Raw genomic sequence first — 119,175 nt, forward strand, 5'->3', positions numbered from 1 at the left:
AAAATCAACAGGAACCAGGATTTTTCATTTACACAGTTGGATCCGTAGGTAAACGCTTTACTTTTAAAATTTCAAGTTCTTAAACCAACATCTTTGGCTCCATAAAAAAGTTCTTAATAGCGTCTAATTAATTTTATTTTGTTCATTACAAGTGACAATTCATTTTATAAGACACCTTACTGGTTTATGATGTTGGTATCATTAAGAAGCCGGTCAAGGGAGAGAATAAAAAAGACATGTAGGCGAATCGAAGGGAATAATTTAATTGCTTTTATAATGTATCATTCAACCAGCTATTGCCGGCGGCTTCGTCCGCATTAAATTGAAAAAATGCCATATGAAATTGTAAATTGTATGTAGCAAATCAAACAAATGAATCCTACTACTTCCTACTACTATTATAAAGGCGAAAGTTTGTATGGATGTATGGATGTTTGTTACTCTTTCACGCAAAAACTACTGAACCGATTACCATGAAATTTGGTATGTAGGTAGCTGAAGACCCAGAATAACACATAGGCTAGGTACTTTTTATCCCAGAGTTCCCGCGGGATTGATAGGGTTTCCATGCGGACGAAGTCGCGGGCGGCCTCTAGTTATCTATATATCTAAATCTCTATAGATTTTAACGTATTATGTTATTCCTTCCTTCACTTGGTCTTTCAGTCTTTTTAAGCCTATTGACTCTGTCTACCCCTCAAAGGATATAGACGTGATCATATGTGCGTACACATATTACTGAAATGTTTCTCGGTTAACATTCAAAAATCTTTTTAAACATAACAATTACATAATTAAACCCTCGAGACATTTAGTTCTGTCTACTCCGTAAGGGGCAAAGAATTGTGTATGATGATAGGTAGTGCTTTTAAATTTTGTTAAATCCTACTGTAGGAAGTATAGTTATTAAAGTTATTTATTCCTACATAAGATAAAAGGAGGAAAGAGGGGAAAATAATCAATTTAAAATGTCTATATTATCCAACGTAAAAATTAAGAAGCTTTGACAATAAAAATTATTTTCGACATATCTCTAACATACAAAATCATGGCAATCGTTGCTATGGCAAGTATACCAAGAAGGTTGCCTAAACTTACTAATATTATAAATGCGAAAGTTTGTGAGTATATCAGGATGTCAGTATGGATGTTTGTTACTCTTTCACGCAAAAACTACTGAACCGATTACGATAAAATTTTGTATGTAGGTAGCTGAAGACCCAGAATAACACATAGGCTACTTTTTATCCCAGAGTTCCCGCGGGATTGATAGGGTTTCCATGTGGACGAAGTCGCGGGCGGTCTCTAGTTATAATAAAAAAAAGCTATAGATAAGATATTTTGAAAAAAAAAACGTGATGTCACTAAGGCGGAACTATAAACGGAAGCGGATGTGTGTTGGTTAAAGAGACTATAAATTATATTTTTTTAGGACCACATACTTATGTGTCAACAAATCAAATAGATTAATGCCGTGAGCGAAAGAACATTAAGAATTGTTTAAAATTACCGACGACATTAATTATTTTATGTAATGGTGCCGTGTGGTTCCCGGCACCATTACAAAAAAGAATAGGACCACTCCATCTCTTTCCCACGGATGTCGTAAAAGGCAACTAAGGGATAGGCTTATAAACTTGGGATTCCTCTTTTAGGCGATGGGCTAGCAAGCTGTCACTATTTGAATCTCAATTCTATCACTAAGCCAAACAGCTGAGCGTGGCCTATCAGTCTTTTCAAGACTGGTGGTCATGGTTACACATCCAGTTGCCTGAATGTACAGGTTCCCTCACGATGTTTTCCCTTATCTTACATAAATACATACATATGGTCACGTCTAAATCCCTTGCGGGGTAGACAGAGCCAACAGTCTTGAAAAGACTGAATGGCCACGTACAGCTATTTGGCTTAATGGTAGAATTGAGATTCAAATAGTGACAGGTTGCTAGCCCATCGCCTAAAGAAGAATCCCAAGTTTGTAAGCCAATCTATCCCTTAGTCGCCTTTTATGACATCTATGGGAAAGAGATGGAGTGGTCCTATTCTTTTTTTCATTGGTGCCGGGAACCACACGGCACCAATAAAGATTTCATCGTTCTATTTTCCCTTATCTTGTTAAGACTAAACTTCTCAAAAATGATTCTTTTAAACAATAAATGTTGAATGTTATCACGAAAGCGATCCTGTGTTACTTCAAGCGTTGGTTCGTGGTAACGTTCGGATTATAAGGCGGTGTTCATACTTACAACAATTAATTAAAAGATTAATTTTATCGGTGCCGTCGGGTTACCATTAAAAAAACACTCCATCTCTTTCCCATGGATGTCGTCAAAGACGACTTAAGGGATAGGCTTATAAACTTTGGAGCTCAAGAGTTTGTTTGTTTGTTAGAACGCGCTTATCTCAGGAACAACTGGTTCGAATAAAAAAAATATTTTTGTGTTGAATAGACCATTTATCGAGGAAGGCTCTAGGCTATATAACATCACGCTGTAACTATTAGGAGCGAAGAAATAATGAAAAAAAAAGTGGGGAAAATTATTCATCCTTGAGGGCTTCAATGATGCCCAAAATAACTATTCCACGCGGATTATAAAGGTTTGATCTATTATGTAAATATGAAACAATCTCAGTGTGTCTACACCTTAACAGTAAACACAACTTATATCACACAATACATGTGAGCATTGTGTTTCAACCATTTTCCAGTCAATTTCCAGACTTTGGGTGATTTAGTCTCATTGACCAACAAACACAAATGCGCTTACAAAAAAAATATAAATTTTAAATTAAAAAAAGGACATTGTCACTTTGAACGTTGCTTAATGTTTAGGAGTGAAAATGTTACAGACAGACGTAAAAATAATGTTGATTTTATTAATATTCTCGTGTCGAAGTAGTATCTGTGTTAGAAATAAAAATGAATGCGGTTATAAGGTAAGTTTAAATGTAAAAAAATTCTGTTACTACTATATAAATCTGTTTGTTTGTTTGAACGCGCTAATCTCAGGAACCACTGGTTCGATTTGAAAAATTATTTTCGCGTTGAATAGACCATTTATCGAGGAAGGTTTTATTCTACATAACATCACGCTGCAACTATAAGGGGCAAAGAAATAATAGAGAATGTGAAAAAAAACGTGGGAAAATTATTCATCCTTTAGGGCTTCAATAACTATTCCACGCGGACGAAGTCGCGGGCACAGCTAGTAGGTATAGATAAATAGATAGATAAAACTCTTTATTGCACCATAAGAGTAAAACATACAAAACAGCACAAAGCAGATATAGATGGTACAAAGGCGGACTTATCGCTAAAGCAATCTCTTCCAGTCAACCTTTGGGTGGAAGGAAACCAAACAAGAGATTGGCGTACATATACAAACTAGCGACCCACCCCGGCTTCGCACGGGTGCAAAATTCGGAAAAAATTATACATAAAAACCTTCCTCTTGAATCACTGTACCTGTTACAAAAAACCGCATCAAAATCCGTTGCGTAATTTTAAAGATTTAAGCATACAGACAAACGGACTAAAATAGCGACTTTGTTTTATACTATGTAGTGATCACGCATTAAGTATAACATTTTTCTTTTGTCCCAGCAATGTCCCATGACCCGCGATGGTGCGTTGAACGTCCACTTAGTCCCACACTCCCACATGGACGCCGGGTGGGTCAAGACCTTTGACCAATACTACTATGGCAGTAAGTCGGATTTTAATAAACTCGTAGCAGCCACACGACACACAAATACATATGTGCCGTGTGGTTCCCGGCACCAATAAAAAAAAGAATAGGACCACTCCATCTCTTTCCCATGGATGTCGTAAAAGGCGACTAAGGGATAGACTTATAAACTTGGGATTCTTCTTTTAGGTGATGGGCTAGCAACCTGTCACTATTTGAATCTCAATTCTATCATTAAGCCAAACAAACAGCTGAACGTGGCCATTTAGTCTTCAAGACTGTTGGCTCTGTCTACCCCGCATGGGATATAGACGTGACCATGTGCATACCATATTTGTGTGCCGTGTGGTTCCCGGTATTTTAGAAAAAGACCACTTGACATCTATCCTATGGATGTCATAAAAGGAGACTAAGGGAATGGCTAAAAATATTGGTATTCTTCTTGTAGGCGATGGGCTAGCAAGCTATTTGAAACTCAATCACATCATAAAGCTATACAGTTGAACGTGGCTTTTCAGTCTCTCCAAGACTATTGGCTCTGTCTACCCTACTAGGGATATAGACGTGATTGGCTATGAATGACTATATAAACAATAAAAACTTTTGCACTCTTGAAGGCAAAGGGCTAGCAACCTGTCACTATTTGAATCTCAATTACATCGTTCAGTCATACAGCTGAACGTGGCGTTCAAGTCTCTTCTAAACTGTTGGCTCTATCTTCCCCGCATGGGATAAAGACGTGATCAATACGTGTACAAGTATTATCAAAAATTATATCTTTTTTTTCAGCGAAATCTACAATCAGCTCGGCCAATGTGCAACTCATATATCACTCGGTTTTGTCGGAATTACTACATGACAAACGGAGGAAGTATGTTATTTTCTAACCAAAAATTATTTCAAAATTCAAAATTTTTATTCATTATCATAGGATACTTCATATCACTTAACATAACATAACATAACATAAATATATACGGGACAAATTACACAGATTGAGTTAGCCTCTCTAGAGATACTAACTCAACGATACTATATTTTATAATGAATACTTATATAGATAAACATCCAAGACCCAGACCAATCAGAGAAAGTTCGTTTCTCATCACGCCGGGATTCGAACGCGGGACCTCCGGTGTTACAGACAAGCGTACCACCGCTGCGCCACAGAGGCCACTTCACTCATCACTTAATAATTATCAAAACGTATGGTTTAACAACATTGGTTGACGTCAAATAAATTACTTAAAACTAAGTTTACCTACTGCCGCTTCCAAGGCGTCAGTGCAGAAGAAGCGGTAACAAACTGCACTGCAGCATTTTCTTCAACAACGTCAACTTCCTAACAACAACGTAAACTTCCTTCCAACTAACCATGGAATGTATTTTAGCTATTTACCTGTTACGTTTCTCTTTTTATTATAATTAGAATACAATACAATACAAATTATCTTTATTGCCCATAAAAAATACATATGTAGAAGAAACATACATTATGAACATGTTGAGCAAAGGCGGACTTATCGCTAAGCAATCTCTTCCAGCCAACCTTTGGGTAGTGAAAGGTAAAATCCTGGAACCGGGTGGGAATAATTAATCATTTTTATCTAGGTATCTACACTAATATTATAAAGAGGAAAACTTTGTTTGTTTGGTTGTAATGAATAGGCTCAAAAACTACTGGACTGATTTTAAAAATTCTTTCACCACTCGAAAGCTACATTATCCACGAATAACATAGACTATATTTTATTTTGGAAAAAATAGGGTTCCGTAATAATATATAAAAATAATTGGCAAAACAGCGTTTGCCGGTATTTTATAAATAAGACAGAATGTAGCATAATTCTTTGATTGCTCGTCCGTAGGTTCACATTCTCCGAGTCATCCTACTTCTGGCGCTGGTGGAAGGAGCAGCGCCCGCCCACCAGGGTGACCTTCCGCACCCTGGTCCAGGAGGGTCGGGTGGAGTTCGCCGGCGGGTCCTGGGTTCAGAACGACGAGGCTACGGTGGATTACTTGCAAATTATTGATCAGTACACGTGGGGATTGAGGTAAGTAAGTCTGTTGTAGATAAAACATACATATAGTCACGTCTATATCCCTTGCGAGGTAGACAGACCCAATAGTCCCGAAAAGATTGAATGGCCACGTTCAGCTGCTCGGCTTAATGATGGAATTGAGATTCAAATAGTGACAGGTTGCTAGCACATCGCCTAAAAAAGGATCGCAACTTTATAAGCCTATCCCTTAGTCGCCTTTTACGACATCCATGGGGAAAAGATGGAGTGGTCCTATTATTTTTTGTATTGGTACCGGGAACCACACGGCACTATATATACATATATACAATATTAACATTATTATTATTAATAACATTTGACTTGACATTTGTTTTGACAGGATGTACTTACATATATCGCATAAGCAAAGTAGAATTGGGAGAGTTGGGAGCAACCTGTCACTATTTGAATCTCAATTCTATCACTAAGCCAAATAGCTGAACGTGGCCATTCAGCCTTTTCAAGACTGTCGGCTCTGTCTACACCGCAAGGGATATAGACGTGATACCATGGAACAACTCTATGGGACTAGGATAGACAGAAACTTACTTTGCTTATGCGATATCCTGTCAAAACTCATGTTAATCATAAATCATGAGTAATCAATCAATGTTTCCAGGAAACTGAACGACACCCTGGGCCCGTGTGGGAAACCCAAATCGGCTTGGCAAATCGACACCTACGGCCACTCCAGGGAACAGGCGTCCTTGCTGGCGCAGATGGGATATGATGGGCTGTTTCTTGGTACATACATACATACATACATATCGTCACGTCTATTTCCCTTGCGGGGTAGACAGAGCCAACAATCTTGAAAAGACTGAATGGCCACGTTCAGCTATTTGTCTTATTAATAGAATTGAGATTCAAATAGTGACAGGTTGCTAGCCCATCGCCTTAAAAAGAATCCCAAGTTTGTAAGCCTATCCCTAAGTCGCCTTTTACGACATCCATGAGAAAGAGATGGAGTGGTCCTATTCTTTTTTGTATTGGTGCCGGGAACCACACGGCACGGTTTCTTGGTATGAAGACATTTCTAGCTTGCGCGAAGAGAGTTATGCAAGTTGCAAATGCAAATTGCTTCGTCAAATGTTTACAGAAGATTTTCATCAAATTTCTTTTTTCAATGCTTACAGAAGGTTTTTAGTTATATCTTTCATCAAAAAAATAAATACAAAAGAACTGATAATTATCAGCAACAAATAAAATGGGTCAGGTCAAAAGTACCCGAAACCGCCGAGCTTGCATGAAGAGAGTTATGAATGTGGATGAAGCGAAGGAAGTATGCAGAGATCGTGGCAAGTGGAAAGAGGTAGGTAGTCTCTGCCTACCCCTCCGGGAATGAGGCGTGATTTTATGTATGTATGTATGTATGTTTCTTGGTAAATGTAACAATGTTCGTTCCCGTACTCCTCCGAAACGGCTTGACCGTTTCTCATGAAATTTTGTGAGCATATTCAGTAGGTCTGAGAATCGGCCAACATCAATTTTTCATACCCCTTAGTGATAAGGGTTGTTAGCGCTTTACTTTTTTTTTAACTAGATATAACTTAAAAATATTTATATGGTAAAACAACGTTTGCCGCGATAGCTAGTACCTATGACCTGAACCTGAACTTTTTTTTTGTTTTCAAAGGCCGCGTAGATTACAAAGAAAGAGAAGCTATGATGGAAGAGGACAGAATGGAATTCATGTGGAGGGGCAGTGATGTTTTAGGTAAGTTCATGCCGAATGTTTGATATATATGTATATCTTGTATATTTCCTGTCTCTCTTGTTACAAGTCATACCGAAAGAGAGGCCTTTAATACGTTGTCGTTTACATACATATGGTCACGTCTATATCCCTTGCGGGGTAGACAGAGCCAACAGTCTTGAAAAGACTGATAAGCCACGTTCAGCTGTTTGGCTTTATACATACATACATACATACATAAAATCACGCCTCTTTCCCGGAGTGGTAGGCAGAGACTACCTCTTTCCACTTGCCACGATCTCTGCATATTTCCTTCGCTTCATCCACATTAAAAATGTTTGGCATCATAAATGATGGAATTTTATTCATGTTTACATCAAACAGGCAAGATGTCGGATATAATGACCCACACACTGTTCAATTTGTACAACGCTCCAGACGGGTTTTGCTTCGACTTTCTCTGCAGCGACGAACCCGTAGTGGATGACTCGGACAACGTGGCCTACAATGCTGATAAACGGGTGATTATAAATACATACAGACAAGCAGACGAACTAGTAGACATAAAAGCAAACAAACATACATATAAAAAATCACACCTCTTTCCCGAAGCCAGAACCACGATCTCTGCATACTTCCTTCGCTTCATCCACATTCATAACTGTTCATTTGTTGTACAAATTCACATACATACATATGGTCCCGTCTATATCCCTTCCGGTGTAGACAGAGCCAACAGTCTTGAAAATACTGAATGGCCACGTTCAGCTATTTGGCTTAATGATTAGAATTGAGATTCAAATAGCGACAGGTTGCTAGCCCGTCGTCTAAAAAAGAATCCCAAGTTTGTAAGCCTAACAATATATATTTTATAAGTTTGTCTGTATTTCTTATAAATAAATACAGACAAACTAGTAGATATAAAAGCAAACAGACAAGGTATGAAAAAAGTAAATATGCAATTAGACATACTAGCACACAGACAGACAAACAAGTGAACAAACAATCTGACAAATAAATTAATAGACTTACAGGCACGCAATTAACAAGCAGACAAGTAAGAAGAAAGAAAACAGTCACATGTTCACCTCTTTCCCGGAGGGGTAGGCAGAGACTACCTCTTTCCACTTGCCACGATCTCTGCATACTTCCTTCGCTTCATCGACATTCATAACTGTTCATTTGTTGTACAAATTTACATATCTGTGTTAATTTCAAACACGCCTCAGTACGGAGATTACATTAGTTTGAATACTAACCGATGCTCTAACGGTGAGGGAAAACATCGTGAGGAAACCTGCACATTCATACAACTGGGTGTGCAACCATATGATCCAATACGGGTTAGGTTCCCCTGCAAAGGTTGCGGAGGTCAGATGGGAGTCGCTGCGTGTAAAACCTTACTCACCCAATGCAGGATTCATGGTCAAAGGCGCACCTCGGGCTCCTCTCCAGAGTGGTGAGGATGCAACCGGAACTAAAAACCACGAGGAAGAAGATACAAACACGTTTCATTACGGAGAAGAAGTTGGAGCAACAACTTTTCTCCTTTAATGTTTCTCCAATTAGGTTTATTAATTGACTAGATTTCCATATCCCAAGACCTCGAATTTTACCCAGATTACTCAGAAAGGAATGGTGAACAGATGGGATTCACTCCTTGCAATCATCAGATGTCCAACTCCCGCATCATCAGAGGCACAACCTTTGAAATGACGATACAACAAATCACATGCCAGGGGATTAATTTTTTTTTAATATCTCCAAAACTACTTGCAGGTCAACGACTTTATTGCTCAAATAGAGCGGCAGGCAAAATACTACGACCACGACAACATCCTGGTCACCATGGGGGGAGATTTCACCTACCAGAGCGCCGCCAACTGGTTCCTCAACATGGATAAACTTATCAAGTAAGTTACCTTCAGTAACTTCTTCTATATGGTCAGCGGTTGTCACATTACTGCATGAAGAGAGTTTCAAAGTTGCCCTAATTTCATTACAAAAGCTCTCCAAAGATATAATCACGTCTATATCCCTAGCGGGGTAGACAGAGCTAACAGTCTTGAAAAGACTAATAAGCCACGTTCAGCTGTTTGGCTTAAAAATAGAATTGAGATTCAAATAGAGACAGGTTGCTAGCCCGTTGTCTAAAAGAAGAATCCAAAGACATAGTTAACTTATAAGTAGTTAAGCTTACTCTGAAATTACCAACAAGAAAGCGAAGAATAGGCAGACCTCCTTCCACCTGGTTGACGACGAAAAAACCTGAAAAGTCCAATAATTCGTCAGGATAACTCAAGTTTATCCATTGACGAGAGGAAAGGATCAGGTCAAGAGTACCCGAAACCGCCGAGCTTGCATGAAGAGAGTATGAATGTGGATGAAGCGAAGGAAGTGTGCAGAGATCGTGGCAAGTGGAAAGATGTAGTCTCTGCCTACCACTCCGGGAAAGAGGCGTGATTTTATTTATGTATTATGTATATATAACAAAGTAATACTGGCCTTTATATCTTTGTATTTTATATTACAGCCACGTAAACACGCACCCGGCCAACTTGTCCGATATAAACATTTTCTACTCGACGCCATCTTGTTTTCTGAAAGCCATTTATCTGTACGGGAGGAGAGATAAGGCTGTTTTTACAGAGAGGGTAAGTTACATCACAATACATACATACATATGGTCACGTCTATAACCCTTGCGGGGTAGACAGAGCATACAGACTTGAAAAGACTTGAACGGCCACGTTCAGCTATTTGGCTTAATGATAGAATTGAGATTCAAATAGTGACATTACAATAGCACGTATTATAATTGAAGATAGGCACAAAAAGGAAGGTACAAAAAGCGAGTGGTTACTTTGTTTATGGCTTATTAGTCGAAAACGCCTCATATCGATAAAAATCGGAATGACATAGGACATTATTTTATTTTTCCCCCTCTTTTTTGTACCAATTTGGGCCAAGGATTAAGAAGATAAAGTCAGCGGCGGAAAAACATGATGCTCTGTTCATAATATTACAGCATCAAGCTTCTCTGCCCTCAACTGTGCTCAATTTATAAATGGTCCTTCGAGCCGGATATGACCTTTTAACCTTCGGTATTTTTTCAGGAGGATCTTTTTCCTTACGGCAGCGATCCTAATACGTACTGGACTGGCTTCTACTCTTCAAGGCCAGCCTTCAAGTATCTGGCGAGGCGGGCACATGTGTTTTTGCAGGTACATAAACATTACTTAACAAATGACTAGATAAACTGTTATCATAATGAAATAACAGTGCTTAATTTTACCAATAAAAAAAGTCTCCGAGCTGCAATCTGAGTAGACAAAGGGATATGGCAAAGCTATTTATAAATACTACATACATACACATAATCACGGGGTAGACAGAGCCAAGTCTTGATAAGGCTGAATGGCCACGTTCAGCTATTTGGCTTAATGATAGAATTGAGATTCAAATAGTGACAGGTAGCTAGCCCATCGTCTAAAAAAGAAACCCAAGTTTGTAAGCCTATCCCTTAGTCGCCGTTTACGACATCCATGGGAAAGAGATGGAGTGGTCCTAATATTTTTTGTAATGGTGCCGGGAACCACACGGCAAAGGATAAATTTTTTGTTATTATTTCTTGTGAAATATAAAAGCTTTTAAAATCTTGTTGACTTGACTTTTATATATGTATAAGTTAAACTTGTTGCGACAGGTTGTCAAACAGCTGTCAGTGCTGGGCCGAGCGAGCGATTCGTATGAGCTGCATGTGTTAAGGCACGCTGTAAGCCTCGCACTACACCATGACGCTGTTACTGGTACGAATTTATTGGTTAACTAGCCGTGCCCGCGACTTCGTCCGCGTGGAATAGTTATTTTGGTTATTTTCCCCGTTTCTTTTTTCACATTTTCCATTATTTCTTTGCTCTTTATAGTTGCAGCGTGATGTTATATATAGCCTATAGCCTTCCTCGAAAAATGATCTATTCAACACAAATTACAGTAGTTCTTGAGATTAGTCCGTTCAAACGAACAAAAAAACTCTTCAGCTTTATAATAGTAGTATAGATAGGATAGCTTTGTTGGTTAATAAGATAGCTTTAGTTGGTTAATAAGATAGCTTTAGTTGTCTTCGTTCGTTCAACGTGAATATTTACGTCTATATCCCTTGCGGGGTAGACGGAGTCTTAAAAATGCCACGTGTAGCTGTATGGCTAAATGATGGAATTGAGATTCAGATAGTGATAGTTGCTAGGCCATCGACTACAACAGGAATCCCAAGATTATTAGCCTGTACCTTAGTCTCCTTTTCAACGTCCATGGGAAAGAGATGAAGTGTTGCTATTTTTAAGTGTCGGCTTATATGCATAATTATTATTATGAGCTTGGCACAGGAACCTCGTAATGAATCGTAGTTTGATTTGAACCTTAATTAAAAATTCAGTAGACTCTGTATATTAATCTATTTAAAATTGGCAATCCATTGTTGAAGAAAATGCTGCAGTGCAGTTTGTTACCGCTTCTTCTTCACTGGCGCTTGGAAGCGGCAGTAAACTTAGTTTTAAAAGTAATTTGTGGAAGCAAAAGTTTTGACAATTATTAAGCGATATGAAGTATCATATAATAATGAATAAAAATTTTGAATTTGCATATTAAAATGCAAAAAAAATATTCCAAATCTATTATTTTCAGGAACAAGCCAGCAACACGTTACAAATGATTTCTTGAAAATGCTCACGGAAGCCATTGATTTGTGCACCAAGAAGATATCCAGTGTATTAAGGTGAGAATATTAATCCACAAGTCTACCTATAAAAAAGAAAGGTCGGAGTAGGAAGACGTACGTACGTATCTTGACGTATCTTGATCAAATTAAGGACGTCCTGGTAAAGGGTCAGGTCAAGAGTACCCGAAACCGCCGAGCTTGCATGAATAGAGTTATCCTTCGCTTCATCCACATTCATAACTCTCTTCATACAAGCTGCTATCATATTTTTTTTTATTTTTACAAAATCTTACATTATAATGTAATTATATTACATACACATTACCTTTTCTTACCTCATGAAGGAACAGATAAGTCGGGTTACTTCCACTACTGACCTCTGTGACCTTGTTTACAGAAAACTGACTCTTAACATTAAACCTTTTTTATTTCAGCAATTTAACCCCGACGTGGGTAGGCAGCAGACGCACAAAGAATCATCAGCAGTTCATCATTTGTCATCAAATGAATATGAGCCAATGCAGGGTGAGATATTCTATTTAATTTTTAACACAAAAAAAGCGAAAAATATACTTTGAACACACACACTACACACAAAAGTGGCCATGGATTTACATACATACATATAATCACGTCTAAACTCCTTGCGGGGTAGACATAGCCAATAGTCTTGGAAAGACTGATAGGCCACGTTCAGCTGTTTAGCTTAATGAAAGAATTGAGATTCAAATAGTGACAGGTTGCTAGACCATCCCCTAAAAGAAGAATCCCAAGTTTATAAGCCTACCCCTTAGTCGCCTTTTACGGATTTGATGAATCCAATTATCAAACACATAAATAAGTACCTAACATAGTCTGAAGTTTGGGTATATTTTTGTTCACCGAACTAAAATGAATACATTCAATTATTCATTCATATAATCACGTCTATATCCCTTGCGGGATAGACAGAGCTAGCAGTCTTGAAAGATTGATAGGCCTCGTGAGATTCAAATAGTGACATGTTGCAAGCCCATCGCCTAAAAGAATAATCCCAAGTTTATAAGCCTATCCCTTACTCGCCTTTTACGATATCAGTGGGAAAGAGATTGATTGGCCCTTTTCTTTTTTATATTAGTGCCGGGAACCACAGGGCACATTAACATACATTTAAATAAAAAAATATGCACTTCTCAATAAATTTTTACATTTAATAATATCGTCAAACAAGAACGAGGCCTGTCAGTATTTTCAAGACTATTATTATGTAAATTGACGCCCGATGAAAATGCTGCAGTGCAGTTTGTTCCGCCGCTTCTTCTACACATGCGCTTTGGAAGCGGTAGTAGTTATTATGAGATTTAAGTGGTGTGACATCAATAAGTGATACCTTGTATCCAATTTTGAAAAAAAATCTATTTTATTCTATTCTACTGTTGTTATTTGTATGTATATTTTTTGATTCCAGTTCTTCGAAACCCAAGAATCAGCTATAATTCTAGTGTACAACGCGCTGAGCGTGAAGACCTACCACCACATCAGGTTACCAGCGGTGGCACTGCATTATTCCATCAGGGATTACAATGGTAACGTATTTTTGGAATCTTTATATAGTGGCCTCTGTGGCGCAGCAGTAGTACGCTTGTCTGCGGCAACGGAGATCCCGGGTTCGAATCCCGGCCAGGGCATGATGAGAAAAGAACTTTTTCTGATTGGCCTGGGTATTAGATGTTTATTTATATAAGTATTTATAAGTTTTTATTATAAAATATAATATCGTTGACTTAGTATCTCGTAACACAAGTCTCGAACTTACTTCGAGGCTAACTCAATCTGTGTATTTGTCCCGTATATAAAACGTCCCGTATATAAAACAAATTCAACTAACTAATAAATAAATAAATATATACTATTTGTTTTACTTAATTTCCCGTAATTATCCTTTTCGAAAATATTGCACTATCCCACTGCCACCCATGGCTCTACCTATCATCCATTAAAATCACGTTTATATCCCTTGCGGGGTAGACAGGGCCAAGTCTTGAAAGACTGATAAGCCACGTTCAGCTGTTTGGCTTGATGATAGAATTGAGATTCAAATAGTGATAGGTTGCTAGCCCATCACCTAAAAGAAGAATCCCAAGTAAATAAGCCTATCCCTTAGTCGCCTTTTACGACATCCATGGGAAAGAGATGGTTTATTTGGATGATATTATTTAAGTATTTTTTTTATATCTTAATCTATCATATGTAATTTCTTTATCCAGATGATGAAGTGGAGTATCAGCTGGTACCATTGCCAACAGCCGTCATCAACCTGCCGGGCAGGAGTTCCACCACCATCCAGGAGCTGGTCTTCGAGGCGGAGAACATCCCGCCTCTGGGATTCTCAGCTTTTATTATCAACTCTATAAGAGATCCTCTGGTAAATACAATACGACACAACACGACACGACACGAAACGACACGACACGACACGACACGACACGAGGCGACACGACACTCATTATTGCACTGCAAAAAATTACAGCAAATTCACAATCGTGTATTAAAAATTATATATACATACATATTTTTTTGCGATTCAAATTTACGCACTTACTTACCTGATAATCATTTTGTAATTATTAGAATCTAGCGACCCACCCGGCTTTTATAGATATAAACCTTCTTTTTTGTATTTTTTTTTGTGCCGGGAACCACACGGGTTCCCGGCACCAATACAAAAAAAAATAGGACCACTCCATCTTTCCTTCCTATAGATGTCGTAAGAGGCGAGTAAGGGATAGGGCTAGCAACCTGTCACTATTTGAATCTCAATTCTATCATTAAGCCAGATAGCTGAACGTGGCCATTCAGTCTTTCCAAGACTGTTGGCTTTGTCTACCCCGCAAGGGATATAGACGTGACCATATGTATGTATGTAAACTTCCTCAGAAACCCCTCTTTCCAACATTTCAAACAGAAACGAAATCCGTTCACGACTTTCCGAGATTAGCGCATACATACAGACAGAGTAAATAATGGGGATTTACTTTATAATATGTAGTGATGATATGTGGTGATAGTGATAGTGAATTAGTGATACTAATCGTGTGATCTTGATGAAAAGTACATACACCTCACCAGCACCTAATACCAGCATAATTTTTTAACCGAATATTTTAAGGCCGTCTACTTAGGATTTGAAATTTAATTAAAATCTTTAATTTTTACGTTATACTTTATTTGACTAATGTTCGCCTCAAGCTCTGCTTGTATAATCAAAAATCCCGCTAATTTCTATTCCCGTGGGAATTTTGGGAAATCCTTTCCTTGTTCACCACTAGACCACATAAGGTAACAACATTATTATATAAAAAATATACTGAAATCTCCCGCAGGCTGAAAATTCGTTTGCAAAGAAATCGCAGACTAATTCTGATAACCTGGAGCAAGAAATTACACCTTTCATATCAAACGAGGTAAGCTAGAATATTTGTTTGAGTAAGCAGAGATGTAGAAAAACAGGCGGATATAATGTGGCTTAAAAAAGTGAGGGGCATTGTACGCATGTATGAGTGATAGGAATAGCGATAGGCTTACAAACTTGGGATTCTTCTTTTAGACGATGGGCTAGCAACCTGTCACTATTTTAATCTCAATTCGATTAATAAGCCAAACAGCTGAACGTGGCCTGTCAGTCTCTTCAGGAATGTTGGCTCTGTCTACCCCGCAAGGGATATAGACGTGACTATATGTATGTATGTAAAAGCATGGCTCCTCAGTCCGAACATTTCGATTGAAATGCCACCTTTATGTTCATATCACTCTTGAAGTATTCTACAAAAACTAAATAAGTATGCGGCGATAACTATACGCTACAATAAATAATAAAATCAAGCGACGCTATCAGTCATAAACAGCGGAAAACCTAAATCGCGCAAGCAAAATTTCCACGGATTGGAGTATATATACACAACTCCGACACAACATCGTCTGTCGCGCGGTTCCCCAGGCGTCACACCAGCCTGGCGGAAGATCTTCCCTTTGGTGGCGGTCGAGCCGAATCATCGCTCCCGCTACAAGTCTATCAATTTAATTAACACTAGCTGTGCTCGCAACTTCGTCCGCGTGAAATAGTTATTTTGGGCATCATTGAAGCCCTCAAGGATGAATAATTTTCCCCGTTTTGTTCACATTTTCCATTATTTCTTCGCTCCTAATAGTTGTAGCGTGATATTATTTAGCCTAAAGCCTTCCTCGATAAATGGTCTAGTCAACACAAAAAGAATTTTTCAATTTGAACCAGTAGTTCCTAAGATTAGCGCGTTCAAACAAACAAACTCTACAGCTTTATAATATTAGTATAGATACGAAAAAGACCACTTAATTTCCTTCAACTCCGCAGTACATGAAGGTGACATTAAACAAGGAAACAGGTCTCCTGGAGTCAGTTCAGCACATGGACGGCATCAACATCCAGCTGACGCAGAACTTCTTCTTCTACAGCCAGGTCCAGCAGCAGGGGTTGCAGTCAGGAGCTTACACCTTTAGACCTGGACAGGATAAGGCAACTCCTGTAAGGAATTTTACATTAAATGTCACTTTTAGTGCCGTGCGGTTCACGGCACCAATGGAAATAGAATAGAACCACACCATCTCTTTACCATGGATGTCGTAAAAGGCGACTAAGGGATATGCTTATAAACTTGGGATTCTTCTTTTAGGCGACAGGCTAGCAACCTGTCACTATTTGAATCTCAATTCTATAATTAGGCCAAATAGCTCAATGTGGCCTATCAGTCTTTTCAAGACTGTTGGCTCTGCCCACCCCCCAAGGGATAAAAACGTGAGCATATGTATGTATGAAGGAAACAGCGGGGGAATCGTTCACATATAAATATACTTATAAGCACGTCTGTATCCTCTTCCGAGTACACAGTGCCAACAGTCTCAAAAAGACCGTAAGACCAGGCTATAAGGGTTAGTGTTGGAATTGTAATTCAAATAGTGACAGGTTGCTGGCCTATATCGTCGACAAGAAGAATATCAACTTGGGGTAGACAGAGCCAACAGTCAAAAAAGACAAAACAAATCAGAACACAGTTGACTTATGTATATTATGCGTTTGTCCAGATATCGGAGAAAGCGACGTTCCAAGTGATCAGGGGTTCCCTGGTGAAGGAGATACGTCAGCGTTTCAGCGACTGGGTGACACAGGTACCTACCTACAATTGAATATTTTTATACATACATACACATCTTAATCCCTTGACAGAGCCAACAGTCTTGAAAAGACTGACAGGCCACGTTCAGTTATTTGGCTTAATATTAGAATTGAGATTCGAATAGTGACAGGTTGCTAGCCCATCGCCTAGAAAATAATCCCAAGTTTGTAAGCATATCCCTTAATCGCCTTTTACGACATCCATGGGAGAGAGATGGAGTGGTCCTATTCTTTTTTGTATTGGTGCCGGGAACCACACTTTATAATATTAGTCTCGTATAGATAAATAGTATAATGCAACGCTTAAAGTTTAAAATCATTTGAAGTGAATGATTGCATTTTTATTTTGTCTTTCAGGTCATCAGGCTATACCGCGGAGAGGAATTCTTGGAGCTGGAGTGGATGATAGGACCAGTGCCCATTGGGTAAGAAATAATATAAATGCGAAAGTTTGTGAGTATGTCAGGATGTCAGTATGGATGTTTGATGACGACGTCAGAATGTAAACTGACTTAAAACATACATGTACATATAGTCACGTCTATATCCCTTACGGGGTAGACAGAGCCAATAGTCCCGAAAAGACTGAATGGCCACGTTCAGCTGCTCGGCTTGATGATGGAATTGAGATCCAAATAGTGACAGGTTGCTAGCCCATCGCCTAAAAAAAGAATCACAAGTATGTAAGCCTATCCCTTAGTCGCCTTTAACGACATCTATGGGAAAGAATGGAGTGGTCCTATTCTTTTTTGTATTGATGCCGGGAACCACACGGCACACACGACTTAAAACAGATGAATTGAAATGTTACATCTACCTACTCGTCCTTACAGTAAAGATTTTAAAGTCTTGATTCTCTGATACATCCTATTAATATTATAAATGCGAAAGTTTGTATGTCATGATGTCAGTATGGATCTTTGTTACTCTTTCACGCAAAAACTACTGAACCGATTACGATGTAAATTTGGTATGTAGGTAGCTGAAGACCCAGAATAACATATAGGCTACTTTTTATCCCAGAGTTCCCGCGGGATTGATAGGGTTTCCATGCGGATGAAGTCGCGGCCGGCTTCTAGTATGTACATATATACAATATATCTACTGATACTGTTTCAATTTTTTTACATACATACATATAATCACGTCTATATCTCTTGTGGGGTAGACCGAGCCAACAGTCTTGAAAACACTGATAGGCCACGTTCAGCTGTTTGGCTTAATGAAAAAATTGACCACTCCATGTCTTTCCCCTGGATGTCGTAAAAGTCGACACAGGGATATGCTTATAAACTTGAGGTCCTTCTTTTAGGCGATGGCGCTGTCACTATTTAAATCTCAACTCTATCGTTAAGCCATACAGCTGAACGTGGCCCATCAGTCTGTTCAAGACTGTTGACCCTGTCTACCCCGCAAAAAATATAGACGTGATTATATGTATGTATTTAATATGATTTCAGAACGGATCTTGGTAAAGAAGTGGTCAGCGTGTTCACCACGAACATCACCAATAACGGAGAATTCTTCACCGACTCCAACGGCAGGCAGATGATGAAGAGGTCTTGCTGGAATGAGACTACCAGTGAGACACATACATACATAAATCTCGCGTTGCGGGGTAGACAGATCCAATTGTCTTGAAAAGACTGATAGTCCGAGTTCAGATGTATGGCTTAATGATGGAATTGAGAATTATGTAGTGACAGGTTGCTAGCATATCGTCTAAAAAGAAAAACTTAACTTGGTTTATTACCCTGTCCTTTAGTCGCCTATACGACATCGGGAGTAAAGAGATGGAGTCTTCGTATTCTTAAGTAACTTACAACACCGCTTTCAAACTTCGTGGAACGTAAAAATTCACTACAGATAGACTTAATAATGTAGCGGGAGCGATGATTCGGCTCGACCGCCACCAAAGGGAAGATCTTCAACCAGGCTCGTGTACTGCCTGGGGAACCGCGCGACAGACGATGTTGTGTCGGAGGTTGTATATATAGCTTCAATCCGTGAAATCTTTGCTTGCGCGATTTAGGTTTTTCGCTGTTTTTGACTGATAGCGTCGCGTGATTTTTGTGACTTGTGGCGTATAGATTTCGCCACAATACATACATACATTTATAAAATCACGCCTCTTTCCCGGAGGGGTAGGCAGAGACTAACTCTTTCCACTTGCCACGATCTCTGCACACTTCCTTCGCTTCATCCACATTCATAACTCTTCATGCAAGCTCGGCGGTTTCGGATACTCTCGACCTGACCCTTTACCAGGAGGTCCTTAATTTGATCAAAATACGTTCGCTACAATAACATCATCCATTTTGCTTGTCTAACTTTGGACCAAAACTGCCAAAAAGACACAATTAAGATGTTTTTTTTTCTGACAGGTCAACAGCAGAAGAGGTCCCTCCCATCCTGTTACTACCCAGTGACCTCCCGCATCTGCGTACACTCCTCCAACACCAGTGTTGAACTGTGCGTGTTGACCGACAGACCTCAGGGGGGCACGTCTTATCAAGAAGGGCAAATTGAGTTGATGGTAAGAGATTCAGTTTAAGCGGGTATTCAAATAAAAACCAATCAAATCACAACAGACAATTATATTCATATTCTCCTGGATTAAACTAGTGAAAACGCATTTAGAATCTTTTTAAATTAATGAAGAATGAATAGGTACACTCCATATCTTTCCCATGGACGTCGTTAAAGGCGAGTAAGGGATAGGCTGTTATAGTATATATATAGTTGGGATTCTTCTTTTAGGCGATTGGCTAGTAACCTGTCACTATTTGAATCTCAATTCTATCATTAAGCCAAACACCTGAACATAGCCTTTCAGTCTTTTCAAGACTTTTAGCTCTGTCTACCCCGCAAGGGATAGACGTGGTTTCATGAAGATAATAATCATAAATTATCGTTCCAGGTCCACAGAAGACTGTTGACTGACGACGGCTTCGGTTTAGAAGAGTCCCTGAACGAAGAAGCCCATGGGGTGGGTTTGGTCGTAAAAGGAAAGCACAGGATTATATTCGGCAACTATCGACATGTTGGTTAGTCTTAACACTTTTCTTTTTCTCCCCGCAAGTTGGCTCTGTCTACCTCGCAAGGGATATAGACGTGATTATACATACATACATACATATAATCACGTCTATATCCCTTGCGGGGTAGACAGAGTCAACAGTCTTGTAAAACTAATAGGCCACGTTCAGCTGTTTGACTTTAAGATGGAATTGAGATTCAAATAGTGACAGGTTGCTAGCCCATCGCCTAGAAGAAGAATCCCAAGTTTATAAGCCTACCCCTTAGTCGCCGTTTACGACATCCATGGGAAAGAGATGGAGTGGTCCTATTCTTTTTTTCTATTCGTGCCGGGAACCACACGGCAATGCCGGGAACCACACGGCAACGTGATTATATGTATCTTATTTCCATTCAGTTGATGACTTGTCCTTCTCCGAGCGAGTGAGTCAGTCGGCGCGGCGCTGGTTATTTGAGCCCTGGATTTTCCTCACATCCGGAGACAAGGTGAACAGGAGGAAATGGCAGAACATCAGGAACAAACGGGTGAGAAGGGATTCAATCAGAATCAGAACCAGAATCATCAGAATCTAATCGAAATTCATCGAGAACCAGATTCGATTGTTAACTTGGTTTTTGGTACAGTATAAAATATTATTGCAAAGTTGATTTAGCAAATTTTTAATGTCAAATTAATAGGTGTGTAGTAGCGTTGTGAGGTTCCGGGCACCAATAGAAGGACCACTCCATCTCTCTCCCATGGATGTCGTAAAAGGCGACTAAGGGGTAGACTTAATTTGGGATTCTTCTTTTAGGCGATGCGCTAGCAACCTGTCATTATTTTGATTCTCAATTCTATCTTAAAGCCAAACAGCTGGACGTGGCCTATCAGTCTTTTCAAGACTGTTGGCTCTGTCTACCCCGCAAGGGATATAGGCGTGATTATATGTATGTATGTATGTATATCTAAAATTTCATTGTTTTCCCAGTATTCTCCACTACATCTCCACGCACTTCCTCGCCACGTCCACATCCTGACGCTGGAGCCGTGGAAGGCTGGCTCCGTTCTGCTGAGACTCGAGAACACCCTGGAGAAAGCTGATAGAGGTCAGAACATTCTAATCTGTCATTGACTAGCTTTTATTTATTTATTTATGTACACAAAATTATATACAGGAGCATTTAATACAGTTATTCTAGTACAAAGGATTGATTTACGTAGGTACTATTCTGAATCTCAATTTCAATTTTAAATTCAAAATTTTAATTGGTTATTGAGTGACATTTTAACATCACTTAATAATTGTCATATCTTTTGGTTCCACAACATTGGTTGACGTTAAATTTATTACTTAAAACTAAGTTTACTGCCGCTTCCAAAGCGTCAGTGCTGAAGTTAGAGAGAGAGAGAGAGAATACATCGTTATTATAATTGATTTTTACGAAATTTAAATATCATTATTAAAATTTCATCATTAAACCCTTTGGGAGAATGTGGCCTTTCAGTCTTTTCAAGACTGTTGGCTCTGTCTAACCCGCAAGGGATATAGACGTGACTATATGTATGTGTGTTGGCTCTGTCTACCCAGTATAGACGTTCTATATCTCAGAAACTTCGTACAGTCCATCTGTATCAAATAGCAGATACCCATCAACGCTACTCTTTCCCTACAAATAAACAGAATAACTAATCTTGGAAAATTTCGACAACTTTAAAATTTTTTGCATTTCCCGGCACCAATACAAAAAAGAATAGGGACCACTCCATCTCTTTCTCGTGGATGTCGTAAAAAGGGACTAAGGGATAGGCTTACAAACTAGGGATTCTTTTTTTAGGCGATGGGCTAACAACCTGTCACTATTTGAATCTGTTGGCTCTGTCTAACCCGCAAGGGATATAGACGTGACCATATGTATGTATAACTCTGAAATTTTCTACAGGCCACTCGAGAACAGAAAAAGGGGAAGGCATAGAAGAGCTTCCGAAATCCTCTCACATCACCGTGGACCTCCGGAAGATCTTCCTGTTGCCAGTCGGGAATATCCGGGAGACCACTCTAGCTGCTAACCAGTGGTTGGATGACGCTCGGCAGATGGATTGGAGCACGAGGCACGATCATCGATCTTCATACATACATACATACATTAATACATACATGCATACATACATACATACATACATACATACATACATACATACATTCATACATACATGCATACATACATACATATATACAAACATACATACATACATACATACAAACAATGATGATGAAATGTATGATTAAACATTTTGCTGATGGAAAATAGATGTTATATATATTAGTTTCTAATAAAATCCCTGGGTATATATGTATGTATTTTTGAAAATTAAAAATGTATGTATGTATACATACAAACATAGATACATACATACATAAAATCACGCCTATTTCCCGAAAGGGGTAGGCAGAGTCTACCTCTTTCCACTTGCCACGATCTCTATACATTGATCGATCTTCATATTGCAATGTTGAACTAAACTTTTGTTCGATGATGTTTGTACCAGCCAAAAATGTTCTAAAACGGCAGATATATTAAATATTTTGCTTCGAAACAAAGATAGTGCCGTGCGGTTTACGGCACCAACTAAAAAAAAAGAATAGGACCACTCCTTCTCTTTCCCAATGGATGTCGTAAAAGGTTTATTAACTTGTGGTTATTATTTTACGCGATGGGCTAGCAACCTGTCTCTATTTGTGTCTCAATCCCATCAGCTGAAAGTGACGTTCAAGTCTTTTCAAGGCTCTATCTACCCCGCAACGGACATAGACGTGACTATATGTTATGTATGTATGATTAAACATTTTGCTGATCGAAAATAGATGTTATATTATATATGTATTATTGAAAGTTAAAAATTTTAATCTTTAATTTCAGATATGTGTACAGCGGAGGAGATGATGGCATTCTGCCAGAAGATATAGACTATGGTGAAGATAAATCTATGAAAATTCAAGAAACCAGTGAGTGGTCATACAGTTCTAAATCTATATAAGTACTAGCTTGGACGTACTCTATGGCTCAGCGGTAGTACGCTTGTCTGTGACACCGGAGGTCCCGGGTTCGAATCCCGGCCAGGGCATGATGAGAAAAGAACTTTTTCTTATTAGCCTGGGTCTTGGATGTTTATCTATATTTAGTATTTATTTATTTATTATAAAATATAGTATCGTTGAGTTAGTATCTCGTAACCAAAGTTTCGAACTTACTTCGAAGCTAACTCAATCAGTATAATTTGTCCAGTATATATTATTTTCATAAAGCTGTCCCGGCAAACGTTGTTTGCCGTACAAATAATTTTTAAGTATTTTTCTAGTTAAAAAAGTTTAAGGGTGGACAACCCCTATCAGTAAGGGGTATGAAAAATAGATGTTGGCCGATTCTCAGACCTACTCAATATGCTTAAAAAATTTCATGAGAATCGGTCAAGCCGTTTCGGAGGACTACGTCACGTCTATATCCGTTGCGGGGTAAACAGAGCCAACAGTCTTGAAAAGACTGATAGGCCACGTTCAGCTTTTTGAGTTGATGGTAGAATTGAGATTCAAATAGTGACAGGTCGCTAGCCCATCGCCAAAAACAAGAATCCCAAGTTTATAAGCATATCCCTTAGTCGCCTTATACGACATCCATGGGAACGAGATGGAGTGATTCTTTTTTTTTTCTATTGGTGCCGGGAACCACACGGCACAGTTACGTTTATATTTCTATAATTTTAATGAATTAAATTAAATTATATGTTCCAGGCACAACATCCGACGAAGAGACAGATTACTCGACCAAAAACACGAAGAAACATTCAAACAGAAATAAAAAGAAAAATCTGCATTACGATTATGACAGAAGAAAACGATCAGCCAATATCACTGAAATTATTACTGATATAACAAATTTCACTAATTTCGTTAACGATAAACAACTTACAGCAAATTCTAATAACGTAAATAGAACAAACCTTATTGTTGAAACTAAAGAATTGAATATAACTGAAGATGTAGCTTTGACGGCTGTGAAAAGGGCTAAGGCGTTAGATGTCACGGCTAAAAAGCAGAGAGCTAAGAACCGATTTGATGTAAATCCAGATTTAGACTCGTCCGAAGAAGATATTGGTTATTCGAGGAATTTCAGAAGAAAAGCTGAACGTGGTAGTTTGAAAACGAATAGAGATACAGGTATGTACGTTGAATTGCATTTTTAAATTTCGTATAAATTAATTTATCATAACAATGATATTTTCTAGTCCATATTTCTATTATAAGTTTGGCAGCATTTTCTTCAATAACGTTAATAATATATTGATTCTTTTATTTGTTCAATAATATTATGTTAAACATCCAAGACCCCACGCTTGTCTGTGACACCGGAGGTCCCGAGTTCAAGTCCCGGCCAGGGCATGATGAGAAACTAACTTTTTATTATTTATATAAGCCTGGGTCTTAGATGTTTATTTATACAAGTATTTATCTATATTTTCGTTAGTCAGTATCTCATAACACAAATCTCGAACTTACTTTGAGGCTAACTCAATCTGTTTAATTCGTCCCGTATATATTTATTTATTTATTACAGAAATACACGACGACACAGATGACGGAGTGACCAAATCTATATACGAGATGTATTACAAAACTAAACCCAGGTCAAAATCTGCCTTCAAACCGTTCATTCGTAACTCAGAAGAGGACACCACACACAGACTTAAGAAAGAGCATGGAAGGTACAAAAGTAGAAGAGTAACAACAACAGAAGATTACGACTCATATGAATCAACTAGCCGAAAACCTAAAAGGAAAAGGTGAGCAGAATGTGAATTGATTTTGAGATGGAAGTGTACATACATACATACATATGGTCACGTCAACAGAGCCAACAGTGTTGAAAAGACTGAATGGCCACGTTCAGATATTTGGTTTAATGATAGAATTGAGATTCAAATAGTGACAGGTTACTAGCACATCGCTTAAAAAAGAACCTCAATTTTGTAAGCCTATCCCTTAGTCGCCTTTTACGACATCCATGGGAACGAGATGAAGTGGTCTTTTTTTTTATTGGTGCCGGAAACCACACGGCTCTTATTGGTGCCGGGAACTTTATTTTTACTTGTATACTTTGTATACTACTTTTTGGTATGTTTTAACGTTTACTTTTTGCTTTTATTTGATCAAAATATTTTATTCCTTGTCTTCCTCTTCCTTTCTCTCTCAAGCATGATGCACAGCTACCGGAAATTCTTCCGCGGCCATGCCATCGATGACAAAGCATTCAAATTCAATTTTTTTATTCATTATTATAGGACACTTCATATCACTTAATAATTGTCATATCTTTTGGTTCCACATGTTGTGAAACTAAAAGATATGGTTGACGTCAAATAAATTACATAAAACTAAGTTTACTTCGCGGTTGCTTCGCTTACAAAGCGTCAGTGCAGGATTAGTGGTAACAATCTGCATTTGAATACATTTATTTTTTTAAATGTTTTATGGAAAGATCAAGAAAGAAGAGTCGCGTTAAATCAGACGACCTGTCATCGTACTTCGCCGACCACAAGAAGAGAGATTTCAGCGCAGAAGACAGACTGGAGGACACTTTGAAGAGAGATGGAGATACGCGGAGAATCAGAGGTGAAACATATGCAACGTTTATAATTAACATACGTACATACGTATGGTCACGTCTATATCCCTTGCGGGGTAGACAGAGCCAACAGTGTTGAAAAGACTGAATGGCCACGTTTAGCTATTTGGCTTAGTGATAGAATTATAATTAACTTTGCTTTAAAAAGCTTATTATGTATTATTTATTTAAATATTTATGTACATCAAGGAAAATAAGAAAAAAATTAAAATGAAGAGAAACTCAGTACAAGGGCACTACTTATTTCTAGAGAAATTTCTTCCAGCGGGCCCACGACAGGAAAGTGTAAAGAAAGGTATTGACTTTTGTACATAATAATTAAGATAAACGCTTCTATTGCATACTGTATGACAGCGAAAATAGTGTGCACCAACTGCTTCTCTTTTCATGCATATCGTAAAAGTCCGTCAAGGGAAAAGCTGATAAGCAAGGGATTACTTATGAAATGTAAAATTTCATGTAAAATTATAGGATCGCCCAGCCAGAAGACTAGACTTAGAAGACGCAAAGTTTCATACGACTCGCAAGACTACGACCTGCCTAACTCCAGCTTCGAACGAGACCAAGCCAATGACGATGATGATGGACGCGCCGGCGAGAGGAAGAAGCGGTGAGTTAAAGCGTGCCGTGTCGTGTGGTTCCCGGCACCAATACAAAAAAGAATAGGACCACTCCATCTCTTTCCCATGGATGTCGTAAAAGGCGACCAAGGGATAGGCTTACAAACTTGGGATTCTTTTTTAGGCGATGGGCTAGCAACCTGTCACTATTTGAATCTCAATTCTATCATTAAGCCAAATAGCTGAACGTGGCCATTCAGTCTTTTCAAGAGTGTTGGCTCTGTCTATCCCGCAAGGAATATAGACGTGACCATGTGTATGTATGTATGTTAAAGCGAACTTTTGTGGGAGCGATGTTTCGGACTCGACCGCCACAAAGGGTAGATCTTCCTGTAGGCTGGTGTATGTCTGGGGAACCGCGCGACAGACGATGTTGAGTCAGGAGTTGTATTTATGCTCCAAATCCTTTATGCTTTGATTTCTCCTGTCGCTAAATCCAATCACATCCGCCAGGAACCCCTTTTTTACATTACTTCAGCATAATAATAGGAGAAGTTTTTATTATAATATGCAAAAAAAAGGGTATAAGTTATTATTTTAATTAAAATATTAATTATTTTAATTAAATATTTTTAATTAATTAAATATATATTAATTATATATTATTAAAATAATTAATTATATTATTAATTAATTATATATTAATTATTTTAATTAAAAGGGCATTCCTATATTTCTTCTTAATTACAGAGCAATGCCCAACGATGACGGGGAGCCAAGAATTGATTCATCATATTCAGATCAAGATTCAGAAGAATACCTGGTCACTTTGAGACCGACACAGATACGAACCTTCGTCGTGTGGTTTCAAGCTGCGAAGAAAATTTAATAGAAATAAGGAAGAAGTAAAATAAAAACATATATACCACTAGCTGTCCCGGCAAACGTTGTTTTGCCATATAAATAATTTCTAAGTAATTTCTAGTTAAAAAAACATGTTAAGGGTGGACAACCCTTATCATTAAGGGGTATGAAATAGATGTTGGCCGATTCTCAGACCTACTCAATATGCTCACAAAATTACATGAGAATCGGTCAAGCCGTTTCAGAGGAGTACGGGAACGAACATTGTGACACGAGCATTTTATATATAAGATTTAATACATGCCTTTTTAACTAAAGAAACACACAGTAACACTATGTGTTTCTTTAGTTAAACCATAGGTGGTGTTAAATTTATTATTTGACTTTTGACAAGAGTATTAATTGTATAGAGTACGCTATTAATACTCTTGTCAAAAGTCAAAATTTAAATAAAAAACATATTCTTCATTTTTTTTTTGTAATAATTATAAGATCTGCTTCATGCTGCGTAATGCTGACTTCGTTCGACCTCGGTCATTCGGAATAAAAAAAAAATAGTCATTCCGAAATGGAATGGATTCAATGCAAGCTATATTTTTTTTTTAAATTAGTTTCTTGTTTTAAAATTTGTAAGATCCAATTGAAAATAAGGATTCTATATAAATAGTGTACGTAATTTAAGTGTTTTCGTTGACCATGTTAATGTTAATTAAAAATAAAACGAAATATCGTACGAAATATTTTTATTTAAATATTTTTACAACAACATGATAACTACCACCCCTCTGAGTCGTTTATATGGCGCACCGTTAACCCCGCTAAATAAATAACTTAAAACAATAGTTCTTTACTTTTATATATATATATATATATTATCTTCCTAGGTTTTATCCCCGGCCGTGACAACGGACACAAGAGTGAGTAATAACACGAAGCGACTCCTGTCTGATAAGTCAGTCAGTCAGTCAACGAGAGGATGATACAGCTCTGATGCCGCTCTGCAGCTTAATTTAAAAGAGTGTCTAAGACACCTTTCTTGAGCTACCAAAGTACCTTATATATTTATACAATAGCCTTTGTCCGTAGGTTCACATAAGTGCTGATTTACAAAAAAACATTTGAGTCACACATTATTTTTTAAATACACATATCTAAATTTACAAAAATAAAGGATTTGATCAATTCACCTAACAATGTATCATTCATTCTATTACTAACTAAAAATTAAACAACAATAAAAGCAAGTTATTGATAAACCAATGAGCACTAACGGAGTCAGGATAGAACTATTAAGGTGAGAAATTTAATCTATGTATGTACGAGAAATCTGAGGTATTCAACGAGAAACTACAATCATGGCCCTAACAATATCGGATTGGAGTCAAGTAAACAATTAAAAACCAAATGGTAAATTTCATGTTTCTCGTACTGTTTCTCGTCTATATCACGAGAAACGCTAAATACTCTTAAGAAATTTATATTTATCAATATCCGTATGCATAAAAAATATTTTAAGTAGATATATTATGATATTATCCCGACTCTTCTCAAACCTAGATAAAAAAAGGAATGTACCATATTTGTACGTAAATCAGGAAAGCTTCTAAAATGAACACAAGTGGAACAAACGTAATGATAATAAAACTAAATTTTATTTTCCTTGTCAAAATACACGCCTACTTCAAATCTTATAATTTGAACCAATAAATAATATAATTATATATAGGATAAGTCCGACATTGTATATATATTTTTTAAATACAATGACTGGTTTGTAATTTGTTACATTTTTTTTATTATGTAAAACTAAAGAGTTTACAAACAGATTATATAAAAGATAGTATAAGAGAAACACCTGTGGATGTCTATTTGGGACACGTTGATAAGGCGTGTCTTGTCTATTTCTCTCTCTTTCTATCATTCTGATTAACCTCAAGTGTAAAAGAGAAGATGCGCTTTGTCAACGCTAGTGGATAGTGTCAGTAACTCGATTATAAAGATAACAAGTCGGGTATTTTAAGTTCTATTTTTATGTACAAAAATAAAAGTGAACAATCTTGAATCATATTTAATGGAACTTTAGAATAGGACCACTTAATATCTTTCCCATGGATGTCGTAAAAGGTAAACAAGGGAAGGCTAAAAAACTTGGGACTTGGGATTATTTTTGTACGCGATGGGCTAGCAACCTGTCACTATTTGAATCTGAATTCTATCATTAAGCCAAACAGCTGAACGTGGCTTGTCAGTCTTTTCAAGTGATAGACTATATGTATCTTAATTTTCATGTTCGTTTTGTTCTCACGGGTTTAAATTAATTCAAAAATATATTTTCCTACAAAAAGTCATATCAGATTGTTTAAATTTATTTTAGTACCTAAAAAATGGACTTTTAATATAAAACCAAGTAACATAAATGCGATAGGCAATAAAATTAATTCTTGCATTTTTTTCCATTTCTCTCTTCAGAAAAAAATAAAAATGTACAAGGTACGGGCAATTCAAAAATATATGTTAACCCTATGTTATGAATGACACAAACATGAAATCCGTGAGGCATTTTTAAATATATCTTTTAGTGCATATATTAAAAAAAATCATTCATGAGATTTCGCATCTCCACAATTTCACATCCTAACTCACACGCTATTTCTATAAAAATCAATGACAATTTTAAGTATAGTCTAAACTCGAATTCAAAGAAGTTTCAGACATATAACTTAAAAGATTACAATTTCAAAACTGATTTTTCTTTTTCAAATTAATTCCAAAAACACAATTGAATAGAAACAAATTTTGATTTACATTATGTAAAAAGATTTAGGCGAAGTATTGTATATAATTTTTTTAAGTTATTGTCTTAAAAATACTTTGAATCAAGGCAACTGACTATAAAAAAATAATTAATAAACACAAATCATATTTAAAAATATACCAAAAAAAATGGTCGTGCAACAAAATTTGTTTATTTATTCCAATTCGAGATATAATTCTACGTACGTATAATGATAGCATAATCCCTGATTATAAAAAAAGAATGAACAATATAATAAAAGCTCATTTAGGTGGTTAAAAATCGTTATAAATATAGTGTTGCCATTTTACAAAAGTGGCACCTCATTTACGGGAATATTTTTTTTAAATGGCAATAATTTCAAAACGGCCAAAGATGTTGAAAAGATTATAAAATAAAAATGGAATAATTTATTGCTTTAAACTTATTTAAAATACCCGCACAAAATGTTTACTCACTATTGTAAATTACTTGTGCATTTTAACGAACTCTTTTACTTGACTTTATTATTTACTAGCTGTGCCCGCGACTTCGTCCGCGTGGAATGTGAAAGTGAAGTTATTTTGGGCATCATTGAAGCCCTCAAGGATGAATAATTTTACCCGATTTTTTTCACATTTTCCATTATTTCTTCGCTCCTAATAGTTGCAGCGTGATATTATATAACCTAAAGCATTCCTCGATAAATGGTTAGTTCAACACAAAAATAATTTTTCAATTCGAACCAGTACTTCCTGAAATTAGCGCGTTTAATCAAACAAACTCTTCAGCTTTATAATATTAGTATAGATATACATGAAGATGAATTATGAAATTATTAGAAACCTATTGATTTTCCGCTATTAACTGTACGCGAATGTTGTTCGCAAACTCGTTTAATAAAATAAAAATAAAATATTCCTACCAAACAAATCCTGGTACATTTCATTCATCGTTCTAAGAGTTACACATCTTTGGCCATTTTATAAACATATAATTTGTACACAATATCTAATACCCCTATTTGACTATATAAATAAATAAAATTATTGCTCCATTTCAAGTGATGACAGTTTTCTTATGAATTCTGATCTTTGGGACGGCGTTAGTTCCTGAAAGAGAAATGATAAATTTATATGACAATTAAGTTTAATACTCTTTTGAAGACAAATTTTTATTTAAGTCTTGAGATACCTGGTACTATCAGACGCCGAGAGGAGCCCGGGGTGCGCCTACCCTTGCGGGGTAGACATAGTATTTTTTATTTATTTGTTCTACCATTGTTTGCTACATTGAAACATGATATACAATCTAATACATATGTTAAATTTAATTACTAAACGTGCAAACCATTGAAGGTAAACAACACATACTCAAATTCTTAGTTGAAAACATTAATATATTTTTAAACAGTTGATACAATAAAGATAACAAAAATATAAATCATCACAGACCATTCATGACTCCCTTACAAAAGCTCGCAAGGGAATCATGGTGTACATCACATGATACACTGACTCTGTTATACAATCGACCAATCATACACATAGGTGTATTCTAACCCAGAACAGTTCGAAGGATTGGCAGAATCAATTGAGATTGAGGACATAGGATTGAGACTTCATCACTACATAGTATAAAACAAAGTCGCTATTTTAGTCCGTTTGTCTGTATGCTTAAATCTTTAAAATTACGCAACGGATTTTGATGCGGTTTTTTGTAACAGGTAGAGTGATTCAAGAGGAAGGTTTTTATGTATAATTTTTTCCGAATTTTGCACCCGTGCGAAGCCGGGGCGGGTCGCTAGTACTTTATATTATGAAGTTTGGAGTCACAAAATGGCGTCCCTACCACTAAACAATGTGAAACACTCACCATGACCATGGTGTTGACGGCTTGCAGCACGGAATCCTGTCTGATGGCCCTCAGGTTCCTCTCCAGCACCGAGTTGTCATCACCTATCTGAGCTTCGAGCCACTTGCAGACCGCCTCATTGTTATGCTCCCATTGGTGAGACTGATGATACAAACATACATACACATAATCACGTCTATATCCCTTGCGGGGTAGACAGAGCCAACAGTCTTGAAAAGACTGATTGGCCACATTCAGCTGTTTGGCTTTATGATGGAATTGAGATTCAAATAGTGACAGGTTGCTAGCCCGTCGCCTAAAAGAAGAATCCCAAGTTTATAAGCCTGTCCCTTAGTCGCCTTTTACGACATCCATGGGAACGAGATGGAGTGGTCCTATTCTTTTTTTTTATTGGTGCCGGGAACCACACGGCAAGACTGATGATGATGAGATAATTATATCAAAATAGGTATTTGATTCTTCATTATGGTATTGATTGGAACATTAATAATTAAATAAATAAATATTATGTATACGGGACAAATTACACAGATTGAGTTAGCCTCGATGTAAGTTCGTGACTTGTGTTACGAGATACTAACTCAACGATACTATATGTTATAATAAATACTTATATAGATAATACAAGACTCAGGCCAATCAGAACAAGTTCTTTTCTCATCATGCCCTGGCCGGGATTCGAACCTAGGACCTCCGGTGTCACAGACAAGCGTACTACCGCTGCGCCACAGAGGACGTCAATAATTCTCATATAATTTTGAATTCACATTGGTTGACGTCGAAATTACTACATTAAACTAAGTTTGGCGCCATTTTTAATAATTCAATTATTATTTACTAGTTGGCCCGCGACTTCGTCCGCGTGGAATAGTAATTTTGGGCATCATTGAAGCCCTCAAGGATTAATAATTTTCCTCGTTCTTTTCACATATTCCATTATTTCTTTGCTCCTTATAGTTGCAGCATGATGTTATATAGCCTACAGGCTTCCTCGATAAATGGTCTATAAATGGTCTTCAACGCAAAAAATATTTTTCAATTCGAATCAGTAGTTCCTGAGATTAGCGCGTTCAAACAAACAAACTTTTCAGCTTTATAATATTAATATAGATTCACATTGTTTGACGTCGAATTAACTACTTTAAACTAAGTTTAACGCCATTTTTAATGCGTCAATTATTATTTATTCACATTCACATAAAATATACAAATGAAAAAAGGGGTTAATTCTACATACATACAAATAATCACGTCCTTCTCCTACATACCCTATATGTTAAATACCGGTAAAAAAAAAACAACAGTTCTCGTGGAATTTGCGACAAAAACCGGTATTCTTTCGTAGGTAGCGCTAAATTCGCTCATGTAGGTAGCGCTAAATTCGTCGCTTTTTGTAGATGTCGCTAAATTAGCGCGAGCGAAGCTGCGCATAAAATAAATAATAAAAATAAAAATGTTTATTTAGGTAACCAAAACCAAAGGTAAGTACATAACACAAGTTGTGGGAGTCTCCTTTTAAGCAAATTTTGCTTGTGCCAGGAGGCACCGCTCTTTCATAACATAGCAATTATTATTACTACTAAATAAACTGTTAACAAACTTAAGCTTAATAAAGGTTTGAAAGTACTTTGAACTTAATTAAACTTATTCAATTTCAAACATCAAATCTAATACTACATAGTAACTCATAGAAGACGTGGTAGGTATTACTCACCAGGGTCTCCCCCAGATCTTCAGTGAACCACCTCCTGAGAGTGGCGGCGGCCGCGCCGTGGTCCATGCCGCCAGCGGCCCCCACCGCCGCCTGGACCCTCTTCTCCTGGGAGTTCTGTCGTAGGAGCCGACGAAGGCGCCAGAACAACTGGCGGCGGGAATCCCGCCACGGTATTATATCCTAGAGAAAAACAAAGTGTTTTGTAAAAAGAAAAATCTCGAAACGTTAAGGAATATTGAAACGCGTGATGTGCGTGGTGGAAACGCAGGCTCTAAATATACCTCTTCCACGAACAGATGACTCTGTTCTGCCTATCAGTACATACATACATATACATAACATAAAAACACGCCTCGTTCCTGGAGGGTGATGCAGAGACTACCTCTTTCCACTTGCCACGATCTCTGCATATTTCCTTCGCTTCATCCACATTCATAACTCTCTTCATGCAAGCTCGGCGGTTTCGGGTACTTTTGACCTCACCCTTTACCAGGACGTCCTTAATTTGATCAAGATATGAGATACAACATACATACATATAATCACGTCTATTTCTCTAGCGGGGTAGACAGAACCAACAGTATTGAAAATACTGATAGGCCACGTTCAGCTGTTTGGCTTTATGACAGAATTGAAACTCTATAAACTATATCAAAGGGGCATTGGGATCAAAGGGTCGTCAAAGAGGTCATAAAGACACTGTGGTCAGAAATGTCACAAAGGTCATAGAAATTGAGGGCAGATGCGACATGAAGGTCAGAGGGTCACGGAAGTCGGAGAGGTCACGAGGGTCAGAAATAACTCAAATACTCACAAAAATGCATCCTTTCTCCAGCATCCTCTCCGCAGTGTCGTGCAACTCTGCAAACTGCACGGCCACCTCGTGGTATATGGGGCTCAATTCCTTCTCGCGAGACTTTATCGCTTTCTCCAAGGAATCATTACGTCATAGTTACTGAGGTCATATCAGATAGCCACCGAGCCCAAAATTGGAGGGACAGCGAGGTCACAGAAATCATGGGTTTCATGGGAGTTTTGAAAAAAAACTGAGGTCAGAGACACTGAGGTAAGAAAAACACTAAATTTAGAAAGTGACTATGTCAAGGGGAGCAGTGAGGTCAAAGGGTGGTCAAAGAGGTCATAAAAACACTGTGGTCAGAAATGTCAAAAAGGTCATAGAAATTGAGACATGAAGGTCACAGGGTCACGGAAGTCAGAGAGGTCACGAAGGTCAGAGAGGTCACGAGGGTCAGAAATAACTCAAATACTCACAAAAATGCATCCTTTCTCCAGCATCCTCTCCGCAGTGTCGTGCAACTCTGCAAACTGCACGGCCACCTCGTGGTATATGGGGCTCAATTCCTTCTCGCGAGACTTTATCGCTTTCTCCAGAGACGATAATTCTGTGTCTAATTCGCGTACTTTGGTCTCAGCTGTTGGTAAAAAGAAAAATAATTAACTTAATCCTTATTATTGCTTAAACTTATACACTTATATATAAAGTTGGGATTCCTCTTTTAGGCGATGGGCTAGCAACCTGTCAGTATTTGAATCTCAATTCTATCATTGAGCCAAACAGCTGAACGTGACCTTTCAATTTTTTGACGATTGTTGCCCGCACCGCAGTGGATATAGATAGATCACGGTCAAAAACCGCACCCCGGGCTCCTCCCCAGAGGTGAGGATGTAACCTGGCCTAACACCAGGTATACTAAAGGAGAATACTGTAAATCCTATCAACACGTTCAGTTATTTGGCTCAATGATAGAATTGAGATTCAAATAGTGACAGGTTGATAGCCCAATCGCCTAAAAGAAGAAATTCCAGTATTTTCAAGAATAATGACTCTGTCTACCCCCATGGGGATATAGACGTGATTATATGTATGTATACTATCCGACTAAAAATACAAATTTTTATAAGTATTTGTGGATGTCTATTTGTTTACTCTTTCACATAAAACCTACTCGACGTATTTTGATACAATTTTATACAAGTGCAGAACATAACCTGGAATAACAAAATAAGTACTTTTTATCCCGAAATTCTCACGGAAGCGAAGCCCTGAGGAGCTAGCTAGAAAATAAATAAAAACATTACCGGCTTTGCCTGCGTCTGTTTTGATGAGAACGTCGTCGATGGATCCGCGGCGGTCCAGGTTCTTTGACAGGTCCTTGATCTGCTCCTTGATTTCTGAAACAATATGTGTAGGTATTCATGGTGAGAAAGTAGCGAGAAACACGAGATATATGTGAGAAACCAAAGAAATATTGTGATACGATGTGCCAAATCTTTTATTTATTATATCCTTATATTTAGGTCCCATTTTGTATAAATTTATAAAAAATACATTCAGTTTTAAAAAGAAAACTTATTGCGATGAGAAACACCAGTGAACCGGCGAGAAACTACTACAAAATATTGGTAGCCTCAACTAAAATTTTTTCACCTTTCAGAAATAAATATCTATGTGCTATATATTTATATCTGTGCGCTATATACATTTCGTCATACTCATTAAATTATTCCAAAACATACTATGAGAAACATACTTGTTACATTGAGAAACAATAAACTCACCTTGCACTCTCGCGCTGAGTCTTAACAATTCTGGATCGAGCCGGTGCATAGTTTTCAGTATATCCCTTTGTTTGTACTTCACTTCTACTATGCCCTCTGCTTCTAATACTCCACCTCTGTAAAAAAAACAACATATATATATATATATATATATTACATATATGTTAATATATATATATAGATATAGCAACCTAACGCATACAGGGTCACTGGTGACACATCCAGTTACCCAAAACTTCAAGATACCCTCACAATGATGACAAAAGTGTCAGTTTCTCACCTGGCCTCCGGGTCGGCGTACATCTCCATCCGCCTGGAGTTGACGCTGGGGTCCACCACGGCCCAGGCGCCGCCGCGCAGCTCGGCGCCGGGCGGGATGTACACCAGCACGGGGGCGGCGGCGCCGCGCAGCGCCCGCACTATCTCCGCGCCGAACTTCAGGATTTGCTCGTACATGTCTGGTCAATATAATAACAACATAACATCAACTTCTCCAAAAGACCTCCACGTGTTGGATTAATATCCCCACGCAAGCCTCTCAAAAATCCGGGGTGTATAGACCCGTGAAATCCAAGAGGAGAAACATAATAATAATAAATTTCTTTAATCGAGTAATAAAAACTCATAGTGTGGTAATACAATACATAAATATGTAAAATTAAATAAATAAATAAATACTAATACGGGACAAATTACAAGTGACGTGTGGTACCCGGTTGCCGTGTGGTTTCCGGCACCAATACAAAAAAGAATAGGACAACTCCATCTCTTTCCCATTGGTGTCGTAGAAGGCGACTAAGGGATAATCTTACAAACTTGGATTCTTTTTAGGCGATGGGCTAGTAACCTGTCACTATTTGAATCTCAATTCTATCATTAAGCCAAATAGCTGAATGTGGCCATTCAGTCTTTCCAAGACTGTCGGCTCTGTCTACCCCGCAAGGGATTTAGACGTGATTATATGTATGTAAGTATATACATATGTTCCGTTAAATCTAAATCGTGGCAAGTGGAAATATGTAGTTTCAGCCTAAACCTCAGGGCAAAAGGCGTGATTTTATGTTTGTACATATGTTTGTATGTAGGTATGTAAATCTAAATCGTGGACGCACACGCAAGTATAATCTTACCCTTTTGACCACCGCTGAATCCTCTCCAGTTGGCGAAAATCATGATCGGCAGACCCTCGCGGGAGAAGTCGTTGATAGCTTGCGACGTTTTGTAAGCGGAGTCGGGGAACCACACCTGTGTGTAGATTAATAAAACATGACAGCGGTCGGAACAGTATGTGGCGACAACTCTACGCCACACGTCACAAACAAACAGACTTTTCAGCTTTATAATATTAGTATATTATAAACTTAAACTGAAAAGTCTGTTTGTTTGTTTGAACGCGTGAATATAAGCATACTAGAGGCCGCCCGCGACTTCGTCCGCATGGAAACCCTATCAATCCCGCGGGAACTCTGGGATAAAAAGTAGCCTATGTGTTATTCTGGGTCTTCAGCTACCTACATACAAAATTTCATGGTAATCGGTTCAGTAGTTTTTGCGTGAAAGAGTAACAAACATCCATACATTCATACAAACTTTCGCCTTTATAATAGTAGTAGGATATTATAAATGTGAAAATGTTTCGTGTTTTCATGTCAAAACATCTGAAAAAAAAAGGCTGGTCAACTGGTAGACTGGCAGAGAATGAGTAATCTATACTAATATTATAAAGCTGAAGAGTTTGTTTGTTTGTTTGTTTGAACGCACTAATCTCAGGAACTACTGGTTCGAATTGAAAAATTCTATTTGCGTTGAACAGACCATTTATCGGGGAAGGCTATAGGCTTTAGGCTATACAACATCACACTGCAACTATTAGGAGCGAAGAAATAATGGAAAATGTGAAAAAAACGAGGAAAATTATTCATCCTTGAGGGGCCTCAATGATGCCTAAAATAACTATTCGACGCGGACGAAGTCGCGGGCACAGCTAGTGTATTATAAATGTGAAAAGGTTTTCGTGTTTTCATGTCAAAACGCTCGAAGAAAAAAAGGTAGAGTCCGCCATTTGTAATATTTTTTTTGGGCAATAACGTGTTAAAATAACAAAACCACTGAACGATCGCCACGTTACTTTACACACGCACAGTTGGGGGACTACAGAGAGAAATGGGAGGGGGGAAGGGGGGAAGGGGGAAAGGGGGAGTGGGGGGGTGTAAATGAGCCGCATGCACCGACCTGGCCGGCCTGCTGCAGCGTCTTAGCCTCGGAGTCCAGGTTGGCGGGGTCGGCGGGCAGCGTCAGCTCCACCGTCCTGGTCTCCACGGCCACCACGCCCACGGGGATGCCGCCCAGCCGGGCGCGACCTGGGCGAGGAGGGGGGATCATATTAATTGTTGTTCCAGAAATATATGTACAGATATCCGTGCCGTGTGGTCCCCGGCACCAATACAAAAAAGAATAGGACCACTCTCTTTCAGACTCTACTTTACAGATCAATCTGTATCCCATGGATGTCGTGAAAGGCGACTAAGAGACAGGCTTACAAACTTAGGATTCTTGACTATGTCTACCCTGCAAGGGATATAGACGTGACCATATGTATGTATGTATGTATGTCTATACACTGTTAAAGTTATACAATTTATAGCTTGATCTCTATGACAACAGGTTTGAAGAAATATTTTTATACGGGACAAATTACACAGATTGTGTTAGCCTTGAAGTAAGTTCGTAACTTGTGTTACAGACAAATATCCAAGAGTCAGACCAATCAGAGAACTCCAACTTTCTCCACCTGACCAAGATTCGAACTCAGAACCTCCAGAGTCACAGACAAGCGTACTACCGCCACAGAGGCCGTCCAGACTCACCAGTGATGACAGTCTGAGCCCAGGGCCGCATGATCTCATCGAAGAAAGTTCCGTTTCTCATCACGCCCCGACCAGGATTCGAACCCGGCCCCTCCTGTGTCACAGACAAGCGTACTACCGTCACAGAGGCCGTCAAAACTCACCAGTGATGACTGTCTGAGCCCAGGGCCGCATGATCTCGTCGAAGAAAGTTTCGTTTCTCATCACGCCCCGACCAGGATTCAACTCAGGACCTTCGGAGTCACATATAAGCGTACTACCGCCACACAGGCCGTCAAAACTCAGAGCAATTTATTACCGCTTCTTCTGCACTTCTGCCTTGAAAGCGGCAGTAAACTTAGTTTTAAGTAATCTATTTGACGTCAACCAATGTTGTTAAACCATACGTTTCGACAATTATTAAGCGACATATAGTATCCTATAGTAATGAATAAAAATTTTGAATTTGAATTTGACTCACCAGTGATGACTGTCTGAGCCCAGGGCCTCATGATCTCATCGAAGAAAGTTTCGTTTCTCATCACGCCCCGACCAGGATTCGAACCCGGGACTTCCAGTGTCACAGACAAGCGCACTACCGCCACAGAGGCCGTCCACACTCACCAGTGATGACTGTCTGAGCCCAGGGCCGCATGATCTCGTCGAAGCTGCCCGCGTCGAAGAAGCCGGCGCGCGCCGCGTCCCCCGTCAGCATGAGGCGGGGGTCGTGCGCGGCGCGCGGGGGGCTCCACTCCACGGGCCGGTCCCAGGGGTCCCCGGGCCGCATTATCGGGACTATGCTCATTTTGTCCTGGTGACAAAATAAATAAATATATACGGGACAAATTACACAGATTGAGTTAGCCTCGAAGTAAGTTCGACACTTGTGTTACGAGATACTAACTCAACGATACTATATTTTATAATAAATACTTATATAGATAAACATCCAAGAACCAGGCCAATCAGAGAAAGTTCGTTTCTCATCATGCCCTGGCCGGGATTCGAACCCGGGACCTCCGGTGTCACAGACAAGCGTACTACCGCTGCGCCACAGAAGCCGTCAAATGGTGTCATAATGTTGGGATACGAATGAGAAATGGGAATAATTTATTAATAATGTATGTATGTGCCGTGGTGTGGTTCCCGGCACCAATTCACAAAAAAAGAATAGGCTAGCAACCTGTCACTATTTGAATCTCAATTCTAGCATTCAGCCAAATAGCTGAACGTAGCCATTTTGTCTTCAAGACTGTTGGCTCTGTCCACCCCGCATGAAATATGGACCATATGTATTTATGTGTAATGTATGTATGCATGTGCACTTTATCGCACCACCAACTCAAAGTTTTTCCGTTCGGTCAGCTGGTTGACTGGTAGAGAATGCCAAACGGCATTAAGTACGCCTTTTGTACATTTCTTGAGTGAAATATTTTTTTTTTAATAAAAAAATAATACTCTTCATTACTGTTGGAAGTATAGTTATTAAAGTTATTTATCCCTACAGAAGATAAAAAGAGAAAATAGTAGAAAATAATCAGTTTAAAAATCTCTATATATTATTCAACATAAACATTAAGAACCTTTGACAATCAAAATTAAATTTCGACATACATATCTCTAACAAACAAAATCATGGCAACCGGTCGCTATGGCGTATATCAAGAAAGTCGTCTACATACCTTAGGTACGAATGACAACCATCGCACCGCCGTCCTCACGGCGTCCAAATCCGAAGGTGCCACAGCGTGGGAGACGCCATTGTGGTGCATTACCTGCACAAGTATTATTGAACATCAATAAGTAGGTCGTAAAAGGCGACTAAGCGCTTATAAACTTGGGATTTTTCTTGTTATGGGAAACCTCTTTTATTGTACAAGCTGTCCGTCTATGGAATGCTCTCCCTGTCGATATCAGGAAAATCCCAGACTATTGATAGTTTCAAAAATCTCGTTAGGTCTCATTATCTTTCTATTCTATCCTACGTATTATGTTATTATTGTGTTTATCTGTATTTATGCGTATTTATATGTATAATATATAGATGTGCCGTGTGGTTCCCGGCACCAAAACAAAAAAGAATAGGACCACTCCATCTCTTTCCCATGAATGTCGTAAAAAGTGACAAAGGGATAGGCTTACAAACTTGGGATTCTTCATTTAGGCGATGGGCTAGCAACCTGTCACTATTCGAATCTCAATTCTATCATTAAGCCAAACAGCTGAACGTGGCCATTCAGTCTTTTCGAGACTGTTGGCTCTGTCTACCCCGCAAGGGATATAGACGTGACCATATGTATGTATGTATGTATCTAAATTACCTGTACACCGCCCAGCTGGTTGTTACTAGCGTACACGGGTCTCCCCAACACTTTGTTGAGAGCTGCATATCCCGTGAGGATGATATAGGACGAGTCCACTTGGATGACACGATGCCCGAGTCTGAAGGGGGAAGAAAGAGCTGGTGATGATTTTATGATGATGATTGTTAATTTTAAAAATCTCCGAGCATCAAAATTCTCACACGCATCAACTTAATGAGCTGCTAGTGTGTTTAAAGTATATAATAATATAATATATTGTGACGTGTGGTTCCCGGTACCAATATAAAAAAGGTATAGGATCAACTCCCATCACTTTCCCGTGGATGTCGTAAAAGGTGACTAAGGGACAGGCTTATTAACTTGGTATTCTTTTTACAGGTGACAGGCTAGCAACCTGTCAATATTTGAATCTCAATTCTGTCATTAAGCCTAACACCTGAGCGTGGCCTATCAGTGTTTTGCCGGCTCTGTCTACCCCGCAAGCGATATAGACGTGATTAAATGTATGTATGACTGACAATCGCAAGAAGCCTGACTCCCACACCATAGAGAAACCTTCAATGTGGGGGGGCAGCACAACCAACTTTTGCAAACTAACACTGAACAAACAACATTTGTATTTGTGTAGCCATGATGTTGTTTTTTAGAGATGTGTCAAAATAATTTTTATTGTCAAATAGATATTCTTAATTTTATGTTGAATAAAATAGTAATTTTAAACTGATTATTTTCACCACTATCTTTCTCCTTCTATCTTCTGTAGGAATAAATAACTTAATAACTATACTTCCTACAACTGGTGACCCCGACGTGATATTATTAAAGTAGTATTAGTATACATATATACATACATATGGTCACGTCTATATCCCTTGTGGGGTAGACAGAGCCAACAGTCTTGAAAAGACTGATAGGCCACGCTCAGCTATTTGGCTCAATGATAGAATTGAGATCCAAATAGGGACAGGTTGTTAGCCCATCGTCTAAAAAAGAATCCCAAGTTCGTAAGCCTATCCTTTAATCACCTTTTACGACATCCATGGGAAAGAGATGGAGTGGTCCTATTCTTTGTTTCTAATGGTGCCGGGAACCACACGGCACGCGTATAGTTATTAAAGTTATTCATTCCTACATTCGTATTGTATTTGTATGACTAAAATATATTCACTAGACCGACACTGATAACGGTTAAGGCCCGCCCACCTGACGACGTAGGAGCCGATGCCGATGGCGCGGCACGTGACGATGGAGATGGTGACCACGTCGTCGTACGCCTGCGCCGTCTCGCCGGCGATGAGCCCCGCGTCGCGCAGGCACTCCACGCCCAGCCCGTCCTCCTTGCCTGCTCGCCGACACACGTTCCGTTTCAAATGTTGATTGGATACATTCGTAAATTGACATTGCACACACACGTTCCGTTTCAAATGTTGATTGGATACATTCGTAAATTGACATTGCACACACACGTTCCGTTTCAAATGTTGATAGGATACATTCATAAATTGACATTGCGCACACACGTTCCGTTTCAAATGTTGATAGGATACATTCGTAAATTGACATTGCACACACACGTTCCGTTTCAAATGTTGATAGGATACATTCATAAATTGACATTGCGCACACACGTTCCGTTTCAAATGTTGATTGGATACATTCGTAAATTGACATTGCACACACACGTTCCGTTTCAAATGTTGATAGGATACATTCATAAATTGACATTGCGCACACACGTTCCGTTTCAAATGTTGATAGGATACATTCGTAAATTGACATTGCACACACACGTTCCGTTTCAAATGTTGATAGGATACATTCATAAATTGACATTGCGCACACACGTTCCGTTTCAAATGTTGATTAGTTACATTCATAAATTGACATTGCGCACACACGTTCCGTTTCAAATGTTGATAGGATACATTCGTAAATTGACATTGCACACACACGTTCCGTTTCAAATGTTGATTAGATACATTCATAAATTGACATTGCACACACACATTCCGTTTCAAATGTTGATAGGATACATTCATAAATTGACATTGCACACACACGTTCCGTTTCAAATGTTGATAGGATACATTTGCACACACACATTCCGTTTCAAATGTTGATAGGATACATTCATAAATTGACATTGCACACACACGTTCCGTTTCAAATGTTGATTAGTTACATTCATAAATTGACATTGCACACACACGTTCCGTTTCAAATGTTGATAGGATACATTCATAAATTGACATTGCGCACACACGTTCCGTTTCAAATGTTGATAGGATACATTCGTAAATTGATATTGAACACACACATTCCGTTTCAAATGTTGATTAGATACATTCATAAATTGACATTGCACACACACGTTTCAAATGTTGATTAGATACATTCATAAATTGACATTGAACACACACATTCCGTTTCAAATGTTGATAGGATACATTCGTAAATTGATTTCGTTGAAGAGAAATGAAACGCTGTTCAAATAATCACTACATAGTATAAAACAAAGTCGCTATTTTAGTCTGTTTGTCTGTTTGCTTAAGTCTTTAAAATTACGCAACGGATTTTATGCGGTTTTTTGTAACAAGTAGAGTGATTAAAGAGGAAGGTTTTTATGTATAATAACATTTATAATTTTGCACCCGTGCGAAGCCGGGGCGGGTCGCTAGTGCTAGATAAAAATTGACTTCGTTGAAGAGCAATATAATGCTGTTCAAATATTGCTAGATGATTCATAAATTGAGTTTGTTAAAGAGAAATAAAATGCTGTTCAAATATTGCTAGATAAATTCATAAATTGACTTTGTTGAGGAGAAATAAAATGCTGCAGTGCAGTTTGTCACCGCTTCGGAAGCTACGGAAGCGGCAGTTGTATTCTAATAAATTACTTGAAGGGAAATAAAATGCTGCAGTGCAGCTTGTCACCGCTTCGGAAGCTACAGAAGCGGCAGTGGTATTCTAATAAATTACTTGAAGGGAAATAAAATGCTGCAGTGCAGTTTGTTACCGCTTCGGAAGTCGTCATCGAATGAATTACTCGAAACTGAGCTTTGGTTTCAAGTAATTTATTTAGTTGACGTAACCAATGTCGTGAAACCAAAAGATATGACAATTATTAAGTGATGTTTGAAATGTCCCGTAATAATGAATAAAAATGTAATTCAAATTCAAAATTTTTAAATCACGCTTATATCATATATAAAATCATAATAATAAAAACATCTAAGCCATCAGATTGACGAAAGGAAGTTATAAAACTGAGTTGACTGTAAAAGTGAGACAGATCCGGCCTCGTCAAACTTCGAAGGACCAAATTTCGAATGACTTAAAAAAAGGAGATGTTAGGAATACCCTTAATTGTCGAATATGTATAAAAAGAGTAACGAGTGTGGAGGAAGCAGGAGACATCTGTAAGAATCGTAGCAAATGGAAATCCATAGTCTCTGCCTACCCCCAATGGGAGACAGGTTGAATGTTTCCTCGACTCACCAATAATGTCGGTGATCTTGTATCGCGCCTCGCCCTCGTCCTCAATGAGCGCCGTCTTGACAGAGCCCAGGGGTCCGAGCTTGGAGAACGACGCCGCGGACAGGTAAAGGTATTTGAATCCCCGTTCGGGACGTTCAGAGTCCACCCAGGCGACGTTGAACTCCGATTTAACTTCTTCGGCGACGCCGATACGTGCGCCGGAGTTGACGCTCACGTAGATCTGTGATAGAATCGATCAGTCAATACGAAATTGAATAAATAATACGTATAATCACGTCTTTATTCCCTTACGGGGTAGACTGAGCCCGCAGTCTTGAAACGACTGATAGGTCACGCTCAGCTGTTTAATGATAGAATTGAGATTAAAATAGTGACAGGGTTGCTAGCCCATCGCCTAAAAGAAGAATTCCAAGTTTATTAGCCTTTTTTATTGGTACCGGGAACAAATAGTATTTTATCCCGTATATAACGGGATAAAATACACAGATTGATTTAGCCTCGAAGTAAGTTCGAGACTTGTGTTACGAGATACTAACTCAACGATACTATATTTTATAATAAATACTTATATAGATAAACATTAAAGACAGAGGTCAATCAGAAATCGATCATAAAAATGGGTGATGCTCATAAAAGGCACAGGTTCGAATCCCACACCGACCAATGACAATTTCGAATACTAACCAATCCTCTCACAGAGAAGGACTCGAAGAAGGTATCACTTGCGCGATTTAGACTCTTCGCCGTTATTGGCTGATAGCGACACGTGATAGGCTGTTGTGACTTCTCGCTTAGAGATGGCGCCACAGTTGTTCAGTTTAATTTACTATTTCACCAATATCAAGTTTCTATCACTACATAGTATAAAACAAAGTCGCTATTTTAGTCTGTTTGTCTGTAAGTATGCTTAAAACTTTAAAATTACGCAACGGATTTTGATGCGGTTTTTTGTAACAGGTAGAGTGATTCAAGAGAAAGGTTTTTATGTGTGGCGCCATCTCTACGCCACTCGTCAACAACATCAAATCGCACAACAACTGTCAATCATCTCGAAGAAATCGACGCGCTCAGCCAATAGCAGCGAAGAACCCAAATCGCGATTTCAGAGATTTCACGGATTGGAGCTATATATACAACATCGTCTGTCGCGCGGTTCCCCAGGCATTAGACTAGCCTGGCGGGAGATCTTCCCTTTGGTGGCGGTCGAGCCGAATCATCACTCCCGCTACATATGTATAATAACATTTATAATTTTGCACCCGTGCGAAGACGGGGCGGGTCGCTAGTCTTATATAAAAATAACTCCATATAAACTCACCCTTGGTATTTTAAGCTCTCTCGCGTACTGAGATGCTTTGTAATACACCCAATCCTCTTGGGGTCCAAACGAGCCCATGTAGTGGGTGAGGTCGTTCGCTATCAGGACGATGTCGCGGCCCTCGGGGCATTCCGGGGTGAACAGGGTCAAACGCCATGCTACCATGCCCACCTAGAAACAAATATTATATTCATTTAATCATTCATATAATGTGCCTTGTGGTTCCCGGCACCAATACAAAAAAATGTCGCCTTTTATGACACCCACGGGTAGAGATGGACTACTTCCGAAGTTACGGACATTAGTTTTAATACCAACCGATGCTCTTACGGTGAGGGATAACATCGTGAGATAACCTGCACATTCAGACAACTGGATGTGTAACCATGATCGAACCAATACGTGTTTAGGTTCCCCTGCAAAGGTTGCGGAGGTCAGACGGGAGTCGCTTCGTGTGAAAACCTGACTCACCCAATCCAGGGTCCATGGTCAAAGGCGCACCCCGGGCTCCTCTCCAGAGTGGTGAGGATGCGACCGGGACTAAAGCCAAGCGGAAGAAGAGTCCGCCGTGACGCAGATAAATAAATAAATAAATACATACGGGACAAATTACACTGATCGAGTTAGCCTCGAAGTAAGTTCGAGACTTGTGTTACGAGATACTAACTCAACGATACTGTGTTTTATAATAAATACTTATATATAGATAAACATCCAAGACCCAGGCCAATCAGAGAAAGTTCGTTTCTCATCACGCCCTGGCCGGGATTCGAACCCGGGACCTCCGGTGTCACAGGCAAGCGTACTACCGCTGAGCCACAGAGGCCGTTACTTATATAGATAAACATCCAAGATGGACGCACTTCTACCGCAAGACAAAGGTAATTACGATTTTGTTTTTTTGGACTTACAGTGTTCTGTCCTGGTAACCTGGTCACCTCCACCACTCTCCTCTCGCCGTCAGACTCCACCACCAATTCCACTGACGACATCACCACATCTGGGGGGGGACCTGTTAGGAGAAATTAAAAGTTTTCACACACAAGAGATATTACAAACAACATACATACATCCTACTACTATTATAAAGGCGAAAGTTTGTATGGATGTATGGATGTTTGTTACTCTTTCACGCAAAAACTACTGAACCGATTACCATGAAATTTGGTATGTAGGTAGCTGAAGACCCAGAATAACACATAGGCTACTTTTTATCCCAGAGTTCCCGCGGGATTGATAGGGTTTCCATGCGGACGAAGTCGCGGACGGCCTCTAGTACATATATATATATCTACTATCGTGGCACTTTGAGTTATAAAGGCAACCATTTTTCTTGCAGAGACACCTTTTTGACATTGGTCGGAACAATTTTTAACTGGCTCTCTTCGAAAAAACGCGTGTTGTCTAGACAGAACTCGTTTTAACTGATATTTAATTTTGAGCATTAGTTAATTCTAGTTTTAACAAAGGCATTTAGTAAAAACTAGTTCTAACTAGGGAAAACGCGTTCTAACTAAAAACTAGTTTTAACTGTAACACATACATACATACATAAAATCACGCCTCTTTCCCGGAGGGGTAGGCAGAGACTACCTCTTTCCACTTGCCACGATCTCTGCACACTTCCTTCGCTTCATCCACATTCATAACTCTCTTCATGCAAGCTCGGCGGTTTCGGGTACTCCTGACCTGACTCTTTACCAGGACGTGGAAAGATTAGTCTGTGCCTACTCTCTTCAAAAAAGCGTGATTTTGTATGTATGTTTGTATGTCACTATCACTACATAGTATAAAACAAAATCGCTATTTAGTCTGTTTGTCTGTATGCTTAAATCTTTAAAATTACGCAACGGATTTTGATGCGGTTTTTTGTAACAGGTAGAGTGATTCAAGAGGAAGGTTTTTATGTATAATTTTTTCCGAATTTTGCACCCGTGCGAAGCCGGGGCGGGTCGCTAGTATGTAATAAACTTTCATCAAAATCAATACTTACCATCAACACTTCCCTCGTCGATACATTCGCGCCATCTTTTCTCCACCGTCTGCCTGAACATGTCCGGTATATCGTACACGTATGTTGTGCCTTGCGATGTCGCCTGGAGAAATATATAATATAGTTACGTCTATATACCTTGCGGGGTAGACAGAGCCAAGAATTAGTCGAAAAGACTGATAGGTCCGTTCGGCTATTTGGCTTGTTGATAGAATTGAGATTTATATAGGGAGAGAAATATATATACATATATGTCCGGTATATCGTACACGTATGTGGTGCCTTGCGATGTCGCCTGGAGAAATATATACATATACATACATACATACATATAGTTACGTCTATATCCCTTGCGGGGTAGACAGAGCCAACAGTCTTGAAAAGACAAAGGCCACGTTCAGCCGTATGGCTCAACAATACAAGTACCATTCAAATAGTGTAACTAATAGTGTGTCACTAGGCATTATGTACCTTACTTCAAACTTACCAAAAATCGCTTCTGTTGCAAATAATCCTTTGTGACATACGGTGTTGATATTGGCAGACCGTGCATGGGGCCCTGCCGGGAACCGAACGAGTGAAACATAATCTGGAAAATTACACAAAAAAATTATTACATACATATGTACATATAGTCACGTCTATATCCCTTACGGGGTAGACAGAGTCAAAAGTCCCGAAGAGACTGAATGGCCACGTTCAGCTGCGTTCGGCTTAATGATGGAATTGTGATCCAAATAGTGACAGGTTGCTAGCCCATCGCCTAAAAAAAAAGGATCGCAATTTTATAAGCATATCCCTTGGCGAAGCTAAGGGCGAAGAGATGGAGTGGTATTATTCTTTTTTGTATCGGTGCCGGGAACCACACGGCACTCTTTAATTGTAGTCGGTCAAATGACACTCACCACACCAGTCCTGGGATCAGACACCTCCTCATACGTGTACACGTCCAGGGAGTATCCGGATCCGTTTGATAGGCAGAGCCTCACGTTCTTCGTGGGCGCTCCCGGTCCTGAGGGGATGGTGCAAACATTAGGGTATGTAATGAGTCGCTCGATGACCACGGAATATTGTAACATGATTCGAAATGTCACAGATAAAATAAAGGTACGTTACGTGCGCGTTTCACTACAAAGTATAAAACAAAGTCGCTATTTTAGTCTGTTTGTCTGTATGCTTAAATCTTTAAAATAACGCAACGGATTTTGATGCGGTTTTTTGTAACAGGTAGAGTGATTCAAGAGGAAGGTTTTTATGTATAATAACATTTATAATTTTGCACCCGTGCGAAGCTGGGGCGGGTCGCTAGTAATAAATATAAATATACACGGGACAAATTACACAGATCGAGTTAGCCTCGAAGTGAGTTCGAGACTTGTGTTGCGAGATACTAACTCAACGATACTATATTTTCTAATAAATACTTAAATAGATAAACATCCAAGACCCGGGCCAATCAGAAAAAGGTCTTTTCTCATCGTGCCCTGGCCGGGATTCAAACCCGGGGCCTCCGGTGTCACAGACAAGCGTACTACCAGACAAAGCCCTTCTTTTAATACCTGTGTAATTCATTAATAGTATAATTACTAACGTAAAAGCCTTTCAACACATTGAAATTGAAATATTTTATATATTAAACGAGTTTTTATTTAGTAATTATAATATCATACATACATACATAAAATCACGCCTCTTTCCCGGAGGAGTAGGCAGAGACTACATCTTTCCACTTGCCACGATCTCTGCATACTTCCTTCGCTTCATCCACATTCATAACTCTCTTCATGCAAGCTCGCCGGTTTCGAGTTTGTGTAGATAGAAAACAGTAGGTATTAATCGAATCATCATCATCATTCATGTTTTATAATGTAGACAATGTGCATTCGTCCATGATTTAGATTTAAGACATCTATATTTGTATATTGTCGTCCGATGAAAATGCTGCAATGTAGTTTGTTCCGCCGCTTCTTCTACACATGCGCTTTGGAAGCGGTAGTAGTTTATAATTAGATTTAAGTGATGTGACGTCAATAAGTGATATCTTGTATCCAATTTTGAAAATAAATCTATTCTATTCTATTCTAATCAAATCGAGAATCGGTCGAGCCGTTTCGGAAAAGTACGGCAACGAAGATGTGTGACACGAGAATTTTATAGCATATTATATAGATTAAGAGGAAACGAAGACACTAGAATTTTATAGCATACTAGCTGTGCCCGCGACTTCGTCCGCGTGGTAAAGTAATTTTGGGCATCATTGAAGCACTCAAATATGAATAAGTTTCCCCGTTTTTTTTCACATATTCCATTATTTCTTTTTTCTTAATAGTTGCAGCGTAATTTTATATAGCCTAAAGCCTTCCTCGATAAATGGTCTATTTAACGCAAAAAGAACTTTTCAATTTGAACCAGTAGTTCCTGAGATTAGCGCGTTCAAACAAACAAACTCTTCACCTTTATAATATTAGTATAGAAGATTTGAAAGAAAAAAATCTAGGTTTTCTCACCGATTCTGAGCGTGAACCTGATTTCCGCCTGCAGCACCCTCAGTTTCCACAACCTTGGACCGTAACGCATCACCATACCCAGCACTGACTCTTCGATCTGTGAACATATTTAGATAGATATATCCCTTGCGGGGTAGACAGAGCCAACAGTCTTGAAAAGACTGATAGGCCACGCTCAGCTATTTGGCTTAATGATAGAATTGAGATTCAAATAGTGACAGGTTGCTAGTCAATCGCCTACGGCACTAGAAGAATAACAAATTTAGATAGCATACATACATATGGTCACGTCTATATCCCTTGCGGGTAGACAGAGGCAACAGTCTTGAAAGACTGATGAGCCACGTTCAACTTGGCTTGATGACAGAATTGAGATTCAAATAGTGACAGGTTGCTAGTCCATCGCCTATAAAAGAATCCAAAGTTTATAAGCCTATCCCTTAGTCGCCTTTTACGACATCCATGGAAAAAAGATGGAGTGGTCCTATTCTTTTTTCTACTAGCACCGGTAACCACACGGCACTAGTAGAATAACAAAAATTTAGATAGATAGCATACATACATATATGGTCACGTCTATATCCCTTGCGGGGTAGACAGAACCAATAGTCTTGAAAAGACCGAATGGCCACGTTCAGCTATTTGGCTCAATGATAGAATCGGGATTCAAATAGTGACAGGTTGCTAGTCCATCGCCTAAAAAAGAATTGCAAGTTTATAAGCCTATCCCTTAGTCGCCTTTTACGACATCCATGGGAAAGAGATGAAGTGGTCCAATTCTTTTTTCTACTAGCACCGGTAACCACACGGCACTAGTAGAATAACAAAAATTTAGATAGATAGCATACATACATTTGGTCACGTCTATATCCCTTGCGGGGTAGACAGAGGCAACAGTCTTGAAAGACTGATGAGCCACGTTCAACTTGGCTTGATGACAGAATTGAGATTCAAATAGTGACAGGTTGCTAGCCCATCGCCCGAAATACATAAATATCCCAAGTTATATATAGCCTTAGTCTGCTTTTACGACATTCATGGTAAAGAGATGGAGTGGTCCTATTCTTTTTTGTGTGCCGTGTGATTACCGGCACTAGTAGAATCCACTTGTTATAAAGTATGCCGTGTGGTTACCGGCACTGATAGAATTCACTTGTTATAAAGTAGACATTATGTACCTTGGCCGGATCCATGATGACCGTGGGTCCGAAGTTCAAGAATATGTGGTTGCAGTCCGTCCTTTTGGCCAGGGGGTGGGAAAAGGCGACCTCCAATTCGTCCATTGCTTCTAGCAACACCCTGTGTATAAAAAGAAATAGTATTTTACTTAAGGGGAATTACTTAAGGGACTATTTTTGTTAAAAGACTGGAAGAGATTGAATACGCATTATTCAATCTCTTCCAGGCCGAGATGAGACGAGACCGCCTTTTGTACATAACCTTAATATAAGTTTAGGTTTTTTTTACTTAAGTGTAACAGTAGAGTAACGAAAGCGTAACGATAGTATAAGAAGAGTCTATATAGAGTTAAGATGAAGCGAAGGAAGTATGCAGAGATCGTGGCAAGTGGAAAGAGGTATTCTCTGCCTACCCCTCCGGGAAAGAGGCGTGATTCTATGTATGTATGTATGTATAAAGAGTTTCTCTTAAATGATTTTAAGTATATATTCAATAACTCGTGATAATAATATATTATATGAAAGTTCAAATTCATAAAATGTAACATCTTTTCAAGAAAATTCCGAAGCTAAAAATTCAATATAAATTTGTGAGCACCTGTTTGTTGGTTAATTTGGTTTGTTACACACTACAGTCCCAGGTTCAAAGTTAAACTTGCCTTTCACCCTCGTTCTGTAGATATTCGAACGACGCCTCCTTGGTGATGAGATCCTGGTGCCTGATGATGGAGCGGATGAAGAACCGGTAGTCGGTCACCTCTTGACCTTTCTTCACCTGCAGACGAAATAAATGTAAGTTTTGTGACACCATTTTTTTCAACTGTCTGCATAACGTGCATTATTTATTTGTTTGTTTGTTTGTAATATCTTTATTGCATAGAAATTCACACAGTAACAAGAAAATAGGACAAAGTTATAAAATAAACAATTCACTAGCAATGGCGGACTTATCCCATAAAGGGATCTCTTCCAGTCAACCGGCAAAACAATAAAGGAACTAGATAATTCAGTAAAAAGCGGAAAGTCACTGTGTTTTTAGCAACAATATAATAATTGCAAAAATATAATTTATTTTATTAGATTAGTTAAAATTTATATTGTTATTTACTACACAAAATTTAATTAACTTGCTCTTATAAACAAACTGAGTAGAAGAGTGGCTAAAAGAGTTGATTAAAGGGTCGGTAAAAGAGCCCATACAAGAATCAGCAGAAAAGTTGATAAAAGATCCTATTGAAGAGCCTATAGAAGAGTTGATAAAAGAGTCAGTAGAAGAACTCATAGAAGAGTTAATAAAATAGTCGGTAGAAGAGTTGGCAGAAGAGTCGGTACAAGAGTTAATAAAAGAGTCGGTAGAAGAGTTGGTAGAAGAGTCGGTACAAGAGTTAATAAAAGAGTCGGTAGAAGAGTTGGTAGAAGAGTCGGTACAAGAGTTAATAAAAGAGTCGGTAGAAGAGTTGGTAGAAGAGTCGGTACAAGAGTTAATAAAAGAGTCGGTAGAAGAGTTGGCAGAAGAGTCGGTACAAGAGTTAATAAAAGAGTCGGTAGAAGAGTTGGTAGAAGAGTCGGTACAAGAGTTAATAAAAGAGTCGGTAGAAGAGTTGGTAGAAGAGTCGGTACAAGAGTTAATAAAAGAGTCGGTAGAAGAGTTGGCAGAAGAGTCGGTACAAGAGTTAATAAAAGAGTCGGTAGAAGAGTTGGTAGAAGAGTCGGTACAAGAGTTAATAAAAGAGTCGGTAGAAGAGTTGATAGAAGAGTCGGTAGTAATATTCTACAGGGTGACTTTTAATTCAACTGCATAAATTTAACTGTTAAGTTTACTCATTTAAAGGATATTAAAAAACGTTAAAAGAAAATTATCGGTTCATATTTCAGAAAGTACGAAAAAAAATAAAAGTATCAAAATCCACGATCCTAAATACGTCATATCACCCCGGCCGGCGGAAAAGCGACGAGTAAGATTCAGAGGTCAACGACACAATTCATGCAGCTGAGCGATCTCGACAACTCTGTACTTTACTTGATCTTGATACTAGAAAAATAATTTATTTTTCAGACATTTATTTACATGTTTTGTTTTAATTTCTTTTTGTAGTATTGGTCTTTAATAAAGCGTGTGACGTAGTTTTTGAAGGTTTTTTAAATGTGAAAATGATGACGTTTAATTTAAATAAAAATAGGCTCAAACGGTTCAGAAGCATGGGTATAGTCTATGTTTAAAAGGATGCAGTTGTTTTAAATGTCACCCTGTATAGAATAGATACTTAATTGAAGAGTTAGTTAAAGATTTGGTAGAAGTCTAACCTTGGCCTTCCCCAGGTACAGGTGCATCTTCTGATTGCTGGTGGGCAAAGCCTCCAGCTCGTAACTCCTCATCCTGTACAGTTCCAGCTGGAAGGCTGAAGCCGGCTCCAGGTGGCGGTAGATCGTGTCTTCTGTGAAGTCGTTACGGGCGCGGTACGTGAAGAACTTGGGGAATTGACGCCTGGAAGTTGAATTAATAGTAAGTCTAAATAAAAAAGGTATAAAAGCGGACAAAGATATGTTAATATAACAGAATATGCTGGTGCTTCTATAATTGTAAATTTACATACGGTGAAAATGCTGCAGTGTAGTTTGTTCCTGTTGCTACTTCATGCGCTTTGGAAGCGGCAGTAGATATAAGTAGATTTAAGTCATGTTACGTCAATAAGTGAAACCTTGTATTAAATTTTGAAGCTCAAGCTTGTGTGCTTATATGTGTCATTCATCATCAATTGTCTCAAGTTGTTTCTCACTATAAATTTTTCAGGCATTTAGTCAATCAACATACATACATATGGTCATATTGGTCATGTCTATGTCCCTTGCGGGGTGAACAGAACCAACACACTTGAAAAGACTGAATGGCCACGTTCTGCTGCTCGGCTTAATAATAGATTTGAGATTCAAATAGTGACAGGTTGCTAGCCCGTCGCCTAAAAAAGAATCCCAAGTTCGCAAGCCTATCCCTTAGTCGCCTTTTACGACATCCATGGAAAAAAAGATGAAGTGATTCTATTCTTTTTTTGTATTGGTGCTAGGAACCACACGGCTTACTTAGCCAATCAAACTTACTTGATAAGCGACATGAAGGTGATTCTTCTGATCCTCTTCTGCTGTAACTCTTGCCTGTGCGCCCGACAGAAGTTACCGAAACGCCTCGCGACTTGAGCGTCATCAGATTCTCCATTATCGCGAATACTTATCATCAGTATGTGTATCGGTTCTAGAGGCTGGAAGGGAATTCAAATTTTATAATTGATAGACTCATTCATATTATCACGTCTATATAACCCTTGCGGGGCAGACAGAGTGAGTAGTCTTGAAAGACTGAGTGGTCACGTTCAGCTGTTAGGTTTAATGATAGTATTGAGATTAAAATTGCGACAGGTTGCTAGCCCATCGCCTATAAGAAAAATGCTATAATATTTGTAATAAAAAGCCTCAACCAAATCCGAACGTCAGGCAAATTATCTTAGTTTATACATACATACATTATATTAAATCACATCATTTCCCGGAGACCACATCTTTCCACTTGCCACGATCTCTGCACACTTCTTTCGCTTCATCCACATTCATAACTCACTTCACGCAAGCTCGGCGGTTTCGGGTACAAAAAATTCAAAATTTTTATACATTATTATAGGATACTTCATAACGCTTAATAATTGTCAAAACGTTTGGTTTCACAACGTTGGTTGACGTCTAATAAATTACTTTAAACTACACTTGACCTTTTGCCAGGACGTCCATAATTTGATCAAGAGACGTTCGTCTAAGCCTTATATATATGTACGCCATAGCAACGGTTGCCATGGTTTGTTTAGTTAGGAAAAAAAATGTCAGTAATAATTTTTATTATCAAATACCAATATTTCATTTTATTTCCATAATAATAATAAATAATAAATAGCCTTTATTCGCTGACTTTGTACATTGTTATTTCATTACACAGAATAAGCTGATGAGGAAGAAGCGTGTTTTCTTCATGCATCAGCAACCATTTGTTGGTTAGGTTGTCCATTGACACAGGCCTCCCCCATCGCCTTCCACTCATTCCCATAATACAGTATTTTAAATTTGATTATTTCTCTCCTCTCATCTCCTACCGTCTCCCGTAGTGAATAACGTAACTTTTCAACTATAATCCTACATACATACATACATATGGTCACGTCTATATCCCTTGTGGGCTAGACAGAGCCAACAGTCTTGAAAAGACTGAATGGCCACATTCAGCTATTTGGCTTAATGATAGAATTGAGATTCAAATAGTGACAGGTTGCTAGCCCATCGCCTAAAAAAGAATCCCAAGTTTGTAAGCCTATCCCTTAGTCGCCTTTTACGACATCCATGGGAAATAGATGGAGTGGTCCTATTCTTTTTTGTATTGGTGCCGGGAACCACACGGCACTATAATCCTACATTAAAAAAAATTATAATCTTACCACATCTTCGACGTCGGCCGCTTTGTAATCGGCTCCCACGTTAATACTAGTGCTGTCCCGGCTTTCGCTGCCGTCTTGCAACGCTTGGAGGTCCTGAGGCGATCAATCAAATTATTATTCGTAAATTATCAATGTAGAGATATAAATGTTAAAAGAGGTTTTATGTAGGCGAGGCGGATCAGAACCTACTGGACGAACTGGTCGGACTTAAAGGCGACCAGGGATCCAGTGCTGTGGTGACACTTTCTCATGCTAAACACGCTCTTCATTAAGCAGATAAGAGTACAAAAGGCACTAAAGTCTGAGACTCCCGACTTCTTCTCAAGGGAATTTCTTGAGAAGAAGTCGGGAGGCGACCGGGATAACTCTCTCGTGCTAAGCGCCGAGTTTTTTTCAATTTTCTCACACCCCTCACCTCCACCAACCAAAGACACTCCTGTTAACGGTGACATTCTCAGTCCAGGTACACTCACCTTATTACCCAGGAGCTGTTCGTCTACCAGGGAAAATACTTACATCAGGACGACCCTATACAAAAGCATTCTCAGTCCGGGTAGACTTTCTCAGTCCGGGCAGACTCACGTTATTACCCAGAAGCTGTTCGTCTACCAGGGAAAATACTTACATCAGGACGACTCTATACAAAAGCTAGTTAGAAAAAAACGAATTGCCTCACCTCTCTTCTGACGTTGGCGGAGCTGGCGAAGTCGTGCACCAGGTCCAGCAACTCATCAGCGTACTGGACGAAGTGGTCGAAGGACTCGAAGGCGGCCAGGGCTCCGGTGCGGTGGTGACACTATCACATGCTAAACACGCTCTTCATCAAGCAGATAAGAGAGTACAAAAGACACCAATGTATCTGATCTCTCCACTTTTGAGTGATTTCTGAGCCACCCGACTTCTCCTCAAGGAATTCGCGACCGGGACACCTCTCTCGTGTGCTTAGCGCCGAGTTTTTTCAATTCTCTCACACCCCTCACCTCCACCAACCAAAGACACTCCCGTTTACGGTGACATTCTCAGTCCAGGTACACTCACCTTATTACCCAGAAGCTGTTCGTCTACCAGGACAAATACTTACAGCAGGACGACTCTATACAAAAGCATTCTCAGTCCGGGTAGACTCACGTTATTACCCAGGAGCTGTTCGTCTACCAGGGAAAATACTTACATCAGGAGGACTCTATACAAAAGCTACTTAGAAAAAACGAATTGCCTCACCTCTCTTCTGACGTTGGCGGAGCTGGCGAAATCGTGCACCAGGTCCAGCAACTCATCAGCGTACTGGACGAACTGGTCGAAGGACTCGAAGGCGGCCAGGGCTCCGGTGCGGTGGTGACACTATCACATGCTAAAGACGCTCTTCATCAAGCAGATAAGAGAGTACAAAAGACACCAATGTATCTGATCTCTCCACTTTTGAGTGATTTCTGAGCCACCCGACTTCTCCTCAAGGAATTCGCGACCGGGACACCTCTCTCGTGCTGAATGCACTCAGTATTTTTAAATTTTCTCACACCCCTCACCTCCACCAACCAAAGACACTCCTGTTAACGGTGACATGCTCAGTCCAGGTACACTCACCTTATTACCCAGAAGCTGTTCGTCTACCAGGACAAATACTTACAGCAGGACGACTCTATACAAAAGCATTCTCAGTCCGGGTAGACTCACGTTATTACCCAGGAGCTGTTCGTCTACCAGGGAAAATACTTACATCAGGAGGACTCTATACAAAAGCTAGTTAGAAAAAACGAATTGCCTCACCTCTCTTCTGACGTTGGCGGAGCTGGCGAAGTCGTGCACCAGGTCCAGCAACTCATCAGCGTACTGGACGAACTGGTCGAAGGACTCGAAGGCGGCCAGGGCCCCGGTGCGGTGGTGACACTTCCTCATCGCGGCGGCGGACAGTTCCGCCGGTATACCCTCCTGGTCTTGGGCGGCTGACAACTCGATCTCTGATTGGCTGATTGGTATTCTGGGGAAATATTTTGGTTTTTTAACTATTTGTCTTGTTTTGCCGTGTGGTTCCCGACACTTTAGAATATAACCACTCCATATCTTTCCCATGGCCGTCGTAAGAGCGACTAAAGGAAGGGATAAATAAGCAAATATCATTAAGAGTCTGGAAAATGACATAGGATACCTTTAATCCCGACAAAAACTATGGTTCCCGTGGGATTAGCGAAAAACTTGTTTCCTTTCGTGGTAGCGGTAAACTCACGCGAACGAAGCTGCTGGTAAAAGCTAATTTGTACAATGAAGTTTAAAGATTTTTAATTATAAATATGCAAAATTTCAAACAGACTCATTCAGTAGAAAACGCGTAAAGAGAAAACAAACAAATAAACTTACTATCTTATTAATAATGTTAGTTGGAACAATACTGATACAATAGTCGGACTTAACGCTAAAAGCATCATCAAAACCCTTTGGGACCACCATTGGGAACCAGAGTAATTAAGTGGTTGTTTTCACTTTTTTTTTCAAATTATTTTCACTTATTACTTAAATTGTCTTACAGAGCATCGAATCGGTAAGGTGCCTGGTTAAGAAGCGGGTGGCGCAAAAAGGAACAGACCAATGACTATTTCCGAAGTGACGTACCTACATTAGTTTGAATACTAACCGATGGTGTAACGGTGAGGGAAAACATCGTGAGGCAACCTGCTCGTTCAGGCAACAGGTTTTGTGACTATGATCGATCCAATACGGGATAAGTTCCCATGCAAAGGTTGCGGAGGTCAGACGGGTGTCGCTTCGTGTGAAAACCTGACTCACCCAATCCAGGGTCCATGGTCGAAGTCACACACCGCACTCCTCTCCAGAGTGAGGATGCAACCGGGACTAAAGCCAGTACTAAGAAGACCTTAATTGTATTAGCCTCACCGAATCCAAGGTCCATGGTCAAAGGCAAACCCCGGGCTCCGATGCAACCGTGACTAAAGCCAGGATTAAAAAGACCTTATTCAGGTTGGCTGGAAGAGATCCCACTTAGGGATAAGCCCGCCTTTGTACTGTACTGTTTTTATTTGTAATGTACTTCCTTTAGTGAACAATAAAGCATTTATTTACTTACTTATTTACCTTAATTGTGTAATAAAATTTCACTCACTTGCATGAAGAGAGTTATGAATGTGGATGAAGCGAAGGAAATATGCAGAGATCGTGGCAAGTGGAAAGAGGTAGTCTCTGCCTACCGCTCCGGGAAAGAGGCGTGATTTTATGTATGTACTAGAGGCCGCCCGCGACTTCGTCCGCACGGAAACCCTATCAATCCCGCGGGAACTCTGGGATAAAAAGTAGCCTATGTGTTATTCTGGGTCTTCAGCTACCTACATACCAAATTTCATGGTAATCGGTTCAGTAGTTTTTGCGTGAAAGAGTAACAAACATCCATACAAACTTTCGCCTTTATAATAGTAGTAGGATGTATGTATGTATGTAATTTCACCCACCTATTAGGGTGGCCCGTCGGCAGTATGAACTGGAAGTGTACCACGCCCAGTTCCCCGGACAAAGCCAGGTGCTGGAGGCAAGTGATGTCGTATGACGTGTAAGCGCGGCGCACGTAGACCTCAAGGGCTGCGTTGCATACCTGTAAAATTATACATACATACATACAGTCACGTCTATATCCCTTGCGGGGTAGACAGAGCCAATAGTCCCGAAAAGACTGAATGGCCACATTCAGCTGCTCTGCTTAATGATGGAATTGAGATCCAAATAGTGACAGGTTGCAAGCCCATCGCCCAAAAAAAAAGGATCGCAATTTTATAAGCCTATCCCTTAGTCGCCCTTTACGACATCCATGGGAAAGAGATGGAGTGGTCCTATTCTTTTTCGTATTGGTGCCGGGAACCACACGGCACAAAAACGGTAAAACTATTACCGTTTTAAAAAATAAATATTAACATACACACATAGTCACGTCTTAATCCCTTACGGGGTAGACCGAGCTTATAATCTAGAAAAGACTGGAAGGCCACGTTTGGCTGTATGGCTTAACCAGCTGTGCCCGCGACTTCTTCCGCGTGGAATAGTTATTTTGGGCATCATTGAAGCCCTCAAGGATTAATTAAGAATTTTCCTCGTTTTTTTTTACATTTTCCATTATATCTTCGCTCCTGTTTAGCGTGATGTTAGGTATATAGCCTAAAGCCTTCCTCGATAAATGGTCTATTCAACACAAAAATATTTTTTCAATTTGAACCAGTAGTTTCTGAGATTTGTCTACCCCACAAGGGATATAGACGTGACCGTATACATATACATATATGTATGTATGTATGTACGTATTATTAACATCGTAGTCGGATATAAAGGGAAATACAATGTAACGCTAACGGGACATGATTAAAATCACCTTTTGTGATAACTTGAGTGTAGCCCGAGGCGGTATTAACAATGTTGCTATATCGTTAAACATACAGCACGTAAATTCTAATATTATTTTATTATATTAGCTTTATAATGTTGTTGTATGTTTAATGCCGTGTGGTTCCCGGCACCAATACAAAAAAGAATAGGACCACTCCATCTCTTTCCCATGGATGTCGTAAAAGGCGACTAAGGAATAGGCTTACAAACTTGGGATTCTTTTTTAAGGCGATGGCCTAGCAACCTGTCACTATTTGAATCTCAATTTTATCATTAAGCCAAATAGCTGAACGTCGCCTAAAAAAGTCTTTTCAAGACTGTGGGCTCTGTCTGCCCTGCAAGGGATGTAGACGTGACCATATGTATGTATGTATGTTAAATAAGAAATTATAAACATCGGAAAAATTACTACGCGACTTAAAATATTCAGAAGTTCATTTCCATAGATTGTATGTTAAATTAAGAAAATTATAATTCGGAATAATTACTACAGGACCTTAAATGTGTAAAATTTTTTTTTTTATAAATTGTATCATATGTTAATTAAGAATTCAGAAAATTAAGTCCTTAAATATATTAAAATTTCATTTTTAACGATAATTTTTGAAAATTCTTTTTATATAATTTGTTCATTGTAATGATTGTTGTTTCTTTCTCTCTAACATCAATACATTACCGAATATAGTCCCATATTTTATATCAAAATTTTGATTTCGCTAAGTCTTAACTGTAAATTAGGTAAGTTATAACAATACGCTTCAATAGTTGTACAAAAAAAACCACTCTGTATCTGATTTTAAATCCTTTGAAGTCTAATTAACTCGGCTATAAAAAGAAAACTTTTATGAAAATTCCTTTCAATGGTCAGAAGAACTTACATTAGGTACTTAAAACTAACCCGAATACAATGAATTTGTTTATTAAAAATTGTCGCAACATTGAAGAAAACCAAAATGGTACGATTCTCTTGCCCGAAGGGGGTAGACAGATACTACATCGTTTGCACATACAGACATCCTACTAATATTATAAATGCGAAAGTTTGTGAGTATGTCAGGATGTCAGTTTAGATGTTTGTTACACATTTACGAAAAAACTACTGAGCTGATTACGATGAAATTTGGTATGTAGGTAGCTGGAGACCCAGAATAACATATAGGCTATCCCGGAGTCCCCGCGGGAATGATTCCATGCGGTCGAAGTCGTGGGCGGCCTCTAGTACCTACATACGTACATATAATCACGTCTATATCCCTTGCATTGTAGACAGAGCCAACAGTCTTCAAAAGACTGAAAGGCCACGTTCAGATGTTAATCTTAATTATAGAATTGACATTCAAATAATGATAGGTCGGTTATTCTAAAACTAATATACATACATATAACTTAGAAAATATAATTTGCAGAAGAGGACATACCACCGTTCAAGCCATTTAACGTCACATACAAATGGATAACAAGAATCATGACTTTAGGCATGATGTATCCTAACCCTAAAACCGATAAATGGAGGCTTCTGGCAATTGGTAAGAAGTTAATTTAGGACAAGTTAAATAATTATTTATAGGAATGACGTGTAAAGTTCTTTATACTATTAGCTATCCATACTACTATTAAAGAAAGAAATATTTGTATTTTAGTGTGTTTGTAACGTATAAACTCAAAAAATACTAAACTGATTTTGATGGAAATCGGTACTGCTTTCGGTAATGTACCAAATTTTAATCTAAATCGGTTCAGTATACCTTTAGAATATACGTAGGCTAGTTTTTTCAGGGAATTCCCACAGAAGCGATACCCCGCGCGCAAGCTAGTGTAGTTATAAAGAAAATTCACTTGCGATCCACACAAATGAATGGAAATTATGTCTCGCACAACCAAATTATCCCAAACAATGAAACCTTTGCCAACTCAATCATTAAGCCAAACAGCTGAACGTTGCCTATCAGTTTTTTCAAGACTGTCGGCTCTGTCTGCCCGCAACGGATATAGACGTGATAATTTGTATGTATGTTAGGAAACATTTGAACGAATTAATAAAATAAAATTGGATATATTTTTTATATTATTTCCACATTCATTCATGTTTTTTAATGTAGACAATGTGCATTCGTCCACAATGTAGTTTTAATAGATCTATATTTGCAAATTGATGTCCGATGAAAATGCTGCAGTGTGCAGTTTGTTCCGCCGCTTCTTCTACACATGCGCTTTGGAAGCGGTAGTAGGTATAATTCGATTTAAGTGATGTGACGTCAATACCTTGTATCCAATTTTGCAAATAAATCTATTCTATTCTATATCTTGAGACAGTATTTTTTAACACACGCACTTTTTCTCAACTCATTTTATATTGTACATACATACATATGATCACGTCTATATCCCTTGCGGGGTAGACAGAACCAACAGCCTTGAAAAGACAGAATGGCCACGTTCATCTATTTGGCTTAATGATAGAATTGAGATTCAAATAGTGACAGGTTGCTAACCCATCGCCTGAAAAGAATCCCAAGTTTGTTAGCCTTTTACGACATCCATGGGAAAAAGATGGAGTGGTCCTATACTTTTTTGTATTGGTGCCGGGAACCACGCGGCTCTTTTTTTTTTTTTTAAACTCATTTTATATTGTCTATATAATTACGATTATCTCAGTGATAACAGGCGCATTTGTGGCACCCTACGTCATGATTACCACGCTAGAAATGTGGAGATACATCATGGAGAACGACCTTGCCAACGTGATTAGAATAAGCACTGTGTCCGGTCCATTCGCTTCAGGAATACTTAAGGTAATTGTTAGTGTGGAGAGGAATTCCCTCGTTTTTTTTTTCACATTTTCCATTATTTATTCGCTCCTAATAGTTGCAGCGTGATGTTATATAGCCTAGAGCCTTCCTCGATAAATGGTCTTTTCAACACAAAAAGAATTTTTCAATTTGAACCAGTAGTTCCTGAGATTAGCGCGTTCAAACAAACAAACAAATTCTTCAGCTTAATAATATTAGTATAGATTCATGTCAAGAACTACTGGTTCGAATTGAAAAATTCTTTTTGCGCTGAATAGACCATTTATCGAGGAAGGCTTTAGGCATAACATCACGCTGCAACTATTAGGAGCGAAGAAATAATGGAAAATGTGAAAAAAAAAACGGGGAAAATTATTCATCCTTGAGGGCTTCAATGATGCCCAAAATAACTGTTCCACACGGACAAAGTCGCGGGCACAGCTAGTTGGGAAAAAAATCGTTATAACACCTAACAGCTGAACGTGATACGTGTCAGCGTTTCAAAACCGGTAGCTCTGCCTACCCTGCAAGGGGAATTGACGTGATTATATGGATGGATAACACTCCTTTAATTTCCCATGGACGTCGTAAAACGCGACTAAGGGATTGGCTTGTAAACTTGAGATTCTTCATTTCGGCGATGGGCTAACAACCTGTCACTATTCGAATCTCAATTCTATCATTAAGCCAAACGCCTAAACGCGTGGCCTATCAGTCTTTTCAAGACCGTCTGCTCTGTCTACCCCGCACGGGATATAGACGTGACTATCTATTCACTAAACAATCCATTCGTTCCCAGATGTCGCTCTTCTACTACAAACGCCGTCAAGCTGAGACAATAATCGATGAAATATCTCGAGACTACCTCTTACACGACGCTGCGCCGTACAAAATACGCAAAATTATCCGGGACAATATCAAAACTAACATGATCTACGAGAAATTCTGGACGGGCTGCGTTTTCATAGCTGTGTTCACATTCCCTTTGAGCGCAGGCGTCATGAATGCGTATAGCAATATAGTAGAAGACAATAATGCATATATGATAACGGATTTGAGGAATCCTTGCGCTGCCGAGCCCGATGACAGATTCTTGTCGCCGTATTTTGAGGTGATTTTTCAAAAAATTTAATCGCCATTTAAAACTGATCTTGACTGATATAAAAATGTGGTTCCAGGCACCAATAAAAAAAATAGAACCTATAAATACCTTTCCCGTGGATGTCGTAAAAGGCGACAAAGGGCGTATATCGAGGTGATTTTTGCAAATAAATCGTAATTTAAAACTGAGCTTGACTGATATAAAAATTTGCCGTGTGGTTCCAGGCACCAATAAAAAAATAGGACCACTTCATACACCTATGGATGTCGTAAAAGGCGACTAAGGGATAGGCATATAAACTTGTAATTCTTATTTTAGGCGATGGGCTAGCAGCAACCTTTTCACAATTTGAATCTCAAATATATCGTTAAGCCAACAGACAAAAGACAGGTAGACAGTGCCAACATATGGCAGCAGAAGAAAATGTTGCAGTGCAGTTTGTTACCGCTTCTTCTGCACTGACGCCTTGGAAGCGGCAGTAAACTTAGTTTTAAGTAATTCATTTGACGTCAACCAATGTTGTTAAACCATACGTTTTGACAATTATTAACGATATGAAGTATCCGATAATAATTAAAAAAATTTGAATTTTGAATACAAAAAAAATCTTTCTTTAAGATATATAAAATGAATTATACGTAAAAAATATTGTATGTATAAGAAAACATATCTTTACAGATCATGTTCGCCTACACATTCATCTGCTGTTGCGTGTACTTCGTACATTTCAGCTGTTACGAATCATTCATAATGGTGTCTCTGGGACACGCGTGTTTGAAATTACAACTGTGTAATGCAAATTTAGACGACGCCATTTTGTTGCAAGATGTTGAAGAGAGGAGGAAAGTCATTGGAGATATCGTTCGTGAACATAATAGGACATTACGGTAAGTTGGTTGGTGCGTGGATTGTTTTTTTATTTAATATCTTTATTGCACAGAAATAAATATACACAGTTACAAGAAATAGTTAACATAGATAGATATGTATTTATTTATTAAAAGACTAAATTTTTTACAGCTTGATAACAAATGTGTGTACAAAATTTATAATGCAATAAATACTTAGTGCCGCGTGGTTCCCGGCACCAATAAAAAAAAAGAATTGGACCACTCCAAAGCATTTCCATGGATGTCGTAAGAGGCGACTAAGGTATAAGGCTTATAAGCTTCTACAATGGACTAGCAACTTGTCACTATTTGAACCTCAATTCTAATCATAAAGCCAAACAGCTGAACGTGGCCTATCAGTCCCTTCAAGGCTGTTAGCTCTGTCCACCCCGCAAGGGACATAGACGTGAATATATTAATAAATGTGTAGGCAACCTTCTTGGTATACGCCATAGAAACGGTTGCTATGATGTTGTTTGTTAGTGAGATGTCCAAAATATTTTTTATATTTGTAAAATATTCTTAATTTACACGTTGAATAATATAGACATTTTAAACTGATTATTTTCTCCTCTTTTCTCCTTCTATCTTCTGTAGGAATAAATAACTTTAATAACTATCCTTCCTACTATTTGAATCTCAATCCTATCTTAAAGGCAAATAGCTGAACGTGGCCTATCAGTCTTAACAAGACTGTAGGCTCTGTCCACCCCGCAAGGGACATAGACGTGAATATATGAAATAATGAAAAATTTAAAACCGTTTTCAGATTCGTGGCCACCATACAAGACACTTTCCAGACATGGCTCGGAATTGTGACAATATGTCTGCTGGCGCAGCTGTGCTGCTGTTTATTTTATATAATGGAGGTAACCTACGTGTTAATTTTGCGCAGCGCCATCTAGGCATCTCGAGCGCAACTATAAACTTACAAAGCATTGTGTAGCGTGAATATTTATTTATTGACAATATCCAGTAATAACAATATTATACATACATACATACACACATATAGACACGTATATATCCCTTGCGGGGTAGACAGAGCCAACGGTCTTGAAAAGACAGGTATGCCACGTTCAGCTTTTTGGTTTGATGATTTTCATTGAGATTCAAATAGTGACAGGTTGCTAGCCCATCGCTTACAAGAAGAATCCCAAATTTATCCAAATTATAAGCCTGTCCCTTAGTCCCCTTTTACGACATCCATGGGAAAGAGAAGGAATATAATAGGAACAATAATATAAAATGAACAATTTTATCGTTTTGCTTGAGAAAATCACATCTTTCCACTTGCCACGATCATTGCACACTTCTTTCGCTTCATCCACATTCATAACTCTCTTTATGCAAACTCATCGGTTACTCTTGACCAGACCTTATCATTTTAACACCCCCTTTTTTATTTTGAATTACTATCTTCTTCCTCCTGGCGTTAGTTCCGATTATATCCTCACCATTCTGGAGAGAAGCCCGGGGTGCGTTGTCTATGGATTCTGGATTTTCGTCAATATATATTTTTTAAATTATATATTTTTTTATCACGCGTTTCATAAATTGTATGGATAATTTTCATAGACGATATACACGAAGAGAGTTATGAATGTAGATGAAGCGAAGGAAGTATGCATAGATCGTGGCAAGTGGAAAGAGGTAGTCTCTGCCTACCCCTCCGGGAAAGAGGCGTGATTTTATGTATGCATGTATGTATGTAATTTTCATAGACGATAAACTCGTACTATATTTAAAAAAAAAGGAACTACAAAACTATTGATTTCTTTATTTTTTTTTATAACAGTTTTGAGTGCGTATGACCTCAAACTGTTGGATGTTAAGCAAGATGGGACCTAAGGTGGTAGTTAGTGGTGGTGGTGGTTTCTGGTTATACATCTGCTCATTCCGTTTCAGGGCTACGGATTCGACGAGAGATACGCAATCTTCACCATTGTTGTAATTCTCTACATGTACCTCATCTGTTACCGGTCACACCAATTGAAATTAACGGTTAGAATATTATTACACGTCTCACACATCTTTATTTATCTAGTTCACTTCATTTTTTAAATTTATTTTGTTATTCATTATTGTAACAATTAGGTCAAGGGTCAGGTCAAGAGTACACGAAACCGCCGAGCTTGCATGAAGAGAGTTATGAATGTGGATGAAGCGAAGGAAGTATGCAGAGAGCGTGGCAAGTGGAAAGAGGTAGTCTCTGCCTACCCCTCCGGGAAAGAGGCGTGATTCTATGTATGAATGGAACAATTACAATTTGTAAATTACAGTAAACGGAATTAATGCTTATCATTATCTTAATACAAAGAAAAAAATAGAACCACTCCAACTCTTACGCATGGATGTCGTAAAAGGCGACTAATTGATAGGCTAATGAACTAGGGATTCTTCTTTTAGGCGATGGGCTAGCAACCTGCCACTATTTGAATCTGAATTCTATCATTAAGCCAAACAGCTGAACGTGGCCTGTCAGTCTTTTCAAGACAGTCGACTCTGTCTACCGCGCAGGGGATATAGACGTGATTAAATGTATGTATGTATGTTTGTTTTCAGGCGGAGGAGACACCGACCAGGATCTACTGTTGCGGCTGGAACGCCGTCCAGGATATAGACTTGTGGAAGATAATGCCTTTTATGATATCCCGGTTCCAGATTCCCGTTCAAATCAAAGCGTTTAAATTTTTCGTGTTTGATATGGAGTTTTTCATATTTGTAAGTAATCCTAATTTGATACATACATACATAAAATCACGGCTCTTTCCCGGAGGGGTTGGCAGAGACAACATCTGTCCACTTGCCACGATCTCTGCACACTTCCTTCGCTTCATCCACATTCATAACTCTCTTCATGCAAGCTCGGCGGTTTCGGGTACTATTGAACTGACCATTAGTAAATTTTTTTTGTGCAAAGAAGTTTTAAATAAATTAATTGATAATAGGTATATTTTTGCATCAATATATATTTGTTTGTTTGTTATATGTTTACTGTCCAGAAATTAACACAGTTACAAAAATTACGTACGTACGTAGTTATAAAAGAAACTAGCGGTCCGCCCCGGCTTCGCACGGGTGGACATATTTTTGTGTTTTATATTTTGAAATAAATTTATTTCAAAACAAATTTATGCCTATGTCACTTTTGAAGATCTATTCTATATCTGTGCCAAATTTTATCAAAATCGGACCAGTAGTTTTTGAGTTTATTCCACACAAACATACAAAAATACAAATCTTTCCTCTTTATTATTAGTATGGATGTGGATGAATCACTTGCAATGACGGATTAATCCACTTATATTTACACAACTACATAGTTGTGAAACAATATTATATTATTTTTATATGATTATTATCTTTGCAGATAGTGAAGACCGCATATTCTATGTTCACTCTAATGAAAAAATAAATAAAATTTCATCACGTAAAAAACAATGACTTCAAGACATTTTCACAACATGCAAAAAATTTCATCAATAAATTTTTACACGAACCACAATCTGTATATAATTTTAATTCATTCTTACATATAATCACGTTTTATATCCCTTAAGGGGAAGACAGAGCCACGTTCAGCTATTCAGCTTGATGATAGAATTGAGTTTCAAATAGTGACAGGTTGCTAGCCCATCGCCTAAAAGAAGAATCTCAAATTTAAAAGCATACCCCTTAGTCGCCTTATACAACATCCATAGGAAAGAGATGCGAGTGGCCCTATACCTTTTTTCTATTAGTGCCGGGAACCACACGGCACGGAATAACTATTATATCAATATTTATTCTCGTCTCGTTAGACGGCCTCTGTGGCGCAGCGGTAGTGCACTTGTCTGTGTCACCGGAGGTCCCGGGTTCGAATCCCGGCCAGGGCGTGATGAGAAACGAACTTTCTCTAATTGGCCTGGGTCTTGGATGTTTATCTATATAATTATTTATTCTAAAATATAGTATCGTTGAGTTAGTATCTCGCAACACAAGTCTCGAACTTACTTCGAGGCTAACTCAATCTGTGTAATTTGTCCCGTATAAATATTTATTTATATTAATATTTATTATCAATTGAACACCTAGACAAGATTTAAACTACTCACCGCCGCGTTGGTGTGATAGAAGAAATCGTGGAGTATGTCAAATATGGAAGTCTCCGACAGTATCAGCTTCTGAAGGTTCTCCGGGTGAAAGTCGTGACCGTACATGTCCACGGCCGACAAGAATATTGACTCCATCTGGTTGTGACGAAGCTCGTAGGCGGGTTGGTGAGCGGCGATTAGGACCTGGAATTAAGTACATACATACATATAGTCACGTCTATATCCCTTACGGGGTAGACAGAGCCAACAGTCCCGAAAAGACTGAATGGCCACGTTCAGCTGCTCGGCTTAATGATGGAATTTAGATCCAAATAGTGACAGGTTGCTAGCCCATCGCCTAATAAAAGAATCACAAGTATGTAAGCCTATCCCTTAGTCGTCTTTTACGACATCCATGGGAAAGAAATGGGGTGGTCCTATTCTTTTTTGTATTGGTGCCGGGAACCACACGGCTCGGAATTAATTACAAGAATAGAATAGAATAAATTTCTTTTCAAAATACAAGGTATCACTTATTGACGTCACATCATTTAAATCTAATTATAACTACTACGCGCTTCCAAAGCGCATGTGTAGAAGAAGCGGCGGAACAAACTACACTGCACCATTTTCACCGGACGTCAATTTACAAATATAGGATCTCTTAAATCTAAATTGTGGACGAATGCACATTGTCTACATTAAAAAACATGAATGAATGTAGTACAGAATATCATAATCAACATCATTCATACATACATATTACCACGTCTACATCCCTTGCGGGATAGACAGAGCCGACAGTCTTGAAGAGACTACGTTCAATATATAATAAAAATCCTAGTAAGTCAGTCAACCAGTTACCTGTCTAGCTCTGACTATCACCTCCGCAGCTGTCAGTCAGTCAATCAGTTACCTGTCTAGCTCTGACTATCACCTCCGCAGCTGTCAGTCAGTAAGTCAGTTACCTGTCTAGCTCTGACTATCACCTCCGCAGCTGTCCGTCAGTCAGTCAGTCAATCAGTTACCTGTCTAGCTCTGACTATCACCTCCGCAGCTGTCAGTCAGTCAATCAGTTACCTGTCTAGCTCTGACTATCACCTCCGCAGCTGTCAGTAAATCAGTTACCTGTCTAGCTCTGACTATCACCTCCGCAGCTGTCCGTCAGTAAGTCAGTCAATCAGTTACCTGGCTAGCTCTGACTATCACCTCCGCAGCTGTCAGTCAGTCAATCAGTTACCTGGCTAGCTCTGACTATCACCTCCGCAGCTGTCAGTAAATCAGTTACCTGTCTAGCTCTGACTATCACCTCCGCAGCTGTCCGTCAGTAAGTCAGTCAATCAGTTACCTGGCTAGCTCTGACTATCACCTCCGCAGCTGTCAGTCAGTCAATCAGTTACCTGTCTAGCTCTGACTATCACCTCCGCAGCTGTCCGTCAGTCAGTCAGTCAATCAGTTACCTGTCTAGCTCTGACTATCACCTCCGCAGCTGTCAGTCAGTCAATCAGTTACCTGTCTAGCTCTGACTATCACCTCCGCAGCTGTCAGTAAATCAGTTACCTGTCTAGCTCTGACTATCACCTCCGCAGCTGTCCGTCAGTAAGTCAGTCAATCAGTTACCTGGCTAGCTCTGACTATCACCTCCGCAGCTGTCAGTCAGTCAATCAGTTACCTGGCTAGCTCTGACTATCACCTCCGCAGCTGTCAGTCAGTCAGTCAACCAGTTACCTGTCTAGCTCTGACTATCACCTCCGCAGCTGTCAGTCAGTCAATCAGTTACCTGTCTAGCTCTGACTATCACCTCCGCAGCTGTCAGTAAATCAGTTACCTGTCTAGCTCTGACTATCACCTCCGCAGCTGTCCGTCAGTAAGTCAGTCAATCAGTTACCTGGCTAGCTCTGACTATCACCTCCGCAGCTGTCAGTCAGTCAATCAGTTACCTGGCTAGCTCTGACTATCACCTCCGCAGCTGTCAGTCAGTCAATCAGTTACCTGTCTAGCTCTATCACCTCCGCAGCTGTCAGTCAGTCAGTCAGTCAGTTACCTGTCTAGCTCTGACTATCACCTCCGCAGCTGTCAGTCAGTAAGTCAATCAAACGGTTACCTGTCTAGCTCTGACCATCACCTCCGCAGCATAATTACAAAAAAAAATCTTTTTTACTTTACAGCTTTTTTTACAGCTGCCAGTCAGTGAGTCAGTCAGTCAATCGGTTACCTGTCTAGCCCTGAGCGCCACCCGGCTGTGCTCGGCCCTGTGCAGCGACGTCAGCTCGTTGAGAGTCGCCGCCAACTCGTCAGTCAGACCTGGCTCGTTCGACCACAGGTGGTCAATGAGTAATGTCACCTGTGAACATGACACATATTGTGAGATTTATACATACATACATACATAAAATCACGCCTCTTTCCCGGAGGGGTAGGCAGAGACTACCTCTTTCCACTTGCCACGATCCCTGCATACTTCCTTTGCTTCTGGAACTGTTTCTTACGTGGAAGTGAGAGTGGTACCATTCTTTTTCGCATTAATGCCACCGGTAACCGCACGGCATATAATTTAATAAATTGTATGTATGTATGTATGCTTAGTTTAGACACCAGTCTCTCACAAGACTTAGATTGTGGAGAAAAATAACATACATATGGTCACGTCTATATCCCATGCGGGGTAGACAGAGCCAACAGTCTTGAAGACTAAATGATAGAATTGAGATTCAAATAGTGACAGTTTGCTAGCCCATCGCCTAAAAGAAGAATCCCAAGTTTATAAGCCTATCCCTTAGCCGCTTTTTACGACATCCATGGGAAAGAGATGGAGTGGTCCTATTCTTTTTTGTATTGGTGCCGGGAAACACACGGCACGAGAAAAATAAAGAAATTTGAATTTGTATGTAAATATTGTTACAACATACCAACAGATTCTTCTTGGGCACCTGATTGTGTGAGAATATGATGTTGGCCACGGGCTGCATGTCATCCTTGTAGCGTTCGCGGAGCGCCGCCACGCACTTATCGTATGAACCTGTGAGATATACCGATTTGATTTTTATTTATATATATATATATATATATGTATATACATACAAAGGAAAATAAGTATAACACTTTAAATAATCCATTACCAATGGCAATACTTATTTCTTAATAATATACATATTATAAAAAATACGTATGAAAAATACACGTGTTAAAACTATACAAAAATAAATGAATTAGTTACGAGGACTGTTTTATCGACTGGAGTTTGTTATACTAGCGCCTTCTATTGGAAAACAGTATAAATACTGCAGACATTATTCGCCAATGGATGGCGCTAGTGCGTTAAACATGTTTTTTTTTTTGTTGTAACCAACTGCACTGCAGTATTTTCTTCAACAACGTCAACTTCACAAATATCATCAACATCAAGTAATCATCAGATAATGTGTTCTTACCTAATTGGAAATTGCACTCCACTTGGTAATACTGCTTGAGGAGATCGTGGACTGCCGCCTTCATCCTACCTCGGATCCCATTCCTGGATCAATCAATAATTTCCATGGATTAAGCAAAAAAGAAGCAGAAAGAGAGCAAGAAAAAGAATTTTGATCAAATAAAGGAATAACAAAAAAAAAGAAATAAAAAAAACACAGAGAAAAGAGATGAATGGAGTACGCTGACAAAATTTAAGAGTAGAAGTTAAAAGTACTTGGTTGGTACACATACATATTATTTTTATTCAATACGGACAATTTTAAGTCTATGGATAAATCATCCATTGCAAGTGATTTCTCTTATAATTTTGAACGATTTCTTGTAACTGAAGATATTACAAAGAATTAAACAAGCATGTTCAAGATATTATTGTTACGTAGTAATTTTTATTAACAAGAGTAAAAAAAATCTATTTTAAAAAGTTTGTGGCTCAATTCTATCATGAAGTCATTACAGCTGAACGTGACCTTTTAGTATTTTCGAGACTGTCGGCTCTGTCTACCCCGCAAGGGACATAGACGTAATTTTATATTGTATATAAAATATATAACAAAATATCCAGTCTCTTCAGCGCTTTGTCTACCCCGCAAGTGATTTAGACGTAACTATATGTATGTATGTTGAATTACGCACCTGTATCTCTGCACCAGAACGACCAGCGCCTGCGTGCTCATGAAGAACACGTCTCTGTCGGCGCGCTTCGCCAGCGACGCGGCGTGGCTGCGAATCAAAACAATATATATATATATTAAAGGTAAAAGGTCAGGTCAAGAGTACCCGAAACCACCGAGCTTGCATGAAGAGAGTTATGAATGTGGATGAAGCGAAGGAAGTATGCAGAGCAAGTGGAAAGAGGTAGTCTCTGCCTACCCCTCCGGGAAAGAGGCGTGATTATATATATATATACATATACATATAATCACGCCTCTTTCCCGGAGGGGAACGTTCAACGTTTGTCGGTTATATATATATATATAACCGACAAACGTTGTTTTGCCATATAAATATCTTTTTGAGTATATTTCTAGTCAAAAAAAATGTTAAGGGTGGACAACCCTTATCACTGAGGTGTATGAAAAATAGATGTTGGCCGATTCTCAGAACTACTCAATATGCTCACAAAATAATAATATTAGAAAATAATTATTGTGACTTTTAAATATCTTATATTATAAGATATTTAACAGTTAATATGCAGAATTTAAAAGTCACAATAATTCTTTTCTGATGTCGCAAAAATAGACTTCTAACAACCTATTTGAATCTCAATTCACATCATAAAGCCATACAGCTGAACTTGGCCGCCATTCTTTTTGCGTTGAATAGACCATTTATCAAGGAAGGCTTAAGGCTATATATAACATCACACTACAACTAAAAGGCGCGGCACAGAGCTTGTAAATTATAAATCTCAACTCACTGGTCAATAACGCTGGCTATCTGCTGGCTCGGGAACTGAGCCAGCACACTTGTGATGTTCCTCTCGTAAAGCGCCATCAGTTTCCTCACTTTCTTTTCCACAGCTATGGGTATCCTGCCGGAGGCCGATGATAGAACCTGATGAGGAAAATAAATAATAAAATTATCAATTCAAAAGTACTCGAAACCGCCGAGCTTGCATGAAGAGAGTTATGAATGTGGATGAAGCGAAGGAAGTGTGCAAGAGATCATGGCAAGTGGAGAGATGTAGTCTCTTGCCTACCCCTCCGGGAAAGAGGCGTGATTTTATGTATGTATGTAATTCAAATTCAAATTTCTTTATTTTTCTCCACAATGTAAACATGACACAAACTTATACTTAGTAAAAGTAACATGTCTCTCACAATCTTAAATAAGTTTAACTTAAGTTTAACTTATTTAAGATTGTGAGAGACTTGTATCTCAACTAAGCAGAGCTTGTATCTTAGTACACCAGCCTCTCCCCACGAGGTGAATACAGCATAAAAGTATCTACTATGGTTTGCCAATAAAAATGGAGATTGGTTTCCCTTTACAAAAACAAATAGATGGATAAATCAGACAGTAAATTGTCAACTAAAACAAAGTATACACTTATTTAGATATAGAGGCCGCCCGCGACTTCGTCCGCATGGAAACCCTATCAATCCCGCGGGAACTCTGGGATAAAAAGTAGCCTATGTGTTATTCTGGGTCTTCAGCTACCTACAAACCAAATTTCATGGTAATCGGTTCAGTAGTTTTTGCGTGAAAGAGTAACAAACATCCATACATCCATACAAACTTTCGCCTTTATAATAGTAGTAGGATAAAGGGAGGAGGAGGTAATCGATTGATGCTCACCTCTTGTAACTCCAACAAAGGCAGCGAGGGGTCTCTGAGGCTGGACATGAACTTCTCCACGATTTCCCGCAGACGAGGCGTGTTGTAGGGCTCCGGGAGGCAATAACCTGCAACGTGAAGATGTTGTCAAGCCAAACAGCTGAGCGTGGCCTATCAGTCTTCTCAAGACTGGTGTCTACCCCGCTAGGGATATAGACGTGATTATATGTATGTGTGTATGAAGATTTCTATGGCGAGAAAAAACGGCTGAGCGTGACCTATCAGTCTTTTCCTAGACTTTTGGCTCTGTCCACCCCGCTAGGGATATAGACGTGATTGTGATATGTATGTATGTATGAAGATTTCTATGGCGAGAATAAACAGCTGAGCGTGACCTATCAGTCTTCTCAAGGCTGGTGTCTACCCCGCTAGGGATATAGACGTGATTATATGTATGTATGTATTGAGATTTCAATGGCGAGAAAAAACAGCTGCGCGTGACCTATCAGTCTTTTCAAGACTGGTGTCCACCCCGCTAGGGATATAGACGTGATTATATGCATGGTTCCGGTTCCGGTTGTTGAATAGTAAACACCATCCGTCAAGTGTCCGCAAAAATAAAGTGAATATTCGTATTAAAAGTACTACCGAATTAACTGCTGTCTGAAAACGAGAACAATAAGTGACAACGAACATATCAGTTATTAAAAACAGTGGGAATATTAAAAAACAAGAACGTTATAACACATTATTTCAGTGTGAAATTTTTGAGGTTATAATTTAAATAATTGAACAACGACTACAAAAGTGACAGTTGACGACAGTGACATTGACATTAAGTGGAGCACAATAGATCAACCACAACTTCCAAGACGTTCAAGTGTTGCCATTGCACAAAGCGAAAAATACCAACTATGGAGGGTCAATTTAAAATACTCTTTGATCAAATGAAGCTTGAAATGGAAAACCAAACACATATTATATTTGAGAAAATTAACAAGAAGCTAGAACCATTGATAGAAGAAAATAAAATCATGAAAAATAAAATAGAAAGATTAGAGAAAAGGATCGATTATTTCGAGAAGGAAAAGAAAAAGAATAATATCCTTCTTTTCGGTTTACAAGAAAAAGAGAATTCTTCACAAGAGCTACTACAAGAAATACAAAAAAATATTGAAAATCATTTAAAAATTACTTTGGAGGCAAACGATGTTTCAACAATCTATCGTATCGGTACCCAGACAGCAAATAAAATAAGACCTGTTCTTATTGTTTTCAACAACAGCTGGAAAAGATTACAGATACTAAAAATGAAAAAGAGCCTAAAAGGTATTTACGTCACTGAAGATTTTCCAAAGGGAGTGCTAGAAAAAAGGAGGGAATTGAAACCAAAACTTATAGAAGAACGTGCGAAAGGAAATATTGCATACATAAAATATGATCAACTGATAGTGCGAGAAGGAAATCTTAGCAAAGAAAAAAGAAAAAGAGACCAATCCAGCTCGCCCGAAAACCAAATTACAGCTAAGAAATCAACAAATAAATCAACGAAAGAGATTAGAAGGAACGCATATGATCTGATGAGACCCAGATCAAACTCATTTTCCCAAATTCGCAACAATTCAAACCAATCCAAGTAGCAATCACAAATTAGCAACCAGAAGCGGAACAACCCCAATCCGGCTGGTCCCCGTGGGGTTGACAGACCACTACCCCCCAGAAATGCATCTTTTAACAAAATCAAGAATAAAAGAAAAATATATCTCGCAACTTTAAATGTTAGAACGTTAATGTCTGATGACAAATTACAAGAACTTGAGGAAGCCATAAGTCATATAAATTGGGATATTATCGGTCTTAGTGAAGTAAGAAGACTTGGTAAAGAGATAAGGGAATACAAGGAATATGTTTTTTGTTTCTACGGAGAAAAGAGAGGTTCACATGGAACGGGGTTTTTAATAAAAAAATATCTGAAAGACAAAATTATAAGTTTTAATGGAATATCAAATAGAATTGCAGTGCTTAAAATACAGCTGCCAGAATTTAAACAACCGTTCACTATTATCCAAATATATGCACCCACAGAAATAGATTCAAAAGAGGCAAAAGACATATTTTATAAAGATCTGACACAATTAATACAAAATACGACTAGAAATATTATCCTTATGGGAGACTTTAATGCCCAAGTTGGCAGCAAAACAAACAAGGATGAATTTGTGTTAGGAAACTACAGTAGTGCTGGTGACAGAAACAAGAATGAAAATGGACAAAGACTTGTCGATTTAGCTTTTGCAAATAATCTTAAAATAATGAATAGTTTCTTCAAAAAGAAAAACTCAAGAAAATGGACATGGATGTCTCCGCGCAAAGATAAAAATGAAATCGATTTCATACTAACAAGAGACAAACGTATATTTAGCGACATTGACGTTGTTAACAATTTAAATTTCAGTACAGACCATAGAATGGTTAGAGGTACTATATTACTCAGAAAAAACAAATCAAGAAAACATATTACCTCCTGCAACACGAACAAAATTACAAGATCATCATTGGAACAAAATGTACTTAATGACCTAAAACTTGCATTACATGACCTCGAAAAGCATGACACATTACAAAAAAGATATGATTCTCTGGAAACAAACCTAATTAACTTAAATAAAATTAATACAATAAGAGAAAAGAAAAACAAAATAGGTGAAGAGGCCCTAAAGCTTATGGAGGTAAGGAAAGAATTGTTGAAGGACCGTAAACAAAACTTCACAACCATCTCAACCCTCAGCAAAAATATAAGAACGGCAATAAGAAAACATAAAAAGGAGGAGAGACTGGAGATACTAAATGAACAAATAGAAAAGACAGGAGGTCTTAAGAAAGGTCTGAAACAATTAAGAGAATACACGCAATGGATACCCAACATGAAAACCAAAAACAAAAATAAATCTACCATAAAAAGATCATCTATAGCAAAAATAGCGACTGAATTTTATAAAGACTTGTATAGCCAGATAGACTTTACAGAAATCAGAAAGAAAAAATACCAGAGCTCTGAAGAAAAAATACTTTGCATACTAGAAAGCGAAACAATTAAAGCTATAAGATCATTAAAAAATGATAAAGCCCCTGGTGATGACAAGATCTCTAGTGAACTATTAAAAGAATCCCTCCCAGTTACATCCAAACACACAACGAATTTATTCAATGAAATATTAGAAACTAAGCAAATACCAACTCAATGGGCTAAATCGACAATAATTTTACTCCATAAAAAAGGTGATAAAAACGATATTAACAACTACAGACCTATATGTTTAATGTCTAATTTATATAAGGCCTTTTCTAAAGTCATTCTTGGCCGAATTACGAAACAACTAGAAGAAAATCAACCAAGAGAACAGGCAGGATTTCGCTCTGATTATTCAACCATAGATCATATACATGTGGTAAAACAAGTTATGGAAAAACTTAATGAGTACGGCAAACATTACTACATAGCATTCATCGATTACAGGAAGGCCTTCGACTCCATAAATCACAATTATATTTGGGAAGCACTGCAGAATCAAGGAGTACACATGACATACATAGAAATTATTAAGGAAATTTACAAAAACAGTACAGCACAGGTCCAACTAGAAAAACAAGGAGAAGAATTCAGTATTCGAAGAGGAGTAAAGCAAGGCGATCCACTCTCCCCAAAATTATTCACGGCTGTATTAGAAGAAATATTTAGGAAGTTAGACTGGGAAAATTTTGGAATAAACATTAATGGCGTTAATTTAAATCATTTGAGATTTGCAGATGACATCGTGCTATTTGCAGAGAAACCAGATATATTGCAAAATATGATACAGCAACTAGATCAAGAGAGTAGAAGCGCGGGTCTTTATATGAATTCTGCGAAAACAAAATTGATGACAAATGCGGTAAGAGATACCATAACACTAGGGAAAGATACCATCGAATATGTAGATGAATACATATACTTAGGTCAATTAATATCTATCAATGATCAATATACAAAGGAAATCAGCAGAAGAATAAGTACAGCTTGGAAACGTTACTGGTCGTTAAAGGAAATTTTCAAAAATAAAACCATCCAACTCTCAACAAAAAGCAAGCTTTATAATACGTGCATTCTCCCATGCCTCACTTACGGGTGTCAAACATGGCCCACAACTATGAAAAACAATCAGAAACTAGCAGTTTGTCAACGCAACATGGAGAGAAGCATGTTGAACATAAGATTGCGGGATAGATGGGAAAACACGAAAATAAGAAAAAGAACTAAATTAAACGATGTTATACAAAAAATAAGAAAACTGAAATGGAACTGGACCGGTCATATCTTGAGAACAAATAAAGAAAAATGGACCAAGGATTTAATGGAATGGTACCCTAGGAACGGCAAAAGGCAAAAAGGACGCCAAATCAAGAGATGGTCAGACGATCTACCTAAAGGATGGAGAAGGTCAGCTAGAAATAGAGATGAGTGGAAGGCGATGGGGGAGGCCTATGTCAATGGACAACCTGACCAACAACTGGTTGCTGATGCATGAAGAACACACACTTCATTCCAAATCAGCTTATTCTGTGTAATGAAATAACAATGTACAAAGTCAGCGAATAAAGGCTATTTATTATTATTATTATATGCATGTATTGAGATTTCTATGGCGAGAAATGGCGAGAAATCGCCATCTCAAAATGCAAATATAAAATATATACGAGTATTTTTATTTAAAGATGGCTATTTCATGGATTGGATTGGACCGTAAAGCTGAACATGGCCATTCAGTCTTTTCAAGACTGTTGGCCCTGTCTACCCCGCAAGGGATACAGACGTGATTATATGTATTAATGTTATTTTCAAAACTGCTGCTTTTCGGGACACTATCTATTAACATATAAAATAACCCACAATGTAATTCAGTGGTCCTAATCTTTCTTTTTTTATTCATGCCGGGAACCACACGGCACAATTTTTTTTTTTAATTAACATCACAAATAACATAGCAACTTACCAGCCAACGTGTTTTCCAATATGGCTCTGTACTTGTTGTGCGCGTGATTCAATTTCTCCGACACGGGGGAATTGTCCTCCAGCGGGAACTGTCCCTTGTAAGGTTGGGCGGTGGTCACTAGGGAGGGGTCGTCCAACTCTGTAAAAAAATAATAATTATATATTAATTTAACAATTTATATGCTCATATAATCGTACTTGGGGATTCTTATTCTTTTTTAATGCTTTCTTTTTAAGTCGATGGGTAAGCAACCTGTCACCATTTGAATCTCAATTCTATCATTAAGCCAAACAGCTGAACGTAAGCCACGTTCAGCTGTCAGTCATTTTTAAGACTGCGGGCTCTGTCTACCCTGCAAGGGATATAGACGTGACTAAACGTATGTCTATATTACATTTTATATTGACAGCTAAACATGGCCTCTCAGTATTTTCAAGACTGCTGGCTCTGTCTGCTATATCTATTCCTTGTTTAAAGTCATTTATTTGCGTCAAACCATTGGTTGACCTCAAATTTTGTGAGAGCAAAATATATGACAATTATAAAAAAAAAAAAAATATTATATATATAGTCTATATAACATACTTATCCTCTCCAGAGTGGTGAGGATGAAACCGGGACTAAAGTCAGGCGGAAAAATATACATACATACATACAGATAAAATAGGTTGAATGAATAATATGAAAGTAATAATAGTAATGTTAATTAATATAAATATATAAATAAATATAAATATATACGGGACAAATTACACTGATTGAGTTAGCCTCGAAGTAAGTTCGAAACTTGTGTTACGAGATACTAACTCAACGATACTATATTTTATAATAAATACTTATATAGATAAACATCCAAGACCCAGGACAATCAGAAAAAGTTCTTTTCTCATCATGCCCTGACCGGGATTCGAACCCGGGACCTCCGGTGTCACAGACAAGCGTACTACCGCTGAGCCACAGAGGCCGTTAAGTAATTAGCTTACCTAGTGTTCCTATAAGCGAGCCCATGTCCAGCACAGCTCCAGGGCGGAGGTTCCACGTGACCTTGCCTGACTCAGGGGCGGACAGGGTCATCACCATTTTCATAACCTGTTCACAAATAAAATTAATAAAATAGAATTTTCAGTGTGTCAAATCGGTCCAAATTTTCATATAGACATAACATACTATACATATGTATTATATATAATCACTACATAGTATAAAACAAAGTCGCTATTTTAGTCTGTTTGTCTGTATGCTTAAATCTTTAAAATTTAATTTTGATGCGGTTTTTTGTAACAGGTAGAGTGGTTCAAGAGGAAGGTTTTTATGTACAAGAACATTTATAATTTTGCACCCGTGCGAAGCCGGGGTGGGTCGCTAGACATATATATATTCCGCAGGGTAGGCAGAGCCAACAGTCCTGAAAAGACTGAACGGCCATACTCATCTGTATTCAAAAGTGACGTGTGGTTACGGAACTTTACAATAGGACCACAATCTGTCTCATGGATGTCGTAAAAGGCGACCAAGGGATAGGCTTACAAACTTGGGATTCTTTTTTAGGCGATGGGCAAGCAACCTGTCACTATTTGAATCTCAATTTTATTTTAAAGCCCAATAGCTGAACGTGGCCTATCAGTCTTTACTAGACTGTTGGCTCTGTCTACCCCGCAAGGGATATAGACGTGACCATATATATGTATGTATGTAGATTCCCCGCTGCTATTGGCTGAGCGCATCATCTTCTTGGCTATGAATAAACACACTTCATGTACTTAACATTTAATATGTATACTATATATAAGTACTACATACAATATGTTAGTTGGATGTGTCACATTAGTGACATCTCCTCCAGCCTTTTAGATACCGCTGGCTCTATCTACCCCGCAAGGAATATGATCATTATGATTCATACGGCCTCTGTGGCGCAGCGGTAGTACGCTTGTCTGTGACACCGGAAGTCGCAGGTTCGAATCCCGGCCAGGGCATGATGAGAACCGAACTTTTTCTAATTGGCCTGGGTCTTGGACGTTTATCTATATAAGTATTTATTATAAAATATAGTATCGTTGAGTTAGTATCTCGTAACACAAGTCTCGAACTCACTTCGAGGCTAACTCAATCTGTGTAATTTGTCCCGTATATATTTATTTATACTAACCTCGATTTCAGCGTACGGCTGCCCCTTGTCAACATGGCCGCCATCTTCGATGAGAGTATTGATGAGTTTCCCGGCAGATGGCGCTCTCAGTTTGGACGGATCCTTCTCCTTCTCAAACACCACGGTCTGATTACCAATCACGATTCGGTATTTGTCCACTTCGTCTTTCAAATACGTGGTGTAGGAAGCACCGTCTATCGACAGCAGGATACCTGGGAATTTTATTTGTAAAGATTAGAAGACGGCCTCTGTGGCGCAGCGGTAGTGCGCTTGTCTGTGACACCGGAGGTCCCGGGTACGAATCCCGGTCAGGGCGTGATGAGAAACAAATTTTCTCTAATTGGCCCGGGCCTTGGATGTTTATCTTTATAAGTATTTACATACATACATACATACATAAAATCACGCCTCTTTCCCGGAGGGGTAGGCAGAGACTACCTCTTTCCACTTGCCACGATCTCTGCATACTTCTTTCGCTTCGACCACATTCATAACTCTCTTCATACAAGCTCGGCGGTTTCGGGTATAAGTATTTATTATAAAATATAGTATCGTTGAGTTAGTATCTCGTAATACAAGTCTCGAACTTACTTCAGGGCTAACTCAATCACTGTAATTTGTCCCGTATATATTTATTTATTTATTTATAATATTTTGTGCCGTGTGGTTCCCGGCATTATTTATAAAATTAGTTAGAAGACCTAGACGAACGTTTCTTGATCAAATTAAGGACGTCCTGGTAAAGGGTCAGGTCAAAAATACCCGAAACCGCCGAGCTTGCATGAAGAGAGTTATGAATGTGGATGAAGCGAAGGAAGTGTGCAGAGATCGTGGCAAGTGGAAACAGGTAGTCTCTGCCTACCCCTCCGGGAAAGAGGCGTCATTTTATGTATGTATCTCAATATATTGTTGTAATAATAATAATAAATAACACTCGCCTGTTCGCTTGAAAGTTGTGTTCACCTATAATTGGGTTGCATGCTAGCACATAAATTGAATTTTACTCCTAAATTTATATTATGTAACCTGTTGGTGTACCTAAATAAATAAATGTATGTTATATTAGTAGGTTAATCAGTAAGTCAGTCACTCACCGCCGTCAGTCAGCTTGTGCACCTCCATCTCCTTGAAGCTGCCGTTCATGGCGAGGAAGTACGAAGTTGGACCAGACTTGGTCGCTTGCACCTTGTACTTGTGCCCGCTGTGTATGAGCTCCACGTCCACACAGTTGGATAGCTGGCCAGAGCCTTGTATTTGACCCCTGGTGAAAATTGTACAAACCAATTAATTATAACAATGTATTTTATCTCTTTTTAAGAGTTAGATTACTTAGATTACTACACTTAGATTTAAGAGATCTATATTTGTAAATTGACGTCCTATGAAAATGCTGCAGTGTAGTTTGTTCCGCCGCTTCTTCTACACATGCGCTTTGGAAGCGGTAGTAGTTATAATTAGATTTAAGTTATGTGACGTCAATAAGTGATACCTTGTATCCAATTTTGAAAATAAATCTATTCTATTCTATTCTATTCTTTTATGTAGGGTAAGGCTTATAAACTTGGGATTCTTTTTTTTAGGCGATGGGCTAGCAACCTGTCATTATATATATATGAATCTCAATTCTATCATTAAGCCTAACAGCTGAACGTGGCCTATCAGTATTTTCAAAGACTGTTGGTTCTGTCTATGCCGCAAGTGATATAGACGTGATTATATGTATGTATGTATTCTCTCGCTCACATTTCTATTGCTAGTTAGGATAATTGTGCAGTTGACGTTATCGAAGAAAATGCTGCAGCGCAATTTGTTACTGCTTCATTTGCACTGACGTTTTGGATAGAGCAGTAAACATTAAGTAATTTAAGCGCTTAACGCAAATGAATAGGAGAAGCGTCAAAACAAACTACACTGCAGCATTTTCACCGGACGTCCATCTACGAATATCTTGAATCTAAATCGTGAACGAATGCACATTGTCTACATTAAAAGGTTCATTAACAATCTCAATACGTAAAAGCTGACCCCCCGTATTGTCCCTGTAGGAAGTATGATTATAAAAGTTATTTATTCCCACAGAAGAAAGAAAGAGAAAAGTGGAGAAAATAATCAGTTTAAAATAATTACATATATCCTACTACTATTACAAAGGCGAAAGTTTGTATGGATGTATGGATGTTTGTTACTCTTTCACGCAAAATCTACTGAACCGATTACCATGAAATTTGGTATGTAGGTAGCTGAAGACCCAGAATAACACATAGGCTACTTTTTATCCCAGAGTTCCCGCGGGATTGATAGGGTTTCCATGCGGACGAAGTCGCGGGCGGCCTCTAGTTATGAACATAAAAATTGAGAAGCTTTTACAATAAAAAAATATTTTATTGTTTACCAAGAAGGTTGCCTACATCCCCCTTGGAGAGAAGTGGGGTGGGGTGGGGGGAGTGAGAAACTTACTTCTCCAAAGCGCTCTTGAACTCCTGGAAATGCGCCGTGATGATGTTGTCGGCTATGAGGATTGAGCCGCAGATTACTCCAAGCATTATATCGGGTTTCTCCGACTGCATCTGTTGGAAATCACATATATTAAAGCCTTCCTCGATAAATGGTATATGCAACACAAAAAGAATTTTTCAATTCGAACCAGTTCTTTCTGAGATTAGCGCTTTCAAACAAACAAACAAACTCTTCAGCATGTTGAAAAAGAGATGGAGTGACTCTATTCTTTTTTTGTATTGGTGCCGGTAACCACACGGCGGCATTTGTATTTTGATGTTTAAATAAATAAATATATAAATACAATATATAGTGACGTGTGGTTACCGGCACCATTACAAAAAATAATAGGACCACTCCATCTCTTTGCCACGGATGTCGTAAAAGGCGACTAAGGGATAGGCTTATAAACTTGAGATTCCACTTTCAGGCGACGGGCTAGCAACCTGTCACTATTTGAATCTCAATTATATCGTTAAGCCAAATAGCTGAACGTGGCCCATCAGTCTTTTCAAGACTGGTAACTCTGTCTACCCCGCTAGGGATATACACGTGATCATATGTATGTATGTATATAAATATAACACATACATAAAATCACGCCTCTTTTCCGGAGAGACTACCTCTTTAAATCCTACTACTATTATAAAGGCGAAAGTTTGTATGGATGTATGGATGTTTGTTACTCTTTCACGCAAAAACTACGGAACCGATTACCATGAAATTTGGTATGTAGGTAGCTGAAGACCCAGAATAACACATAGGCTACTTTTTATCCCAGAGTTCCCGCGGGATTGATAGGGTTTCCATGCGGACGAAGTCGCGGGCGGCCTCTAGTAAATATATATATATAAACATAACACACCCTCTCAGCAATGAGGGCGTCCAGCCAACTGGTGTCGATGTTGTTCTCTTGGAAGGCGGTCGTCTCCAGCAAAGTGATGAGGTACTCCACAGTGGTCCTGAAGTCGCCACGGATGGACAACTCTTTGAGGGCTATCACCAGGTTTCTGGCAGAGAGAGAGAACAGTCAGTTAGTAAGTTAAAAAAAAACCACACAACATAAATCTTGCCGTGCCACGCGGACGAAGTCGCGGGCACAGCTAGTTTATTATTCATATAATATAATGTATGTACAAAACATTATTTGCGGAAAATAACCAACCATACAAATCAATGTCAACTACATACATACATACTAACATACATACACATATGCCTTGGTATCGTGAATGTTAAAGAAAACTGTATGTAGTGAATTAATCTAGCTGTTGCCCGCGACTTCGTTTGCTGTAAACAGAATCTCTTTAATCAGCGTATTTCCCGGCACCAATAGAAAAAAAATAGGACCACTCCATCTCTTTCCCATGGATGTCGTAAAAGGAGACTAAGGTATAGGCTTATAAACTTTAGATTCTTCGTTTAGGCGATGGGCTAGCAACCTGTCACTATTTCAATCTTAATTCTATCTTAAAGCCAAATATCTGAACTTGGCCATTCAGTGTTTTCAAGACTGTTGGCTCTGTCTACCCCGCAAGGGGTCGTAAATCACGCCTCTTTCCCGGCGGGGTAGGCAGAGATCACATCTTCCAATTGCCACGATCCCTGCACACTTCTTTCGCTTCATCCACATTCATAACTCTCTTTGTGCAAGCTCGTCAGTTTCGGGTACTCTTGATCAGAGCTTTTGCTAGAAATTCTCCGATTTGATCAAGGTAATGAAATAAACAAATTAATTATTTATAAAAAATTTACAATATCGATGATGCAAACACGCTTCATTACACAGAAGAAAGTGACTGAAAGCCAGGAGGGAGAAGAATAAGTCATAGGTTTTGTAAATTGATGAAAATGCTGCAGTGTAGTTTTTTCCGCCGCTTCTTCTACACACGCGCTCTGGAAGCGGTAGTGGTTATAATTAGATTTAAGTGATGTGACGTCAATAAGGGATACCTTGTATCCAATTTTAAAAAATAAATCTATTCTATTCTTAAAATCCACGAAACAAAATGTCTCCAGCTATCTCGCTCACTCTACATCTAACTCACTCTCTCGCTTGCTCCCTGGTCTCGCCCCAAGAGAAGCAGTGGCCGAACTGGGAGTCGGCAAACTCGTGGAGCCCCCCCGAAGCGGCCACGCTGAAGTATCCCCACACGTTCTTCGAGGAGCGGAAGTTCAGCTCTTGAACAGTGCCCGAGGACGGTTTGAATCCTGTTGGGAGAGACGAGTTTTATTTTTTATTTTTTTTTGAACAAATTACACAGATTAACAAAAATATAATATAAAATTAATGTAACGAGATACTCAACTCAACGATAATAAATACTTGTAGGTATAGATAAACATCCAAGGCCCAGGCCAATCAGAAAAAGTTCTTTTCTCATCATGCCCTGGCCGGGATTCGAACCCGGGACCTCCGGTGTCACAGACAAGCGTACTACCGCTGCGCCACAAAGGCCATCAAACAATCATTGGCGGTTAAAAATTAACTAAGTGATTTATTGATCGCTACATAATATTAGATATAAATAACCCTTATTTTCTCTTGTCTAACTGCAATTTTATTTACCAAGGGCGACTTTGTTTGAAAATTGAACGATTGAAACAATGAACGATTGAATGAATGAACGACTGCATGAATGAACGACTGAATGAATAAACAACTGCATAAATGAACGACTGAATGAATGAACAACTGCATGAATGAACGACTGAACGAACGAATGAATGAATGAATGAATGAACGACTGAATGAACGATCGACTGAATGAATGAACGAGTGAATAAATTACCTTCATCGGGGTTCTCCGACGTGATCCTGGCGGCGATGACGTGCCCCCACGGAGACGGCCTCTGCTTGGGCTCGTCGAAGTCAATCTGGGTCATTCCCCAGGGCGACTCCCCGTACAGTAGGCGGATGTCCTTGATGTTGTACAAGGGGAGGCCCATGGCGATCTGATGGGGAACAATCATTCAGTCAACTTATTGTCGGAAGCTAATTTTGTAATAATCTAACTGATTTATAATAATTTGTGCCGTGTGGTTGCCGACACCAATAGAAAAAAGAATAGGAACACTCCAGCTCTTTCCCATGGATGTCATAAAAGACGATTAAGGGATAGGCTTATAAACTTGAGATTCTTCTTTTAGGCGATGGGCTAGCAACCTGTCACTATTTGGATCTCAACTCAACTCAAAACATACTATATATATAATTATTTTATTTTGCATTTTGTGTGGGTGTATTAATTTAGTTTGACCCCACATAAAGTTCTCTGTCAGACCCAAAGGTTGACTGGTAGATTAATGGTTTTCGCATTAAGTCCACCAATTGGGCTTTACATTTGTATTTTGTACGAAAAAAATTGAATAAATAATGGTCTTACAAAATACCCAATATTACATACATACAGACATATGTTCACGTCTTTATCCCTCGCGGGGTAGACAGAGCCAATAGTCTTGAATAGACTGAATGGCCACGTTCAGCTATTTGGCTTAATGATAGAATTGAGATTCAAATAGTGACAGGTTGCTGGCCCGTAGCCTAATAAAGAATCCCAAAGTACCCAATATTTATTACTACATTTCCACTTATATTAAACACCATAGAAATTACAGACCACCAAGATTTTCTGAGTAGACTAAGGTCTCAGTAGACCAAGGTCTCCTCAGTAGACCAAGGTCTCCTCAGTAGACCAAGGTCTCAGTAGACCAAGGTCTCAGTAGACCAAGGACTTCTCAGTATACTCAAGATATACCTGCATTACATTTCTGTATGCTATATTTTCTGTAATACATTTTTAAAAGATCAAGGTTTTCCGAGTAGACTAAAGGTCTTTCGAGTAGACCAAACCCTTTCCTTACCTGCAACTGAGCAGCGGGCAGATTGACATCGGCAACCATCTCGGTGCAAGGATGTTCCACTTGCAGACGGGGGTTCAGCTCCAGGAAGTAGTACGTGTCGGAGGCAGGCTCGTACAAGTACTCCACAGTTCCCGCGCTGACGTAACCCACCATTTTAGCTAGACGGACGGCGGCCTAGTAAAAGAAATAGAATGAAATTTTGTAACGGTAAGTTACTTTATACCCCTGTGTAACTCTTTACTACTAAGTTAGTATAACTCTTTAGATACTGAGTAAAGTTGTTTAAAGTGATAACATAAACGTTACGACTCGCATATCCATGTTATCGAAAAACAGTGCTTTTATTCTGATTTCGATGTCCTCCTTGCCTTTCACCAGTATAATGTCTCCCGGTTTTACCTCAAATTACTTAGACCCCGGGTTCTGAAGCAACACCATGCCTGTCTTGGAGAGCATTTGGGGTTAAAAAGGTCTTTAGCGCTTACCTTCACCATCTCAATAAATGCGGTCAGGTTTAGCGACAGCGACCGGTGCTATCTCGATGATCTTATGATGTTTGGGTGACGGGTGTAAGACAAGACTTTAGAAACCATCTTTTTATCTACATCTGGTTTGAGTTAATTTAAAGACGATTCTTCTCCATAATTAACGCGGGGTAAATCGTTGCTGTGTTGTCACATCGGACAATTTGGATTTTTCTAAGTCAGTTGGGTCTAAATACTCATTTAAGCGTAATATATGTCAGAATGTATGTATGTTTTCCCATTATTCACTTACCTTCTCCATCTCAATAAAGACGTCAGGTTTAGCGACGGCGGCGGGAGCTTCCTCGATGATCTTCTGATGGCGACGCTGGATGGAACAGTCGCGACCGAATAATGATATCGCGTTGCCTGCAAGATTTGTTACATTTTAACAAGCTAATTTATATTTCTCTATTTCAAATACACAAGAATCTACAGTAAGTATATTTTGTGATATAAACTTAACGATACTATAGGCATTTTTTGTTAAACATATAGCATCCCGCGGCTCTGTCCAGATAATCTCTCTGTTTTCGAACTCCAATAACAACTTTAAAAACTCCTACGGAAGGTAAGAACGCTCCCTAAGGAACATACCTACACTAAATTTCATCTAGAAGTTTTAGTAGGTACCGTGAAGTTACTGCTGTGCATTTTTTGTTAGTCTGTTACTCTAAAACGCAACATAAAATTCAAAATTTTTATTTTTACTAGGGACATTTCAACATTACTTTATAATTGTCATATTTTTTTGGTTTTTCATAACATTGGTTGACGTCAAATAAATTACTTAAAACTAAGTTTACTGCCGCTTCCAAAGCATTGCAAACAACCTGCACTGCAACCTTTTCTTCAATAACGTCAACTTCACAATTATCCAAACTTAGAATAGAAATGTGGACAAGATTAATATTGACTTTATAAATAAATACCTATGTGAATATCTCTAGATGAATCATAACAGTTATAAAGTTTTACAACTCACCATATTGATCTGCCAACAGCTGGACCTCCAAATGTCTAGCAGACCTCGCGAGTTTCATCACGAAAATGGGCGACCCGGGCACTTCGGCTTGCACCTGGTCAACGAATCAATCAATCAATCAAAGTTCATTTAACTTCAAATTTTTTAACAGCAGTCATAATTTAAAATACGCTTAGTACATCAATCGGACCATAAAACTTTAGAAAATTATTTGAATACTAACTGACGGTGAGCAAAAACATCGTGAGGAAACCTGCACAATCAGGTAACAGGATGTGTTACCATGATCGATCCAATACGGGTTAGTTTCCCCTGCAATGGCTAAGAAAGTCAGACGGGAGTCGCTTCGTGTAAAAACCTGACTCACCCAAAGGCACACCCCGGGCTCCTCTCCAGAGCGGTGAGGATGCGACCGGGACTAAAGCCAGACGGACGAGGAGTAAAAGTTTAGAAGAAGAATTAATTCCATACATTTCGTTAAATTGTATTAATAAACTAGCTGTGCCCGCGACTCCGTCCGCGTGGAGTACTTATTTTCGGTATCTTTGAACCCCTTAAGGCTGAATAATTTCCATACATTATTTCTTCGCTCCTAATAGTTACAGCGTGATGTTTATATAGCCTAAAGCCTTCCTCGATAAATGGTCTATTCAACACAAAAATAATTTTTCAATTCAAACTAGTAGTTCCTGAGATTAACGTGTTCAAACAAACAAAGTCTTCAGCTTTATAATATTAGTATAGAAGTATAGATACAAATGTGTACTTGGTTTTATTTTTCTATTTTGTGAGTGATATGTTTAATTTTTGTGTGATTCTGGTGCTGGAATTTAAACTTGCCTGTCTGAACATGTTGTTGAAATCGTCTGGGTTCTCCACCTTCCTGATGCCTTTACCGCCGCCGCCTTCAGACGCCTTGATCATCACGGGGAACCCTAAACATGAGTTTTATATATAAAAAAAAAACTGTGGATAATTTTTTCTATACCTAGCGCATGACAAAAACCTCATTGTCTTATACTTACATATAACCACGTCTATTTCCCTATAAAATCCTGTATAAAAATAGTATAAATATAGCGTTACGTGAGGTTAACGATAGCGTAACGATAGCATAACGATAGCGTAACGATAGCATAACGATAGCATAACGATAGCATAACGATAGCGTAACGATAGTGTAAGAATAGTCTATAAAGAGATTCTCCTTAGAGAAAGCATGACTTTAAGTATATATTCCTTTCGGTAATAAAGTATCAAACCTGTATGTGATGCAATTTACGATTCTATTAGCACCTTGTGTTAAATTTAACATCTGTTACAATGGGACTGACATGTCTTAATGACAAAAGTCCATTATTTAAATAAAGATTTTAAAAAATATAAAGAAAAACTCACCTATTTTATTGGCAGCTTGCAAGCCTTGCTCGGGACTAGTCACACAGCCTTTAGCGAAAAGTTCCGATGAGATCTTAATTTTCTTCGTGTTGTATTCAGCTTTCAATTCTGGAAGAATGATAAATAAAAAAAATTTAAATCATAATCTAGTTAGCTCCCACGGAAATGCATAGATTAGACCTAAGATACTTAAATCGATGTCGATATTTATAATTAATGTAAGGAAAGAAAGAAAGGATTAATTTCTTTATATTACTAGCTGTCCCGGCAAACGTTGTTTTGCCATATAAATCACTTTTAAGTAATTTCTAGTTAAAACAAATGTTAAGTGTGGAACAACCCTTAACACTTAGGGGTATGAGAAAAAGATTTTAGCCGATTCTCAGACCTACTGAATATGCATGCAAAATTTGGTTAAAATCGGTAAAGCCGTTTCGGAGGAGTACGGAGACAAACATTGTGACACGAGAATTTTATATATAAGATTTATATAATACATACATATAATCACGTTAAATTTTCTTTGCGGGGTAGACAGAGCCAGCAGTCTTGAAAAGACTGAATGGCCACATTCAGCTGTTTGGCTTAATGATAGAATTGAGATTCAAATAGTGACGGGTTGCTAGCCCATCACCTAAAAAAGCATCCCAAGTTTGTAAATAATAATAAATAAATACAAATATACACGGGACAAATTACACCAATTGAGTTAGCCTCGAGGTAATTTCGAGACTTTTGTTACGAGATACTAACACAACGATACTATATTTTATAATATATACTTATATAGATAAACATCCAAGACCCAGGCCAATCAGAGAAAGTTCTTTTCTCATCATGCCCTGACCAGGATTCGAACCCGGGACCTCCGGTGTCACAGACAAGCGTACTACCACTGCGCCACAGAGACCGTCAAAGCCTATCCCAATTTTCAGATACCAATATTAGTTTGTAGGCAACCTTCTGTTTGTTATTGATATGTAAAAAAAAGAATTTTAATTGTCAATATTCTTAATTTATACGTTGAATAATATAGACATTTTAAACTGATTATATTCTCTCCTCATTTCTCCTTCTATCTTCTGTAGTAAATAAATAACTTAATAACTATACTTCCTACAACATACATACATAAAATCACGCCTCTTTCCCGGAGGGGTAGGCAGAGACTACATCTTTCCACTTGCCACGATCTCTGCATACTTCCTTCGCTTCATCCACATTCATAACTCTCTACAAGTTAATACAAAGACCAATATGAATGAAGTCAACATGGATGTCGTAAAAGGCGACTAAGGGATAGGCTTACAAACTTGGGATTCTTTTTTAGGCGACAGGCTAGCAACCTGTCACTATTTGAATCTCAATTCTATCATTAAGCCAAATAGCTGAACGTGGCCTTTCAGTCTTTTCAAGACTGTTGGCTCTGTCTACCCCGTAAGGGATATAGACGTGATGATATGTATGTATGTATGTTATATGAATGAAGAATTGAAAACACGATACTTACCGCTGCCACTCCAAGGCAATGTTGGTATATTAGCGGTCTGGGCTACAATGGACGAGGCGATCTTGTCACCCAGAGCCCACATGGCCTTCTCCGGAGGTCCAATGAACACCACCCCGGCTCTGTGGAGCAGCTCCGGCAGCTTGGGGTTCTCTGATGCGTGGCCCCAGCCCGCCCAGACAGCCTGGGAAGAAATAGTAATAATTTTGATTCAAAGCTTATAGCTCAATTTACTTGTACTTCTTCATACATACATATGTATGTCATATGTGTATGTCACGTCTATATCTCTTGTGGGCTAGCAGAGATAACAGTCTTGAAAATACTGATAGGCCACGTTCAGCTGTTTGGCTTAATGATAGAATTGAGATTCAAATAGTGACGGGTTGCTAGCCCATTGCCTAAACGAAGAATCCCAAGTTTCTATGCCTTCTTCATAATACTACTTATTCATAATACTAGTTTAATTCCGCGCCGTTCCCGGCAATTTAGATTAAGATCGCTCCATTTCATTTTACATGAATGTCGTAAAAAGACGACTAAGGGGAAGGTTAATCAACTAACTTCTTCTTAAATAGTCATTGGTACATGGCCGAGGCGGTATTTGAACCTGTGCTTTTCTGCGTATCACGCATTTTAACCAGGCACATTACCAATTCGACCACCGGTTTGCCTGTTTCTCGCTGTTTCTCACCATTTTGTTGTACACCTTCTTAACACTAACCTGCACTTGGGTTCGTATCGCGATGTCCACAATAAGCTCCACGTTCGCGTAATTGTTGTTGTTGGACCCGCCAGGAACCGGAACATAGTGGTCCGCCATCTTGATGTACTCCGCGTTCGCTTTCAGGTCTTCCGGGGTCACCTGATGAAAGAATTTTTTAATAATATTATAAAAGACATCGATAAATAAATACGGAAAAAATTACACAGATTGATTTAGCCTCGAAGTAAGTTCGATACTTGTTACGAGATACTAACTCAACAATACTATACTTTTAAATAAAAATTTATATAGATAAACAGCCAATCAGAAAAAGTTCTTCTCTTATAATGCCCTGGCCAGGATTCGAACCCGGGTCATTTGGCGTCACAGACAAGCATTCCACCGCTGCACCACAGACTTGCACCAAATTATAATTACTCTCCATACTATTACATACATATACTGTCGATTTTATTAAATAAATTAACATCATCTTGCAAAAACAAAGATAGTACATTAAACCTACCATAACAACGAAGCGTACGGCCCGCTCGTTCTTGAACATCTCGTAGGACCATCTTCTTATGGATCGCATGCATTTCACCGCGCCAATACCGTTGTTCGCTATCAACACCTGGAATTAAAAAAAAAAACTATTGATTTACAAAAATATTATAGGATAGGGGTAGGCTCCGCACTTGTGCATTGTTTTTTTTTTAATTTACAGGACAAATTACACTGATTGAGTTAGCCTCGAAGTAAGTTCGAGACTTGTGTTACAAGATACTGACTCACTATATTTTATAATAAATACTTATGAAGACAAACATCCAAGACCCAGGCCAAACAGAAAGTATTTTATGTCTTTTTATGTACTACTAAAAAGTTGTTATGTACAATAAAGTATTACCAAACAGACAAACAATTATTATTATTTTAAAATTGTTATAATATTTATGTGAAGGATTCTTTTTTGGATGATGGGCTATGGGCTAGCAACCTGTCAAAAAAATTGAATCTCGACCGTCTACCCCGCAAGGGATATAGAGTTCATTATATAGTGTGCCTTTTTGGCTTCAATTGGATATGATTGTGGGATAGACAGAGCCAACAGTATTGAAAAGACTGAAAGGCAACGTTCAGCTGTTCAGATTTATTCAATAAGTAAGAAATGTTAATTAATTAATTATAAATACTCCATTTTATTAAAACTCAATTACAAGTAATAAAGTTTCAAACACAGACAACAGCTTTTCAAATAATTTTTGTTATAATCTGTTAAGTATTAGTGTCTTAATAAATAAAATATATTTATTTAGTTTAACCCCACATAAAGTTCTCTGTCAGACCCAATGGTTGACTGGTAGATAATGCATCCAGCATTAAGTCCGCCAATTGTGCTATACATTTGTATTTTGTGCAATGAAGTTTAAATAAATACATACATACATATGGTCACGTCTATATCCCTTGCAGAGTAGACAGAGACAATAGTCTTGAAAAGACTGAATGGCCACGTTCAGCAATCTGGCTTAATGATAGAATTGAGATTCAAATAGTGACAGGTTGCTAGCCCATCGCCTAAAAGAAGAAACCCAAGTTTTTGAGCCTATCCCTTAGTCGCCTTTTACGACATCCATGGGAAAGAGATGGAGTGGTTCTATTCTTTTTTGTATTGATGCCGGGAACCACAGGGCATTTATTTAAATAAAATGTCAACCAACCTTATTGATGGGCTTGGTGCCCTGAAACCTCCTGACAAACTCCTCGGGCGTGGCGATGGTGAAGTCCTTCTCTTGGAACCGCTGACTGTGGATCACAGTGCCTTGGGACATAGACGGCCTGGAAACAAATTGGACAATCATCATACATTATGAAACAAACTCGTTATACACTAGCTGTGCCTGCGAATTCGTCCGCATGGAATAGTTATTTTGGGCATCATTGAAAACCTCAAGGATTAATAATTTACCCCGTTTTTTTTCACATTCTCTATTATTTCTTTGCTCTTAATAGTTGCAGCGTGATGTTATATAGCCTAAAGCCTTTCTCGATAAATGGTATATTCAACACAAAAAAATAATTTTTCAATTCGAACCAGTAGTTCCTGAGATTAGCGCATTCAAACAAACAAACAAACTATTTAGCTTTATGATATAAGTATAGATTATGAAAACAAAGATGCTTCACATTGTCAACCCAATGTATGTATACATCTTTATAATTACCCATCATATTATGGTATGGGTCATTTTAATAGATAGAAGATATGAAGTCCATTCTGATGTTCCCGGAACCATAAATGCAAAAAGCCCTTGCCAAATGAAAAGATAAATCTCATCCTGTTCAATAAAGAGGTACTCATTGCACTCATTGCCCACTGGACTGACAAAACTGAACCCTTGATTTACTTTGCTTTAGAACTTATGAATGTCATGTACTACAATTTCCATGAAAAGCGTAACATTCAAACAGGAATCATATATATTAGGCAACCATATCACAATTCTAAGAAGCCAATAGAATTTACGCAATAAAAAATACAAAAAAACTACCTGCAACATCCTCCCCAAAAAAACATGACAAAAACAACAATATTCACTAAAATTACTGTACATACATGAGCAAAATATGAACATTATAAAATCAGAATATTTTTAACAAATAAATTTTGCTACAACACAGACATTTAACACGAAATTGACCATTCATTACGCTTGTACAGCGTAAACTGAATTGCATGCAATAGTAGGATTAAAAATTAGGCATGAATTAATTAGAAAATATAGTATCAAGTGAAACTTTGGTGAAATCTGTGGCATACTTTGGTGTACTCCTTATTTTTATCAAAACTGCAAGAGTTCGCATGAGTTTTACTATGAAAACAACATAATAAGTAAGTTATCTAAAGTATAATGCTAGCTAAAATGATTATTTTGAAAAATCAGCGAAAATTTTACGATATATCGTCTAACCTGTAAGAGAGGCCTTCGGAATATAATCCATTCATAGCTGGATACATAATATTCGGCATAACTTTAATCTTTTCATACAATTATAATACTGTTACAGTTCCAAGTTATTTAAATTGTACAAAAAATTGCTTTTAAAAACATTTCGTCGCCGAATTAAATTGTTTTCATTCTTTGACGTAAACTACGCCAATCAAACTCGTATGACGGATCATACGATGTAGCTGTCTCTCGCTGACATATCAATTAAGTGATGCGCGAAAGAGAAGGATAATAATTGGCTAATGAAACGTCAAATAGGGTAAAGTTGCCCGTGTAAAATATCGTTTACCAATTTTGCTGATTATTTACCTACAACATTTTCAAAGTTACAATGTTACTGTCCGAAAAACAAAAAGATTTTGAATTATTGGCTATTCTTATTAGGATTTTTCAGTAATACTGTATGTCGTAAGTTTGTCTAGTGTGGAGTACTAAAAACGTCATTAAGTACTTTTTACGTGGACAAAGCCGCGGGTCGATGCAATGTAGCATTAAGAAATAAGAATAATTGTGTTTTAATTAATGTGTAACTAAGTAAATAAAAAATAATATGTATGTTAAGGCGAAATAAATTTAGGAAATAGGTAGATATACATTATTATATTAGTGAGGAAGTATGAATAAAAACAGTTCACTACACTAAAAACGTTTTATTTGAGATCACGACCTTACTAGTTAGCGTGATCGTGACGCAAAGAATGTCTGAAGGTACCGAAATAACAAAAATTTGAATAGACAGCGTAAAATCACGTTTTTGAAACTATTTCCTGGATTCTATAAGAAAATGTGTAAAAGTAAGTATGACTACGTTATCTCGCCTACAACACATACTAACAGCAATTATGTGCTTAATGCTTGTGTAGTAAACGTGTATATTGGATGCTTGTTATGCGTTACTACTTCTGCTTCTGTAAAAAATATCACGAGGATAAAGTTGCAGACAAAAGTTTATAGTAAATAAATTAAACAGCTATTATACAGAATTGTAGTAATAATGCAAAATTATTGCTTACAAACAGAATCATTCCAAGGCGTTGTGGTTTCCGGAAAACATAATAATATCACTTAATTCTAAATGGACTTTGCAAGAAGCGACTGAAGAAATGTATAAGGTGAATAAACAAATAAATACACTGATCATAAGCTAGTGAAGCCTTTAGGATGGTAAAATTAGACGACAGACGCTCTGTGTAAAATCCAGAGGGGTTAGTGCGAGTTATACTCGTTCAAACGAAACGATCGTGTGATTTAATCAGCGCTATCTAGTGTTAACGCGATGGCACTCATGCAAATCCATACAAATCGCGTATCCATAAAAATACATTTTAAAATATAATTTATGCACACGAGAAAGAAATGTTGCTTTTATCCATATTTTATGTAAGAAATGTACTGAGAACAAACTCAAATGATAGAACCATATCTGATGATGAAATATGTAGAACTCTCAAATATCAACATCAACACAAAAACATTATTTTAGTTCAATAACAGCATTTATCTGCATAGGTCAACGCTGAGAAAATAGTGATCGCATTACTATTTTGATAACGCAATGCGCTAATCAGTCTGTATTTAGTTTTCAGTTTTGCTTCTCATTGCTCAGAAAACCCGGCACCAATAGAAAAAAGAATAGGATCTCTCCATTAAGGGATATGCTTATAAACTTGGGATTCTTATTTTAGGCCATTGGCTAGCAACCTTTCACTATATGAATCTTAATTCTATCATTAAGCCATACAGCTGAACGTGACCTATCAGTCTTTCCAAGACTGTTGGCTTTGTCTACCCCGAAAGATATATATATATATGTTCTCAGAAAATAGAAATGTGCTTTTTTATCATTTTTCAATCATCGTCATTGATTGATATTTAGTTTTATTAATAACTAGCTTTTGTAGGTTTTCGCTCGAGTGGGAATTTCCAGAAAAATACAAATACATAGCCTATGTAACTCCTCGAGGTTTTGTCCATGCTAAATATCATCAATTGATCAGTGATTTTTGAATTTATTCTTTACAAACTAATAGTTTCAAATCTTTTTATATCATTTATATGGATAATAAATGTAATTTTAATACATATTTAAGTAATAACCTTAAGAAAAAAAAAGAATATTGAGATACGTAAATATATATACTATGAATAAAAACACTGTACCAAACACTAACTAATAAAAATTTGCATTTTTTAGCGGTACTTTATCAGTATTGCAACAAAGCTATATATAATATTAGAAATTCTACGTATAAGAGCAAAATCAAAAATTTTAATGATCATAATGTGAAATGCAAGCAATCTTAGTTTCTAAATACCACTTGTCATCAGACTCATCTATCTCCTGTTGTTCAGACCTGTAGAATAAAAATATGTAACCAGTGGCGTAACTATACCATTCGTGGCCCGTGGCAAATTCATCGAATAGGTACGTTCTAAAACTGGGTTACAACCCTTTTTTTACAAAAGCTTTGAATTTTTAATATTTTTTTTACTTGTGTAGGAAACTGAGTAGGTAACAAAAATAAATCAAAGACTAAAACTTTTTTTTACTAAACATGTATGATAAATAAGAAATGTTGGGAGTTGGGATTCTCCTCTGACCGGGGGCCCCTTCCGGCTGGGGGCCCGTGGCATTTTGCCGACTTGCCACCCTGTAGTTACGCCACTGTATGTAACATATAAACTTGCATATAATCACGTCTAAATCCCGAAACCGCCGAGCTTGCATGAAGAGAGTTATGAATATAAATGCAGCGAAGAAAGTGTGCAGAGATCGTGGCAAGTGGAAAGAGGTAGTCTCTGCCTACCCCTCCGAGAAAGAGGCGTGATTTTATGTATGTAAGTATGTATAATCACCTCTACTTATATCCCTTGCGGGGTAGACTGAGCAACAGTGTTAAAAAGGCTAAAAGGCCACGATCAGCTATAACTTTCATTGAAATAAATAAAATATCTGAATATTTATCGAAATATGATTGACTGTTAAAAACGTCGATAAATCAAATAAACTTTTCATGGCTGCACAACCCTATTTAGTAGAGTTATTATTATATTTGGTGTCTGAAGTGATTAGTTGTGTCAAAATTTTATCTAAGTATAGGTATATATCGCAATATGAAGTTCCTTCTGTATTTTAATAAATAAATAAATACGAGTTAAGTTTTTTACATGGTAAATACGAGTCAAACAGTCAAGGATACTTGCAAGTCAAATAAAAGATGGTTTATTTACTGAGTACATTACCATGGCGATCATTAATAACGTGTTTATATTCGTATGAAGTCATCTCTAAAATGTTGTGACCTGCCGTTCTTACGACTTTTAATTATCCTTTATCACTAAAATCTTGTAAGCTTTCAGTTTCACCAGTTTGAATCTCGGTATTCAAACTAGGTAGTTAGTGTAAGTCCACTTTTATCGAAACAGGTTATGCCGTAGTTACAATTTTGGTGCAAATAAATTTAAACGGATTTATTTAAAAAATCAGCTTTGCTGAATAGATATTAGATCATTTAGGACTAAAATTTCTATATAGGAATTTTGGTATGCATTTTAGGAAATGTTAATTAATTAATTAATAAAAATAATTAGCAAATTAGAACCAGTTGTGTCATGAATGAAACAACTCAAGAAAATTAGAGACATTTGGCTTATTATCAAATTGCAACGCTTTCAGACGATTACAACAATCTGATCATGGTCTTTTCGAGATTGTTGGCTCTGTCTTTTCCCCTTCTTCTTTTCCTTCTTTTTCTTTTTTCTTTTCTTTTTTTTCGAAGGAAGTATGCAGAGATCGTGGCAAGTGAAATGAGGTAGTCTCTGCCTACCCCTCCGGGAAAGAGGCGTGATTTTATGTATGTATGTCTTTTTCCCATAAGGGATATTATTTTTATTAACATAATTAATGTACCACAATCTAAATATTACACTCCATAATTTCTGTATGCAAGATCTACCACCACCGAGTAAATAAATTACTGATCAACAACTTACTGCAATGTCCCAGCGCCATTCGGTGGCCTTAGCAGCATTCCATTTTCCGCGACATTCCTCGTCTCCGGCTGAGTCTCATCAGGGTCCACCTGGAGGGTCATTTGGAACTTCTGAAGGAGATTCGTCGGCAACACCTCCGTTGTTTCGTCATCATTCTCGAAATTCGGCGTCTCCTCAGTGTCCCCTAACACGAAACGTTTCGAAGTCCTACGTTTCATCATCTTGAGAATATTCCAAATGAACCCGGCAATGCTTATTAATTATTGCACTTTTATCGATAAAATAACGTTAATTACACACTTTCACATGTAGGTACACCTTATTTGTTATTTTTTAACGTTAACAGTTCACTTCACTAATAAAATGTAAAAATTTGGTTGGGTTAGGTGTATTGTTTTTTTTTTTTTCTAGGATAATAAAAACAAAGTTTCTTTAAATTATGACCGCACACGACTTCTCGATTCTCTTCCTATTCACAGTAAATACTTTCCAGAAATATTGACTCTCACTCACTATTACTTTCCCACCAAAGTCAAAAGATTAGTTTTATTTTACGAGAAGAATAATATGACAAATTCCGCACCGTTTCAAACGTTATATTTTACCATACGGGCAAACACAACTGAATGAAAAAGAACGCACAAACTTGCACAAATTGCCACTTAGATAATTACAGGGTTATAGGTACTATTACATAATCGTTGCTAATCATTTGATAAATGATTTTATAAATGGAAATGGTAACGATATTTTAGTCTAGAACATTCTTTTACCGTTATTATATTAAAAAATTATTCAGTAATATAAGTTTTAATTTCGCACTCCTTTGAATCAGCCCATGCCCTTTAAATCCTACATCTCTACATTAAAATCTAAGATCTCTAGTAATGTACGGATTATTTCTCATCTTATTTAAAAGTTCGTAGGTCTCATTTGTAAAAGTACCATGGTCATATATCTTAGTATTACAATAAATGTTTACTTTTTTAATTATAGCTTAGACATTAAATTAACATAACAGTTAAAACTTATAGACATCTAAGACGGGCGAACTCGCGGGTAACGATAATGTTGATGATCATATAAAACGCCGCCGCGAAATTAACGTTAATGTTGACAGGGTTAACAGCGAGGCATATCATAAACGTCCGTGCAAAGATTATAAGGTTACTTGACATGCAGTTGATTATAGCAAAATAATTAAAAAATGAATGAAATACGACGCGAAAAAACTTTATATATAAGTTCCTATAAGCAGAACATAATTACAAAAGAGGCAGTAGAGAGATCGTCACTTAGTGATATGCCGATCCTCCAATCGAAATTCCCAGGAACGTACCCAAAAATTTTAGGGAAAATTGTGAATGGCAATAATAGAAAAAAATATATGAAAAAAAAACAGTGTCTTTCTTTTTTGTGTTTTTTCTCGATAATATTTGGTAAGTAGTTCAATAACAATAACAGAGTTTTCTTTCCAAAATAGGAAAGTCAAATTATTCGTTACAACTATATGTATAGGTATTCAAATTGGAATAATTGCCATGGAAAGGTCGAAAGCATGCGTTCCAAACCAAGGTCCAATGAGAAGTAAGGTTAACGTTTAAGGAAATTCTCGAAGGCGAACATCTTAATTGATCTACTCATTTTGAGGTGAACTAGAAATCGTCTTTACACTTATAGATGTGAAAGTAAAATAATCGTTTAATTTTTTTTTCATTTATCCCAAGTTTATTATAGCCGTTGTCTCCCCTACAGGTCTGGTAGGTGTAGTAGGTACGTTAAAACTTCGAAATTATTCAACGGATTTGAACTCAGTTTTCACAGGTGGATTACCGACATACCTACCTACATATAATAATTAGGGGCGTTGTCAAACAAAACTCGTTTAAAATCAAGGGAAAAATTATTTAAGTCAATTGAAAATTTACTTTAAAACTTTTAAATAAACTTGGATGCGGTATACTTACACATATTAATGTAGTATTTAATAAAGATAAAGATAAAATTTTATTTTGTTTTATTGATATCAATAAAGACCAAAACACACTGCAGTCTCTATTGAATTGTAATAGGCTGCGTCTAATCTTTTAGAGAATGTGATAGTAGATAGTTCATGTAATTTAATTTTAAGTTTTATATATTATATGATGGCTATGTCTATATTTTTTGCATTCTGAGTGAATTCACACGTACCAACTTTTATCAGTTACCAAATTTAAGTTTATATGTAAAGCTACATTATCGCACTGCGCTAGCCTGTAATGATATTGTAAGAATGAAAAAAGAAATTATAAAATTGGAATAGGATACTATGGAAGTCTATGATTGGGGTAGGTTCCACAGGTTACGCAAAAAGCGACCTACTCACACGCGGACGGAGCCCCGACGACTAAGCGTAATGATAATAAACTTGGCATTCTTATTTTATGCAATGGACTAGCAACCTGTCACTTTTTGCATCTCAATTCCTTCGATCAACTATAAACAACTAGATAAACAGTTCCGAGCAAAATAAAACAAAATATCGTCCTCACCTCAATACGTAATTATTATTGAGCGTTGAGTAGAGTTTTGCCGCGGACACTTTTTTAGCGGGATTGAGAGTCTAATTGTTTATAGTACGTCAATGCTCAATTCCATCATTAAGTCATACAGCTAAACATAGCCTTTCAATTGAGATTCTAGGCTCTGTCTATCCCCGTAAAGGATAAAGATGCGACAACCTATATGTATGTGTCATAACGCCGTCGGCCTCAAATAAATCCGGCTCATTAACAATACCCAGAATGATTGACGTATTTCAGAAGTTACCATGAGCGTGAGGACCGGTTTTGTTAATTACGTAAAAATCAGACGTAAATGCCTACCAAGATTGGAAACATCAAGTATCGATTAGTAATAACAGCACTCGTTGACCCATCTATACTAATATTATAAAGCTGACGAGTTTGTTTGTTTGAACGCGCTTATCTCAGGAACTACTGGTTCGAATTGAAAATTATTTTTGTGTTGAATAGACCATTTATCGAGGAAGGCTTTAGGCAACTTTAAGGGGTTAAGAAATAATGGAAAATGTGAAATAAATCGGAGAAAATTATTCATCCTAGAGGGCTTCAATGATGCCCAAAATAACTATTCCACGAGGACGAAGTCGCGGGCACAGCTAGTAAAGAAACGCCTCTTTCTCCGAGGGGTAAGCAGAGACTACTCTTTCCACTTGCCACGATCTCTGCATCGCCTCATCCAAATTCATTACTCTTCGAGTAATCTCAGCGGTTTCGGGTACTCTTGATCTTGTCTTTCCCCAGGACATCCTTAATTTTATCAGTAACACTTATTGATTGATTCTAACGATATTTTGGTAAATATCGTTATGAAACTGCGATCTATTTCGTACCTTCGACCTATCCTCCAGCATAAAACATTTTTCCAATTAAATATATACACATTAACACATTTTGGTGTTGATAACAATTTTACTTGTATATCTGTGACCATACTACTAAAATAAACCTACTAGAGTAGGTGCGCAAACGCAACTCCATAATTATGTGCTTGATATGCACCCCTAGACCATATCTAGATCGAGCAGTTTAGGCTATGAATCGTTAATATGTCAGTCAGTTAGAATACTGTTTTTGTTTTTTTTTTTTTTAATTTTAAATAGATATCCTAGGTAATTTTTGGATTTTAGAGTTGACAACACATATTGGTGCTACATAGGTATCGCAGAAGTGGGATGCAAACACACACACACATAATCACGTCTATATCCCTTGCGGGGTAGACAGAGCCAACAGTCTTGAAAAGACTGATAGGCCACGTTCAGCTGTTTGACTTTATGATGGAATTGATGCAAACACGGAAATTAATTGAACTGTGTACAACCAAATGATGAGTATAGAAATATTTATTTTCGATTCAGCGTGCATAATAATTATGAGATTGTATCAGACTGTTACTAAGATTTTCCAGCTAAATCAGCCAGACCATAATCTTTATAATGTTAACAAGAAAAGTGTAACTGTTGCTAAGTTGCTCAAATCCATTGTGTGCAAAATACCAAGTACCTATTTCGAGAAGAACGTGTTGTTTGACGTAATTTAAAAAAACTAACGTAACAGTATCTTTTCCCGCGCGTTCGTGTTCATAAGATCTTTTATTTTTCACCACAGTTTTTTTTTTTTCATAATTTCTTTGACTTAGATAATAACAGGTATTATTGAATTTAATGCATTATGTTCTTTGTTGTCTTTAAGAAAATTAGGTTATAGGCGTAGGACCAAAAAAATATAAGGTGTATTTATTAATTCCCGCTCGAACAACGGCATGGGCCATTTTGAATCTTGGATGTTTATCTATATAAATATTTATTATAAAATATAGAATCGTTGAGTCAGTATCTCGTAACACAGGTTTCCAACTTACTTCGAGGCTAACTCAATCTGTGTAATTTGTCACGTATATATTTATAATTTATTTTTTACTGACAGATAGGATAGGCGACGCCGTATAATTGATATAAATAGATAGGTACGCAGATTAAACAGAAATGGCATGTTTATACACAAGACGCAACAAATACATAAACATACAAACATAATTATATAAGTAGATATAGAAAATATCACGCCAGCAACGGTGCAAAGGTCACTTACTCTAGTGTAAGTAAGTATATATTTTACGTGTTAAGTTAATAAATAATATACGTACTTAGTTACATTTTATTGTATTCAAATTATACACGTACATTATAAGATACATCTTCGCGTGGCCTTCAATTTTTCTTCGTAAAAAAACAGGAAATTCGATTAAATTAAAAAAAATATATAGATATTAATCTGTCACTCAAACTCTGAATCTATATATACGAGCTGTTCCAGCAAATGTTGTTTTGCCATATAAATATTCATTGAGTAATTTCTAATTAAAAAATATGTTAAGGGTGGAAGACTACTTTATGGCGTCAGGAAATGTAATACCTAGTGAATTAATATTATTTAGCTACTCTTTGGTATCATTCTCCTGGCTTTTCTTTCAGTTATCCGATCCCTGGGTCCGTTTATTAAAATCCAAATGGGAAAATTAATCATGTGAAGCGACTACCGTCTGACCTCCGTGACCTTGTCAACAGAGGAACTTCTGAGTGATGTGATCGAAAACGATTGTCGTGATCAATAATCGATCTACTGATGAGTGTACGTAACTATAAATCGATATCGACTATTCCATTTCTAATAAAGTTCTATATTTCGAGCATTGTAGGTTGAGATAAATTAGGTACCTATATCATTGTAAATCTTAACGCAATTCTTGTCATGAACGTGTTTCATAAACTAATAACTAGCATGATTTCTCACGTGCCTATCTATTAAGTTTCTTACGATTAACTAAGATCAAATATATACATACATACATACATAGATTTAGTCACGTCTATATCCCTTGCGAGGTAGATAGAGCCAACAGCCTTGAAGAGACTGATAGGCCACGTTCAGCTCCTTGACTTGATGATAGAATTGATATTCAAATAGCTTGCTAGCCCGTCGCCTAAAAGAAGAATCCCAAGTTTATAAGCCTATCTTTTAGTCGCCGACATCCATGGGAATAAGACGGGGTGGTCTTATACTTTTTTTATTGCTGCCGCCAACCACACGGCACTATCATATCTATGCAATATTTTATGATATTTTATGCAAATTGTCATAGGTGAGTTATAAAACTGTTTGTGATTAAATACCTACTATTTATAAAATCTTGTGACTGTTGAATCATTTCTTTTATCATTTTATCGGATCAATATTTGGAATTAATCTTATCATAACGCACGACACGACGGAGAAACTAAGAAAGGCCAAAAAATAATAAACCTATACCTACTTTAACGTTATTGTAGGTACGTACACAGCTAGTTGATTGTGATTTTAGAGTATTGTGATGAGAACATTGTTTCTGTCTACCGCAATAGGAATAACGCGATATACAAAATACTTATGTGTTGTATTAAGAAAATTGAAAAACATAATTTGCGGGGATGGGCAAAAATGACTTGTTGGCAAGATTAAAACTATGACATTTAGGGGGAAATCTTTGACTATTTCTGATGTGAATGACAATAACAAAGTAATCTGCAATACATTTTCGTTGAAACTGTTAAACTTATACTTTGGGTGTAAGTAAGTAAACTAGGAAAAACAATTCTGAAACTTTTTTTTTAAATAGGTTTTTTTTTTTACAATTTCATGTTGCATTTATCTTTTTTGTAAAAAAAAAAATCTTTTGACGCGTGAAACATTATTAATACAGGTGTTGAAGATAATTACCTACTTCTTTGTATGTTTCAGTCAATCAGACAATAGATATTTGTACACCACAACACCATGGTTTATTCACCTATTGTGGTACGTTTATTCTATTCATTATTTAGCACGTAAATATATGTATAAATAAAAAAAAGTGAATTGTTGATTAAGGCGTTTTGACTCTAACACTAGAATTATGCTTGAAAGACATGAGTTAAACCAATGTTAGGTACATACATATTTTTTAATGATTTCAATTTATATCATGATAATAGTACAAATCGACTTTTATTAATCACAGATAAAACTATCTTACTATTTTGAACCTTTTTTTACGAGATTAATAAATCAGATGAGTGATTTTTACTTATCATAAAACCTGATTAGACATCAATCATGATTTTTTGATAAATCAGCGATAAGCGCGTGATGAAAATAATATAAATGTAAATACTCTTTGTTTAAAAAAAGCAGAATTATTTTGGTTTTGGAGTATGAAATGGTTTGTTAAGAAAAAAAAACAATCCCAACCAAATTGAAAAAAGAACACAATACACCGTAAACTTTTTTTTTTCACAACACAACACTACGCGAATTCACACGATTTGTAAATCGATTTTTAAATTCGGAAAACCGTAAGGATGTGCTCGAATGGCGGAGGTCTGCCACCAACTGATTTTGCCGCCAATCTGACATCAGAGCGCCAAATAGGGATGTCTGTGCTAAGTTACAATTTTCATAAATTTAATCTGGCATCATAATAAGTAATGTGCGTAAACAACATTGGTGACGTTGATATTTATGACTGCTAATTGAAAATCCTTTTCTACATCCGTTCAGAAATTTCATTTGGTAATAATTTAATGAATAAATATAATTCCATATACTGTTAGTATGCAATAGGCGCTATCCGAATCATCATATGATGGAAGTAAGCATACATCGCTATGGTCATAAAAAATTAAAATTATGCTAAATCATAGGAGCTAGAGCTTGGAAAATGATAAAGCAATAGAGAGTGCAATTAGCACATTCAGATAACAGAATGTGTATCACCACGTCACAATCTAATCTTGTCTGCTTTCTTTGCCACAATATGACGGGATTCACTCCAGTCCCCCCAAAAACCGCATCCTCAATGCTTTTTATGTGCGTTGCCTTTTTAATTATGGATTTTCCTTTATATTTTGGTTGTCTGGAAGAAATCCCATGGGGATAAGTCTGTAGCGGGAGCGATGTTTCGGCTCGACCGCCACCAAAGGGAAGATCTTCCGCCAGGCTAGGTGTTATGCCTGGGGAACCGCGGCTCCAACGATGTTGTGTCGGAGGTTGTATATATAGCTCCAATCCATGAAATCTTTGAAATCGAGATTTGGGTTCTTCGCTGCTATTGGCTGAGCGCGTCGATTTCTTCGAGATGATTGACAGTAGTTGTTTGATTTGATGTTGTTGACGAGTGGCGTAGAGATGGCGCCACAAGTCCGCCATTGTACATAATCTTCTAAATCCAATAACTGTTTTGTAATTTGTTATTTTTATGTGCAATAAAGAGTTTACAAACAAACAAACAAACTATCGCTGTCTCACGTTTTATTATGGCGAGAAAAGGGACAGCTATTGTTTTTCGCGCGTTAAAAACGGCGTCGCGCCTGCCATGGCGTACTGGGGTAGGATCTTGGGAAAAGGCGAACTTAGATGTTAGAACACACGCGAAACACGTCTAGACACAGAGTATTTTCAGCTTTATAAGAAGATATTCTTATTTTTATCCCGTTAAAGAAAGCAAGTCATCAAAACTTGTGGCTGGCAGCCCTTACCGGTGACACTATGGCCTAGTGACGCGCAAGTTCCATGACCAACAACATATGATTGCGTAATAACACAGGTTAGTTTATTTCATAGTGTGTTTGGATGTTGTGTTGTCGAAAAATGCGTGGTGTTCTACCGGCACTAAGGAGCAGGGGTTTATTTACCAAGGCAATGTGATTGTCTACTCTCTCTATATATTTTGTTTAAACTTAGAGTAATGGACGGGTATCGTTACATGTATACACGGCTCAGGAGATGCCTGGGACACTTCTCTTCTAAAAGGCTATCTCCTGAGCTCAACGGACTGACCAACCTTACTTAATCCAAGATTTTGAACACAGGTGTGCTCTTCTCCAAAGAGGTGAGGATGCATCGGGGCTAGCGCCAGGAGTATGATGATAAAGCTAGAGAAGAAATTCGTGAATAATCCCCAACCAATTCGTATTTTTCTCGTGAATATCTAGGCACCGTTAATAAAAGGCGTGCGAACCGTGATATGAGTTTAAATTTAGAATCTGTCAAAAACATTACACACACTAAACGTCAGGTGAGATGAAAGACAAATGCCTAATCCAATATTAAAAAAAAAAGAAAAACATTTACGCTCGCTATTAATCCAAAATGGCCGGTCTTAACATTTATGGCTTTCTTTAAAAAGAGATACATATAACCAATGTATAGAGCTTTTGCTGAGAACAGAAATCGTAATCCAACCTGGGTGAGGTTCCCCGAGGTCATATAAAGCCGCTCCATGAAATTACTTGACTTTCCCACTAGTGCCGTGTGGTTCCCGGCACCAATACAAAAATGAATAGGACCACTCCATCTCTTTCTCATGTATGTCGTAAAAGGCGTCTAAGGAATAGGCTTACAATCTTGGGATTCTTTTTTAGGCGAAGTGCTAGCAACCTTTCACTATTTGAATCTCAATTCTATCTCTGTCTATCCCACAAGGGAAATAGACGTTACCATATGTATGTATGTATTAAAAGCTCTTACCTGAGTCTACTCCTCTTCTCCGCCAAAGCGAGTTGCTGCGCAGGAGTCATTACTCTCCGCAGATTGGGCGGGGGCGCGTTGGGGAACTGGTCCCGACCCTCGTGCGCGGGGACGTCATCCGGTTCCGGGGAGTCTGGACTCTCGTCTCCCACCACGAAATCTACTTCCGTCTGAAATATCATTTACCATGATAGAATATTTTTTGGAAAAAAAGAACCGCCTCCAATCGATATCATCCCATTGTGAAGTCGGTAAAATTTCTTAAATCTCCTAAAACGCTTTCCTGAAAACCGCATCGAAATCAGTATTTATATATATATGTATAATATAGAAAATTCGTTTCTAATCGTGCCCTGGCTGGGATTCGAATCCGGATATTGCGGTGTCACAGAAATTTATAAATGTTGTTGATGTTTGTTACTCTTTCACGCAAAAATTACTGAACCGATTACGATGAAATTTGGTATATAGGTAGCTGAAGACCCAGAATAACATATTTTATCCCGGAGTACCCGCGGGATTGATTCCACGCGGACGTAGTCGCGGGTGGCATCTACTAATAAATAAATAATTATTTCTTTTTATTCGATCTTTCAGCATCTCACCTCTCCATTTTTGACGTCATCAGAGTCGATCTTCTCAAAGTTATCACTCTCGCTGGACGAGCAGCGCCCTTTCTCCTGCTGCTCAGACATGTTGCTATCTGTAAAAATATAGTTAAGGTAGTTGGCTAGCTAAGGATTTTGCAACCAAGAGATTATAAAATGTGAAAAAGTTGAAAAAAGTATGGCACGATTTTGATCTTACATTTTCGTAGTGTCATAACTCCTATATAAATATAATAGCAATGTTACATTTCTTCATATTTGCATAAATTTTTTTTAGTATTCACTACAATGTCAACAGAGGTCACGGAAGATAAAATTAAAACGTTAATTCTGATCCGAATTCGTTGAAATATTTGAACCAAATTCCTGATCTGCATTATGGGGCTAGTTTTTAAGGTTTAACTATCCCTTACCAACGACACGCCCCGGCTTCGCACCGGTTGCATTTATGGATATAAACCTTCCTCAGAAAACACTCTTTACAACATTCAAAATGAAACAAAATCCGTTCACAATTATTAGATCAACATACAGACAAAATAAGGGGACTTTATAACAATAATAATAACTATATAGTGACTTTTATTTGTATAAGTGTTAACAGAGTAAATTCTTTTTTAAAAAAAGAGAAAAAAAACTGTACTAGGACAGGCCTCGTCTTTCGTATGTCGTAAAAAGGGAGATGTCCGTAATCGTTGAATATGCATGAAAAGAGTACCTAATGAGTGTGGAGGAAGCGGGAGAGGTCGGTAGCAAGTGGAACTCCATAGTCTCTGCCTACCTCAATGAGAAACAGGCGTGTGTTATGTATATATGAATTCTTTTTTAAGTTTATAGGAATCCAGAACTTGACATGTACCTAAGTTCTATCGGAGGAGGTGAGCACTAAGAAGACTGACATTCCCGCTCAAACGCGAATGACAGGGATTTTTCTTTTTTTTCGTTTTTATTTTCCGGGCGGAACCGCGGGCGAACGCCAGTATTCCCACGTAATATAATAAAACCCACCTACATCAATGAATGCCGAGCAAAAGGCGGCGACACGAAGCGAGATGGAATTTCCTTCGGAAAGAATCCGTTAATGAAAAGTTTATTGAATTCCTGTGCCCTAGGAATTTATCTACCTAGATACTTAGATTGTATTATTTATACCTATAACATTCCTTAATAGATTTACTACAGCTTCCATGCTGGGCGGGTAGCGAAAAAAAACATATCACTGTATGTTAAGTGTAAAAGTCAATCAAGTACAAGGAAATAAAGCATTCTTCTATAAGGCGATGGGCTAGCAACCTGTCAATATTTGAATCTCGATTCAATCATTGAGCCCTACAACTGAATAGCATTTTAGTCTTTTCAGAGACTGTTGTTTCGCAAGGGATAAAGACGTGATTGCATTCATGTAGGTAGGTATATTTAGTTTGTACCTACTATGCATTTTATATGTAGCATGTAAACTTATATGGCCAATGGCTGTACTTTTATAAATACTGTTATAAACATTCTTATAACATACTCAAAACTTCTTTAATTTATTACAACGCTGTGAAACAAATTGGACCGAATTTTAATTTCATAAATTATGTTTTGCAATTTATAGGAAATGCACCCATAAAAACAAAAATAAAATTCACACTTAAGTACTTGAAAAGCGATACAAGACTTATTTCCTACTTCAGTCAGTCAGTCTCATATTTTCTTTGTCTGTATGTAGGTATGTGTTCGGTAATCTCGGAAAGTTGACGAATTTTGTTCCTGTTTGTAATGTTGAAAAGAGGGTTCTACATAATATAAGAAAGGATTATAATCTATCTATCGCTGGTACTACACAAAATCACGTCTTTCAGAAGGTTTGGCAGAAACTACACCTATGCACTTTCCACGATCGTTGCTTTGATATCATATATAGGTACTTCTTTTCTTTTATTATCGTATCATGTCAAATAAATACAAAATTACATACAATCTTAAATAGCAAAAGTTGAATTTATTTCCTTGATGTAATTGCCTATTCCTAAACAAAAAAAAAGGTTAATTCATTTAAATTCGGAATCGGAAACGGGCCATAGTGTTGCGAACTCGCTAAAAAGGGCATCGTTGATCTACGATAAAGTAACAGTTATCAAATTAAATAACTGTTATTCGTTATCAATGTCAAAAGTTTAAATGTCAAGACGGGTGGTTTGCGCATGCTTGAAGGTGAAATAGGACGAATGATATTGTTAGGAAGTGTGACAGAGGGCATGCTACACTGGCATGTCACATGTTATACGATGTAAACATTAATAATTCGTTTTTTATCAATCAGTTGTTCTTGTTGTTACTGGCTGAGAAATATTATTGCGATGTTATAGTAGAGCCTAATTTTTTAAATTTGAATTTGTATCTTTTCTTTAACTTTGAACATGACCTTTCAGTTTATTTCAAAACTGTTGACTCTATCTTTCGCGCGAGAGATTTAAACGTGACTATATATATGTACACTTTCAGTCTAAAGATATTACATATGAATGAATGAATGATATATAAACCATAACTAATCTATTTCTAGAAATGTATTATGTATTTTTGTCTTCCTATGGATTAATGAGTGGATATAAGTGGATAATAAGTATTATAGATTAATAACTAGAGTATGCTCCATATTTCTCATTTTGCAGGTCATAATTCTTACACATCCAGCCCGGTTATGTGATGTTATTCATTGCATTCTTACGCAAGGCATGATACAATAATCATATCATTGACTAGCTGTGCCCGCGTCTTCGACCGCGTGGAATAGTTTTTTTGGGCATCATTGAAGCCTTCAAGGATGAATAATTTTCCCCGTTTTTTTAACATTTTCCATTATTTCATCGCTCCTAAAAGTTGCAGCGTGATGTTATATACCCTCAAGCCTTCCTCGATAAATGATCTATTCAACACAAAAAATTTCGATTCGATCCAGTAGTTCCTGAGATTAGCGCGTTCAAACAAACAAACTCTTTAGCTTTATTATATTAGTATAGATTACTAGATACTTATCAATATTGAAAGTCCAAAAATCAAAAGTCCTTATTATTAAAAACGCAAAGATAATAAAATCGCAAAACAAACATTGAGTCATCATCTAGGTATATGGTCAATATTTTATAAAAGATTTAGGCGATAGATTAACGCACTGTTCGCTCTGTCTACCCAGCAAGATATATAAACGTGAGTATATATTTGTACTTGTCCAAATTATTGTTATTAAAATTCGTTCTCATTTTTGTTATTTAAACTTTCAAATGTTATTTGATATGAGCTGTATTTTGTCTATTGTTTGTGATGTCGTTTATGTTAAAATGGTTTTGTTGGTACTTACTGTGTTGTGGTCCTTTAATAAGGCAATAAAGTTTATTCTATTGTAAACTTGAATCACTTCGTGTAAAAATCTTAATTACCCAGACCAAGATAGTGGCGTTTCCCCAGAGTGAGGACGCAACTGGGACTAACGCCAAGGAATGATGTCTTTGTAAGTATGAAGATATAGTACCTACCTACGTAACTAACTAGTATTACTTCATAAGTGCTGCAAAAATAATAATACATATTACGTAGTTTACTAAAGTTATCTGAATGAAAACAAATATTAATTACTTATACCTGCTTTTTTAAACTTTCTTGTTTAAGTTATCATAAAGTATGGCTTAATGATGTAATTGAGATTCAAGTAGAATAAATGATGCATCCAAAATTCTTTAGATTTTCCGTTAATTGATTTTTACAATCTGCACGGGGAAAGAAGCAGCTGGCAGACACTATCGCCATACAGCTAAACGTGACCATTGAGTCTTTTCAAGACTGTTGGCTCTGTTTACCCCGTAAGGGGTAGAGACGGGACCGTAAGACCGTGACAAAGTGTTTATAGTTGCTTATCCGTTTGCTCAGCGTAACTTTACATATTCCCTAATGAACGAGGTTTTGTGCATACAATGTTGGTCAAAACTCGAAACCGTAGGTAAAGCTAGTCAAAATATATATATATATATATGTATATCAAAAGATGGACATTGTGTATTTTCCAATCCAGTCAAAGTCCGAGAGATCTTCTAAAAATACTACGTTAAGTAGATATAAAAGTTCAAAGAACGAATTTCACGTTATATTTAAAGTTAAATATAATATATCAAATAAAAGTAAATAAAGAGACCGTAAGGTTGACTAAGCAGATATACTTACAAGGAGAGTGTGGAGTGAAAGGTCGGAGTGGGAAGACCTAGACGAACGTATCTTGATCAAATTAAGGACGTCCTGGTAAAGCATCAGGTCAAAAGTACCCGAAACCGCCGAAGGAAGTATGCAGAGATCGTGGCAAGTGGAAAGGGGTAGTCTCTGCCTACCCCTCCGGGAAAGAGGCGTGATTTTATGTATGTATGTATGTAAAGCGACCGTACTTTGACGAAACCAGGAACGAAGGACGCTGAAGTGAGTGATGAATGTGAATGAAACGAAAAATATTTTCAGGGATCGTGGTAAGTGGAAAGATTTCTTTTTTTTTGTAAACAGGCGTGTTTTTCTTCTCTTTCTCTTTTATTAATTTTTCTTTCTGCCAGTCACATTTTCTCATGATACATACATATAATCTTTATACTTATACTAAATACTCATTCTATCGTGGTAGACAGAGCCGACAGGTTCAAAAAGACTGAAAGTCCTCGTTTAGTTGTATAGCTTAACAATGAAATTAGGATTCAAAGTGACAGTTGCTAGCCCATTGCCTAAACAAGAATCCCAAGTCATCATCGTAAATTTTTACTAATCTGCCGGCAATTTAAATTTAATTGACGTTTTGTAATGAGTTTTTAATTTGGAGAAGGAAGTATTTAGTAAATTCTTTTAAGTAGAAAAACATTTCTACCATTAAAAATACGATAACTGGGCCTGAACTGGGTTCAATATGGCCTCATTAGCATTGAATCGCAATAAATAATTCATTTTCATTCTACGTTCGTTAATTTATTTAATTGTATGTGTAAACGTATAGCATTACTGTTAAAAGAATTTAACTTCACGGCGATTGTGGTGTACTCAGGAGTACAGATGTTAAAAAACTACCCGAGTACAATTAATGCTTATACATTCGTACCTATCTAATGAATGATACTAACGTAAACATATTCGTAAGTAATTCTAATTTTCACGTTCTTTCTAAATTATCAAGTAAAATATTAAGTACCTACTAATTTATTTCCTTACGTCTTTTGCTATCCCCCGTTGGTATTTTTAAATTAAAATAATTTATGTGCAAATTATTGTCAGTTGTGACTTTGCAATAAATAAATAGGCGCACTCCAAATCTTTCGATAGTCGTCTTACTAACAAGGCGACGCTATTATGGTTCAGAGATTTGAGTTCCAGCAATGGAACTGAAGGAATAGAAAGAGGCTACATGCCGATAGACTTCTAGATTTAAAATGATGATGAAACACTTCAGCACAAATATATTTACAGAGGAGCTTTAGTTTTATATATTTTTTAAGATAGATTAGGTAATTTTATTGGTAAGTTTAGTTACTTAACTATTGACGTAATAATTTACTTATGCGTTATTTTTTTAACATATATTTTTAATTCCATAGATAACTAGGTAACTGGCCTTAAACTATTTTAACAAATTAATAATACTTACAAGCACAAACCGCTTTTTGGTTTCGTGCTCTAAACAACTTGAAAAGGTAACAAACAACAATAACTCCAATGAAAAACGCAATGATTAACATAGAGTCATAAACACATCACAACACTATCACAGTCATAGTCAAAATTTAAAAGGTAAAAAAAATCGAATCCCACGTTTTCCCGCCAACGTTTGACAGGCGACTGTCATTCCCGAACATCGAAATAAACAAAATTAGAATACAACATTGAATCAGCGCTGTAATCACGGCGCTTGCACTACAAAACCCGATGTCATACAAACTTAACCTTTGCTGGTTCATTTACTTATCTATTTCACTCGCTCGGGAAATACAGATACAGACGCGCTTGGCGACATGAATAAAACGCGGCGCGATAGGTACTGCCAAATTATTTTTATTGATCCAGCGAAAACAACCGCTGTTTATTTTGGGCGTGCTTGCGTTGCAGAAATCAGCCGCTTTATAAAGCGCTTTTCGCTGTTAGCCAACGTTTGGTTTATCGCGTGATCCCTTGAACTTCTTTGATAAGAATCTTGAAGTCACGCGTTGCTCCACAATATGTTCACAATAGTTGATAATCTCAACAATAGGACATGTTCGGACTACCGGCAAAATAAATTGGTTGTCAAAAACTCTATCAGTAAGTAGGCGTGCCATTCCCAGGATAGGTTTACAATTATGACTACCTACTTAGTTCAGACAGCACTGTAAAAATCTGACTTTAGCGGACCCATACTTATGAAGCCAATTGCTGAATTTTTAACAATCGCCATCTCGTTATACTGGAGGACCTACCTATTAACTTGCCAAAACTTTCGTGTGAACTTGAGCGAAATTAATATCTTCCTTAAACGCCTCTTGCGACATCCAAATAACTAAATATATACGGGATAAATAACACATTGACTTAGCGTCTAAGTAAGTAAGAGACTTAACCAGAAACTAACATACAATACCAGACCATTAGATGGATAGCTGTAGCAAGGTGTGACGTGGGTGCTACATATCTACTAACATACATACATATGATCACGTCTTTATCCCTTACGGGGTAGACAGAGCCAACAGTCTTGAAAAGACTGATAGGCCACGTTCAGTTGTTTGGCTTAATGATAGAATTGAGATTCAAATAGCGACAGGCCCAACGCCTAAAAGAATCCCAAGTTTATAAGCCTATCCCTTAGTCGCCTTTTACGACGTCCATGGGAATGAGATGGAGTGGTCCTATTCTTTTCTTTATTGGTGCCTGGAACCACACGGCAATTATCTAACCATCTAAGAATATTGAATTGTATGGTTTCCTAATTATCAAAATTCCGCTTCTCTTCCAGACCACAGAATACTTACCTCACTTGTAGTGTAGTGTCCGACACAATATAATAGTCACTCCATATCTTTCCTAGCTACCTGGGGCTAGCAACCAGACACTATTTCAATGCCGTACAGCTAAACGTGGTCTCTTTTCGTCTTTTAGAGACTGTAAGCTCTACCCTGCAAGGGATATAGACGTGACTATATCATTATCACATCCTTCTTCCTCATAACTTTAGTCCCGGTTGCATCCTCACGACTTTGGAGAGCCCGGGGTATGCCTTTGACCATGGATCCTGGATTAGGCGAGTCAGGATTACATGAATCGACTTCCGTTTGCAGGGAACCTTAACCCGTATCTAGTTGTTTGAATGTGCAGGTTACCCAACCATATTTTTCCCCATTGTAAGAAAATCGGTTAGTATCGAAACTAATGTACGGTCGCGTTCATAATTGCAGTCATAGTTCGCAAAACTTTATAGCTTGCACCGCTGCTATCACTCACACATTCACACAAATAACACAATAAACAACAAGCGGTAAAGCGTTGGGTAACACGCCATTAAGAAGAGGGTAGTGTAAAAAGTCGACCGCGCAGCGGCCGTCGTCCGCTAATCAACACAGCGACACGCCACATAGCGGAGATCCATGGTGGAACAGTACGAAAATAATGGCTTCATACCGACCAGAATATTTGCGGAACAGTTCGACACATCAGTGGTTACTGTTCGTCGAGTTTGCACCGTGAGGGACTACACCACAGACAGCCAGCAAGAAAGCCGTATTTATCCGAAATAAATAGGCAAAAACGTTTAGAATTTGCTCGGCCGTATTTGGATTTTGACTGGAAAAAAGCGATATTTACGGACGAAAAGTTCGTTTACGTCATCGCAACACGGTAGGCTTCATTTATGGCGAAGAAATGCAACTCGGTATGAAGAAAAAAATATGGAGTCTGGACGCATATCTGTAAATATGTGGGGCTGGATGAGTGCTGCTGGACCTGGGGAACAGATGTGGATAGCAGGACGCGCTACAGCTGCTCATTATGTGCAAGTGCTGGAAGAAACCATGTTACCAACTGTGCGGTGTATTTATCCGATTGATGATATACCAACAATATCATTTGTGCAAGACAACCGCCCTGTGCATCGAGTCCATATAGTGCGTGAAAGGTTCTGCCAGTTTATATTAAAACTACTAATTACTTAGATAGTATTTTAAGGACAGCTTCAATATCTTTTCTTTATGAAAACGAATAATTAAGCTGTAAC

General features: G+C 37.9%; 2 protein-coding genes across 4 annotated transcripts; one reads left to right on the forward strand and one right to left on the reverse strand.

Moving 5' to 3' along the window:
• Positions 1-2,865: 2,865 nt before the first annotated feature.
• Positions 2,866-27,693, forward strand: LOC106130974 (lysosomal alpha-mannosidase-like). Its single transcript, XM_060952862.1, has 31 exons — positions 2,866-2,937; positions 3,605-3,707; positions 4,479-4,560; positions 5,558-5,743; positions 6,372-6,496; positions 7,389-7,469; positions 7,833-7,969; positions 9,228-9,361; positions 9,982-10,102; positions 10,565-10,672; positions 11,155-11,257; positions 12,132-12,222; positions 12,600-12,690; positions 13,613-13,730; positions 14,412-14,569; positions 15,528-15,608; positions 16,535-16,705; positions 17,263-17,346; positions 17,711-17,778; positions 18,814-18,935; positions 19,738-19,889; positions 20,274-20,400; positions 20,790-20,917; positions 21,361-21,478; positions 22,313-22,481; positions 23,291-23,376; positions 24,160-24,585; positions 24,983-25,208; positions 25,904-26,037; positions 26,522-26,660; positions 27,361-27,693. The coding sequence occupies exons 1-31, from the start codon at positions 2,866-2,868 to the stop codon at positions 27,497-27,499; spliced, it is 4,080 nt and encodes a 1,359-aa protein (XP_060808845.1). The 3' UTR covers positions 27,500-27,693.
• A 509-nt stretch (positions 27,694-28,202) lies between these two features.
• LOC106131003 (acetyl-CoA carboxylase) lies at positions 28,203-116,939 on the reverse strand. 3 transcript variants are annotated; one of them, XM_013329969.2, is made up of 54 exons: positions 116,581-116,939; positions 110,925-111,022; positions 110,320-110,489; positions 95,927-96,044; positions 94,729-94,836; positions 94,221-94,361; positions 93,500-93,680; positions 91,990-92,097; positions 91,432-91,526; positions 90,592-90,685; positions 89,860-89,975; positions 89,083-89,256; positions 88,008-88,170; positions 87,264-87,426; positions 86,081-86,225; positions 85,177-85,286; positions 83,814-83,980; positions 82,720-82,931; positions 81,554-81,659; positions 80,571-80,708; positions 75,562-75,668; positions 74,681-74,817; positions 73,894-73,980; positions 73,221-73,303; positions 72,699-72,808; positions 72,005-72,133; positions 69,811-69,993; positions 60,011-60,150; positions 58,320-58,530; positions 56,553-56,645; positions 55,177-55,334; positions 54,385-54,565; positions 52,740-52,855; positions 52,081-52,201; positions 50,903-50,999; positions 49,301-49,407; positions 48,883-48,984; positions 48,396-48,498; positions 47,314-47,414; positions 46,403-46,573; positions 45,085-45,304; positions 42,790-42,928; positions 41,584-41,704; positions 40,945-41,037; positions 39,887-40,073; positions 38,649-38,776; positions 37,547-37,661; positions 36,697-36,874; positions 36,417-36,532; positions 35,937-36,029; positions 35,109-35,269; positions 33,837-34,016; positions 32,123-32,263; positions 28,203-31,359 (listed from the first exon to the last, which is right to left on the reverse strand). In XM_013329969.2, exons 1-54 carry the CDS (start codon positions 116,669-116,671, stop codon positions 31,294-31,296), a joined length of 7,173 nt encoding a protein of 2,390 aa, XP_013185423.1. In that variant the 5' UTR covers positions 116,672-116,939; the 3' UTR covers positions 28,203-31,293. The 3 variants fall into 3 exon arrangements, with proteins under 3 accessions (XP_013185423.1, XP_060808941.1, XP_060808940.1); XM_060952958.1 differs by lacking the exons at positions 110,320-110,489; positions 110,925-111,022; positions 116,581-116,939 and adding an exon at positions 101,210-101,465; XM_060952957.1 differs by lacking the exons at positions 28,203-31,359; positions 32,123-32,263; positions 33,837-34,016; ... (1 more) ...; positions 110,925-111,022; positions 116,581-116,939 and adding exons at positions 101,210-101,564; positions 108,043-108,221 and having other exon boundaries at positions 35,082-35,269.
• Positions 116,940-119,175: the final 2,236 nt, after the last annotated feature.

This window comes from Amyelois transitella, chromosome 30 (assembly GCF_032362555.1).
Source record: "Amyelois transitella isolate CPQ chromosome 30, ilAmyTran1.1, whole genome shotgun sequence".
Lineage (NCBI taxonomy): Eukaryota > Metazoa > Arthropoda > Insecta > Lepidoptera > Pyralidae > Amyelois > Amyelois transitella.

Excerpts from the sequence above, each read along its gene's own strand:
- LOC106130974 (XM_060952862.1), top strand. The coding sequence starts at position 2,866 with ATGTTGATTTTATTAATATTCTCGTGTCGAAGTAGTATCTGTGTTAGA. Across the intron at positions 19,890-20,273 it reads AAGGGCAAATTGAGTTGATG|GTCCACAGAAGACTGTTGAC; the intron begins GTAAGAGATTCA and ends TTATCGTTCCAG. Across the intron at positions 26,661-27,360 it reads GCCGGCGAGAGGAAGAAGCG|AGCAATGCCCAACGATGACG; the intron begins GTGAGTTAAAGC and ends TCTTAATTACAG.
- LOC106131003 (XM_013329969.2), bottom strand. The coding sequence starts at position 116,671 with ATGTTAATCATTGCGTTTTTCATTGGAGTTATTGTTGTTTGTTACCTT. Across the intron at positions 111,023-116,580 it reads CCAAAAAGCGGTTTGTGCTT|ATAGCAACATGTCTGAGCAG; the intron begins GTAAGTATTATT and ends ATATTTTTACAG. Across the intron at positions 91,527-91,989 it reads GCAAGCTGCCAATAAAATAG|GGTTCCCCGTGATGATCAAG; the intron begins GTGAGTTTTTCT and ends ACTCATGTTTAG.